Below are 144179 nucleotides of genomic sequence, written 5' to 3'. Positions count from 1 at the left end.
ATTATAAAAATCTTACCAACCTGAAGTTATTTTATGAATCATCCTCAATAAATAAATAATAATAAAAAAACATTTCTTGTCATCTTTAATGAGTTAATGACCTCTGACCTGGCCAATCTGCTGCAGTCGCAGGTCAACATCGGGGAGCATCCATGTGTCTTCACCCCTGGCCTTCCTCTCGGCCTTCCTCCGCTCCTCGTTCTCGTACTTCTCTTTAGCCTACAGAGACAAACAGAAAAAGCAGATGAGGACTACATGTTGTCTTATGTAAAACTACAAAAGGCGACAGAAACATTACGCTGCCTCTATAGCTTGTTTCAGCCGAAATGTAAGATACTCGGAAGTCAATGAAGAAAAGATTTATTGCAAAAAGCTCAAACAGTGTGGACCGAGTTTAAACATGTTGATTAGGAATATATGTGACCTTGGACCACAAAACCAGATTTATATATTAAAATGAAAGTTGAATAAATAATCTTTCCATTGATGTGTGGTTTGTTAGGATAGGACAATATTTGGTCGAGACACAACTATTGAAAATCTGGAATCTGAGGAGCAAATAAAGTAAACATTGAGAAAATCTCCTTTAAAGTTGTGCATTTATGTTCACGATTGTGCTGCATTCACTCACAAAAATACATGTTTTATATATTTACGGTAGGACATTTACTAAATATCTTCATGGAACATGATCTTAATATCCTCATGATTTTTGGCATAAAAGAAAAATGGATAATTTTGAGCCATACAATGTACAGTTGCTATTGCCACAGATATACCCGTGCGGCTCCAGAAGGGGTTTGTGATCTAAGGTCACATGTTTGTCTGGGGTGATAACGGTTTGCCAGGTCGTTTCCCGTCGTAATGTGTGCGCAGAGAAACCCAAACACAGATGGAAGAGCGTGATGCCGGCTTACGATGTTCTTCTTCTTTGTTTGAGCAAATTTATGTGTTGTTTATTTGCTCTATAACGGACCAAACTGGCCTTAAACAAAACAATATCTGTAGTCGTTTGAAATTATAGACAACCACTGCATTTTAATCACGATACAAACAGAGATGCTACACACATGCAATATTTTATTTAAATTAGATGCAAATTAGAGTGCAATTTCCAGATTTAGGGGCCATTTAAAGGGTTAGTTCACCCAGAAATGTAAACTCTGTCAGTAATGACTCTCCCTCATGTTGTTCAACCCCGTCAGACTTTCCTTCATCTTCTGAACACAAATGAAGATATTTGTGATTAAATCTGAGAGCAGTCTCACTCCTCCATAGGCTTCTGGGTAATTTTCATTATTTTAATGAACTATGTTATTTTCCAAATTCACACTTATGGATGACTGTGTTCATCAGACTGTAAACACACTATGGACTGGTATCGCCCCCTAAAGGTAGTTTAATGCCAGTTTAGCTCTGAACTAACTGATTAAAACTAAAAAAAATTAAAATCCTATCAGATTTTCAAAATGTGAGAGACCACAAACATGACGATAAAACAATGAACAGATTTAAAGTCCCCCTGTGGTGTAAATCCAGCTTTTAATGTTGTTTATGTGTCTATGTGGTGTTTTTAATATGCTTTATAATATGTGTAAATTCATAAGTCGACAGCATTGCTGAGTATTTTCTGCTTAAAACTGCAGTGAACCAAAGACAGTCTCAAACACACGGTTTGAAATCGCTGGTGTTTCTGACGTCACACACTACATTGTAACCAATCAGATCAACGTGTGATCGTCAACCAGTGCATCTCTGAGTGGAGGCGGGGCTCATTTGCATATTCATAGAACCGCACATACTAAATGAGGGTGTCGAGTTACATTCAACATATTTTAAGGCACTCAGAATGTTTTTTTTTTCAAGAAAAAAACATTTAAATATGTCATTTTGGTGATCAAAGATGAGTTTTAAGGGATAACATGACTGACTACAGGGGGACTTTAACAGTTTTGTTCCTATAGTCCTACGCAGATTTATATACACTCAAAATCTGGCCAACGTGTTAATTTGTTTTCTCTCCGGCTGTGTTTCTGAGATAAAAGAATGGATGAGTACAAAATTGTGTCTGAAAAGTGGTAAGTTATTATGCTTATTATGGTTCCCGTCATCAAAATTTCCAAAGCTGGTTCTTTATCTTTGACTATTGATGGGCTCTGTCTTGGCGACTCAAGCTAAAGTGAGTTATTTTTTATACTAGTCTTTCGTTTGATTCTTTTGTTCAGAGTACAGTTAAATCATAATTTTTTCACCAAATACAGCAAGATTACGTCCTATGCTTCATTTCTCAGTAGCTGAAGAGCTGATGAATTCCTGTGTCGTCTCTGATGCAATCACATGACTCCAGTTTTGGAGTCCTCACACTGGCTCCCAGTCCGATTCAGAGTTGATTTTAAAATTATGATGCTGACATATAAAGCATTGCATGGCTTGGCTCCTTATTATTGATCTGAATTTCATTTTCTTCATATGTTCCTGTCCTTTTGAATTGATCTTAGGGAAGCTCAGAGCTACGACATTTTTAAAGGAATTATTTAAATTAGCATTATTGATGTTACTTTTATTATTTGAGCTTTATATTGCTTATTTTGTGTACAGCGCTTTGAGAAGTTGGTTTTAAAGGCGCTTTATAAAATAAAGTTTATTATTATTATAGTGTGTGGACACACACTATAGGAACACATCACCTACTACTGAATATAGTCACGACTGTGAACACGGGAAATCTCGCAGGATCTTTCACAGTCAAACTTGACTTTTGAGAAAAACAAACATGGCGGATGATGGGCAAGAAGAACGTCCTCGGGTTTCCCCCCCCAACTCGACTGATCTCATAACTACGTATGCAACATATTGGATATTTATGAGATCGGTGTGGCCCTGACGTTCTTCTGAGCAGATTCAATCACTCTTAACACAGAAAATCTGGTGAATCACCCACACACACACACACACACTACAAGATAATCGGGACTCTACCTAGGATTGTCAGAAGGGGAGAATTGGGTCCAAAATCGGCTCATTATCTTGTAGTGTGTGTGTGTGGAGACTTTAATCAGACATTATCATGCTATTTTGAGATGGTGATGAATGTGACTACTTGGCCAATTAACAGTTATGTCCCTATTCTAAAAAAATATACTGACATCTTTGTCAATAGAAGTAAAAAATATTCTATTATTGATTATGTTTTGAATATTGTGTGAAACAATTTCTTTTCAATTCTGAGAATATTTAATTTTGTATGATTAAATTATATCAAAACTTCACAGTGGTGTTTTATAGTGTATTAAGTCGATGTGTATTTGATGATGCATGACTTCAGTTCTTCTCAAGTTTACACAACATTAACTTTTGATAACACTAGTTATCAATACTATTGATCATTATACTGACTATTTGTATAAAGACAATACTATTTGGTCATTATGAATTATTTTGTGGGCTGATGAATTATTATGTTAAATCTGAAATGACTAAGTGTACTTACTAAATTAAATCTATTACAATCATACGAATGTGTGTGTTTTTATTTTATTTTTATGTATGCTATTGTTGTATTATTTGTTTTATGTATCATTGATATTATATTTAAGTTCTTTGTACAGCACTTTGGACAACTGTTGTAATAAATTGTGCTTTATAAATAAATAAATAAATAAAGAAGCTCACGGCACATAGATGTTCGTAATAAATGTCGATGTTCGTAATTAATGCAGCAAAATATTGACAAATATCGCAAAACATGATACATAAATCAGCTAAGATGTTGAAGGATCATTTATGAAACCAGCTATAAGACATCTGGACACAAAGCAAAACAGAAATGACTGTACTGAATAAACTCGTAACGTTATATTGATGAAAGTATGAATGATGATTGAGAGATGAATGTAAACAGATCTGTTAAAACACCAATAGCTTCCAAGTCTTCAAGTCTTAATCCGACTGAATCAGTTATTAGATGTTAGTTTGAAGTGTGTATTTGTTGTACCTGTTGTAAAACGTGCTCTCGTTCTTCTCTTTTGGACTCTTTTCTAGATTTAATGCTGCTTGAGCTCTCAAAACTCACACCGAACGCTGCCATGATGCTGCCGCAAAACGCTAACTCTACTGTCGTAAAGATCTACCGTAATGCGACAGATGCTACTCGCTTGTTCCCCTCCAGGGGCGCTGCCGCTGAATTCTCAAACCCCTAAGATGCGTTCAAATTTAAGGACGTTTTTAGACATTTTAAACCATATTATAATAATTTAAAAACAATGTTTTCGAACTATGTGAGATACGAACAAATATTCCATGCATTGTTAAAACGCGTTAATAATAATAATAATAAACAGGCGTAGTACGGTAGGTGTTCACGACAGTGGAGAGCATTAGCATTATGATATCGTGTGATAATCGAGTTTAAATCGCAAAAGGCATTAAATGCAGAAAATCGGGACGAGAGAGAGAACAAATACTACAAAAGGTAAAACAAATAAACACTTTAAAACAGTTAGCAGTGTGTATTGTATCTGTTTTCATACAACATCTGAGCTCTTACTGTAACATTTGTCAGTATCAGCAAATTAAGCCATTTGGGGTTAATGTCATGAGATTAATTCATGCATTTATTATTATGATTTATGTAGGTAAAAATGCCACTGGAATATAATCATCATCAGCCTAAATTATGACTAGCAATAGTATCACTGGGATTTTGAATATGATAGCGTATTATATATACATAATATATTATTTGGATTTGAGACAAAGTATGCTCTTAAATGCAAAGATAAATAATGAAAGTAAGAGAAGAATACAATAACTGTGAAATAAAATGGTAAAATAAGATATACACGTGTATTAACTTGTATTATATTTTGACTTTGGCAGACACAAGATCATACATCAACTGTGATCCTACAAGAGAGGAACAAACAGTAGCAAGTGAAATATATGTGCTATGTATGCTATAGTAAAGACAGAGTTTGTCGAAGAGGAGATTGAAGACATGAGGAATCCAGAACCATCCAGAATAAAACATGAAGATACAGGTTGGTGTCCATTCTTGATTCTTCATTGTCTCCCTTTCGAGTGCCATCGGCAAAGCATTCTGGGAAATAGACATCCCAGCCCAGTTTCAGTTAAACTTAAGTTCGTCTAAATTAAAAGAAATAATTTCATAAAACTCAAAACAATGAAACAGTTCAGTTTACTTAAAATATATCAGTTCTCTGAACTTGAAAGAAAAAGAAAGTGCTAAATACTTATAAAAGTTCATTTGACTGAACTAATTAGTTTAATTTAAGTTTGTCCTACTCAAATCAATTAATTATTTTGAGCTTTGTTGGGATAATTACGGTTTCGCGTATCTACCCCGAAGTGATAAAATTCTGTCTAAAAATGTTTAAGGCCAGACAAGTAGTTTGTTAAGGCTTGGTTTGTAGAGAATTACAAACATGCGCACATATATTCAAACGCACATAACTATAGAATTAATTCTTGATGCGCACGTGAGCGCCATCAGCGTTTCTCACAGGTTCGCGTTTAAAGTCTGTGTAGAGAGAACGGTGTCGTCTTAGCGGCCCCTAATTTAATAACTAATTATCCTTTCGACGGAAGTGAATCAATCAAAACTAACTTTAGCTGAAAAATAACATTATTCAAGAACCGCTATTAAGCCAAAACATGTTTATCTCTGTAAAGCAGCTTTGAAACAATCTACATTGTTTAAAGCGCTATATAAATGAAGATGACTTGACTTAAAGTTCTGAGAACATTCTTTGTTCGGAAAAAAATTACATTAAAAATATTTTAATTATTTTAACCTTGATTAGATGGTGTTGAATGAGAATGACAATCTAAAAGCCGCGTTTCCACCGAAATTACCCGGAACAATTTGTCCCAGGAACTTTTTTCCCAGGAACTTTTTTTGCCCCAGACCGGCTGCTTTCTGCGTTTACACCGCGGTCTAAAGTACCGGGAAGATTATAAACTGCGCGCGACTGCTCCTCCCGGTCTGCGACGGACAGTAATCAGTTTTGAGCGCCACATTTATAATAAGTATGAAGGAGATTCAAACTGTGCTGCAGTTGTTTGTTGTGATGTATTGGTTTACTAACGAGGTAATGAACAAAACGGCAGAAAAGAGACGAGCACTGATACTAAAGCGTGTTCAGAAAGCTCGTAATGCTATAAAATTAGACGATTAGATGACCGTGAGACGGCTGGGACGAACGCGCAGAAAATTTCCTGTTACACAAATACGCTTAATAAAGCCTGAACCTCGTCGTCGGTCCAACTGTGTGTTTTTTTTATTTATTAAATTCCATATTTGCAGACAGACGGCTCTTACTGCATGAAGCCACGAACCGCAATAGATTTAAAAAAAAATGCCGGTTAAAATAGAATGCTGCGTCGAGTCATCCAATCAAAATGCTGTGTGAACACAACCAATCAGCATGTTCAGCGCACAAGTCCCACCCCCGAAAGTTCCTGAACTTTGAAAAAGTACCACCTCGCCAGCAGGGACTTTCGGAGGGGGAAATATTTACCCGGAACTTCATTTAGACCCTGGTTCCTGCGGTGTAAACACACCGAGTACCAGCCCAAAGTTCCTAGTTCCTGGGGAAAGTTCCCGCGGTGGAAACAAGGCTAAGGCCCCGTTTACACGATGGGAAAACGCAGATATTTCTCTGTGTTTTGGCCTGTCATTTACACGAAAACGCCGTTTTTATCCCAGAAAACGATTATTTCTAAAAACTCCGGCCAAAGTGGAAATTTCTGAAAACGCCGGTTATATGTTGTCGTGTCAACTGAGAGAAACAGGGTTTTAGGTTCTCTCTTGTCGATTCTGAGGATTCTGATTGGCTTGCATGGCTTTAACCTTCTCCCTACACTGCCGCCCATAGGTTTGGCATAGTTATGATGGCGCTCGACGGCGTATTTATGCGGGTTGTGTGCACGATGTTTTTATTGAAATCGGAGGGGGGGGAAATATTTGTTTCTCTAAAAATCCGGCTATGTGTAAATGTGGCCTAAATTTGAGCACATCAGTCACATACATGATACATTTGTTTATTGAACTGATTTGGTATGTATTATGTTTTTTTGTGTGTTAATTGTAGACATAAAAGAAGAAAGTGAAGAACTGAATGAGGTGGAGGAGAAACATCCACATCAGGAATCTTTAATAGCCGGAGAAACATGTTTATTAAAGACCGAGAAGACCAAAACTCAAAGAACCGAAGCCAAAAACTCATTCACGTGCCCTCAGTGCAGAAAGAGCTTCACACGGAGAGACAGTCTCAAGGACCATTTAAGGATTCACACGGGAGAGAAACCTTTCAGCTGCCACCACTGCGGGAAAAGCTTCACGCGTAAGCAGAGCCTGAAGTATCACATGCGAACTCACACCGGAGAGAAACCGTACGTGTGCCACCAGTGTGAAAAGAGTTTTTCCTTTAAAAAAAACCTCAAGGTTCACGTAAGGACCCACTCCAGGGAGAAGCTGTTCATCTGCCCTCAATGCGGAAAGGGCTTAACGTGCAAAAAAGGCCTTCGGGATCACATTAGGGCGCACACCGGAGAGAAACCGTTCAAGTGCCATCACTGCGGGAAGACGTTCAAGTGGGCGCACAGCCTCAGTAATCATCTGCACTCTCATTCTGGGTTGAAGCCGTTCAACTGCGTTCATTGTGGTGAGGGTTTTACTTCATCATCCATCCTGAAAAACCACCTGAAGGTTCACACAAACGAGAGGCCGTACGTGTGCTCGTTGTGCGGGAAGAGTTTTATATGGCCGGGCAATTTTAAAGAGCACCAGAAAAGACATACGGGTGAGAGAGATCATGTGTGCTTCGAGTGCGGCAAGACTTTTACCACGGCTAAACGACTGAAGGAGCACCAGAGGATTCATACGGGGGAAAGGCCATACAAGTGCTCACACTGCGACAAGAGATTCACTCAGTCTGGCTCGCTGAAAGTCCACGAGCGAGTCCATACTGGAGAGAAGCCGTACCACTGCCCAAACTGTGGGAGGAGCTTCTCTCAATTGACAAATCTTATCACTCATAGTAAAAAGCATTGCAAGAAATCATCACAGTGAGAAGGTATTTTCATGTCCAAGTGCATTACGTGTGGATGAACTGAAGATGTTTCGCCCAAGCAGTGTAAAAGAGATTGGTACGGTTATGGATATGGCAATGTTAAAGAAACACTACACTTTTTTTGGAAATGGGCTCATTTTCCAGCTCCCCTAGAGTTAAAAAATGTAGTTTTACCGTTTTCGAATCCATTCAGCAGATCTCCGGGTCTGGCGGTAGCACTTTTAGCATAGCTTAGCATAGATGATTGAATCTGTTTAGACCGTTAGCATCTCTCTCAAAAAAATGACAAAAGAGTTTCGATATTTTTCCTATTAAAACCTTGACTCTTCTGTAGTTTACAATGTGTGCTAAGACCGACGGAAAATGAAAAGTTGCGATTTTCTAGGCCAATATGACTAGGAACTATCCTCTCATTCCTGCGTAATAATCAAGGAACTGCTGCCGTATCAGCAGCGCAATGATATTACGCAGCGCCTGAAAATAGTCCCCAGCTCGGTAACTTCCAACGTGACCGGCACTAAGTGTGTAATATCATTGCGCTGCTGGTACGGCAGCAGTTCTTGATTATTACGCAGGAATGAGAGGATAGTTCCTAGTCATATTGGCCTAGAAAATCACAACTTTTCATTTTCTGTCGGTCTTAATACACGATGTAACTACAGAAGAGTCAAGTTTTAAATAGGAAAAATATTGAAACTCTTTGGTCATTTTTTTGAGAGAGATGCTAACGGTCTAATCAGATTCAATTATCTATGCTAAAAGTGGTACCGCCAGACCCGGAGATCGGCTGAATGGATTCGAAAACGGTAAAACTCAACTTTTTAACTCTAGGGGAGTTGGAAAATGAGCCTATTTCCAAAAAAAAAAGTGGAGTGTTCCTTTAATGTATTTGATTTTGGTGGAATAGATCTGCTACGCTGCTGCTGCAGAACAAGTGCTGAGACTTTCCACTGCCAATACATTCACAGACATTGCTGTGAGCATTGTAAGACACATGTAACATATATGACCCTGGAGCACAAACCCAGTCTGGAGCCGCACGGGTATATCTGTGGCAATAGCAACTATACATTGTATGGGTCAAAATTATCCATTTTTCTTTTATGCCAAAAATCATGAGGATATTAAGATCATGTTCCATGAAGATATTTAGTAAATGTCCTACCGTAAATATATAAAACATGTATTTTTGTGAGTGAATGCAGCACAATCGTGAACATAAATGCACAACTTTAAAGCAGATTTTCTCAATGTTTAAATTTTTTTTGCTCCTCAGATTCCAGATTTTCAATAGTTGTGTCTCGACCAAATATTGTCCTATCCTAACAAACCACACATCAACGGGAAGCTTATTTATTCAGCTTTCATGTGATGTATAAATCTGTATATGTATAAATCGACCCATGTTGATGACTGGTTGTGTGGTCCAGAGTCACATTTATGATTGAACCCTCATAGCAGATCTATACAGGTGGAGCTGGGGAAGAGGGAGGGTTTCTGAAAGCGCTGCACTGCTAATAGCAACACTACCGGTATTTGTTTGAATGTTGAACCGCAGCTCATTGCCACTGATGCAACAACAACAAATCAGATCAGATGTAGAGAATGATGTGATCACTACAAATGAGACCAAAAGACCTATAAGCCTGCACCATCTAGAGTTTCAAACTTTTTCAATGTTTTGAAAAAGTTTGTAGGCTGGGTTGTGCTTGTTTCATCAATGCCATTAATTATTTGACCTAACTGCCTTTTTTGAGCATAGATCTGAACTTAAATCATTGTTATTTATGAATGTGTTGAAATACAGACCTATGGTTGGTCTCCCTAAGAAAGACGACACTCAGCAGATTATTGGAAAGACGACAAAAAATGAAAGTTACAGATGGTTAATATTACTGGGAAGCAAATGTACTGAACTAAATATTTATTGGTAACACATTTGCACATTTTTAACATTCATTCATTAGTTAACATGAACTAATAATGAACAGCATTTGTTAATCTTTGTTAATGTTAATTTTAACATTTACTTATACATTATTAAAATCAAAAGCTGTATTTATAATAAATACTGTATTGCTCATGATGTTAGTTAATACATGCACTAATGGTAACAAATGAAACATTATTGTAAAGTGTTACCTATTTATTTTATTTAAAAAATTAAATATGTCTCACCAAGTTCTGTTCCAAATTTGACATTGATATCACAAAAATGTAGGTTTTAAAATACTTCATGTCCAATTTTAAAATGGTTTTCACAGGATGAATTTTGAGTGTTTAAGCTTTCAAATAATATCTGATTCATGATGATTTCTAAAATGGGGGCGGTAATAAAAGTTGTGGGACTATGATAGTTAACAGGCTATTTGGCAGCTAATGTGTTGTGTAAAAAAATGCTGACTGTACATGAGAATTAAAGATGGAAAATCATGCAAAATTGAGTGTGTTTTAAGTGTATTGATTGACCTGCTTTATCAATTCAGAGAACAAACTAAAGGCCTGTTTAAGGACGACATTGATATAGTTTAAAAAATCATTCTAAATATAAAAGAACAACAAATATAACAGCGGAGAAACTATACTGGAATCAGTTGGAGAATGATTTTTTTCCTGCTGATGAACGATAAAAACATTGACAGCCAATCAGAATCAATTACGCTTTAATGAGCTCAAGCATTTAATTGAGCAGTAGTGTTCAAAACTTCGATTAGAATAAACAGCGGTATCGTTCGTTGGTGTGATCACTAATATGACTGTATAATAATATAACTGGCTATTAGACATTTTGACATGGCAAACTGTGAAAAAAAAATAAAAACTGAAATAATTCAAAGGGGGTGGTATAACGCCCTTTCCACAAGATGTAAAATAAGTCCCCAGAGTGTTAAAAAGTTTTAGCTCAAAATACCCCACAGATATTTTTATATATCATGTTAAAATCGTCACTTTTTGAGGGTGAGCAAAAACACACCGTTTTGTGTCTGTCCCTTTAAATGCAAATGAGCTGCTGCTCCCGGCACAGGGGGCGGAGCTTCAAGAGCTCATGTCCTTTTACCTCACACACACACACACACGCACACACACACACACACTGAACATTTCAAAAACTTTTAGCCTTTTATATTCAAATCGGAGTCAGACAATGATGGAGAGACTCAAGAAGAAGTGACAACATGTATTTATTACAAGGATTGTTATCGGAGCTGCACATTGCACTCAGCTAAATAAATCATAATTTAAAAAAACAAGGCATCTATCCATCAGTCTTATATAATGACAAACAAACACATTTAGACCACTTTTGTCTAGATATAAGTATGGTGCATAGATTCAGGTTGATTGAGACACTTTTCAGTCATCTCAATGGCAAAAAGTGTCCCGGTCAAATTCCCTTATTATAAAGACATCTAATAATAAAATTGTACGTAAAAGCAAAATATCAAAAAAAAAAAAAAAAAAATTGTATTGATCTACTGACCAGTGATTCTCTCTCTCTCTCTCTCTCTCTCTCTCTCTCTCTCTCTCTCTCTCTCTCTCTCTCTATATATATATATATATATATAATGTATGAATATATTTAATCGCATCTAACTTGAAAGTTCTTGTTTACATAATGTATTTATATATATATGTCTATTTGCACATTTATACAAATTAAGATGCCAAAATCGCTTCTATGCAAATATACAACTTTTATTTTGATTGAGAAAAACCAATGAACATTAAATCAATGATAAGCACAAAAGAAAAACAAATCCCACAACAAACTAAATGTTTCTGTTTTGTCTTTATTACAGACCCTCCTTATATATCATTGAAGAAACTGAAACCAATAAATGTAAAAACAAAAACATAAATATGGGAAAGAATGTATGAATAACACATAAAATATGTCATTCCCAAGCCCAACAAATATATCTGTTTGTCTTGCCAATAAAAAAAACTTGGTCACCATGCACTTTTATAATATGGAAAATAGCAGTTATAAATAGCTCCTTTCATATTACTATTATTGTTATTATTACATCCCTTAAAGAAAGAAAATCAAAGCAGCACATAAGATCTCTGAATTAAAGGAATATTTCACACAAAAATGAAATTCTGTCATCATTTACTTACAAGCGTTTTCACAAGGGAACAGAAACGAAGTGATAACAAAATTTACATTTTTGTGTGAACCAAACCTTTAAAGGAACACCACGACTTTTTCCTATTTACATGTTGTGATTTATATAGTCACAGCGTGTACAAATAACAAGGTCACGTGACACACAGCCATCTTCTAACCGTATACATACTGGGAACTATATTCTCAGAAGGCGGAGCACTGCTACTTCTGCGGAGTGATTTGCTCGCAGCGCGTGAGAAGCCCGCGGTAAGGAGACGAGAGTGTTGCGCTAATCACTCCGCCCAAGTAGCAGTGCTTCGCCTTCTGAGAATATAGTTCCCAGTATGTATACGGTTTGAAGATACGTAGATATGTAAATAGGAAAATGTTGGCGTTATTTTGCCACTTATTGGGAGCAGTATGCTAGCTGGAGCCATTTACCTCCAGTCTTTGTGCTAAGCTAAGCTAGCGGTCGGTGCGTCAGACAGTTACGGCACGCACGGAGATGAAAAGAGTGTGTATGGACTTATCTAACTCTGGGGGATACGGGGAATAAGCTAAAGGCCAAAAAAGTTATTTTTAAATGTTATTATTAAAAGTTATTACTTATTAAAGCATTTTTCGGCGTGTTCCTTTAATAAGATTACATCACATATATTACCCTTGACGAACAACTCGACACCTTGACTCCACATTTGGCTTTTCCGAATCGAACGTTTGACTAGAAGTTGGTTCTGAATATGGGTTCTGCTCACGGTGACAACTTCGGACAACGTTTTTTATGAGTAACCAAACTCCCGGATCGGCTGAACCTCTTCTCACACCGAGTGCAGTGATACGGCTTCTCTCCCGTGTGAACTCGCTCGTGTGCTCTCCGGCATCCCGCTCTGCTGAAACTCTTCTCACAGTGGGAGCACTTGTGAGGTTTTTCCCCGGAGTGAATCCTCAAGTGTGCGTTCAAGTGTCCGACTCTAACGAAGCTCTTCCCACACTCCAAACACACATGATCCCTCACGCCGGTGTGTGTTTTCTGGTGCTCGTTTAAATGGCTCAGCCGTGAAAAACTCTTCCCACAGAGAGAGCACAAGTGAGGCTTCTCCTTCTGAGTGTTCAGGTGTTTTATAACTGTGGTCGTGTGAGAGCGCAGGTGATTGTTGCGTTGGTGTGGCTGAGTGAAACTCTTTCCACACTCGTGGCATGTGTATGGCTTTTCTCCTGTGTGTATTCGTATGTGCCGTCTTAAATCTGCTTTTTGTATGAAACTCCTGCCGCATTGCGGGCAAGTGAAAGGTCTCTCTCCGACGTGAAGTCTTGCGTGGTGATCCCTCAGGTTATTGCTGTGTTTGAATCTCTTTCCACACTGAGGACAGATGTACGGTTTCGCTGAAGTGTGAACACTTAAGTGGTCCTTGAGGTTGTTATTGTATGTGAAGCTCTTTCCACATTGATGGCATGTGTACGGGCGCTCTCCGGTGTGAATTCTGATGTGAGTAATAAGAGTCCCTTTTCGAGTGAAACTCTTTCCACATTGAGGGCAGGTGATGGAGGCTTTGGCTTCGGTTCTGTCCTGAACGCAATTCTGTTCAATCTTTGACCACATTTTTCCAGAATGTGTATTTTGTATCTTCTCCACATCATTTAGTTGATTTGTTTCATTCTCTTCGTTCAGGTCTAAAAAATAATAATTTAAAATCATTCAAATCAAATCAAAAGAGAAACAAAAGGGGAAAAAATGTTAATAGCATAAAGCAACAGACGTCAAATATGTGAGTCTGGACCACAGAACCAGTCACGAGTCGCACGGGTATATTCGTGGCAATAGCCAACAATACATTACATAGGTCAAAATTTTTCTTTTATGCTTTTAAAGCTACACTGTGTGATTTTTACCCCCATCTAGCGGTGAAAAGGTATATGACCATCCAGTGAATATTAGTTTCTGTTCCTCTCAACTCCGATTTCGTTTTAACTCCTACGGTGGCCAATGTAGTCCAAGATTAACATGGCTTCCAGTTCGACCTCGTCCATGAGTATTCCTTCAAGTGATGAGGTTACTTTAGAAAACTATTATAATTTGCAGTAATTTAATTGGTCAGTTAACATATAGGTTATGACATCTATGTAAAATGAATAATAGTTTTATGTTTTCGTTTTTTTTTTTACCATTTCATTGCTAACATCAGCTATCAGGTAACTATTGGAAACTATGATACAAATTTTCATGATTCTTTGATGAATAAAAAAATAAAAATAAAAGCATTTATTTACAAACGAAATATTTTGTAACATTACACATGTTTTAATGTCACCTTTGATAACTTTAATGCATTCTTACTGAAAAAAAAAATCTGACTAACCAACACATTTTTGAACGGCAGTGTACATTCAGTAGGTTATTATTTATTGCAATATAAACACTGTCAGAGTGATCAACAAGGTACAGTGCTATGCATAAGTTTAGACACCCATGCTAAAGTTGACTAAAAAGAGGAATAAAAAATCATCTTTTGGAAATTTAACTTAATGCCTTAATTTAAAAAAATAGGAAAAATCCAACCTTTAAGGACACCAATTTTCTTTGTGAATGAATAATGTATCGTAAATAAATAAATTTTCTTCCTTAAAATACAGGGTGCATAAGTTTGGACACCCCTATGTTAAACTCCCATAGAGGCAGGCAGATTTTTATTTTTAAAGGCCAGTTACTTCATGAATCCAGGATACTATGCATCCTGATAAAGTTCCCTTGACCTTTGGAATTAAAATAGCCCCACATCATCACATATCCTTCACCATACCTGGAGATTGGCATGGTTTTATTTCAGTTAGCCTAACAGCTGGTTTGATTTGCATTGAGAGATGATCTTATGGAAAGTACTCCATGCCAATCTCCAGGTATGGTGAAGGATATGTGATGATGTGGGGCTATTTTAATTCCAAAGGCCAAGGGAACTTTATCAGGATGCATAGTATCCTGGATTCATGAAGTAACTGGCCTTTAAAAATAAAAATCTGCCTGCCTCTATGGGAATTTAACATAGGGTTGTCCAAACTTATGCACCCTGTATTTTAAGGAAGAAAATTTATTTATTTACGATACATTATTCATTCACAAAGAAAATTGGTGTCCTTAAAGGTTGGATTTTTCCTATTTTTTTAAATTAAGGCATTAAGTTCAATTTCCAAAGGATGATTTTTTATTCCTCTTTTTAGTCAACTTTAGCATGGGTGTCTAAACTTATGCATAGCACTGTATCTCTTCATTTACCAGTCGAAGACGGAGCAACTTTCTGCTCTTATGTTTACACCGTGCACTGTCAAGGTCTTCATCATGTTTGTCGTGGTACCGGTCTTTGCAGCAATTATTTTACCGCAAATACTGCATCGCGCGCTGTTGGCATCGAGCCTGGAGAAATGTACCCACACTTTTGATCGACTTTTCCACATCTTTAAGGTATTATGTGTGTGTGCTCGCGTCTCAAATGAATATGTGCGCGGATAATTTGTGTGTGTGTGCTCGCGTCTCAAATGGATATGTGCGCGGAGAATTTGTGTGTGTGTGTGTGTGTGTGCTCGCGTCTCATATGAATGTGCGCGGATAATTTGTGTGTGTGTGTGTGTGTGCTCGCGTCGCATATGAATGTGCGCGGAGAATTTGTGATTGTGTGTGTGTGTTTCTCGCGTCTCATTTGTCTTGTTGATTTGCCTGTTGCGTTGCCGTCTTAATTCTCTTTTTCGCTTCCTTGGCGACTCTGATACATATCCTCGAGAATAAGAGTGATCCTCCATCAGCAACAGACTTTCAAAAAGGCTTTCAGGTTTTTATATAGCAGTCTCAAGCAATCCCCCTCTTCACATGTGCCGACACGGTGCCGTTCCATCGAGTGTTAAAACGCGAAAGGCGAAGCGTGAATTAACGGGTATGTCCCTCTTTGGCTAATGTACTTTCAAGATGGAGGGGCAACATGGCGACCGACATTCGAATCCCTCACCCGTATGTATTTTCAATGGCATATTATACACTCACGAGAATACTTTATTACTTGAACGAAGTAAATATACATTAATGAGCACATATATTTTTGAAAGAACTAAGTGTTTTTAGCTAAGAATAAACTAAAGAAGTTACACAGTGTAGCTTTAAGTAAAGATCATGAACCATGAAGATATTTCGTAAATTTCCTACCGTAAATATATAAAACATGTATTTTTGTGAGTGAATGCAGCACAATCGTGAACATAAATGCACAACTTTAATTTTCTCAATGTTTCCATTTTTCAAGACTTCAGTAGGGGTGTGCTAAAAAAAAATCGATACAGCAATATATCGCGATTTTTATGTTCATGATATACAACATCGATTTCAAGCTCAAAAAAATCGATGTAAAAAAACCCCCACTTTCTTTTTTTTATTCTTTTTTTTATTCAAGCTCAGCCCCACATAACCTCATTGAGTTAACTTAACTGTGCACTACACTTTAATTTAGTTTTAAATATCTAATGCACTTTATTTTAACGTTTTTAATGTGTCCATTGTTAAAAGTTCAAGTCTATTTTGTTATGGAAGCTAAAAAATAAATTGGAAAGAAAATTTTGTATTATATTGTTTTGACTCAATTCTTCTGCTGATTTATCAATGTGATCTGATGCAAGACTACTCAGATGGCAGTCACACCGTAACTTGTATTTTATTTTGGTTTTACATTTTTAGTTAACTGTGTGGAATATCGCAATATTTATCGTATCGTGATGTATCGTGATGCGTATCGTATCGTGAAGTCCTTGCCAATACCCACCCCTAGACTTCAGATGTTGTATTTCAAGACGTTTGTCAGGTTTTTGACCTTAAAATGCTCTTGTATGTGGATTTAATTTCTAACTCATCTCATCCCACGCCTCCAAAATGTAATTTTAGAGCTCGTAACGGAGGCTGGAGCCACTGACAGCAGACCGATGCAGTTATTACTGCTGTTATTAGAGAGAGAGAGATTAAGTGTGTGTGAGTCAGTGTTCAGCCGCAACGTCTCTACTAATAGTGAAACTGTAAGTTTATCAGCTTCAAGAACAGCGCCGTTAGTTCCTCGCGAGTGAGAGACGTCATGTAGCTTTTAAGTTGCTAAACTATTTTACTAATTAAATTATCAGAGCAGCGCTGAAAACACGTTTCTGTGCGAGTGTGTCCGTACTGTATGTGTGTGCATTTGAGCAGAAAAAAAAAAAAAAAGAGTATGTGCTGTCCTGTCCGTACATATTTCCAAACATTGGTAGTTTTTATCCTATTGTTTACTATATTTTTCTGTACGGTCGGTGTCATTGAAGGTTTTGGTTATTTTGCTGTTATCAGCTGTAAAGACCTTTTGCAGGGACTGAAGTCATTTGGCGAAGTGATATGGAGCTGTAATGCGGTCAAGATCTGCTGGAACTACTTCATTACTTAATTGCACACCTTAGAATGTTCGTCAACCAATCAAATTCAAGCATTCAACAGTTTTTAAAAAAGGTTCAATGGGGTTCTATATACAACTCTCGTGTTCTTGACTCAATTTTAAAGAACCCTTTATGCCAAAAAAGGCATATGTTTTTTTGTATTTAGCTATACAAAACAGCTTGTTATGCTGCTTGATATTGTAAACTTGTGTTTCTTATATTACAGCCTTTATGTGTTATCATTTTGATGATGACAGCTTATGAAAACCCCAAATTTTAAATTAGAATATTGTGAAAAGGTTTTCATAAGCTGAAAGCCATAATCATCAAAATGATAACAAATAAAGGCTTGAAATATCTCACTTTGCATGTAATGAGTCTATATAATATATTCACCTTTTAAGTTGAATTACTGAAATAAAGGAACTTTTGCACCATATTCTCATTTCTCCAGTTTCACCTGTATATATTGTCATAATTTTAAACTGGTTTTTAGCGCAAATAGTTTTACTGTTTAATGCACTTTGTTATTCTTCTAGTCAATTCACAGAAAATAGCTTACTTCCGAGTTGAAAAATAAGGTGGATAGGGAGAAATGTGTTTATTAGCAGTCAACAGTGAAGAATTAAAACAAAACCAACCTATTTGTTCCTCAGTATCTTCATGTTTTATTCTGGATGGTTCTGGATCACTCATGTCTTCAATTTCCTCTTTAATAAACTCCATCTTTACTATAGTACGGCACACAGACACACCTGGAGGTTCTCCTGCTTGTTTAGATGCACTTCTAGCCTTGACGATGAGAATATTCCCAGCATTTATTGCTGAATTGTTTTGGAAGGGCTGTGATCACTCTGAAACATAAAGACCTAAGAGAATAAACATAAATTATTCTTCATTATAACTCATTCTGAGAATCTCTTGGATATCAAACAAAGTTTGAATAACTGTAATCAAGTCATGTAAAAAAAAAAAAAAAAAAAAATGACAGCATAATATAGAAATAATAAATAACAACCAATCTTCATGTTTGTCAACAACAAATTGAGACTGATGAATAAAATACTTTTATGCTCTCCTAAGAACAATATAATGAAAATGTATAAAACTAAAATAATGCAGTGCTGACAGCATCTTTATTTAATCTGCAGACAAATAAATATTTAAAATGCCAGTGTTTTATTTAACGAAAAATAGCATGGAATAGCAGGAATCATGTTAAAATTAGATTTAAAACAATTATGTTATTTTATAATCTACTTTATTAGAAAAGTAGAACATACATTGTTGATGACCAAATTGATCAATGAAGTAAATCCTTCATGTAGCTATGTATTTAATAGACATTAAATGACACGATATTCTCGGCACTCACTGTAGTGCAGTAAAATTGAAGGCATGTGCTTGTAATAATAATTACTCATTACTATAATTATACCTAAACACTAAATATTAAACGGATAGGTATGAATTTCGCATTTATTTACAAAAGATACTTACGCTGTCCACTGCCATGTTGCTGCCGCAAACGTGTTCAGAACTGTAGTAAACATCTACCGTGCGGCGCATGCGAGTGTTGCATTGAACAACAAACACGATTCTTCCTGCGGGAGGCGCTGAATGACTCGAAACCTCAAAGACCAAAATACCCTTTAGTCTACAAAGTATTATAGTTTAAATATATTAAGGCCAAATAACAAACGCAAATCCACAAGATAAATCTCCAGTGATGTGTTAAATCACAGACAGTAAGAAAACAAACAAACACCATGTGATTAAACTAATGGTGATAGCCTAGTTTCCTCTAAATCAGAAACATCAAATCATTATTTTTTTGGCATTCCACAGCAGAACACAAAGCAAAAGTTCACTCTCCTCAGAGAATACAAAATGCTTTTATTTATTTATTTATTTAGTTTAATATACTTATTAGAAAAGGGACCATGTACATTTTTTGACATGTTTCCATTTAATGCATTTATTTGAAAACTTATTTTCCATTGTACAACAAACAAAGCAAAATCTATTCAAAAATGTGAGCAGCAGGTCTTCCTTTATACATGTACATCTAGACACAGCTTAATTTGATCGTGACAACTTTATAAAATCTGGACATGCTGAGGCAATATTCTGGTCTGTTTTGGCATTTATTTTATTGAGCTATTCATTTTTATAAATTAAATCAAGTAAAAAAAGATGTTTCCCTCATTAATCAGTAATAATGAAGAATCAAGAATGGACACCAACCTGTTTGTTCTTCAGGATCTTCATGTTTCATTTGGCATGTTTCTGGATAACTGACGTCCTCATTCTCCACTTTAACAAAGTCCATAGTGTGTATGTAAAGGCCAACAGAGTAGTTAAGCACTATTTTGATTATAGCTACGCTATAATCTTTTATTATTACGGTATCGAGCTTATACTTGATAACCATAGAAACCGGAAGTATGGTAACGCCGTAACGGAAATTAGCTTGAAGAACGGCGAAAAAGACAAAAAGAAAAGTCTGAAAAGGTTCACGGTTAAAAACAGTTAAGACTACAAGGTTTAGCTTCGGTCAATTGGGGAACAAGGTTTGTAGAGTTAACGAAATATATTTGAGCTACTTTAAATGTTTATCGTAAAATGTATAATTTGGTAATGCTAGTAGATTGAAACTAATGTAATTAAGTTAGCTGTGTAATGGTTGAAATGTGATGGTAATGCATGGTTTATCTGTTTTTACCCAGCTCTTACGTTGGTTGATGACACGGACGGCAATAAAAGTTATTTAACCATCAGTTCTGGCCTTCTCAATATTGACTGGATGCTACGGTGTATTAGTAACATTTATTTACCATAGTATGTCAGATAACGTTAGATTACAATTCGCTCCGTGCACAAAATGGCGACCGTTGTTCGAACGTCAACGGTCGCCATTTTGTGCACGGAGCGAATTGTAATCTAATCCTGAGTGTGCGGGCCAGTACTTACGGTGATCTGACAGCGAGAGCGGGAGACAGCGAGAGCAAGAGACAACAGCGACCGAGTTCCATTACTAGAGAGATCATTTTTCACAATGAGTGTTTTTAGGATTCAAGAGAGGCGACTTGCCTTTCGGAGAGTGACAGCCTCAGCACTTCATTGTTGCGTGCCGTTGTACCGTTTCGTCACGTTACAACAAAGTCAGCTTTCATGCATTCCCCGTTGACGCTGCGGTACGGGCTGAGTGGATACAGAAGATATGGAGGGATGACTTCAACCCGACCAAATTTTTAAATGCATATCATTTTCTGTTTATTTCACCTGTGAGTTTCTATGCTTTATATTACTGCATTTATTTTGTGCAAGTGAGATGAGTAAAGAGCATCTGTTTCATAAATAATTATCTGTCTGGTGGTTATAAGCAGCGCATACAGTATTTTACTACGTGTGTAAAATATACACAAACTTATAGTCATTTTTTGTGGTAACATACAGTTAAAAATGTAAATGTAAAATATGTGATGATAATATTGATCGAGTAAGTGAAAATATATACGCAGAATTGAGAAAATAGTATTTATGGAGATAAAGTGTAGCCTATCACAGGGCAAACGTGTGAATGTTCACGGGGTATTTTATTTAACAACTCTAATCGTAGTATATTTACAGTTGGCATAATTGTCATTGAGTCCAGCATGAGTCCAATACAATCTTCAGTTCTGAACAGTTGTATTTCATTCATTAATCTACTACGAGATTGATAATCAGCTTACCTGAGGCTCCGACAGCTACAGCAGGACGTAAGCTTCAGCACTGCATTTGTGGTTGGACAAAGGTTACTTCCACCCAAGGCCTGAAAATACACCAGGGCAAGAAAGGGTGCCTAAGGAAGGGTCAACAGGGAAGTCGCATCGACAGCTACTTTCTGAGAAGCAGGCAGAGTCAGTCGACAGAAGTTCAGCAGCAGGACACACACCACAGTCTGCAGGACATCAACACCCCTGTCCCAGAGGAGGAAGAACAAGGCACAGGAGTGCAACCTGAAACCAACCCATTGCGACCAACAGCAGAGAAGAAGATCCAGGGGCGAATGCCATTAGTCAAGTGGCCAAAGGCCTGCGACAAGACGCTGTGGAAGGAGGTCAACACTGATCTCTGCAACATACTGGAAGGGATCAGAGGTACAACCATGAAGAAGTTGGAAAGAATGGGCGATCTTATCTATGCCTATGGGGTAGAACGGTTCGGAGTGGTCGAAGGCAAACGAGCTACTCCATTAATCCCCACCAAATCCAGAAGGCAGATAGAAATAGACCGCCTAGTCAAGAAGAGGAGGCAGCTGAAGAAGCAATGGAGGAAGGCCACAGAGGAGGAGAAGGAAGGTATAAACCTGCTACAGGAAGAGATTCAGAGCAGGCTTGCAACACTAAGGAGAGCTGAAAACCTTCTAAGGAAGCGCAGAAGGAAGGTGCAAACAAGATCACGCTTCTACAAAGATCCCTTCAAATTTGTGAAGAGTCTCTTTACAAAGGAGAAGAGCGGAAGTCTCTCAGTGTCAAAGGCCGACCTGGAAGAACATCTGAAAAATTCCTGCACAGATGACCGACAGGAAGAAGTTATGCTCCCTCCTGACATGCCACCAGTCAATCCACAAGAGCACGAACTGGATATGTGTCCACCCAGGTGGAGTGAGGTAGAACAAACTGTGCGCAGAGCAAGAGCCGCATCATCTCCAGGTCCCAACGGAGTTCCATATCGGCTCTACAAAAACGCACCAGATGTCCTGCGACTCCTCTGGAAACTGATGAGAGTTGTGTGGCAAAAGAAGGAAATACCAACGTCCTGGCGGAGAGCCGGAGGGATCCTAATCCCTAAGGAAAAGGACTCATCAGAGATCGGGCAGTTCCGCCAGATCAGCCTTCTAAACGTCAAGGGAAAAATCTTCTTCAGCGTGGTCGCTCACAGGTTGGCTGGATACCTGCAAAGGAACAATCTGATTGACACGTCAATCCAGAAAGCAGGCATCTCAGGTTTCTCCGGGTGTGTAAAACACGCTAGTGTCATCTGGCATCAGATCCAGGTCACCAAAAAGGAGGGAACAGATCTTCATGTGGTGTTCCTGGATCTCACGAACGCCTTTGGCTCAGTCCCTCACAACCTCTTGTGGTCAGCCTTTGACTACTTCAGGGTGCCAGCAGCGCTCACAACCCTCATCAAGGCCTACTTCAAGGACGTCCAACTCTGCTTGACAACAGCAGAGTATACAACAGCATGGCAACACCTGGAAGTGGGAATCATGGCTGGCTGCACCATCTCCCCGCTAGCCTTCACCCTGGCCATGGAGGTCATCATCCGGGCCTCTCGATGGACAGTTGGCGGACAGCGAATAAGACCAGGGCTGAGGCTGCCACCGCTCAGAGCCTACATGGATGACCTCACAACTCTCACCACGACTAAGGTTTGCACTGTGCGGCTACTAAGAAAGCTCCAGGAAAACATTGAGCGGGCTCGCATGAAGATCAAGCCGAGCAAGTCCAGAAGCATCTCCATCATCAAGGGGAAGCTGTCAGACCACCGCTTTTACATTGGTGAGGAACCCATTCCAACGGTTTCCGAGAAGCCAGTGAAGACCCTAGGTTGGTGGTATGATGCCTCCCTCAAAGACAAAGAGCATGTAGAACAGCTCAGGATGGAGGTAGCCAGCGGCCTGGGGAACATCGACAGAACTATGCTTCCTGGCAAGCTGAAGCTCTGGTGCATGCAGTATGGACTACTTCCAAGTCTCATGTGGCCACTAACCCTCTATGAAGTTCCGCTCTCAAAGGTGGAGAAGCTGGAAAGACTGGTCAGCTCCTATATAAGGAAGTGGCTTGGCCTTCCCAGGTGCCTAAGCAGAATTGGGCTCTACGGCAAAGGGATGTTACACCTGCCAATTTCCAGTCTGACAGAGGAGTACAAGTGTGCCAAAGTCAGACTGGAGATGATGCTGCTGGATTCGAGTGATCCATTCGTAGCCCAAGCTGCCCCCATCCTAGCCACCGGGAGGAAGTGGACCCCATTGGCTGCTACTGAGCAGGCAAAGGCAGCACTCAGACACAAGGACATCGTGGGCCGAGTGCAGGAGGGGAGGAGTGGTCTTGGTGTCAGGGCCAGTACACCAGCATGGAGCAAGGCCTCTACATCTCAGAGACGCAAGCTGGTGGTCCAGGAGGTACGTCGGGAGGAGGAAGCAGGAAGGTGCACCCAAGCTGTGGCGCAGGCAAAGCAAGGGCAGTGGATGGCATGGAAAGGAGTGGAGAAGAGGAAGATCTCCTGGAAAGAGTTGTGGGAGATGGAGGCATTCAGGGCAAGTTTTACAATCCGGGCTGCCTACGATGTCCTGCCTTCCCCCACAAACCTAAGCCAGTGGTATGCCGAAGACCTCACGTGCCCTCTATGTCCAAGCCCAGCAACACTGAAGCACATCTTAGTGGTATGCAAGACCAGCCTCACCCAAGGCCGTTATACCTGGCGGCACAACCAGGTGCTAATGAGTCTTGCAGCAGTGCTAGAAAGTCGACGGACAAGTGTTAATGCGCTTCCTCTACCGTCATCCCGGTGGCAGCCGACACCATTTGTTCGGGAGGGCGAGGGTCAAGCCAGCCTCACCACCACAAGACCAGACACTGGGCAGCTGGGCAGAGCACGGGATTGGAAGCTGCTGGCAGACTTGGGCAAGAAACTCTGCTTCCCAGCTGAGATTGCAGTTACAAACCAGCGACCAGACCTTGTTCTGTGGTCAGCCTCACTCAAGCTTGTCTACATCATCGAGCTCACCGTGGCCTGGGAGGGTGCAGTGGAGGAGGCTTACGAACGGAAAAGGCTGAGGTACGCTGAACTTGCAGCCGATGCACAACAACAAGGCTGGAATGCAAACATACGCCCAGTGGAAGTAGGCTGCAGAGGGTTCGTAGCCACCTCAACATCCAGGCTACTCAGGGAGACGGGAGTGCGAGGGAAGGCCCATCGGCAGGCAGTCAAAGACCTCTCCAGGGTTGCTGAAAAGGGGAGCCAGTGGCTGTGGATGAAGAGAAGGGACTCCATCTGGGCCTTCAAGTAAGTTGATGGCACCTAGGGAGTGAACCTGGGACGCTGGGATTCACTGCTGAACCCTCTGGAGGTGTCATGGGCCAATCAGCGAAACACTGAAGAAGGAGGGCGCCCACTTGATAACCCAAAGGGTGCCATCACTCATTTGACCATCTCACGGAGTCCCATCGTTGCCTCAAGTATGCAGTTATAAAGGGATATCAACATCTAGTCCTATACAACAGACCTGACTATGCATCCGTGCATTTAATTGCCATTGGCTCGTGTGATAGTAATATGGATCTTGGTAGTATTTTAAGTTATATAATTGATTCTATAAACCACTATAAAAGGTAATTTTCTGCTTTTTCCGGCTCCCTGCACCGGGCACCGGAAGTGTCTAATCGCACACTCGCAGTTCAGAAATCCAAAATGGCGGCCACGTGCAACTAGTCCATTGTTGTTACATCTGGAGCTTCTCCTGCTTCTTGTAGAAAATTTTGATAATTCAGTCACTAGAATATTTTGACTTGGGGAGGTCAAATTTTTTTTTACAGTGTATGGTGCCCTGGTGGCCTGTATACAGTACATGTCAAACAGGATTTGTCATTTAGACTAGTGTAAGACTTGATTTCAAGACAAAAGCTGAGATAAAACGCCCCATGGAGAGAGGATCTCAAAGAAAGAGCACAGGACACTTTTCTCCTTCTATATAATGTCTATATATACACCACATATGTGACCCTGGACCACAAAACCAGTCACATGGGTCAATTTGTTGAAATTGAGATTTATACATCATATGAAAGCTGAATAAATAATCTTTCCATTGATGTATGGTTTGTTAGGATAGGACAATATTTGGTCGAGATACAACTATTGTGTAGCCTCTCAGTTTCTTTCTTTACTTTTATTATTATTATAATGTTGTGCTGCTCATGTTGGCCAGGTATTTAAAAGAGGTTTTTAATCTCAAAATCTGGTTAAATAAACGGGTAAATAAAAAATGTATGAACGAAGCAGTGGACACGTAATCTGAAAACCTTTTGATTTCTGTCTATCACTAACTTGGCAAGTAAATAAACTACACTTTTCTTGTACGAGTGAGCAGTAGACAACCGACTAAAGAAATGTTAGCAAACCCTGACCAAGATCAGACTGGCGAGACTGTGTCCATGAGATCCACGAAGTCCCTTAATAAACGAATAATTGAAACTATGGGATACCCAGAATAATAAAATATCTAAATTTAATCATAATCAATAAGTGCTTTTGAAGAAAGGGATTGTATATTTAGCAACCAAAGCTTTATCATTTGTTCATCTGAATTATATCTGTTTTTAATTTGTTGAACGTCAATTAAAGGTTCTCTAAGCGATGCTGCGTGACGTCACTTCTTATTGACATTCAAAGTATTATCAAACAAAACGGAGGCTAGCTCGACCCTGGTGAACATCAACTGTTTGGTTACCCACATTCTTCCAAATAACTTCAACAGAAGAAAAAAAACGTATTCAGGTTTAAAACAACTTTAGAGAGTAAAGGAGAGAACTATCCATTTAATGTTAATAAAACAAAAAAAACAGAGGAAATCACACACTTCTCTTGACTGAAAAGAACTTTAATACTAATTTTAATAAGAATCAATGTATAATTTATACAGTGACGTCCATATTTGGCTTTGACTTTGACCAAACATTTGCTCTCACTTTGCTTTGCGGAAAAAATATATGGATATATATCGTATATCGATATTTAGCCTAAAAATACCGGGATATGACTTTTGGTCCATATCGCCCAGCCCTGTGACTGACACACACACACACACACACGTCTTTCCGCTATCAAATTCTGTCACAAAGCTTTTAGGCCATGCACCGGCCATTTTTCCCATCGTTAAACTAGGAAAAGTGGATTCGGACACGCATCGGCTTCGGACTAAGTGCACTTGAGCCTTGGACCATGCACTTAGATTGTTAAAATAGGGCCCTATGTGCCATATTACTAGAGTAGAGCGGCACCATCCCAGGAGGGAGGAATACAATCCCTTCTCAACAGGTCAGGTCTGCACCAAAAACTTTTCCAAATGTCTATGAACAAAGTGGCGTTGAGAGTGACCAACTGAAAGGGAACATGTTTAAAAGCATTATATATATATATATATATATATATATATATATGAATGCATGTATAATTTTACACAGGTGAAACTCAAAAATCTAAAATTGCCATAATCACTTGCAACAGTTTTTCATGTGAATGTGAAGGCTTCCTAAATGTCTGAAACTCTTCTCACACCGAGTACAGGCGTACGGTTTCTCTCCAGTATGAAGTCGCTCGTGTGATTTCAGATATCCAGACCGAGAGAAACTCTTGTCACAATATGAGCACTTGTAAGGTTTTTCTCCAGTATGAATTATTTGGTGCAGTTTCAGATTCTCAGATGTAGTAAAGCTCTTCCCACAGTCAAAGCACAAATAATCTCTCACTTCATTATGTGTTTTCTGGTGCTGTTTAAAACTGTACAGCCTTGAAAAACTCTTTCCACAGAGAGAACACACATAAGGCTTCTCGCCTGAATGAACTTTCAGGTGTGATTTTAGATTAGGCTAGTGACAATGCCCTATAATTTTTGCGATACCCCTACCGGAGGTAGAACTAAACCAAATAATGTTTTTCCTCATCTCTAAGGTCTCCCATATATGGAATGGATTCTTGGCTCAAAATATTTTACTGCTAAGATTGTTAAATTAACAGATATTGTTATACACCCCAAAACCAAAAAATTACTCAAATATAGCCTGTCCGTATGGGAGTTAAGGCATAAAAACTAGTGCAGATCAATCACACAAGCTCTGAGAGCTTTGAAACTTGACATATTTGTAGTCAGGAAGTTGCTTTACCTACTAGAAAAGACTGGATGTGAATATCTTGATGTATGGAATAAATAGAGACATATAAACACATACCAAAAATAAGCGGACATACACAAATTGAATATCTATGCAGAATGTTTTAATTTACTTTGTGGTTGCTTTGCCAAGGATTATCATATAAACATATATGATGGCTTGTTGGAAAGGTGGGGTTGTGCTGAATCCAGCAATACCAAATATGTAAATATAGCATGATAAATCAGAGTTTTCTGTCACTCAATGTGTGAGGTGTCTAAAATGAAAGATAACGGAACACTGTCATAATAGTCTCATTTAAGATACATTTAATAATGATACATTTCATAAGGCACAGTATACTATACAATTCATATGAAACACAGATCAAATAGAATCATGTTAACATTGGAATGGAACACCTTTATTAAAATATGTATATCCATTTGAATTTTGTTTTGGCCAAGTCATTACTGAATAATAGAAAATAATATTTGTTAGCTTTTTTTCTCTGTCCAGGCCAGCAGTAGGCAGTCGAGCCTACACTGCTTACTTCACCCCATTGGTGTGATCTCTGATTAGATAAGAATAAGATATTAGTGCTAGGCTAATGGTTGGATCCAGCAGTAGCTATCTACTTGATTGTCTTTTATTGATATCTTCTATAATGTCTTAATAAACAAATATTATGTCATAAGAAAAGGCTGACCAAGCCTAATACAAGTAGCTAAGTAGCTAGTTGTATAAACTACTTAGCCTAGCTAAGACATTACTTAGCCCTCTGACTAATGTTGCATGTGTAATTCAACTTGATTTGCGTTTCAATTAAAATTCTGGGTAACACTTTACAATAAGGTTCGTTAGTTAACATTAGTTAACATAAAATAATGAACTGCACTTATACAGTATTTATTAATCTTTGTTCATATTAATTTCAACATTTACTAATACTTTATTAAAATCTTATTAACATTAGTTCATGCACTGTAAACTAACATGAACAAACAATGAATAGCTCTATTTCTATTAACTAACGTTAACAAAGATTAACAAATACAATAACAAATGTATTGCTCATGGTTAGTTAATGTTAGTTAATGCATTAACTAATTAACCTTATTGTAAAGTGTTACCAAATTCTGAAATGTATATAATTTTTCCTTTTCACTAGTCTCTTGAATTATGGAGAATGTCTTACAGACATTGGATCCAAAGATTTGTATAATTTGTGGGAAACATTTTGAAAAGGGCAAGAAAAAAGATCCCTATGTCCAAAACCCCACAGTAGAAGGCCTCCAACGCATACTTACCCTTGCTCAGCAGAGAGATGATGATGTCCATAAAACTCTGGCTCCATATACAGATGACATACTTTCCTCCAAAATCAAAGTTTCATAAGTATCATGTAGAGCGAACTACTGCAGTAAGACAAAAATCAGTGAGCAGCAGCAAGTTGCAAATGTTGAGAGTGAGAGCACATCTGCACCAAGAAGGCTGCGTAGGGCTGATACAACATCATTTAAAAACGGAGAGATTGTTTCATTTGTGGGAAGGCCAGCTCTAGACCAGAACCTCTGACAGCCATTTCGACTGGTACAGGCGCAAGTACCAGAGACAAGGTCCTTCGGGCAGCTTCTGAAAGGCTTGATGAAGAAGTACATCTTCGAATTCTTTCATGCCCAGATCTCTTTGCATATGATGCAAAATACCATAAAATGTGCCTTGCACACTACATCACTGAACGAAATATAGCAGCTGCCAGACGAAGAAAAGAATCAGAAAAGCAGACCAATGTCTATGACAAAGCGTTTATTAAGCTCACTGAAGACATTGATAAAACCGTATTGTCCAAATATATGAAAATGAGGACTCTCAACTCTTTGACTGATAGCTATGACAACATACTAAAGACCATTGCTGAGGAAGAAGGTGTGTCCATAGTTCAACACAAGAAATATAGATCCTGGAAACTAAAGGAAAAGCTGATACAGCATTACAAAGACATGCTTGTATTTGTTCCACGTCCAGGACAGTCAGATCTGATCTGCTCAGATAGTATGACCACAGGTTGTGCACTGAGGGAAGCTGCTAAACTCACAGAAATAACAGTAGACTGTGAGACAACATTTCCACAGACAAGTCAGAGTCTTTCCGAAATCCAAATACAGTTAGGTCCATATATATTTGGACACAGGCACAATTTTCATACTTTTGGTTCTGTATACCACCAGAATAAAATTAAAATGAAACAATCAATATGAATTTGAAGTGCAGACTTTCAGCTTTAATTAAAGGGGTTGAACAAAAATATCAAGTAAACATTTTAAGAACTGCAACCATTTTTATACACAGTACCCCTATTTTCAGGGGCTCAAATGTAATTGGACAAATTAATATAATCATAAATAAAATGTTCATTTTTAATATTTTGTTGAGAATCCTTTGCAGGCAATGACTGCCTGAAGTCTGGAACTCATGGACATCACCAAAGACTGGGTTTCCTGCTTTGTGATGCTTTGCCAGGCCTTAACTGCAGCTGTCTTCAGCTGTTGTTTGTTTGTAGGTCTTTCTGCCTTTAGTTTTACCTTCAGCAAGTGAAATGCATGCTCGATCGGGTTGAGATCAGGTGATTGACTCGGCCATTGCAGAATATTCCACTTCTTTTCCTTAAAAAACTCCTGGGTTGCTTTTGCAGTGTGTTTTGGATCATTGTCCATCTGTACTGTGAAGCGCCGTCCAACCAACTTTGCTGCATTTGGCTTAATCTGGGCAGACAGTATATTCCTATACACTTCAGAATTCATCCGGCTGCTTCTGTCTTCTGTTACATCATCAATAAACACCAGTGATCCAGTGCCACTGGAAGCCATGCATGCCCATGCCATCACACTGCCTCCACCATGTTTAACAGAAGATGTTGTATTCTTTGGATCATGAGCTGTTCCAAGCTTTCTCCATACTTTTTTCTTCCCGTCATTTTGGTACATGTTGATTTTAGTTTCATCCGTCCAAAGAATGCTTTTCCAGAACTGGTCAGGCTTTTTTAGATGCTTTTTGGCAAAGTCTAATCTGGCCTTTCTATTCTTGATGCTTACGAATGGTTTGCACCTTGTGGTGAACCCTCTGTATTTGTTCTCGTGAAGTCTTCTCTTGATTGTAGACTTTGACAATGACACGCCTACCTCCTGGAGAGTGTCCTTCACTTGGCTGGATGTTGTGAATGGGTTTTTCTTTACCATGGAGAGGATCCTGCGATCATCTACCACTGTTGTCTTCCGTGGACGTCCAGGCCTTTTTATGTTGCTGAGCTCACCAGTGGATTCTTTTTTTCTCAGAATGTACCAAACTGTTGATTTGGCCACTCCTAATATTCCTGCTATCTCTCGGATGGATTTATTTTGTTTTTGAAGCCTAATGATGGCCTGTTTTACTTGCATGGAGAGCTCCTTTGAACGCATGATGTAGGTTCACAGCAATATATTCCAAATGCAAATACTACACTTAGAATCAACTCCAGACCTTTTACCTGTTTAATTAATGAATAAATAACGAAGGAATAGCCCACACCTGTCCATGAAATCACTTTTGATTCAATTGTCCAATTACTTTTGGTCCCTTGAAAAAGGGGGGGTGGCTCTCCCAAGAGCTGTAATTCCTAAACTCTTCCTCCAATTTGGATGTAAATACCCTCAAATTAAACCTGAGAGTGTGCACTTTCAGCCCATATCCATTAAATAACTATAGCTTGAATATGTGTTGGTAAATACCTGAAAAAAAGAAAAATTGTGCCTGTGTCCAAATACATATGGACCTAACTGTATTACACAGGGCTGCAGACATATTGAGGAAAAGCATGGAGCAGGTAGAGCATGACAGTCAATCATATGTCAGCAGTGACTGTCTATCACGTCTCCAATGCAGCAAGTATGTACCCAACATCCTGCATGACTTTGTCAACTGGTGTGTTGATTCACCTGCCCACAGAGATTACCAAACATGTAATGATGACCCAGCTTAAAAGGACAATCTGTGTGTTATCGCAATCTGTCATGATCTCATTGGACAGAGCTGTCACATCCATACGCCAATCACACTGGGACTTGCCATTTTGATACATCATGAGTTTGGTAGTAAGACACTCATCAATGAGCTCAGTGCAATGGGGCACTGTGTTTCCTATACAGAGGTTAGGCACTTCCTCACATCTGTGGTAGCAGACCAAATATCAAGGACAGAGAGTGGTGTCTACATCCCAACTGGCCTCACTGGAGTCGCTGAACATGGAATTGTTGATGCAGCCATCGACAACTTTGACCAAAATGAAGACACCCTGGATGGGAAGCATACAACTCATACAACTCATGCTATGGCATCTGTTGTGTTCCTAAGAGGCCAAGTCTCCACAGTAGATAAATGCCTAGCACGGGTTCCACAGAGGAACACGTTAGATATGAATGGAGATAAACTTTGCAGGTACACGAGGCTGGTGTTACATGCAATACACTTTGAACAGTCACATTCTTGTCTAATTGTCAAATGTGATGATACAGATGTACTAGTTTTGCTTCTGTACTATTCAAGCAAAGGGATGTTTGGATCCTCAGCAGTGTTTATGCACTCTGGACATGGCCTCAAGGAAAGATTCGTCCCTATATGTTTGATCGCTCAGAAGCTTGGAGCAGTGCTTTGTGAGTGTTTACCTGCATGCCACGCCCTCACGGGTTGTGACACCACAAGCAGTTTGTACAGAATTGGGAAGGCCACTGCCCTCACAAGACTGAAGACCCATCTTTGTGAGTTACAGGAAATGACCAAATTTGGACTCTCTGGTAGCCTGGAATACCCCTTTTCCACCAAGGCAGAGCTGGTGCTGGTTCGGAGCCAGAGCCTAGTTTCAAACTGTGTTTGGATGCCGATGTAGTTTCGCAAAGCCATGAGCATCAATAGTAACGCAACGAACGCCATTGTTGATGTAAGACTTGTTCGAGATGCATCGGAGCGGCGCGGACCGATCAGAGCTCCGGGAGCATTTGGAGAGCATACGACTCCTTGTGCTTTTGGATCGCTTTCGCAGTGCTTTGATGTCACGCGGCGATCGGTCTGCGTGAAGCCGAACCATCTCGAACAAGCCTGGTGTGTTTTTGCTTGGCGCTGCCGCGCTAGCGTTGCTGGGCAACATGAGATGTATACATAGTGACGTAAGATCTGGCTCTGTTTTGGCTCTCTAGCCTGTGGAAAGGCAAACCGGTTCTTAGAAGAACCGTCAGTAGAACCAACTCCGAACCGGCTCTAGCTCTAGCTCTGAACCAGCACCTGGTTCTTGTTGGTGGAAAAGGGGTAGAAGAGGCTTTGCCTGTGGCAAGAAGGTATGCCCTCCTCCTGTATGGCCAAAAGAAAAAGGTGGATGGGCATCCTTGCACCAACCTGGGTGAGCTGAGGTACACACTGGCATCTACCACAGATTTGTCAGCAGCAAATCTACCACCAACAGAAGATGCCTTCCAGCAACATGTGCTGAGAGCCTTGTACCAAACAGCAGTGTGGCGTCACAGCCACCTGGCCAAACCTCTTCTCTGGAACCCAGTTGGTAGAGGGTGGAGGCTCAGAGAAGATGGGTGCATTGAACCTGTGATGTTCCAGAAGGCACCAGCACCTAAAGAAGTTAGAGACATCACCCACCTCTACTGTAAAGACGGAAACTGCAACGATGCCACCAAATGCCAGTGTCTTTCATTGGGCTTAACCTGCACAGAGTTTTGCTCTTGCCCTTTCCCAGACTGTCCAAATATGACCCACTTTGTCACTGATGACAATGTGGATGAGTGACAGTGGTGTGTTGCAGATATGGGGGGCTGATCTCAGAATGGCTACCAAAAGCAGTTCATGTTCCAAATGGTTGCTGCTAGAAAATAAACAGCCCGAGAAGAGAGGACTCATCCCCCCTCTGAGTGTTTGTTTTGTTAGATTTCCATTTGTTTGATTTAAGACAGTAATTTAATTTGTATTGTGTGAAGTTAAGTTATAGTTTTATTAAAAGGCTCATTAATAAGGTGAAACTCCAATCCTGACTCCTGGTCTCCTGATTGTGCTATGGTAAGGTGTTAAATTTCTATTTCAATCTTTGTATCCATATAGTTCAAGGTGCCATGTGAAATGTTTCATTATTAAATGTATCTTATATTTTAATTTCTCAACATTCTTCTCACCAATGATAATGGGCTTTGGACTAAATTATGTCAGTGTTCCATTTTCTTTCATTTTAGACACCTCACACATTGAGTGATCTGATTTATCATGCTATATTTACATATTTGGTATTGCTGGATTCAGCACAACCACACCTTTCCAACAAGCCATCATATATGTTTATATGATAATCCTTGGCAAAGCAACCACAAAGTAAATGAAAACATTCTGCATAGATATTCAATTTGTGTATGTCCGCTTATTTTTGGTATGTGTTTATATGTCTCTATTTATTCCATACATCAAGATATTCACATCCAGTCTTTTCTAGTAGGTAAAGCAACTTCCTGACTACAAATATGTCAAGTTTCAAAGCTCTCAGAGCTTGTGTGATTGATCTGCACTAGTTTTTATGCCTTAACTCCCATACGGACAGGCTATATTTGAGTAATTTTTTGGTTTTGGGGTGTATAACAATATCTGTTAATTTAACAATCTTAGCAGTAAAATATTTTGAGCCAAGAATCCATTCCATATATGGGAGACCTTAGAGATGAGGAAAAACATTATTTGGTTTAGTTCTACCTCCGGTAGGGGTATCTCAAAAACTAAAGCACTTTTTGACCATTTGTCACTAGCCTAGATGTGATGATGAAATAAAATCTTTACCACACTGATCACAGTTAAATGCTTTTTCTCCAGAGTGAATGCGCAGATGACGACTGAGATGTGATGCTTGAGAAAAACTCTTTTTACACTGAGTGCATGTATACGGTTTCTCTCCAGTGTGAATTCTCATGTGTTTGTTAAGGTCTCCTTTATGTGTGAAACTCTTTCCACACTGAGTGCAGGTGTGCAGCTTTTTGGCTTTTGTTCTTTGAATTGTAAAGTGACGATGTTCCTCCTCTTCATTCAGTTCTTGTATTTGCTCTTTCACTCTCACCTGGTCTAAAATACACAGAAATACAGTTAGAACCAGTTCAAGTGAACCCTTATTTAATAGCAGAAAGCAACAGAGATCAGATCTTTCACTTTTTGTTCTGTCATTCACTTGTTAATATACAAAAAATATGTTTGACAACTGGTATATACAAGGTTATGATAATTTGGATGTATTACTCTCATTTATCATCCATATACTGCTTATTAATTCACATCTACCAAATCAGTCAACATTGAAGAATCAAGAATGGACACCAACCTATTTGTTGCTCAGTATCTTCATGTTTTATTCTGGATGGTTCTGGATCCCTCATATCTTCAATCTCCTCTTTAATAAACTCCATCTTTAACAGTCACACAGATTTCAGCTGCTACTCCTGGAGTTTGTCCTTATTTTGTAGGATGATGGGAATATTCCCAGTATTTATTGGTCAATTGTTGTGGGAGGAGCTTCACTGCAGGTGTGAACTGTAATCACTGTGTTTTTATCCAATCTGCATTTAAAAAATACAGAGCCATCATGTTTAACTGCTGCTGAAAAGCCTCATTGTCTCCTGAAGTTCCCTGTTTTCAGCTCATTCATTATGGTGATGTCTGAGATCTTCTGTAAATTGGCACATTAATTAAGCACATTTTATTGGTGTCAAGAGGCCGAAACAAACTACAGCATCATCCCCTTTAACTTCAGTTCTTGCCTTTGCTCTTTTACTTCCATCGGGTCTGAAACATATTACAGTTTTTCTCAAATGCTAAAACACAAAAGCCAATCCTCTAAACCAAATGACCAGTTGTCTAAACACATTTACTAAATCTAGCCATTATTTTCCAATATCATAAACACATTTCACATGAAGACACAATTCACAAAACACAATCCTCCGTTCTCATAAATCTTAACACATTTTTCCTTGCTAAAACACAAGTTGCAAAAGAACTCTGCTCATATTCTCAAATGAAAGCTCATGTGATGCAAAATGCTTGCCACAGTCAGCAATATTTGAACACAATGAACACACCTGGCGTCATTCATTACACACAACGACTCAAAATTGAAGACACTTGTTGCTAATGCTGTGACCACATGTATAAAAGCAAGTTCAGAGTGCACAGTTTGCTAAAGATTTTAAACAAACACAATGGATGAAGGCAGAGTCAGGGGAAGAGGAATTAGAGTCAGAGTAGGGAGAAGAGCAGGAGGCCAACAAGGGAGAGGAGGAGGCCAACAAGGGAGAGGAGGAGGCCAACAAGGGAGAGGAGGAGGCCAACAAGGGAGAGGAGGAGGCCAACAAGGGAGAGGAGGAGGCCAACAAGGGAGAGGAGGAGGCCAACAAGGGAGAGGAGGAGGCCAACAAGGGAGAGGAGGAGGCCAACAAGGGAGAGGATGAGGCCAACAAGGGAGAGGAGGAGGCCAACAAGGGAGAGGAGGAGGCCAACAAGGGAGAGGAGGAGGCCAACAAGGGAGAGGAGCAGACCAACAAGGGAGAGGAGGAGGCCAACAAGGGAGAGGAGGAGGCCAACCAGGGAGAGGAGGAGGCCAACCAGGGAGAGGAGCAGGCCAACCAGGGAGAGGAGCAGGCCAACAAGGCAGAGGAGGAGCAGGCCAACAAGGGAGAGGAGGAGCAGGCCAACAAGGGAGAGGAGGAGCAGGCCAACAAGGGAGAGGAGGAGCAGGCCAACAAGGGAGAGGAGGAGCAGGCCAACAAGGGAGAGGAGGAGCAGGCCAACAAGGGAGAGGAGGAGCAGGCCAACAGGGGAGAGGAGGAGGCCAACAAGGGAGAGGAGGAGCAGGCCAACAGGGGAGAGGAGGAGCAGGCCAACAGGGGAGAGGAGGAGGCCAACAAGGGAGAGGAGGAGCAGGCCAACAGGGGAGAGGAGGAGGCCAACAAGGGAGAGGAGGAGCAGGCCAACAGGGGAGAGGAGGAGGCCAACAAGGGAGAGGAGGAGCAGGCCAACAAGGGAGAGGAGGAGCAGGCCAACAGGGGAGAGGAGGAGGCCAACAAGGGAGAGGAGGAGCAGGCCAACAGGGGAGAGGAGGAGGCCAACAAGGGAGAGGAGGAGGCCAACAAGGGAGAGGAGGAGGCCAACAAGGGAGAGGAGGAGGCCAACAAGGGAGAGGAGCAGGCCAACAGGGGAGAGGAGAAGGCCAACACGGGAGAGGAGCAGGCCAACAAGGGAGAGGATGAGGCCAACAGGGGAGAGGAGGAGGCCAACAGGGGAGAGGAGGAGCAGGCCAACAAGGGAGAGGAGGAGCAGGCCAACAAGGGAGAGGAGGAGCAGGCCAACAAGGGAGAGGAGGAGCAGGCCAACAAGGGAGAGGAGGAGCAGGCCAACAAGGGAGAGGAGGAGCAGGCCAACAAGGGAGAGGAGGAGCAGGCCAACAAGGGAGAGGAGGAGCAGGCCAACAAGGGAGAGGAGGAGCAGGCCAACAAGGGAGAGGAGCAGGCCAACAAGGGAGAGGAGCAGGCCAACAAGGGAGAGGAGCAGGCCAACAGGGGAGAGGAGAAGGCCAACAGGGGAGAGGAGGAGGCCAACAAGGGAGAGGAGGAGGCCAACAAGGGAGAGGAGCAGGCCAACAGGGGAGAGGAGCAGGCCAACAGGGGAGAGGAGAAGGCCAACAGGGGAGAGGAGGAGGCCAACAAGGGAGAGGAGGAGGCCAACAGGGGAGAGGAGAAGGCCAACAGGGGAGAGGAGGAGGCCAACAAGGGAGAGGAGGAGGCCAACAGGGGAGAGGAGCAGGCCAACAGGGGAGAGGAGCAGGCCAACAGGGGAGAGGATGAGGCCAACAAGGGAGAGGAGGAGGCCAACAGGGGAGAGGAGCAGGCCAACAAGGGAGAGGAGGAGGCCAACAAGGGAGAGGAGGAGGCCAACAAGGGAGAGGAGGAGGCCAACAAGGGAGAGGAGGAGGCCAACAAGGGAGAGGAGCAGGCCAACAAGGGAGAGGAGCAGGCCAACAAGGGAGAGGAGCAGGCCAACAAGGGAGAGGAGCAGGCCAACAAGGGAGAGGAGCAGGCCAACAAGGGAGAGGAGGAGGCCAACAAGGGAGAGTAGCAGGCCAACAAGGGAGAGGAGGAGGCCAACAAGGGAGAGGAGGAGGCCAACAAGGGAGAGGAGGAGGCCAACAAGGGAGAGGAGGAGGCCAACAAGGGAGAGGAGGAGGCCAACAAGGGAGAGGAGGAGGCCAACAAGGGAGAGGAGCAGGCCAACAAGGGAGAGGAGCAGGCCAACAAGGGAGAGGAGCAGGCCAACAAGGGAGAGGAGGAGGCCAACAAGGGAGAGGAGGAGGCCAACAAGGGAGAGTAGCAGGCCAACAAGGGAGAGGAGGAGGCCAACAAGGGAGAGGAGAAGGCCAACAAGGGAGAGGAGCAGGCCAACAAGGGAGAGGAGCAGGCCAACAAGGGAGAGGAGCAGGTCAACAAGGGAGAGGAGAAGGCCAACAAGGGAGAGGAGGAGGCCAACAAGGGAGAGAAGGAGGCCAACAAGGGAGAGGAGGAGGCCAACAAGGGAGAGGAGCAGGCCAACAAGGGAGAGGAGAAGGTCCAGGAGGGAGAGCAAGACGACCTCACACCATCATTACGGACGAGATGCGAGCAACAGTCATTGACCATGGCATGACAATGGCTGAAGCAGGACTAAGAGTCCGTCCAAACTTGAGTAGGTTCACCGTGGCCACCATTATCAGGGCATTCAGACAACACAACCGGTATTGTACTCTATTGCTTTCTTTGTCACAATACAATTTTACAAGCCTGTGAAAGTAGTCTATTGGTTTCAAATCAGTTGTTACTGTATTGTTAAACATGTCAATTGACAACACATGTTTCCTTCTTTAGAGTTGAAAGAATGCCACATAGAGGTGGGAGGGTTGCCATATTTACAGCGGCACAAGAAACCCTCATTGTGGATATGGTTCGTGAGAACAACCTCATCAGACTCCGGGAGATCAGAGACAAAGTCATTGCCTATAATGTCAACTTTGAGAGCATTGATGATGCAGAGCATTGATGATGTCAGCTTGGCCACAATAGACCGAGATCTCCGGCGCCAAAAGATGCGGATGAAACAGGTCTATAGGGTTCCCTTTGAGCGCAACTCTGCGCGACACAAAGACCTACGTTACGAGTATGTGCAAGTAAGTATACATCCATGTTCACAGTACAGTTAGTGGACATACTGTGTTGCTCAGTGGCTTACATTACTTACATTACTTCTGGACAATACTGTGCTACCTGATTGACTGTTGTTCTGAACACCTGTGCACTTTCACATTTTCACAGAGGATATTACAGTTGGACGCGATGGCCAGACCTCGTGAGTACCTCTTCCTGGATGAGGCTGGCTTAAACCTGCAGAAACGAAGACAAAGAGGCCGTAACATCATTGTTACGGGTGACGTCACTTCTTATTGACATTCAAAGTATTGTCAAACAAAACGGAGGCTAGCTCGACCCTGGGGTACATCAACTGTTTGGTTACCCACATTCTTCCAAATAACAAATAACAGAAGAAAAAAACTTATTCAGGTTTAAAACAACTTTAGAGAGTAAATGAAATTTGGGGAGAACTATCCATTTAATGTTAATAAAACAACAAAACAGAGGATATCACACACTGCTCTTGACTGGGAAGAACTTTAATACTAATTTTTATAAGAATCAATGTATAATTTATACAGTGATGTCCATATTTGGCTTTGACTAAACATTTGCTCTCACTTTGCGGAAAAAATATCGGGATATATATTGTATATCGATATTCTGCCTAAATATATCGGGATATGACTTTTGGTCCATATCGCCCAGCCCTGTGACTGAGACTGAGACTGAGACTGAGACTCACACACACACACACACACACACACACACACACACACACACACACACACACACACACACACACACACACACACACACACACACACACACACACACACACACACACACACACACACACACCTTTCCGCTATCAAATTCTGTCACAACCCATTTAGGCCATGCACCGGCCATTTTTCCCATCGTTAAACTAGGAAAAGTGGATTCGGACACGCATCGGCTTCGGACTAAGTGCACTTGAGCCTTGGACCATGCGTTAGATTGTTAAAATAGGGCCCTATATGCAGGGGTGCACATAACTTTTTCAGTGAGTTACTCAGGTGAGTACCAGGAGATGGTGTTTGGTACTCACCCCATATGTAGCGTGGCGACAGCTTTCAATCATGACGTCACATTCCCGTTTTTATAGCATAAACATAACTAACTAAAACCAAACTTATTTAAAAAAACCCCGAACACTTAAATTTACATCAGCGTGAAAAAAAACTACCTAAAATGATAGAAAACACCTTTGGAAAAAAACATATTTGAAATGTTATTTGATTGTTCAAATTTATTTATTTGTATACATTAAATATAATGAATCCTTAAATATGTTAAAGAGAAGTGAATTTTCTCTTTTTATTTTGTTGTTTGATCAATATTAAGTGTACAGAATGCATTAGGTTTATTACGCACTGTCACTTTAAGACCGAGTGTGCAGATCCAATTGCACGGATACACTGTACGTTCTTTAAAGACATAACTGACTGTGTTTACGTGAATACTCTCCAAAACTGACATTTAGGCAAGGCAAGGCAATTCAGTCTATGTGCAGGGCTGCACGCTTCGGGTCGTGTGTGTGTGTGTGTGTTCGTACAGAAAAACATACAGAATAAAGCTCTCTTTCGCGTCGTCACTCTTATTCAGATCTATCCATATGTCTGCTCTTCTCTAAGTTTCTCCAAGACGTCTACATTTTTGAACGATTTATGAGACATGCATCAAGCGCATGCCAACTCGTGTGCCGCCGGTAGATCAGCACGTTACAATTCACGTGCGCGCATCTTCCACAAACGCAAATCAGTTCTGACTGGATCACTTCGCCAATCGTCCCTCCCTAACATTTCCGTCTAGTTTTTATTCGTTGACGAAAATGTCAATACATTTTCGTCATAGTGGTCGTCATTTAAAACGGGTTTTCGTCTGTGAAAAAAATGAAATTAACACTGCCGTCGCATTTTGGCGACAGTCAGTTACCCTTAAAGTACGCAAAGGCGCGTAATAACACAAGTGGCATTACGCATTCCTGATTTTTGTCGCGCATGCGTACCTGCGTACCAGTTATGTGCACCCCTGCCTATATGCCATATTACTAGAGAAGAGCGGCACCATCCCAGGAGGGAGGAATACAATCTCTTCTCAACAGGTCAGGTCTGCACCAAAAACTTTTCCAAATGTCTATGAACAAAGTGACGTTGAGAGTGACCAACTGAAAGGGAACATGTTTAAAAGCATTATATATATATATATATATATGTATATATATATATGAATGCATGTATAATTTTATAATCAAAAATTGCCACAATCACTTGCAACAGTTTTTCATGTGAATGTGAAGGCTTTGTAAATGTCTGAAACTCTTCCCACACCGAGTACAGGCGTACGGCTTCTCTCCAGTATGAAGTCGCTGATGCACTTTCAGAGATCCAGACCGAGAGAAACTCTTGTCACAATATGAACACTTGTAAGGTTTTTCTCCAGTATGAATTCGTTGATGCAGTTTCAGATGATCAGCTCTAGTAAAGCTCTTCCCACAGTCACAACAGACATGATCTCTCACTTCATTGTGTGTTGTCTGGTGCAGTTTAAAAGTGTTCAGTCTTGAAAAACTCTTTCCACAGAAACACACATAAGGCTTCTCGTCTGAATGAACTTTCAGGTGATCTTTTAGACTTGATGATGAAATAAAATCTTTACCACACTGATCACAGGTAAATCGTTTTTCTCCAGAGTGACGGAGCAGATGAACACGGAGACCTGATGCATGAGTAAAACTCTTTCCACACTGAGTGCATGTATACGGTTTCTCTCCAGTGTGAATTCTCATGTGTTTGTTAAGGTTTCCTTTCTGTGAGCAACTCTTTCCACACTGAGTGCAGGTGTGCAGCTTTTTGGCTTTTGTTCTTTGAATTGTAAAGTTACGATGTTCCTCCTCTTCATTCAGTTCTTGTCTTTGCTCTTTCACTCTCACCTGGTCTAAAATACACAGAAATACAGTTAGAAAATTAGTTCAAGTGAACCCTTATTTAATAGCAGAAAGCAACAGAGATCAGATCTTTCACTTTTTGTTCTGTCAATAGCCGCGTTTCCATTACAGATTTGCGCAAATGTTTTGCGCTATTATCTAAATATCGATAAAAAACTATTGCGAAATGACGGCGTTTCCATTAACCGATGTTATGCAACTAAAACGTCCTTTTTTCTCTCGCGATAAGTCATTCCAAAAATCACGGCAACGGACGTTGGTTTATATAATCTCACAGGCAGCCACCGCATTAGACATTATTATTATTAATGGAAGGAGACGTACGCATGGCAGGGAAAGACCCTTATAATGCGAACGATATATAAGGAGTTTCTGGGTGTTTCGCCCTCATTTCTGCTCTGAGGTTTTGATTGTGGCATTTCTTTGAGGTTTAGAATCCAGTATTCCTCTAGGCTAATTATTGTTTCTTTTATGAATTTAATAAAGAACTCTGTCTCCTATTCCAAACGATCCATGTAGGCTACTTTTGTGTCCATTCGTTTTTCCTTTTTAAACCCGTAATTGAAAAACGAAAAATGAACGGTTGTCTTTTTAAAACGCAAAGTTGAACACCAAAATTTTAATTTGAACTGGCTACACCAACTGCTGCGCAAAAAAGTAAATATCGACGAATTTGCAGATTTTTGTTTAATGACTTTTTCCCCCTTTATTAAACATGTAAAATATTCACTAATTAATATGGAAAACATGTGTATTTTACTGGTTTTCTGAAGCCAAATTAGAACCTGGAATTGACATTTCCCCGCAGTGCTGAATGAGAAGAGCCATTAATATTATTAAACTATTGTTTTCTAAGTCGGCTAAAAACATCTCCATCTCCGCTGTTAAGCAGATGCGCTTTTAGAGAGAAATGCACCTTTCATACGGATTACTTGATCAGAACAAAATGTATTAGCTTTCGATTCGAATTTGTTCGTTTTAAAGTGGACATTTCAAGCTTTAGCCTATAGTCTATATTTTGTTTCTGTTCTCACGCTCCAGTTCACGGAGATCATGAAAACGCGCCTGATTGTTTTATGTTATTTTACAAAAGCACAACGTTTTCTTGTTATCGTTTACACAAATAAAAGTAGTTACAAATAATGTATTATTATTTTCTGTATGACCAGAAATTATAGAGTATATTAAGTTGTTTCACTGTTGATAGTAAAATGCAAGTGCCTCCGTGCCATGTAGTGCGCGCTCCACACAAACCCTGGATATGCGTCAAAATCTTGTTTATTTGTGATAATCTCAGCCCTGTATTATTATTGGCTAACCCATTTACAAATTGCTTTGTTCCTTTTTTGGATAAAAGTGTCTTCTAAATATGTAGCCTAGTAAATGTTATAATAATGATGATAATTATTATTATTTGCGTACACGGACCCCAAACACACCACGTCTTCTACGTCAGGTGACTGTAAATGCGCAAAAACTGTTTCCATTGCAGTTTTGCGAAATATTTCTTTTTCGAATTGCCTGAAAAACCACCTCATGCGAGCGTAAAAACTTTTTTGCGATAAACGAGAGTTTTTGCGAAATTGACGTGTTTCCATTGAGCGTATTTTCAATTCGCAATTTCAATTTGCGCAATTTGAAGGGTAATGGAAACGCGGCTAGTCACTTGTTAATATAGTAAAAATATGTTTGACAACTGCTATATACAAGGTTGTGATCAGTTGGATGTATTTCTCTATCATTTATCATCCATATACTGCTTATTAATTCACATCTACCAAAGCAGTCAACAATGAAGAATCAAGAATGGACACCAACCTATTTGTTCCTCAGTATCTTCATGTTTTATTCTGGATGGTTCTGGATCCCTCATGTCTTCAATCTCCTCTTTAATAAACTCCATCTTTAACAGTCACACAGATTTCAGCTGCTACTCCTGGAGTTTGTCCTTCTCTTGTAGGATGATGGGAATATTCCCAGTATTTATTGGTGAATTGTTGTGGGAGGAGCTTCACTGCAGGTGTGAACTGTGATCACTGTGTTTTTATCCAATCTGCATTTAAAAAGTACAGAGTCATCATGTTTAACTGCTGCTGAAAAGCCTCTTTGTCTCCAAAAGTTCCCTGTTTTCAGCTCATTCATTATGGTGATGTCTGAGATCTGCTGTAAATTGAAAAATTAAGCTCATTTTATTGATGTCAAGAGGTCGAAACAAACTACAGCATCATCACCTTTAACTTCAGTTCTTGCCTTTGCTCTTTCACCCCCATCGGGTCTGAAACATATTAAAACATGAAGTTGTTAGAATGAGTTCAAGGATAAATGTGAATTTTCAAGTGAACCCTGATGTAACGGTGGTGGCCGCCCTAACTCCAATAAACAATTCTAAAGAAAATATTCGGGCGCCAGACAAGATTAAACTTGTCACAAATTAAATTAACCCAGAATAGCAAAAAAATATATCCACCTGTTACACAACAAATTATAATAATCAAGAAAAAAGAATTTCTTTCACAGAGGATATTTATTTTTCTACACATGTTCATAGTCATAATTCACATCAAAAAAAGAAAGCAAAAAATAAAAATAAATAAAGGGCACACTAGCGGTCTCAGCTGATCTGTTGAGATCATATAGACAAGTTTCCCGGGCACTTCCGGTTTACTTCCTGTTTCTGCCAAGAACTTCCGGTAGTGTTCGGAGTAGTGGTGTAAACATGGCTTTGGAATGGCAACATTCAACCGAAAATCTGGTTAAAAATGGTGTTTTGACCATTCCGCATCCAAGTAAGGTAACATCATGGGCGGACAACATGTCGATATGGCCCAGCATCACAACATCCAAGATTTTTTCTTATTTTATTGATTCCATGGCGGTGGATGGGAATGCAATTAATAACCTGAAAAGCTCAGAGGCGTTTCAGTACCTCCATTCCGACAAAGTGGGCTGTGTACTTTTACACGATATGGGCAGTTTAATTTATCTAAAGGCCGATGTTCAACCAAGCCAGTCCGTTAATAATTCAGCACATAACGCCTGGGTTTTGGTTACCAAGACGGGAGATGTGGAGACTGCAGGCTGTACCTGTATCGCCGGACCTGGACGTTCCTGTAGCCATGCAGCCGCCGTGCTTTGGAAGGTACGTTAGCCTATCTTATGCTTGTATTAAGATGTTTGTATGTATCCGTGTGTTAATCTATAACAGAACACGAAGACTAATAAAAATAAAAAGTAATCCCCTCTAGCCTGCCTGCACTAAAAGCATGCTTTAACCCTTTAAAGTCGACTGACGCTAGAGCGTCAAAGTGCGCACCCCTGACATATCTATTATTAGCTTCGGAATGGACAAAGGTATTAACTTACTTTTTTTTCTATGAAAAAGCTGACATTCGTCTGCGTAATAATGAGTAGACTGTTGACTTCCGCGAATGATAAGCCTTCCGTATTTGAGTGCAAATCTATAGCATTTTACCGCAAAACAGAGAAATGTTACTTTAGCCTATCTAATGATATATAATGCGGTTGGTGTGTGAACCAATCACAGACCAATATAAAACAAACACTAGGAACGATACTTTTAAACCGTTCTGGCTTTTGTTTATTTTATTTATTTTTATCAAACTTGTTTATTTTATTTATTTGCTTTTAAAAAAAAAATTATATTACTCACTTATCATTTATTACTTTATTAAATGTTATTTATTTATTTAATATTTAATTATATATTCTTTTATTCTTTTCATATTTTTCCAGATTTTTTTTATATAAGTCTAAATAAATTCAGGCATTAAGGGGTTAAACATTGATGTTGATGGCTGCAGGCCCAGCTCAATAATTGTTTTGAAAAGTAACAAAAACGCTCTACCTTCATCATACCCTTGTTATTTTGATTTACAAAATGTTGTCTCTAAAAGAAGTCAATTGTGCTGTGATGCTCAAACCATTATTTAAAAAGTGTGTGATTTTGTTTCTATCTGTCTGCAGGTAGAAAATGCTGTGAGGCAAGGGAAGACAGGGCTTGCCTGCACTGATGTGCAGAATTGCTGGAATGCCGGGACAAAAAGCAATACTGGGCAGCAAAAAATCAGAGATGTGTCTTTCCGAAGACACAGTAGAAATAATCTATACCAACCAGCATCACAGGCATCCTCCTCCAGCATAGTCTCTACACCTAGTCGCAAGGTAAAAGTCCATGAGACACTGGAAGAATGGCAAAATTACTGTCTCTCCACACCAATAGCGGCACTTTTTACTGCACCTGGCAGTGGACTAATGCAGCTCACTTTTAACACCAGCCTCCCTGCTCAGTCTGCCGAGACATCAAAAGCTCCACTGCCCCTACATCATGGTGATCACAACACACAACTTGAATGTGAGAAATGTAGGGCATTCTACACCACATACATTGACATGACCACAACCCAATTTATGTACATTGAGCAGCACACAAAAGAACAGAGCAGGGAACAACTGTGGCATGACATGCGACGGGTACGGATAACAGCAAGCACAGCCAAGAATGTGCCAGTTCGGGCTACCACAGCACCAGACAAATTCTTGTCTGAACACCTCCATCCTACCTTTCACGGTAACGCGGCAACCCGGCAAGGAGCAGAGGGTGAAGAGCACGCCAGGCAATACCTGCAAGACCAAGGTCATGACATCGATGTGAAAGGTTTGGTGGTTTGCCCGAGTGAGCCATGGCTTGCTGCGAGTCCGGATGGTGTCATGAACAGAGACACACTACTGGAGATCAAGTGCCCTGTCTTAGTCAAAAACCAGTCCCTTACTGAAGCACTTGCTGCTAAAAGCAGTGAGATCAAACGCATGCCCACAGGGGACTTCCATCTGTCCTTCAATGGGCCAAAGGGATATTACATGCAGGTGCAACTGGGCATGCACTGCACAGGCCTACGGCAAGCCTTGTTGGTGATTTGGAGTAACACTGAATGTCTGCAGCTCAACGTGCTCTACAACCAAACCTTTGTTGAGGGACATATCTCAAGGCTGCACTCCTTCTATTTCACCCACATGTTGCCAAAAGTTGTCGATGACTTCGATGATGGAAGGCTGGAGTTGTGCTCCAGATACATGAATGTTGTCAAATCAGCATGACCTGCTTATGTGTACTGGGTTGATTAGTCATTCCCTTGTCCCCTGTTGTCACAAATTGGTGACACATCCTTTCTAGCTTTTATTTATTTTTTATCAAACTGATTTATTTAATTAATTTTAAATTAATTCTCTTATTTATTTTTATATCAGTCACTTATCATTTATCTTTATTTATTTATTTTATGTATTATTTTATTCCAGTCTTTTTCTTTTTGTAATATTTTGAGATTTTTTCCTGTATTTACTTTGTTTTTATTTAATTATAAAAATTGTTATAAAACTTGTATATAATTATTTGTTATTAATTAAACTTAATGAAATTGTCCCTTTGTTATGAAAATGGGGTAAATAAAATGTATTCATTTTTTCTCAAAAAACAAATTTATTGTCATGTGTCAATATTTACAATACAAGAAAAAGAATAGCACTCACACAAGTTTTTCTTAGTTAAAACTCTGTTTTGGCTTATCAATCACAACACCAGAAAGGGTACAATAATACATTTACACAAGGTTTTTCTAGCTGAAATTTTTATATATATATACAAGCTATTTATAAGGCCTTTATTGGCTGTTGTAGCTTATAAGTATGAAATAAATATAGAATGGGCATTTCAACAGACATTTAAATTAGCAGAGAAACACTGTCTTACTAGCAGAAATAGACAACAGCCAATAAAGGCCTTATAAATAGCTTGTAAAGGCATACAAGTACATAACTAGTTACTTACAAATGCAGTTATTAGTCATTAATTAGTGTCTAATTTCTGATCCTTAAAATAAAGTATTACCATATATATATAAAAAGGAATATGTAAAATTAAAAAAAAAAAGCCTGCAGGTAACCCAGGTTTTACTTTTCATAGGGACTTACACCTCATGTGGCAGTCGGATGAGTCTGGACCTCATGTTTGCTAAAGCAGCACATATGATAAGAATCTTATCCAACCTCGGGGCCATGGAGATGGGGACAGTTTGGGACAGAATTTTGAAGACTTTAAGTCTTCGGATTGCCCTCTCCACATGTATACGGACATTGGCCACTCGTCTAGTGCGCGTTACCTCCTCATTGGTCAATTGACCACGCTTGTGGGTAAAGGCAGGAATATTCAATTTCACCTTCCTTTCATGTAGTACATCTCGAATCGTGAAACCCCTGTCAGCCATTACCTCATCACCAGGCCTTAGGGCCTCCAGAAACCCACTGTTTATAGTGATGAACTTATCACTGCTTTTACCAGCATAGGCCTCTGATATAAACATTATCAGCCCATGAGGTGACACAGCAACAAGGTATTTGGCAGTATTGGTTCCCTTGTAATGACTGAAAGTGGCACTCCTACAGTTAAGGTTAGTAGCTCTCTGAATAGCCGTCTCAGCACAATCGATGATGCAAGTGGTCTGGGGGTGGTTCTTTTTAAAGGATGGTGGCATGTTAGCACGAATAACACTTCTTGGCAGCCAGGCAACCATGGGTTCAAGCTGCTCACCCAATTTATCAATCCAGTGAGCAATCACCTTACTTACTTCACCTTTAGACACTTTAAAGCGCTTTGCCACATCCCCTAACACAAGGTTCGGTTTCAGTTTCATGAGGGTCATCAGTATTTGGTCAACAACAGGAATACTACATGATGGTTTACTAAATGGCAACATCGTTTTCACCAAAGTAAAAAAATATAATAGACGCAGTCCTGTGTACAGCAGCGAGGTATCATCATCCAGGAGCATATCATCAGCCACAGCATGACCCCCAGTCTGCGTCGATTTGTTCACCTGGTCCAACTTTGCCGCGTAGCTGTGGTCAGTTTTTGTTAGGTCCTCCCATTGTGTTGCAGCATCTTTAAACTTCGGCTCGATGCACACTTCTAAAAGACAAACAGCATCAACTATAAATGTTTATACCCTACTTACACAGGACAGAGACACATAGGCTATATCAACAGTCGAACTTATGCTGCAAACTTTAGCTAACCAGAAAAATATCAAGATACACTTACCATCCGATTGCGTGTCACTTGTGTTTCTGTCGAGTTTACGCCTCTTTTGCTGGGGAGGTCGCTCGTATCCCAACCAAAGTTCCGGGAAAGGGTTTTCCTCTGTGGGCTTTTTGTCAATGAAGTGATAAGAACAAACAAACAGTCTTTTGGGCGGATTCTTCAACTTCAAAGCCGCTAGCCACTTCCGAGATTCAACATCTGGTTTCGGCTTCTCATACAACGCATACGGGGGAGCACATCCACATTGGCGCCTTGTAGATGGTTGATGGTCGAAACATTCTCCTTCCGACCAAACATTCAGCAATCGCCACGAGTTGTTACAACCGCGAACAGCACAATATGTCCCGGAGCCGTGTCGTCGTGTAACACCATCCATAGTTTACTTTTTCTGAACGCTAACCAAAGACAGTAAAAGACGCTAACTCGCTAACCGGAAGTGCTTGGCAGACACAACCGGAAGTCGTTGGCAGAGTGAAAGGCTAATGGCGGCCCGCCTATTTCACTCAGGAAACTTGTCTATAACTGGTCGGGATCCATGCCGGAAACCAACCGCGTCACGCTAATCCACAGATTCGCGTCCACAATGAATCACAAAAAGGTCCATAAAAGAAAAGAAAAAAAAGCAAACAAAACATTGGATGAACATCTCATTCATTCAGTGGTAAATCAACATTACAACAACAGCAACATTAATTTTAACGGCGAACACTAATTATAAACACAACTCAGAATACACAGAATGTGTGAACGTGAAAATTATGCGAGTATGTGTGTGCGTAGTAGCGTGTGTAATAATAATAATAATAATAATAATAATAATAATAATTCATTACATTTATATAGCGCTTTTCTGGACACTCAAAGCGCTTTACATAGAAGGGGGGAATCTCCTCAACCACCACCAATGTGCAGCATCCACTTGGATGATGCGACGGCAGCCATATTGCGCCAGAACGCCCACCACACACCAGCTTACTGGTGGAGAGGAGACAGTGATGAAGCCAATCAGTATATATATGAGGATGATTAGGAGGCCATGATGGACAGAGGCCAATGGGCAAATTTGGCCAGGATGCCGGGGTTACACCCCTACTCTTTCGAAAGACATCCTGGGATTTTTAATGACCACAGAGAGTCAGGACCTCGGTTTAACGTCTCATCCGAAGGACGGCGCTCTTTGTCAGTATAGTGTCCCCGTCACTACACTGGGGCGTTAGGACCCGCACAGACCACAGGGTGAGCGCCCCCTGCTGGCCTCACTAACACCTCTACCAGCAGCAACCTGGTTTTCTCAGGTCTCCCATCCAGGTACTAACCAGGCTCAGCCCCGCTTAGCTTCAGTGGGAAACCAGTCTTGGGCTACAGGGTGATACAGCTGCTGGCTAATGGCGGCGCAGGTGTACTGACCGGTTTTCAGAGAATCAAAAGGCACCAATGAGTTTATGGGTCACCAGACACCAGGAACCAGGATAAGTGGATGGGCAGTTGCCTTGTCTTCAGCTACCTGACACTAGTTGGTCTGGATTGCGAAACTTCAGCCGACCTTCATGCTCGCACCAGACATACACGCAGCAGCTGCTTGACACACAGCCGTTTTCCACCGTAAATCCCTCTCACAACGGGTAACCTCGGATGCAACCAACCGGATGACGCTTCTGATTGAAGGTAAGAAAACACTCCCTTTACATAGACCTTCCGTTCCGTCGTTAATTTGACACTCCACCCCTTATTACACTAAACTGAAAGTGAAAGTAAACAAATGTTTTTCCCGGGACAGATCCTCTTGTCTGCCACACTGATTTAATAACAGAAAACAAGTGAGATCTGCTGATCAAATTTTTATATTTTTTGATGTACCAAAGTTTAGTTTTGTCATCCTCTTGTTAATAGTCAAAATGTGAACGACAAGTGCTGTACAAGATTATGATATAAGTGCATTTATATTCCTAGATTTGCTTATTTTTCACAGCCATTATGATTGGCATCTAACAATATATTAAGCATTTGAACTAATAAAAAAAACAAACAAAAAAAAAAACAGCCATGATTTTTTTTTTTTATGTTGAAAAATATGTTTTGTGTAGAACGTAACTATTGAATTAAACAAGAGAATCTGGTTATTCAGATAATAGGTTAATGTTTTGTCTTTAAACTTTCATACAAATCAAAATTACACACCAGCGAATTTAGTCAAAAAATGTCGGTAACACTTTACAATAAGGGTGCACTAATAAGCATTAATTCATGCTTAACTAATGCACAGATAATACTGAATTAATGTATTTAATTAATTCAATTAATTGTAGTTGCTCATTAGCAACTAATGAAGAGTCTGTCTGGTTAATATATTAGTTCATATAAGAATTGTTATTAATTATAATACCTTATTTTATTAATAGTGTTCATTAATTTGTTAATTACGACAATGAGCCAAAGCCTTATATTTCAACCTCCAGATAATACAGGTAAAACTAATAGGCATTAATACATTATTAATTACAGCATTAGTAGTGTGTCAATTACTACAATGTTTTTTGGAAACCAGTGTTTAATAAACAGCTTTTATAAACTCTAGTGATGGTCATTAATGATTAATTAATCATTAACTAACAATCATTATGTTGTGACTTTACTTGTTGAGGCACATCATTATTAACTCATCATCTAGTAATTGTAGTAATTGACACACTACTAATGTTGTAATTAATAATGTATTAATGCATATATAGGGTCATTGTGGTAATTAACAAATAAATGAACACTATGAGTTAATAAAATAAGGTATTATGGAATTAATCCACAATTACATATTTAATTAATAACAATTAATATATGAACTAATATATTAACCAGACAGACTCTTCAATAGTTGCTAATGAGGCAATCATTAATGAATAGCTTAGATAATCATTAGTAATACATTAATTCAGTATTATCTGTGCATTAGTTAAGCATGAATGAATGCTTATTAGTGCACCCTTATTGTAAAGTGTTACCAAAATGTCTTGTAAATATATAGCAGATTTCACGCAGCAACACAAAGGAACCACATCTGCAGTTTATTGACAGAGGACAGACAATAAACACACACACCTTCAGATTCACTGTCTTTCAGCTGAAGGATGCATGAGAAAATACACATTAATTATCATCTAACAGTAACTGCAATCTAATACACAAGTCACAGATATCATATGGCTGAAAACATACATTAACATCAAAATAAAAGCTAAACCCATTCAGCTTTATTGTAATCTTGCTCGTACAATCAGGGTCAATAACCAGCAAACACAACATAGAGACAAAGCAACTCGTAATCTGAAAACAGGCATAAAGTCAGGCAGCAAACTTACATAAATCAGTCCACAATAGAAAGCAGTTCAGGACAGCAGCAAACAATCACGAAGAGAATAAACAGTCCAAGAGTAATCCACGGGAAGACTAAACAACGGGAAGAAACGCTCAGAGATGTTCACCAGGGAAAAACAAAACTTCACAATGAGGAACTTCTTCTTCTGTGTTTTTTATTGGCAGTTTGCAAACGGGACACATTACCGCCATCTTATGGATTGAAGTGTGAACTCATTGGGGTGTCACTTTATATATGTTACTAAACAAAAAAGAAATAAAATAAAATAATAAAACCTAAATCCTATTTGCAAGCTGAGTTTCTTTCATAAAGATCATAACATCCTTAATTATATATTGTGTGCCAGGCAAACTCAATAGGTTTTTAAACTCAATCCATTTTCCGTTGCCCTCTCTAGTTATTTTCCTTTTGTTGAGTTAATCTAAAAATTAATTGATTTATTTCATCTAAAAGATCTTGCTTACATATAGATTTTCCACTCTGAATACTTGATAGCGAGGACCTGGAATCTGAGAAGATGTGCGGTTTAACTTCCTCTAAAATAATGGCCATTATTTCAATTGAGAAGACTGAGAGATGATCTGAAGATCTTTTTTGGATGCTAATGTTGTATTTTGGGATGTACACAGATGTACCCGTCAATTGGATCTTTGGATCCATCTGTGCAAATCTGTATTGAGTCATCACACCTGGTTTCAGGGGCGGAGTGGGACCAAAACATCTACCGGGAAATTTGGTAGACCACTGGCCCTCAGTGGTAAAAAAGATCAAATAAATATGTACATATATGTACTAACGTCATAGAACCCTTGCAAAATTATTTGAAATAAATTAAGAAAGCCATTGCTACCTTGATGAAAACGGCTCCCTGTAAATAAGCAAATGCTGAAATCTAAAATTACAATAAAATGACTGCACAACAACATGAAATAACAAGTGTATTTTTATTATTTAAAAGATCTTGAAGTCAACAACAACATACAATAATACCAGGAAAAAATTAATGACAGACACATTTTCCCCCAAAGGGATATTGCTATGCATATGCATGTTTGGAACAGACTTAAAAAGGCCATTTAACAGTTGCTAATACAGATGCTTTGACTATACACACACATAACATAAGTGGTATTGGGCATTGTAGCAATGTGAAGTGTTCTCTCTCTCACAACTGAGCTTACTTTTTTTTTGCCAGGATTGAATATAAGGTCGCCTTTCTTACCCACCAGTGCATCTATGGAAATGCCCTCCCCCCCTTTCTGAAAGAACTTCTCTCACCTCTAACTAAAACTCGATCCCTCCGTTCAACAAACTCAAACCGCCTCCTTCTCCCCAAGACTAAGCTCAGCACCATGGGTGATCGGGCTTTCTGTTCTGCTGCTCCTCGTATCTGGAATGCCCTCCCCGACCATCTGAGGGCACCTCAAACTATTGAGACTTTTAAAAAGGGACTAAAAACATTTATTTTTAGGAGAACGTATGACTTTTAACTACTATGTCTATTTGTATTTTATATTGATGTTTTTACCATGCATTTATGATCTTAACTGTAGCACTTTGAGATTTGCTCCAAATGTAAAGTGCATTGTTTTTGTCCTTTTGGTGGTGGTGTTTCCTTCACAGAGTGTTTTGCCGTTGGCACCTGTGTTTCCCTCACTTAGCGAGTGTGTGTGTTTGTGTGGAGTGGAATTTGGTGAGTGGTGTGGTTTTAGGATACTCACTGCCCAGCTAGCCGCCCTAGTGGTAAGCCTCAGCCTGAAAGTCCTTTTTTTGTTTTTGTTTTGTTTGTTGTTGTCCGGTGCACACCGTAGTGTGTAAACTTATTACATGAAGCAATAGCAAGGAGCAAAAGATGAACAATTTGGTCTCTAAAGTTTGTTTCACTATAAACTGCTTTGATTTGGAGTGAGATATACAGGGGGAGTGGCTTTATTGTATCGGATACATGTCACTGCACTGATTGGTCCAGTTTTGGTCAGCGATCTATTAGTGTTACTTGATCTTAGTGCTGCATTTGACACCATTGACCATAACATCCTTTTAAATAGACTCCAACATTATGTTGGCATTAGTGGAATTGCACTAGCATGGTTTAAATCATACTTATCTGACCGTTATCAGTTGGTAGCAGTAAATGAAGAGATGTCTTATCACAAGTTCAGTATGGCGTACCACAAGGCTCAGTACTAGGACCGCTGCTGTTCACTCTGTATATGCTACCATTAGGAGATATCATTAGGAAACATGGAATTAGCTTTCACTGTTATGCCGACGATATTCAGCTGTATATTTCTTCAAAACCTAACGAAACTTACCAATTCACAAAATTAACGGAATGCATTGCTGATATAAAAAATTGGATGACTAGTAATTTCCTACTACTAAATTCTGAAAAACAAGAGATTCTAATTATTGGACAAAAAACTTCCACACGTAATAACCTAGAATACTGTCTAACAATTAATTAAGTCTTATTAAGAAGACTGTTAAGTCTTCGTCGTTGGTTAGGTACCTGGGTGTGCTCTTTGATACCAATCTTTCATTTGAAAGTCACGTGTGTAGTATCTGTAAAACCGCATTTTTCCTTCTTAAAAATATATCTAAATTACGCCATATGCTCTCATTGACAAATGCGGAACAATTAGTTCATGCGTTCATGACCTCAAGGCTATATTATTTTTAATACTGGGTGGCTGCCCTGCACGCTTAAACAAACTACAGCTAGTTCAAAAAACGCAGCAGCTCGAGTTCTTACCAGAACCAGGAAGTATGACCGTATAAGCCCTGGACCCGATGACAACGCAGTGCTGAAGTGCCAACTAGCCTCTCCCTATGGAGCATCCCTGTACCACTCTACAGATAAAGCATTGTGGAAAATTCACGTATCTCCCCCGTAGTGATAAAATAAAATAAAATTCTGTATCAAATTTATAGGTAGGACAAGTATTTTGTTTAGGCTTGGTTTGTAGAGAATTACAAACATGCGCACATATATTTAAACGCACATAACTATTGAATTAATTCTTGATGCGCACGTGAGCGCCATCAGCGTTTCTCACAGGTTCGCGTTTAAAGTCTGTGTAGAGAGAACGGTGTCGTCTTAGCGGCCCCTAATTTAATAACAAATTATTCTTTCGACGGAAGTTAATCAATCAAAACTAACTTTAGCTGGAAAATAAAATTATTCAAGAACCGATATAAAGCCAAAACAATCTGTTCCCTTAAATTATACGTTTATCTCTGTAAAGCAGCTTTGAAACAATCTACATTGTTAAAAGCGCTATATAAATGATGACTTGACTTGATCTGTAGAAACCTTTTACTCACAAAATCACACATTGTTAGTGAAATTGTCATTTTATTTGTTGTTATTGTAGTTATTGTACAGATGTATGTCGTTATTGTGTATACATCTGTTTATGTAATAACAGGCTTTATGTAACTACAACAAAACATTTTTTTTTTTTTTTTAATCAAATTCAGGGAATTGTTTCATATATTAACAAATAACTGATTGTTGTTGTTTTTCTACATTTGTTTCCAGTCTCTTTTAATTTTGGTATTTCTTTGAGTAAGCGTTCAATCAAAAATAATTTTCCTTCTTGTTCTCGAACATATAAAACACAAATCTTGTGGCATTCACAGCAACACTAGTTCATTAGTTAAGTAACTACACATTTACTTTATGTGAACCAAACAAACCGTTGCTCACTGTGACACAGAACAATGCTTTCTAACATGAGTCCCTAGATGACATGATTGTGTAAAACTCTTCCCACACTGAGTACAGCGATACGGCTTCTCTCCAGTGTGAAGTCGCTCGTGTGATTTCAGAGATCCAGAATGAGTGAAACTCTTGTCACAATATGAGCACTTGTAAGGTTTTTCTCCAGTATGAATTCGTTGATGCTGTTTCAGACTCTCAGATGTAGTATAGCTCTTCCCACAGTCAAAGCACATATAATCTCTCACTTCATTATGTGTTTTCTGGTGCAGTTTAAAACTGTTCAGCCTTGAAAAACTCTTTCCACAGAGAGAACACACATAAGGCTTCTCGTCTGAATGAACTTTCAGGTGTTGTTTTAGATCTGATGATGAAATAAAATCTTTACCACACTGATCACAGTTAAATGGTTTTTCTCCAGAGTGAATGCGCAGATGAACACTGAGATTTGATGCTTGAGTAAAACTCTTTTCACACTGAGTGCATGTATACGGTTTCTCTCCAGTGTGAATTCTCATGTGTTGGTTAAGGTTTCCTTTCTGTGTGAAACTCTTTCCACACTGAGTACACTGGTACGGGTTTTCTCCAGTATGAACCCGCTCGTGTGTTTTCAGAGATCTAGAATCAGTAAAACTCTTCCCACACTGAGTACAGTGATACGGTTTCTCTCCAGTATGAACTCGCTCGTGTGATTTCAGAGATCCAGACTGAGTGAAACTCTTGTCACAATATGAGCACTTGTAAGGTTTCTCTCCAGTGTGAATTCTCATGTGTTGGTTAAGGTTTACTTTCTGTGTGAAACTCTTTCCACACTGAGTACACTGGTACGGGTTTTCTCCAGTATGAACCCGCTCGTGTGTTTTCAGAGATCTAGAATCAGTAAAACTCTTCCCACACTGAGTACAGTGATACGGTTTCTCTCCAGTATGAACTCGCTCGTGTGATTTCAGAGATCCAGACTGAGTGAAACTCTTGTCACAATATGAGCACTTGTAAGGTTTTTCTCCAGTATGAATTCTTTGGTGCAGTTTCAGATGCTCAGATGTAGTATAGCTCTTCCCACAGTCAAAGCACATATAATCTCTCACTTCATTATGTGTTTTCTGGTGCAGTTTAAAACTGTCCAGCCTTGAAAAACTCTTTCCACAGAGAGAACACACATAAGGCTTCTCGTCTGAATGAACTATCAGGTGTGTTTTTAGACTTGATGATGAAATAAAATCTTTACCACACTGATCACAGTTAAATGGCTTTTCTCCAGAGTGAATGCGCAGATGAACACTGAGACCCGATGCTTGAGGAAAACTCTTTCCACACTGAGTGCATGTATACGGTTTCTCTCCAGTGTGAATTCTCATGTGTCTGTTAAGGTCTCCTTTATGTGTGAAACTCTTTCCACACTGAGTGCAGGTGTGCAGCTTTTTTGCTTTTGTTCTTTGAATTGTTAAATTACGATGTTCCTCCTCTTCATTCAGTTCTTGTCTTTGCTCTTTCACTCTCACCTGGTCTAAAATACACAGAAATACAGTTAGAATCCGTTCAAGTGAACCCTTATTTAATAGCAGTAAGCAACAGAGATCAGATCTTTTACTTTTTGTTCTGTCATTCACTTGTTAATATAGTAAAAATATGTTTGACAACTGCTATATACAAGGTTATGATAATTTGTAGAGATGTTCCGATTCCGATACTAGTATCGGAAATGCCGCCGATACCAATAAAAATTCTGGTATCGGCGAGTACTTGTACCCATGTACCGATCCGATACCATTTTCATACGCTAGCTTTGCTTAACGCTGCAAATCGGAGATCAAGTCTTCTTCGTTGCTCTAAACAGTGGTTGCCCGCGGCAACACAGGAAGTTGTGCTGTGTCGCCACAAGCAACCACCGTTTAGAGCAGCGAAGAAGAAATTAAAATGCAGGCGCTAGCAGTATGTCCGCTGTTTGGCAATATAACCGACAAAATTATCAAGTTTATTTTTCTGGATGACCAGCCACTGTCAGTCGTCATAAACGTTGGATTTTGCCGCTTCATTGAACATTTGGAGCCCCGGTACAGTTTGCCTGGTCGCAAATACATCTCTGAAACAGCGCTCGCTAAGCTATTCTAGACAGTGCGTGAACACATTTCATGTAAACTAAAATTGCACATTTCATGTGCAAACAATCATCTGGAGCTGCGACGGGACCCCGCTGTCTTTACTGAGTTTGACAAGCACAGTGACGCTGTCATCTTTAAGTTTTAAAGAGATTATTTTCTTAAATTAGTCATACATATTTTGATTCCTAGATTTATTTGTTGTACTGTTTTTTATACAGTTAAATTGTAAAACTAAAATACCATTTTCAGTTTACAGTATTAGATTTGTTTTCACATAAAAATAAATAATATACTACTGTGAAATGTATGTCAGATAATAAAAAATACTCTAGTTCACTGTGTGTATTTGTTCATGTTATATTAAGGGATAAGTCTGAAGCACACCATAAAATAATTATAACAATTCATACAGGGCTAGTATGAATTGCAGCTGTATAGATACACACCCAGGTATCGGATCACTACTCGGTATCGGCCGATACCCTGAGTCCAGGTATCGGAATCGGTTTCGGGAAGGAAAAAAGGGTATCGGAACTAGGGGTGGGGAAAAAAATCGATTCTTAGATGCATCGCGATGCGGACGTGGACGATTCTGAATCGATTCACAAATGCCAAAAATCGATTTTCAAAAAAAAAAAAAAAAAATATATATATTTTTTTTTTTTTGAAAATCGATAATAACTAATATTGACGGAACGCAAAAGACGGAACTCTGAAGCGTGGAAACAATATTGTCAAAGCTTCCAACCGGCTCGGAAAGGGCAAAGCGCATTACACAATCAATCGCAGCTTTTATTGCCAAGGATTTGCGTCCAGTCGTTGAGAACCAGGGCTTTCGCGCTATGTTGCACACTTTGGAGCCGAGATACAAGGTCCCATCTCGGAGATATTTTACAGACACAGCGATCCCCACACTCTACAACAAGACCAAAACCGAAGTCATGGAATCACTGAAGAAAGCGGGTAGGATAGCTGTAACATGTGATGCGTGGACATCCGTATTTTATGTTAATAGAGATTCAGAATATGTTGAAGTTTGTTATAATTTGTTATTGTTGTGATTTTTACTGTAGTGAATTTACTGTTGTGAAATGGAAAATCAATAATCGAGAATCGTTAATAATCGAAAATCGACTGTAATCGAATCGGGACTTCAATAATCGTAATCGAATCGGGAAATCAGACAGATTAACCACCCCTAATCGGAACATCTCTAATAATTTGGATGAATTTCTCTATCATGTATCATCTATATACTGCTTATTAATTCACATCTACCAAAGCAGTCAACAATGAAGAATCAAGAATGGACACCAACCTATTTGTTCCTCAGTATCTTCATGTTTTATTCTGGATGGTTCTGGATCACTCATGTCTTCAATCTCCTCTTTAATAAACTCCATCTTTAACAGTCACACAGATTTCAGCTGCTACTCCTGGAGTTTGTCCTTCTCTTGTAGGATGATGGGAATATTCCCAGTATTTATTGGTGAATTGTTGTGGGAGGAGCTTCACTGCAGGTGTGAACTGTGATCACTGTGTTTTTATTCAATCTGCAAAAGTACAGAGTCATCATCACTGGTGTAGTGCAGGGTATTCTCACTTCTTTTTCAGTCAGTTATATTGCTTATTCCCTTTTCTAAATCCCCTCTGATGTGCATCATTTAGTAGCTAATCCAATCTCATGTGAATAAAAAACACCCAGTCAGGGTCGTACCCATCATTGAGGTCCCCGAGGTCCGGACCTCAGTCATTTTTTTGAGTGTGTAGGAGCCTAAATGCAGTTAACTGATAAATAATTTTAATTTATGCGTTTAGTAATTTACATGATTCATTTATGTGGAGGAAATTGAAGGGGGTATTATTATATAGTATTTACAGGTTAATGCAGTTCATATTTACAGTAATGCAAGTAGTTAATTGTGTAATTATCTAAAATGTGTGTGAATAATTTAGAGTGCATTTATATTACATTGGTGATATTTGGGGATTAGAGGACTGTTATCGCATTAAACTTTTTTTTGGGGGGAACCTTTATTTTTTCACGAGTGGTCCTGTGGATTTATTGATGTGGATTGAGACGAAGAGGGTGAACAAAGTGTCAAGCTTGGGCTTCATTCAGTGGAAACCTACATTTTTAGTCAAAAAACTTGCTCTGCATGGATTATTGGACTTTGGAACGGCCTGACTCGAGACAAAGGACGGAATGAGGAAACTTTTCGCGGTGAAACTGTAAGTTGTACCTTTCCTTGCTCTGCTGCTGCGGATCGTCAATTGAAATCACGAGGAGTGCGGTTGGTGTGCGCATCGCCGTAAGAGAGAAATAAATAAATAAAAGCACGCCGTTCGGCTGAACGACGAAGTGGAACGCAGTGTGTGTGTGTGTGTTAAGCTCACCCTACGTTTTTCTTTTGACATTTGCACTAATTAAGTGTGGAAACATTCGCTTGTTATGGATGAACAAGACAGTGAAAAACGGACAGTAAAAATGACTGAGAAGGCTGTGGAAGAACACAAGTCTAAACAACTCAATGCACGCAGGTATAAGCTATCCCAGCTAACGAGCATGGTAAAGCATATTGAACAATTAATGGAAGATGATGCAAATGCCGACATTGTTAAAAATAAATTGCGTGTGGACTTCAGTGGTTTGCAGCAAGAATTTTCCGACTTAAATTCTGGTTTGAGAAGATTTATGTCTGATGAAGAATTCCTGGATAATCAAAAGAATTGGTTTGATCATAAAAATAAGTCGATAAATGATTTCTTCTGGAAATGTGAGGAATGGATGAAAGATGTCATGAAACGCTCTGAGCAGGCTGAAGAGTGCGATAAAAACGTAATTCCCACAGATAGTAGGTCTACTTCATCAAAAACCACCACTAAACGCTCAAGCAGACCCGGATCACAATGTGGAAGTGTGTCATCATCATCTTCAGTCAGAATAAAGGCAGAAATGGAGCGTGCTTCATTAAAGGCAAAGGCTGCAGCTTTAAGAGAGAAGCTAGCCATAGAAAAGGAAGAAGCAGATTGGCATGCAGAAAAAAGATGCAGGGAAGCTCAGCTGCAAGCAGAAGAAAAGCGGCGAGAGGCGGAGTTTGAGGCTGAGCAAAAAAGAATTGAGACTGCGATAAAGGCTAAAAAGGAGATGCATGCAATGCAGACTGCTCTTGCAGAGTCAGATGCAAGAATTGAAGTTTTGCAAAAAGATGAATGCACACAAGCAGCCGAGAGCAGTATAGAAGCCAATGAACCGATCGCTGAAACAAAGGTGAACACCAGCTACCAGCAACCAATACAGCACACCCCGCCTACGTCCAACCTGGAAAACAAGATTCAGCTAGCAAGGCCGCAAACAGCCCTGCCTGCATCGAACATGGACCTCAATGATGGACCAGTGCTTGATGGTCTATGCAAAGCTATCTCTCAGCAAGTTGACATCACTGAGTATCTTGTGAAGAATCACAAAGCCACATTACTCCCTGAGCTCACCATTCCAACATTCAAGGGTGATCCGCTTGAGTATAAATCCTTTATCAGATCTATTGAACATGGAGTTGAAGATCGCACTGGTCGTGATCGCTTACAGTTTTTGTTGCAGTACACAAGTGGACAACCACATGAATTGGTAAAAAGCTGCATTCACATGGAACCCTCAGCAGGTTATGCTAAAGCGAAATAAATGCTGAAGGAGTTTTTTGGTGATGAATACAAGATTGCAGAAGCCTACATAAAGGAGGCTATGGATTGGCAGACAATCAAGCCAGAAGATGGCGCTGCACTGCAGTCTTTCGCATTGTTCCTCAAAGGCTGCTGCAACACTATGACTGATATAAGCTACATGGAAGACTTGGACAACACAGCTAACATAAAGGCACTGGCTAACAAGCTGCCATACAAACTCAAAGAAGCTTGGAGAAAGTCTGCATGCGACCTACAAGAAAAAAACAAGAAAAAGGGTGAAATTCAAGGATTTTGTCGAATTTGTCAACAAGCAAGTTAGATATATACTACACCCACTCTATGGGAACATACAAGAAACCACCACCAGGCCAAAACAACCAGTACAACAGAAAGCAATACGATACGCAGAGACACTCAAACCAAAGAAAGTATTCACAGCGGCCATTGTCTCCTCCCAAACTGAAAACAAATTCAAGACTGAAAATGACAAACAACCAACGCCAAAAACACAAAATGTTTCAGTGGATGCAAACAGCAAGCCTTGTGTTTATTTCAAAGGAGAGCAACACAGTCTCACAGTCTGCAGAAAACTGAAGAGTAAGCCGCACAAAGAAAAGATTGACTTCCTGCGAAGCAAGGGTCTGTGTTTTGCATGTTTGAAACATGGTCATATGAGCAGCAGTTGTAAAGAGAAAGCTCAATGTCAAGAATGCTCTCGACTGCATCCCACACTGCTGCACATGAACACTAAAGGCTTGCGAGAAGAAACAGAAAGTGAGCGTTGTCAGCAGCAATCGGTTTCAAGTGCCCTTGTACACATGAAAGAAACTTTTGCTGTCACCGGGGCCGGTAAGGAAAACTGTGCTCTTTCGATCATTCCAGTGTGTGTCAAAGCACAAAAGGGAACCAAGGCAGTGACAACGTACGCATTTTTGGATCCAGGTAGCTCAGCTACTTTCGCTACGGAGTCATAAATAAACCAACTGAGTATGAACGGCCGCAATACAAGCATCTTGTTGCAAACAATGGGGAATTAATCTATTGTTAACACTTGCATTGTGAATGGAATGGAAATCAGTAGCTTAGATGGCAACCACTATATTGAACTTTCAGAGGTGTTTTCACAGAAAAACATCCCTGTAACCAAAGACAATATTCCCCGCCAAGAGGATGTTGACAGTTGGCCTCATTTAAAGGAGGTGAAACTCCCCACTATTCAAGTAGAGGTTGGATTACTCATAGGAGCAAATGTTCCCAAAGCGATGGAGCCACTGCAGGTGGTTAGCAGCGTGGATGATGGCCCATACGCCGTGAGAACAATATTAGGCTGGACAGTAAATGGGCCACTCAGAGGTGGAAGCGATATGAGGGAGACAAACACATTGACAGGAGTCACCACCAATCGTATCTCAGTAGCAAACACCAATCGTATCTCAGTAGCCAAGCTAGAAGAACTCTGGCAACTGCAGTTCAAGCAGGACTTTCCTGATGCTGGACAAAACGAAGACATTGAAATGTCCAAAGATGATCACCAGTTTATTGACATGGTGTCTCAGTCCTCAAAACTTGTGGATGGTCATTACAGTGTTTGCCTGCCGGTAAAGAACAAGTCATTGTGCATGCCAAACAACAGATCAGTTGCAGAGCAACGTGCGCTGAATTTACGGAAAATATTCTCCAGAGATGTCAAGTTTCATGCAGAATACGTTGCATTTATGGATGACATCCTCAAGAAAGGCTACGCAGTGAAGCTGGATAGCGTTGAACGTCAGCCTACTGAGGGACGAACATGGTATCTGCCTCATCACAGAGTTAGACATCCAGTTAAGCAAAAACTGCGTGTTGTTTTTGATTGTGGAGCGAGCTTTCAAGGAACATCGTTGAACCAACAGCTCCTGCAGGGACCAGACCTAACAAGCTCGCTGGTGGGGGTCCTATTAAGGTTCCGACAAGAGACTGTGGCGGTCATGGCTGATGTGGAGGCTATGTTCCACCAGGTCAGAGTCAGCAATGAAGACACGGATTTCTTCAGGTTTCTTTGGTGGCCCGATGGGAACTGTGAGCAGGCACTTGTCGAACACAAGATGCTGGTCCACATCTTCGGCGCAACGTCTTCGCCAAGTGTTGCAACCTTTGCACTTCAGAAATGTGCTACAGATTTTGAGGATGAATTTGGTCAAGAAGCTGCCAAAACAGTGAAGAATTTTTGTCTTAAGTCAGTTACAGACGAGGACATAGCAATCACCCTTTGCGCTGACTTGAGGAGCATGTTGGCAAAAGGTGGATTTCGACTAACGAAATGGTCGAGTAACAGCCGAAGGTTGCTCAACTCCATTCCTGAAGAGGAAAAGGCCCAGGGTTTTCAGGGTTTGGACTTGGATGAAGATAACTTGCCAATGGAGAGAGCATTGGGAATCCAGTGGTGTGCCGAAACGGATCAGTTCAAGTTCAAAATCAACCTCAAAGATCAACCACACACTAGGAGAGGTCTGCTTTCCCTCGTTTGTTCCATTTTTGATCCGTTGGGTTTTCTCGCTCCAGTGGTACTGCCTGCCAAAATAATCTTGCAAGACTTATGCCGGCAGAAGTATAGCTGGGATGAAGACCTGCCTGATAACGTCATTAAGAGTTGGAAAAAGTGGATGTCTGGTTTGCAACAGCTTGAGGCTTTTGGAGTTGACAGATGTGTTAAGCCAAAACAGTTTGGTGCGCCAGTTACATCATTTTGCTGATGCTAGTGAAAATGCATACGGAACAACAAGCTACCTACTGCTACGCACTGCAAGTGGTGAAGCTCAATCCACCCTGATTATGGCAAAGGCAAGGATTGCGCCCTTAAAGTCTCCAACCATACCAAGAATGGAATTGACTGCAGCCACAGTTGCCATCAAGATGGACAAGATTCTGAAGAAAGAGCTTGAACTGGAGCTTAACAAATACATTTTTTGGACAGATAACACGGCTGTGCTGAAGTATTTGAACAGCGAAGGCACAAGATTCAAGACTTTTGTTGCCAATAGGATCACAACAATCCTGGAGCACTCTCAGACTTCACAGTGGAGATATGTTAATACCAATCTGAATCCTGCTGATCATGTCTCCAGAGGACAGACTGTTGAAGCGTTCTTGAACAGTGAAAGTTGGCTTTCAGGACCAAGTTTCCTGCTCTGTGCACAAGACCAGTGGCCCAACAATCCAGATCCTGGTATGCTAGACAATGACAACTCAGAGGTTAAAAGGGTAGTTCAAGCACATGTTATTCAGAAGCAAGAGCCCGAAGATGCTACGGAACAGTTGATGACCTATTACTCATCCTGGACAAAACTAAAACGCGCTGTGGCCTGGTTTCTGAAATTTTAAGATTTGCTTAAGGAACTGAAAGCAAAGAGAAAGGAACTAAACTCACACGGAGAAAACAGAATGAATCAGTTCAAGAAAGCTTTCAAAGGAACACACCTAACCTGTGAAGGTTTGACTGAAGCAGAAAGAGAAATCGTGAAATACTGTCAAAAACAAAGCTTCAAAGAAGACTTGACTATGCTAAAGGAACATCAAAGGATAAAGAAAAGTAGTACACTCTACAAGCTGAACCCTGTACTTCAAAACGGAGTCATCAGAGTTGGTGGAAGGATGAGCCGCGCAGCAATGCCAGAGGATTCCAAGCAGCAAGCCATCTTGTCAAAAAATTCACACATCACGATGCTTGTGCTGAAGCACATTCACGATGTTACAGCTCATGCCGGGAGAAATCATATGTTGGCACAACTGCTTCAAAGATTCTGGGTTCCCGGAGCAAACGGCGCTATTAGAAAGTTCTTGTCCAGGTGCATCAGCTGTAAGAAACTACACGGAACTGCTGGTAAGCAACTCATGGCTGATCTACCAAGATGCAGGGTCCTGCCGGACAGTCCTCCATTGACAAGAGTCGGTGTTGACTACTTTGGTCCATTTCAGGTGAAAAGAGGAAGAGGGCAAATAAAGAGATACGGTGTCATCTTTACATGTCTTGCCATACATCTAGAACATCTAGAAGTCGCATCTAGAAGTCTAGAACATCTAGAAGTCGCATCTTCACTTGACACTGATGCATGCCTCAATGCAATTAGAAGATTTCTTGCAAGAAGAGGACAAGTCAAAGAGATGTACTCTGATAATGGAACCAACTTCAGGTCGGCTGACAGTGAGTTAAAAAAAAAATCAATAAGTCAAGTCAAGTCAAGTCAAGAATATTTGTATAGCGCTTTTCACAATACAGATTGTATCAAAGCAGCTTCACAGTATTAAATTAAAATAATAATAAAACGTACATGTTTGGTAATGCTAATCAATAGTAATATTGATTGATTCATTAAATTGAATATCCCCAACTGAGCAAGCCAAAGGCAACAGTGGCAAGGAAACGAAAAACTCCATCAGGTGACCCAATGGTGACCTAAAACTCCATCAGGTGACCTAATGGAGAAAAAAAAAACTTGGGAGAACCCAGGCTCAGTCGGGGGCCAGTTCTCCTCTGGCGGTTATGAACTAGAGGCCGGATTTAACTGTAAGATTAAAACATTTATATGAATTCCTGGTTAAAGAGATGCGTCTTTAATCTAGTTTTGAACTGGGAGAGCGAGTCTGAGCAACGAACAGTATCAGGAAGGCTATTCCAGAGTTTTGGGGCTAAATGTGAGAATGCTCTCCCTCCTTTGGTGGACTTAGATATCCTAGGTATAACCAAAAGCCTCGAATTTAGCGATTTTAAAGAGCGCGATGGATTATAGGGCGATAGAAGATCCGTTAAATAAACTGGAGCTAAGCCGTTTAGGGCTTTATAAGTCAGTAACAATACCTTATAATTAATACGGAACTTTATAGGTAACCAGTGTAGAGATGATAAGATCGGTGTTATATGATCATATTTTCTTGATCTGGTAAGAACTCTAGCGGCTGCATTTTGGACTAACTGTAGCTTGTTTATTGAGGATGCAGGGCAACCAGCTAATAGAGCATTACAGTAATCTAGTCTCGAGGTCATGAATGCATGAACTAACTTTTCTGCATCAGAAACTGATAGCATATTACGTAGCTTAGCAATGTTTCTAAGGTGGAAAAATGCCGTTTTTGTAACATATAAAATATGATTTTTAAAAGACAGGTCGCAGTCTAGTATGACACCCAGGTCTTTTACTGTAGAGGATAAAGTAGCAGGACATCCTACTATGTTAAAGTTGTATTGTGAGAGGTTTTGTGGGCGGTTTTTTGAACCGATGAGTAGTACCTCCGTCTTGTCTGGATTTAATAGAAGAAAATTACGCGTCATCCAATCTTTTATATCTTTAACACACTCTGTCAATTTTGATAATTTAGCGTTTTCATCCGGCCGTGATGAAATATATAATTGAGTGTCATCAGCATAACAATGGAAACTAATTCCATGTTTCCTTATAATATTTCCAAGTGGCAGCATATATATTGAGAATAATAGAGGGCCTAGCACAGATCGCTGCGGCACTCCATTGTTTACTGAAGATATGATTGATTTTTTTCCATTTAAATAGACAAAATGGTAGCGGTCAGATAAGTATGATCTAAACCAGCTTAATGCTTGTCCTTGAACGCCAGTATAATTTTGTAGTCGATCTAAGAGTATTGTGTGATCTATAGTGTCGAACGCAGCACTAAGATCAAGTAAAACTAGTATTGAGATACAGCCTTGGTCCGAAGCTAAAAGTAAATCATTAGTGATTTTAACGAGCACAGTTTCAGTGCTATGGTGCGGCCTGAATCCTGACTGAAACTTTTCATAGATGTCATTTTCTTGCAAAAAAGAGCTCAGTTGAGCGGACACAACTTTTTCTAATATTTTAGACATAAATGGAAGATTTGAAATGGGTCTATAATTTGCTAGATTATGTGGGTCTAATTGTGGTTTCTTAATGAGTGGTTTTATAACTGCCAGTTTAAATGTTTTTGGAACGTGACCTAAAGATAGAGACGAGTTAATAATATTGAGTAGAGGCTCTTCCACTACAGGTAACACTTCTTTCAGTAGTTTAGTTGGTATAGGATCTAATAAGCACGTTGTTGTTTTAGATGAAGTGATGTTTATTTAGCTCTTTTTGTTCTATAGTTGTAAAGCACTGTAATTGTTCTTGCGGGGTGATAATTGAGGCTGATTTATAAGGCGCGATTGAAGATTGAATGTTTACAATTGTGGTTCTGATGCTTTCTATTTTCTCAGTGAAGAAGTTCATGAAATCATTACTGCTAAACTGTAACGGGATATTTTGGTCAGGTGACGTTTGTTTATTTATTAGTCTAGCCACGGTGGTAAATAAAAATCTTGGATTATTTTGGTTGTTTTCTATTAGTTTGCGGAGATGCTCAGCCCTTGCCGCTTTTAGGGCCTTTTTATAACGTGACATACTGTCTTTCCACGCGATTCTAAAGACCTCTAAATTAGTTTGTTTCCATTTACGCTCTAATTTACGGGTTTCTCTCTTTAGAACATGCGTAGTATTGTTGTACCATGGTGCTTTACTTTTCTCTCTGACCTTTTTTAATCTAATGGGTGCAACAATATCCAATGTTCTAGAGAGAATGGTGCTCATAGTGCTAGTTACTTCCTCTAATTCGTCTGTTTGTTTGGGTTCAGGCAGTAACTGAGACAAATCAGATAAGCAATTTGAGAAATTATCTATGGTGGATGGAAGGATTGTTCTGCCTGGTCGGTAACGCGGCGCAGTATGACATAGTACTGTAGTCCGTAATATACAAGTTACCAGGAAGTGGTCACTGACACCATCACTTTGTGGAATGATATCTATATCGGTTGGATCGGTTCCATATGATATAATTAAATCGAGTGTATGATTAAGACGATGAGTTGGTCCGGTGACGTTTTGCTTGACCCCAAAGGAGTTTAATAAATCTGTAAAAAAAAAATCTCACCAATAAAAGAATATTCAATAATTTTTTATTTTTTTATTTTTTTATTTTTCTCACCAATAAAAAAATATTCAATAAAAGAATAGAATACCAGCAAGATAGCAAAGAACTTGCAAGAGAAGGGAGTTCAGTGGCACTTTAATCCACCAGCAGGTTCTCACCATGGAGGAAGCTGGGAGCGGCTGATCCGCTCGGTGAGAAAAATTCTGAACATCACAGTGAAGGAACAACTTTTGGATGAAGAAGGTCTCCATACCTTGCTGTGTGAAGCTGAGGCCATCATAAACAGCAGGCCAATCACCCAGGCATCTTCAGATCTCAACGATTTAGAGGCCTTAACGCCTAACCACCTGTTGTTACTCAAGGTCAAGCCTGAGTTACCCCCAGGAGTGTTCAGCAAGGATGACCAGTACGCTAACCGCAGATGGAGGCAAGTCCAGTACCTCGCGGATGTCTTTTGGAAACGCTGGTGTCAAGAATATCTTATGCAGCTCCAAGAACGTCAACGATAGTCCACTCCTGGAAGAAACTTCAGTGTTGGTGATGTAGTGCTGATTGCGGATGATACATCGCCCAGAAATTCATGGCCACTTGGAAGAATTGTGGAGATTTTTCCTGACAAGAAAGGCTTCGTTCGTCAAGTGAAAGTCAAGACTAAGAGCAAAGCTATGTCTTCTTCAAGGATCTGAGGACAATGTATAAACTGTTCCAAAAGGAAATACCTTATTTTGTACAGGGCGAAGACCAAGAAGATTTCTTTAGATAGTTTGTTAGTTAGCATGTAGGCTCCTTTAATTTAAGTTTTGAGTAATTGTTTCAAGGACATTGATAACAATTAGGGGCCGGTAATGTAGGAGCCTAAATGCAGTTAACTGATAAATCATTTTAATTTATGCGTTTAGTAATTTACATGATTCATTTATGTGGAGGAAATTGAAGGGGGTATTATTATATAGTATTTACAGGTTAATGCAGTTCATATTTACAGTAATGCAAGTAGTTAATTGTGTATCCATCCATCCATCCATCTTCTTCCGCTTATCCGGGGCCGGGTCGCGGGGGCAGCAGTCTAAGCAGAGATGGCCAGACTTCCCTTTCCCTAGCCACTTCCTCTATTTCTTCCAGGGGGGACACCGAGGCGTTCCCAGGCCAGCCGAGAGACATAGTCTCTCCAGCGTGTCCTAGGTCTTCCCCGGGGTCTCCTCCCGGTGGGACGTGCCCGGAAAACCTTCCCGGGAAGGCGTCCAGGAGGCATCCGGAACAGATGCCCGAGCCACCTCAGCTGACCCCTCTCGATGTGGAGGAGCAGCGGCTCTACTCTGAGCTCCTCCCGAGTGACCGAGCTCCTCACCCTATCTCTAAGGGATCGCCCAGCCACCCTGCGGAGATAGCTCATTTCGGTCGCCTGTATCCGGGATCTTGTCCTTTCGGTCATGACCCAAAGCTCATGACCATAGGTGAGAGTAGGAACGTAGATTGACCGGTAAATCGAGAGCTTCGCCTTGCGGCTCAGCTCTTTCTTCACCACGACAGACCGGTACATCGACCGCATTACTGCGGAAGCTGCACCGATCCGTCTGTCAATCTCCCGTTCCATCCTTCCCTCACTCGTGAACAAGACCCCAAGATACTTGAACTCCTCCACTTGAGGCAGGAACTCTCCACCAACCTGAAGAAGGCAAGCCACCTTTTTCCGACTGAGGACCATGGCCTCGGATTTGGAGGTGCTGATTCTCATCCCAGCCGCTTCACACTCGGCTGCAAACCGTCCCAGTGCATGCTGAAGGTCCTGGTCTGATGGGGCCAACACGACAACATCATCTGCAAAGAGCAGAGACGAAATAGTGTTGTTCCCAAACCAGACACCCTCCGGCCCCTGGCTGCGCCTAGAAATTCTGTCCATAAAAATTATGAACAGAACCGGCGACAAAGGGCAGCCCTGCCGGAGTCCAACATACACCGGGAAGAAGTCTGACTTACTGCCGGCAATGCGAACCAAGCTCCTGCTTCGATCGTACAGGGACCGGACAGCCCTTAGCAAAGGACCCCGGACCCCATACTCCCGGAGCACCCTCCACAGGCCGCCACGGGGGACACAGTCGAATGCCTTATCCAAATCCACAAAGCACATGTGGATTGGTTGGGCAAACTCCCATGAACCCTCCAGCACCCTGTAGAGGGTATAGAGCTGGTCCAGTGTTCCACGGCCCGGACGAAAACCGCACTGTTCCTCCTGAATCCGAGGTTCTACTATCGGCCGTATTCTCCTCTCCAGTACCCTGGCATAGACTTTCCCAGGGAGGCTGAGAAGTGTGATCCCCCTGTAGTTGGAACACACCCTCCGGTCCCCCTTCTTAAAAAGAGGGACCACCACCCCCCAATTCCTTCCACCGTCCGACAACATCCCCAGTTGAGGTCAACAGCTGCCCACCTCCACTGTAAACAGCGTTGGTAGGGCACTGCTTCCCTCTCCTGAGTCGCCGGACGGTTTGCCAGAATCTCTTCGAGGCCAGCCGATAGTCATTTTCCATGGCCTCACCGAACTCCTCCCAGGCCCGAGTTTTTGCCTCCACAACCACCCGGGCTGCAGTTCGCTTGGCCTGCCGGTACCCGTCAGCTGCCTCAGGAGTCCCACAAGCCAACCAGGCCCGATAGGACTCCTTCTTCAGCTTGACGGCATCCTTTACTTCCGGTGTCCACCACCGGGTTCGGGGAACCCGGTACACTTAATTGTGTAATTATCTAAAATGTGTGTGGATAATTTAGAGTGCATTTATATTATATTGGTGATATTTGGGGATTAGAGGACTATTATCGCATTCACCTTTATTTGGGGGGAATACTCTCGCGAGATTTGGTTAAGTTTTCTGAGTGAACAGTCAGGCAACCAGAGAGTGGAGCCTCAAAGTTTTTTTTACCTTTCTTTCTTCCCTTTTTTGTCGTTAATTAATAATTTTTATTTTCTGTAATATTCCTGTGCTGATGTTTTTGTTGCTATCAAGAGTAAACGGATACATGCATACATTTTTCACGAGTGGTCCTGTGGATTTATTGATGTGGATTGAGACGAAGAGGGTGAACAAAGTGTCAAGCTTGGGCTTCATTCAGTGGAAACCTACAGAGTGTATATAATGAAAGTTGTGAAATAACTCCCTAATATTAACTCTAATTTGCAGCCAAAATGTTAAAATGTTTGAGACCAATCAAAGCAAGCAGGATTTTTGTCCACAGAAGCGCGAGCCGAGCGCGAATCCCAACGCGACGCTTTACTTCAGTTAACGATCATACAGTGCGAGATAAGATGCAAGTAGCTAAACTAAACAGCTGTTCTTCGATAGAAGTTTAAAATGACCGACAGAAATGATCAGTTTGATCAAAGACAGTGGAAACTATCAGCTCAATTTAACAAACACAAGCACCCTATTAAATATATTGGCATTATTATTGTATACATATATTTGTATAACGTTACCTCGAATGTGTTTGAATATTTCCCCATCAGCACTGGGACTTTTCACTGTTTGCATCACTCCGCTTGTCTGTGTTTGCATCATTAAACCAGAAGGCGGCGACAAGTGACTGTCTTTATGAGTGAGCAATTGAATCATTGATTAAATGAACAGATTAGTCCAAAAACATTCATTAATTTAGGAAAGAAAAAGTAGCTGAAACTGATCTTTGATGCTCATACTAATTGCTCATATGCCTCTGGACACAAAAGGATTGCATTGGCGTTTGTTTGAAATGTAACATCTATGCTAAATAATACTTGAATAATTTCTTATTTAAGGTCATTCCCGTCTTGAATATGTGATCGTGTATTGTCAACAATAAGCATAAACATTCTGCATTTCCATTTTGTAGAGTGGATCATTCATTGCGACATTTAAACTGATTCTCATGTTTAAGAATCTGTTATCTGATCAAATACTTCATGCTACTGCCCACCGACATGCTTTTAAAGCTGCCGTTTTGCCTTCAAAACACCTTAAAATACTCATGTCGAGATCAGGAAAATCTTGAAAAAAATTATATTGCTAGGGGGGTTCGGGGGCACCCCCAATATCATTTATGGGACCTCAGTATTTATAAAACCCTGCGTACGGCCGACATGCAAGAACAGGGCTGTCGCGGAGAAGGAATTTCCCTCGCGGTAATTTTGAGTGGCTCAATAGCGCGATATGCGGTATTATCGCCATTTATTTATTTGGATTTATTAAAAATAATTTGTTGGATTTATTAAAAATAATTTGTTGCTATTTAAATAAGTGTTACGATGTGGTCAGCATGCACAAAAACGAGGACATTTTCAGTAACTAATGTAACCGAAACTAAACCGCGTCTCTGCGCATTGATAGACGGTCACTCAGCGCGCAGTTATTGTTACGGCAACGGACTGTCTTTGAGTGAGTCATTAAATCGCTCATTCAACGAACACATTAAAAAACGCTGATTTATTAAAAGATAGATGTAATGAAACAAGGTGTTAATTATTTTTAACTTTGAGCTCCACTTTTCAAGGCTCAGCTGACCAGCAATGTGTCGCATGGGTAACGCTGAAGCTGATGGCATTGATTCAATGCGTGACTCACTGATATTTTTTTCCCGCGGCTTCCTCGCGCTGTGGAACGCTGACGCCATTCATGGTAAATACCTTTTTAGTTAAAAGGGTGATACAGCAAATATTTCGCTTTCCTTGGACACGGCAACCTTTTCACAAATATATATGACTTGACCTCAAAGACAGACGCAGGTAATCGCACGCGCTCAGTCGATCTCTCTCATTCACTGTCTGTTTAGGCTGAAGTGCAAATCCACAAAGCCTCTGTACAAATCACCATGATAAACAAGTCTTGTTATCATTATTAACTTATTTAACATTCAATACACATGCACAAAGTTCAAAACAAGGCGGCTATAGCATTATGAAAAAAGAAAACGTGAATATTGCAGTTGCTGCGGTTACTTGCATTCCTCTGTGGTTGGCTTGTCAGTAGCGCGGTACTACAATATTGCGGTTATCGCGACAGCCCTATGCAAGAATACTAGTAATAATATATGTTCTATTCTATTCTATATAGGGCTGGGGAAAAAAATAATTAATAAAACGATTAGTCGGGCGATTAGTTTATCGATTAGTCGACTAATCTAACGACTAATTGGACGATTAATATAACTAGAGCCCGACCGATATGAATTTTTGGGGGCAGATGCCGATATTAACTCGAAAAGAGCCGATTTATAAGCCGATATTTTGATTTTGAAAATAAACTGGATATTAGACCCATTTCCTATAAACTGCACTTACACAACATTCAATAGCAAAATATCTGCCTGTTCTATGTATGTGGGCTGTATAAACCATTTTCCAGAAGGGATTATGTAAAAAAAATAGCCTTAGATTACAGTCTCAATGACTAAACAATTGCACATCAAAAGTATATATTTTTTAATGATCAAAAAACAGTAACACTTTTACCTGCACTTTTTAAATTATTTCCATCAAGCTACATCAAACCATTTTCAATCATCAGTTGCTGCCTGCCTTCTAAAACCTACTATTTAGCGATCCAAATCCATTATGTGACTTAATGTTAATGTTGCGGCTGAACGACAGTCTGCAACGCACACTTGGCGTCATTGGATTTCACACACGTGTAAAAGAAAAGCTAACTTTTATGCACAAGCTACGTTTGATACTTTTTCTCTATGTCTAAATGTTCACTCCTCGCAAGTCTAACAATGCATTTTATAATGCAGGGACTGTAACTAGAGATATGCTAGTTATAAATACAGTAATCATTACTTTATTTAGGCAGAATAATTTCTTTGTGGTTTCCAAGCTCGTTAACGTTAGCGGTCTTCCACTGATAGTGGCATTAGCTAGTCTATGATGAGCCATAATTTAGCAATGGATAACGTCATACTGCAAATTGTAAAACATACATTTTCAATATAACAGGCCAAGGAGAGATGATACGTCTCATTGCTATAACTGTCACGCTATTAAAGAAATACAGTCACATTGTCAAAAGTTAAAAGGACAGTCAGTCAACTACACTGTAACAACGTAACGTTACTAGCTAATCACGCTTCACTCTCGGCTTATTTAACAGCAGCAAAACTGGACATGATGGTTTGATTTAAGACAACTGATGGGGATGTTCTTTTAATTGTTATTCAAGCAATGTATGTCTCGTGACCAACTCACCATGAACTCACTTAACCAGTGCCGCCGCTCCCACCCACCACGCGCATCATACGCTGTGCGTAGGGCACCAAGAGCTGAGGGGGCACCAAAAAAATAGCCTCCCGGGAGTCTCCCGCATATATTGATAGCGGCTCACTCATTGAAAGCTGCCTGCTGCCATTAGCTAGATCTAGCAGCTGTGCACTTTGGTGGTGCTGGGCTAACCAAGGCATCTTAGCTCTGTGCAGTTTGTTCGTGCTAGGTTAGTAGCTACCGTTCACATTAGTTCAAAATCTGTTGGAACTATTTTATTTAACTATTTGAAGAAAAAAAAACATTCAATTACTTTATTATTTATGACAGTAATCATAAGTAAATAATACATATAAGCATTGAAGGCTACATGCTGTAAAACGCAAAGATTGAGAAATATTGCATAAAAACAAGCAACCTTCTATGCACACATTATTATTATTATTAGTAGGAGTATTTTTAATACATGGAGATGTAGCTAAATCTATTGTAAAGTAGACTAATATCATTATTTCTGTAATTTTTTTCAAAGTTAAACCGAACTTTTATTTTGACGGGTTGCCGTGAAGACCTTTGAGTTTCTGTGTGTGTATGATATGACGATAGTGTGGTGGCAATTTTATGATATTCATTGATCTTTAGTAAAATATAGATGATTCAAAGAATGTCACATGTGTGTCTCTCACTTGTAGTGAGAGAAGATTCTGCGTATGTACCTGGGGAGGCAGAAGGGGGAGACACGCCAGAGAACAGACGAACAAGGACCTCTGACCTAGATGTCAGAAGGCCATTTGGTGCAGGGGGGCTTAGTGGGCCAACTAGTGACGTAAACTAGATATGGTTCCTGTGTCTATGGAAAACTACTGGATGGAAAACTACTGGGAGGAAGGCTCTGGGGGAAGACCACCTTGGAAGAGCTATAATAAAAAGGTGGGTCAGTCTGTCTGGGGGTGTGTCACTCTTCTGCACAGGGTAACAACTGTGTATTAGACTGCTCCTATTCTTGCAAGAATAAATACTTCTCTTTTTATAATTTGACTCTGAGTGTCTCTTACGCAGTGATGTTTGTTTGATGAATTTTTGCCACAACAATTTGGTGTCAGAATAGTGGGATTCCTTGGACGTGACCCCTGGACCTGAGATCGGACGGTGTTTGGCCACCTGGACTGAGTAAGTTCCAGCTCTACCTCGTAAACTTGAGAGAGAGAGGCCGACCGACATCAGGGCTGGGAGAATTGATTACTGGGATCTAAAGAACCCGCAAGTGGCATGAAACAACGTCTCTGGTAAGGGTCATTTAAATTTGGTTTAATTGGGGGAAGAGTGAAATTGAACCATATTGGCTGAGGGCTGTTTCTGTGGTACGTAATCTGAGATTAATTGAGATCTATATATAGATCAAGAAATTTCGAACAGATACGAGGAAAAATAATCTGGGATTAATTGAGAACTGTGACAGATCAAGAAATTTCAAACAGATAGGTAACCTGAAAATTAATTGTTCCACCACGGAGCAAATAATTTTTGGGTGCTGAGGCTAATTAGGGGGAACCAAGACAATCGTAACAGATTTTTGGTGAACCATAATTAGGAGGGCACTAATAGTGCAACCCGACCGATTTGGGTTAAAAGAAAAATCGGGTCTGTGTGGGACACCTAACAGATCAGGAAAGAGCGTTGAAGAGAAATCCACAGAGAACAGAAAACAGCCAGTATGGGGATCATGTCTCAAAAGCAAGCTTGCGAAATTTGGTACACCGGTGTTTTGTCAAATGAGATAAAATTAAGGGCAGAAATGTATGATATTGAGCGCCACAAGATTAAAGATGGTGAGGGAATCAGTTGAACAGAGCAGTGAGAAACAAAAGTTGTTGTGTCTGCGTTCAATGGGCCTCATTCATGAAACACGAGCAGAACGAATTCTTGTGTAAATCGTGTGTAAAGTGGTTCTGGCGTAAATTTTCGGATTCATTAAAATGTTCGTATTTTCCAAATGTTAGTTGGTACGAAAGAAATCTACACCTGCTCCCAACCACGTGTAAATAGTGCGTTTAACATCCGAACGTTTTGCTCATTAATAAGGCTGCATTTTAATTCACCTAAATCGGGGACATATTTACACAGCATTTTGAAAAAATAGCTATTATATTAATTACATATGTTTTTTCTTTTTACTTTTATTATAAGAGCCAGTAATAGCATCTGCAAACGGAACACTTTAATCACATAATTAATTGCTCAATAGGGCTGGGCTATATTTTTTCGAAGTGAACTAATTCGTTTTTTGCAGTCGAGCTTCATGTCGAACCATTTTCTCTTCACTTCTGGGACTGTTCGATTAACAGATGAAACTCCAGTAACTGCATCTGTAATATCTGCCAAGCTTGCTTTTTTTAGGACCTGATACGCCACTATGTACGCTTGAAATAACAGGCGCTGTAGGCTTTTAGTGCATGTGCGCGTCGGCGGGTGTAACGTTATTGCGCTCAGAAAAGCGCCCGTTAGAACAGCACATCAGCAGCGAATGACATGTTTAACCGGCAAGGCTTTAAAGCACATGCAAATAATTAATTTTTATAAACTACAGTGTCCCGTTCCTCTGCATTTCATGTGAATATACGTCGCGCTGTACAGTATGTTGAGACGGAGGCGCCAGAACTGCAAACTGATAGAATGCACGATCCTACGATATTTATTCAAAAGCAGATCGTGGAGACATTTTAATCATAATATTTGACATAATATTTGACGGTGCCCAGGGCCCCTTAGATGTCCTGGGCCCCTGGGCAATTGCCCAGTTGCCCTAATGGTTAATCCGGCCCTGGGCGTTTTGAATGAACTTCTGATAATAAAATATTATCTGATAATGAGAAATTTTTATTTTTCATTCGCTTTTAAGAAGACATGTTGAAATCCTTCGTTTGGTGTCATAATATGATGCCCATATATAGTTGTCAGTCGGATTTAATGGGCGGGATTTATGGTAATTGAGAATGAGTGTGAACGCGCGTCCCATTTACGACAGATTGGAATTCATAACACACACACACACGTTTCACTATTACATCTGACGTTTACGAAGCATTTGTGAATCAGGAGAAGAATTTTCGGGAAGGTCTCTTTACGCGCAAATCACTCACATATTTACTCGTATATTTACGAATGTTTCATGAATGAGACCCAATGTGTGTAAAAATGTGAAAAGACAATGAGTTGTTTGGCTTGAAGCAGATAAAAGAGAACGGAGTCGATGTAGAATGTATTTCCATATAGTAAGATTGAATATAACTGATAAAAGGGTTTTTATTTTTCAAGACATTAGATGTCAGAAGATTTTTTTTGTAACAAGAGTTGAAGTAGCAAGCAGCAATAAGGCTGTCTTTGTGAAGGATTGAGATTTGAGTAATATGATATTTTGGTTTGGTTTCTGAGATAAGTGGGACTGAGACAGTAATGATAATACTTGTTGAATCTACAGACTAACCATCTTGAGAAGAAAACAACTGTAGAAAATGTATGTTATGAAAATAACATTTCTGATAAAATGTATGGAACTATTTATGAATGCCTGTTTAGTCATATTAAGAAATGGTATGAAAAGTGAGGTTCAGATTAAAAATAATAATAAGGTATTGAGTATGATTAACAGGGATTAACATGATATAAAGATAATGAATGTTTCATTAAGCAAAATGGGGAAGAATTCTATATTTTAGTGGTAAAATAATGATTGAAATTATGTTTATTTTTGGTTTGACCATTGTCTTTTGAACCTAAAGACTCCAGCTATGTTGGGAGTACAGCAACAGCGTGTGCTTATTCAGCCCGGCTTCCGGATGTTAAATGTGTACTTGCTATTGTAATCAGTGTTGTTGATGATAATACTGAATTAGTGAGATGTAAAGACAGATTTTGGAATTCAATAATGTAAAGTGTCGGATATTTTGTTGATATTAAGTCATTGAAGGAAAAAGACATTGTCTGTTTTATAAAGGAAATTATGGGTCGGGGATAATTTTCCCTGGACAAGTGTTAAAGTTAAACAGAAACCTTGTGAAAACAACTTAGAAACAATTTATGCATTTCCGTGCAGCTTATGAAAATGAATGTTCTGCCAATAATAATGATGAAGATTATGATCTGGCTAGTGTGATTGAATCCGCCACTGGTGGACTGTAAAAGAATACAGAGAACTGCTTATCAGCTCTGTTTACATTCATGATTGTGACACACTGCTTCAAGGGTGTCAGTAAGTTTGTCTGTTAGAAAGCTCACAGTGATCAAACTATAGGCAAGGGGACAGAGAGTGTTTTAATTATGGTCAGCTGGGTCATTTAGCAGTAACTGTAAATGACCACTCAGAAAGGTGTAAAAGAAAGTGGATGGAATGTGAAAGTGACGTGTATTATTGTGGGTTTGAAAGTAGGACAGTATTTGAATGACGATATTAAAGTTTTCGTCTGAGAAAGAACTAAGAATGTGAACGAAGTGCAAAGGAAAGTGAAAAGAATGTGCAAGTAAATGAAAGAGAAAAGAAAGTTGATAGATGGAAGTTGTAAGAAGATTGAAAGAGAAATGAAAGTTGAAAGATTTAAGTCGTAAGGAAATCCTTTTTAAAAGGAAAAGAACTAAAGTACCAGTAAATGTAAAATTACAGATAAGAAAAATATTTGTAAAATACTGGTCAATAAAAAAGATGATTGTCTTTTAATGAAACGCTTAAAAAAAGGTTTTGGAAGATCCTAATTGCAGATTGGTAAACCCCTAGAAGAGAAAATATGAGAAAATATGGGAAAATATGGTCAGATATGATAATTATGGTAATTGAGAACCTGACAACTAAAATTTAGATGTTTTAATGAAACGTTATTGAGAACTATAATAACTATTTGTATTTAAGATCAAATAAGCAGAAGCAGTAGCACTGAGTTAACAGTTGCTAAATGCAAAAAATGCATAAAACGGATCTGATTAAACAAACAGCTTGGTAGTGTTGACCATGAAGGAGCTAGAAGCTGATGTTTTGGTTTTAAAAGATAAGCTTGGGACTTGCCTGAAACTGCCAGTGTGACAGTCTCAATATGAGTGGTCTAAATTCCCTGACGTATGGGCAAAACAAGGCAACTATAAAATTATTTTAATATTGAAAACGTATGTGATTTCTGGCAAAGGTGCCTTAAGCTGGGCTAGAGGTAAAAGATAAAATTGATAAAGTAGAGAATGTTTAGTATGAGAAACAGTGTACCAGTCCTGAAGGACTCAGAGTCTCTCTCTCATTCAATGTCAGAAAGCTGTTATCTTTAGCCTGTCATGACGATAAGCTATTTATATTAAAGCACAGTGTTTCAGTTGAAAATTATAGACACAGAAATCATGTTAAAGGAAATCATTGCCATTCAGAGGGCAATTTGTACTTAAATATTTTAGATTGTAAAACTGAATGACTTTAAAGAAGTCTTTAAAATAATAATGTAGACCTGAATTGAGAAGTGACATTTTTGTACTTGTTATTTTAGGACCAGTAACGTTTTTGTCTGATCTTAGCCTTCACCATGACACAGGACCTATGACCATGGCTATAGATGTACACTGAATAGACGGATGTGAATAAAGTTCACTGAGATTTTGTTGATTCGGACAGGTCTAACAGATTTGAGTGATTAAATACTGTTGTTATTAACCTGTCTCCCTTAACACTATTAGGCAGTCCGGATGAGGTGACTCTTGAATGTGCCTTTCCTAAGCTCCAGAAAACAGCTGAGTTCTGTTGAAGAAAACTGATTGTGTGATGGGAAAGAGTGGGTCCCAGTGGCCTACCCAACGACGGGGAAGATCTTCCTGGCCAGGGGACTATACCTAAGGCAGGGAGGTCACGCAATAACACTGGGCACCTCCGGATGGAGGTGTTATATGTGAGAAAGGTATGAGAGCTGAGCGCCGATTACTGGAGGCCACTGGGGTCAGCAGAGCATTGAGAGGTGAGATGCGCTGTGAGGAGTTACGGCGGTCTGACCCAGAAAATGTGAGTTTCCTCTACTATACCACTCACCAGGAAAAAACCCGCAATTCACTGTATGGCTTGTTTTCAATTGTGACAAGTCTGCAACTATGCCAGGGGACAGCACCCTGATGGAGATTATAGATAAAGAGCTAATGTGAATGTGCTTTCAAGAGCCAGCTGAGACCATGAGGTGATTGTCATTATTTGTTGGGGAGACAGTAACAAAACTTTTTAATTTATATCAGGAACATGATGTTGGTTGCCTTATGGGCAAGGAAAATTATAGAAGTGCTGATTTTTAACTAATATGTCTATAAGATGGTTTTAACTCCTGAAGATCATTAGACATGGTGGTGACTAAAGATTAAGACAGTTTTTGTAGAGTCTGGATAACAAAGGTTAGGTGAATTGAGAATTTATACAAGTATTCAAACTAAAGACAACCTTAGAAATGCTCATAGCATAATGTATTTTAGATTGTTGTAATGGGTCTAATTTGAGTTAAACATTTGTATATTAACATTTGTGAACTATTAAGGGTTCTAGACTATGATTAATTAAGTTTCAGTCTTAGGAGGCTGTTGAAAAGATTATTTGTGTATAGTGAGAGAGCTGGCGTGAGGGGAGGAAGGGATTGGTACTCTGTCTGTCTTTCTGTTATCAGGCCTGGTAAGGCAAGCTTAAACAAAATAATAATAATAATGAACCAAAACAAACCAGCTGACTTTTCTAAAGACAAAATAATGAACATTTGAAACTGTTTAAGAGGCCATGTAAAATTATATAAAAGCTACAGGAAAATGTGAAGTTTAAATCTCATTTAAACCTTAAATATTATACTTTGAGTTAATATAAAAAAAAAACGAACAGTGGAAATGTGCAGTTAACATATGTGTGTCTAGCATAAGTGTGTGTGATGGGGACAGCACTTTATGTCTTGTATGTGTTAGTTTGGGGGTACTAATATTCCGCCTGAATAGTGTGTATATTGTGTCTTTAACCTCTGGAGAGTGTTTTATCATTACAGATGGGTTAAGGCAAGTGACCAATTTTAAAGAAGGCAAATGCTGAGTGAATCTGATCAGAAGATGATAGAGAACATGGGACGAGCTTTAAGTTGATTGGTCATCAAGCTCTGTCTGGTAGTAATTATTTTTGTCATTTATGATGTGGATTTGAATTACTTTCTGGATCAGTTTAAGTATTTATGTAAATTGAATTGTGAAGTTGTAGATCGTCGTCCATCGTGGGTTGAAATAAAAGAAGATATTTTGTTTCAGAGGCAGAGAAAGATGTCTGGAGGAAATTTGTCTGAAGGACAACGTTTGGGTTAGTGTTGATGGCAAACTTTATCCAAAACACTATGTTAAATGTTATGTTAAATTGATGCTCGAGTTGTGTCGTGCATCAAAGGGGTGATGTTTTATTAGGAATAAATGTTGGGAGAACACTAGGGGTAATTGGGTAGAAGCCCTGAAAGAAGCCATTCTTCTGCATAACAAAATTGCTGTCTGGATTGTTTCAACAGGAAACGCCAGGGCATCGAAGGCCACGGGAGAACAGTAGACAAAATAAACTACGTACTTTACTATCTGACAATAACCTCGAAATGTGTTTTTCTTTACAGAGAGCATGCAGGATTGGGAGACAGGGCAAAATGTGCCCAATGAAATAATGGCTATGGATGAATTTGGCTAACTGTCCTGGCCTGGGTTATTATTGTGGCAGAAAGGTGCTACACCTGTGCAGCGCATAACTTAAAATTTTCCTTTTGCAGAATGTCAGGATGGATTGCATCAAGCTGAACTGATTCTGTTTCCAAATGTATGAATACTGACTTGTTAACGTAAGCAAAGTGGATATGTGTTTTTCAGGGGAAAAGGACTCTGACTCTAATAAGCAAGAAATGTCTAATGATAATATGATTCAGTTTGTAAACAGATGGTGAAAATTCCACAGGTCACACCAAAAGGGACGAGGGAAAGACAAGCGGTCACTAACAAAATACTTAAGGTCTCCATTCACAGGTGACAGCAAGCAGGAAATGGTCCATTCCAGTGGGGGTGCGGTTGTGATCTCAGGAGATCAGTGTGACACCTGGGTCCAAGCCTCTCACCTACACCAACAGGCCGCAACCATCCCATAGATCAACACGCCTGGAGGAGGATGTGGACCAACTAATGGTCTAAGAACATGTTTTGTGATGACTTTGATGATTTTATTTGTTTATCAAAATAGGGCTTAGTATTGATATACAGTAGATCAAATGATTTGATTGGTTACTGATTCATTAGAAAATATTTAAGGCAAATGTTTTCAGGAAGAGAAGATCCATTAATTAATTTAAATTATAGGGATTATTATTGAAGCTTTAGGTAGAACCACTGCCTGATTGAATTAAAAGTTAAAGGTAAAAGAACAAAATATGGTTAGGGAAATGGATATGGGGAAAATGTTGAATGTGTAAGAGTTATGACTGTATGTATTATTCTGATCATTTTGTTATTCATGGGTGAATATGAGAAAACTGTGTAGTGGCATTTTTAATCTTTCCTAATGATTTAAAAGATTAATGCTGTATGTTCTCTGTCTGTATTCTGAGTTTTTGCTGATGTAACGTTGGTTCAGCTGGAGATGGAGGTGTGAGGCCGAGAATGATCTGTATCTTAAGTTCCCATGCTGGGGGAAGCTGTTCCTGCTTGTATAAACGGTGGGGGTGATGGTTTCCCCTTGCATTATAAAGTAGCAGGCCAAGCTCTCTTGAGGAGAAGTCCCAGTATCTGTCTGTCTCTGACTCTGGCCTGCAGCCTGGCTGCAAGGCTGGGGTCAGGGAACCATTTTCTTGCATGAATAAATTACTTTTCTTTTTAAATACAATTTGGATCTTGACGTCTCTTTGCCTGGGAATGCTGAGTTTAGTAATTGTTTTTGCCACAACAATTTGGTGTCAGAAGTGAGGATTCCGTGAGGAAAATTCTTCTCCTGGTCCTGAGACGGATTTGACGGAGTGAATCGCCCCAGTACCAGGTACTGGTCTCATACCTCGACGGTTTGAGAAATAGAGCTCAACAGGTTATGAGAGAGAGAGACAACTCCTGATTTCAGGGCCAGAGAAGAATCCTCACCGGGATCAGAAAGAATCCGTGGCAGTGCATCTCAGCTCAGGTAAAAAAGACAGCCAAATTATTATTTTTCTTCTCTTTTGTTGGGTGTAGATTGATATAGGCTAACTGTGAGTGAACCATATTGGCTGAGACTGTCTCTTTGGTTGCGAGCAGAGTTTTTAAGCGGAAAATTGACATGAGGAAGTCAAGTCAATTTTCTGAAAACTAGCTCGTAGGTGGACGGAAGAGCCACAGCTGATTAAGTAAGTGAACGGAAGAGTCACAACTGAATACAGAGCATATTTGCTAAAACCTGTCTGATTTCGGGTTAAGAAGTCAGATCTGTTCGAAGACGTTTGGACAGATTAATAAGACGCGCGTCGAAAATAAAAATCCAAGAGAGGAGATTCAGCCAAAGATGGGATCATCTAACAGTAAGCTAGATCATTTTTACACCAGTTTTTGTTAAAAAGAAGAAATTATGGCCAGAAAATGCATGCAAGAAATTGGGAGAACAGATATTTGTTTAACAAAAGGCTTTTTATAGTTGTGTTCAGCATCTGTGTAAAACTGTGAACAGACAGAATTGTTGAACTGAAGAAGCAGGTAGAATAAAAGAAGAATTGTTGAATTGAAGATGAAAGAGAAGGAACTGAAAAGTAGCAAAGGATAGTAAAATAGAATGTTGTTGAGAGTTGTTGAACTGAATTGTTGGATTGCAGAAAAAGAGAACAGATGTAAGAAGGAAACTGGAATGTAGGGAAAGATTGAAGATAGAAGGAACATGGAATGTAGGGAAAGATTGAAGATAGAAGGAACATGGAATGTAGGGATTGATAGAATTCATGGAACTATTTATGATCGCCTGTTAAGTCAAATTAAGTTGAAATGGTATGAAAAGTGAGTTTTTTAGATAAAAATAAGGCATTGAGTATGATTAACAGGGATTAACATGAGGAATGTTTCATTAAGCTGAATGGGCAACATTCTATATATGTCAGTGTTAGTTATGATGTGAATGTGCTTTATTGTATTAATGTTAGGAAAACAAGGGCATTGAAGAATAGATTTCCATATGTTTATAACAGAGTTTATAAAAGATTTGAATGTGCAGGCAGCTATGAGAGATGTCTGTGTAATTTAGGGACTGAGATATGAATGATATTGTGATTTCTGTGAAACCGTCCTGATAAATAATAATGAGACAGAAGAGAGCAAATGCTGTAAACAGGTGAAGCTAACTGATTTGCAAATGATGCTTTTGTAAAAAAGTTTGATTCTGATTAGAAAAAAGAAAAAAAAATAGAGTTATGTTACTATGATTTGGCTATGTAATTGAATTTGCAACTGAGATTGTATTATAGCTCTGTTTTGCATTGCTGAATGGGATGTTGCAGTGAATGGGGAATGTATTTTGAAGGCAGATAGTAAACAGAACAGTGTGACACAGGCTAAAGTGAAACAAATAGTTCAAAAGAGCCTTTGAACTTTTAGTGTAGGTAATTGTCTTCAGGAAAGATAGAGATCATTTACCCACAAACAAAGAATTTTCGAGTGAGGACAGTAAAACCCCCGAGGGAAGGGGAAATTTAGAAGACTCAGGGGAATTTAGAATTGTATTCTATTCTACTCCAGTTAGATCTAGTTTATGGGAACTGAGAATGTAAAAGAATACAGAGAATGCTATTTTGATTGAATTTGCAACTGAGAGATTGTATTGCTGTTTGTTTTCCTGAATGGGACAGAACTACAGTGGGGGTGAATTCGGAGGCTGGCCGTGATCAAACAGTAAAGTGTTTTATTGTGGTCATTTAGCAGTAGGCTGCATCTAAATGATGTGAGAGTGACGTGTATTAATGTAGTGTTAATGAAACAAAAAAAAACTTGTCTTAACTTCTTCAGACATTGTGTGGTGTTAAGCATGTTTATCTTCTGGAATGCATGTCTGTTTTCTTAAGGCTCGCTCATAGCAAAAACACATGCTACTGGGGAACTTTTAACACCTTAAGCCACGGGAAAACTTTTTTAGTCAGGAAGGCACGGACGGTAATTTAGCCATAAATGAAGACCCCTAGGTGTGAAAGACAATTTGGCCTAGGAGGGTTAGATAGGGCAATCTATTACAGCTAGATATGGTCGTATTAGAATAAACAGAAAATTACAGAGAGAAGATCTGAAGAAGGCTATAAAATGATTGTCTTTTAATGAAACGCTTAAAAAAGGTTCTAGATGATCATAATTGCAGATTGATAAACTCATAGAAGAGAAAATATGGAAGTAAGATATTAAAACTATGGTAATTTGAGAACATGACAACTAAAATTTTGATGAAATTTGAAACGTTATTGAGACTCAATAATAATTATTTGTTCTCTAAAGAATCAAATAGGCTACGTAGAAGCAGTGTTGAGGGATTAACAGTTGCTAAAATGTAAAATGCGTAAAAAAAAAAGGCATTTGAATAAATAAAAGCTTGTTCGTATTGACTATGAAAGAAAGAAGCTGATATGTTGATTTTAAAAGATAAGCTTGTGATTTCGCTGAAACAGTTCAGTGCAACAGACACTCAATCTGAGTAGGAATTTATAATGTCTAAATTCCCTATAGGGGAAAAAGAAACTATAAAAATTATGCTTGAATTGAAAATGCACTTAATTTATGGAAAAGATAACTCAAGCTAGGCTAGTGTTAAAATATGATAGATAAAGTCTGAAGTTAGTTCATGAAAGTGCAAAAATATTAGTCCTGAATGGCTCAAAAGTCTCTCTTCTTATTCAAATGTCAGCTAAAAGCTGTTATCTGAGCATGTGTTGTAAATGTTAATGAGCTGTTTATGGTAAAGCACAGTGTTTCAGTTGAAAAAAACAGACACAGAGATGTTAAAAGAAACAATGTTACAGGATCTTATAAATTTAGAGGACAATTTGTAAATGTTTTAGAAGTAAAACTGAATGACTTTAAAGAAGTCTTTAAAATAATACTGTTTTGATTTGTTTATTTTAGAACCAGTGACTTCTTTATCTGATTTTAGTTGCCACCATGAGACAGGGCCGATGGCTCCGGCTACAGAAGTAACAGTAACAATTGATTAAATACTGTTGTTTAAACGTTAGATTGAAGATAATTCTTTGATCGATATTGGACGTTCCCGTTAGATGGGATGGTTCTTGATTACCTTTTTTTCAAACAAAACAAAAAAAAATTTTTCTTAACAAACAAACTATGATAATTTTGCTCAAGTGAAGTAGAGCTATAATCAGTGCGCAAATGAGGTGTAGATTCCAAAGACGGGTAAGATTCTCCGGTGGCCAGTAGGGGGACGACCTAAGGCAGGACTGCACCGGCCACTGAGCACCTGCCCACCAGGCTAGGGAGGTGTGTCTATGAAAAGGGAGTGGTTGTGATGCTTCTTATGGGCCAAGAGCATCTAGGGGGGACTATAAGAAATTATAAGTCTGCTCCGATCCAACTTCCACTCCAGTATATATATATCCAAATGCTCCTTCACTTAAAAGAGCTTATTTATCATAGAGACAATTGCTTCTAATCTCAGTAATATGCAAATAGTATGACAGAGTCACAGCTGTCACCTAAGGCGTGGGAGCGACAGCGGGCAATCGAGAACCATTGATTACAGGGACTCCAAACACAAAGAATGTTTTCAGACCATGAGGTGAATAAAATTTTCTGCTGAATTAAATTTACTGCTGAAGACAGTAACAAAATTTTAAGATGTTAGTTGCCTTAAGGGCAAGGAATTTTAGGTCATTGGACATGACAAAGGGCCATTAGTACATTGTGTATAGCTAAAAAATGGAGACATATTTTGTAGATTCAATGAAAAATCTGAGTAACGAAGGAACTAATACATAAAATAAGTTATTGTAATGTATTTATTGTTACATTTTGTCCAAATTACAGTCTTAGAAGGCTGTTGAAAAGAGCATTTGTTTAGAGAAAGAGAGAGAGACTGCTTGAGGAAGGATTGACATGTTGACTTTCTGTTATGGTCAGCAAAAGAAAAGCTAAAACAAATTAATGATTACGAATTAAAACCACACAGCTGACTTTTATAAAATAATTTTTTATAAAGACACGTTTTGAAAATGGTTAAGAGGCCATGTAAATTAGGTAAAAGCTACAGCAAAATGTAAGTTTAAAATTTTGATTTAAAATGTAAATCTTTTTGGAGAAAAGATAAGAAATACGAGCAATTCATAGTCCGATGTGTGTATGTGTAAATGACTGAGAATTGAAACTGAGTTGAGAGTGAGGGCCATTTGCGTTTCGGGTACTTTGATGGGAGGACGAGATTGTGGCTTGGAGTGAATAATGCAACGTTTTGTTTGGGAGGCAGAGAAAGATGTCTGGAGGACAGTGTTTAGTTTAGTGAATCAAAACCCAATTATGTTAATTTGATGCACAAGTAAGAATAGTTTGTGATGGTTTGGGATTTCCCAAAGCCATATGTGTTCCCAAAGCCATCGCACAGGTGGAGCAATGGATGTTGAGATTGAGTAAATCTAAGAATGGTTTAATTGAGTAAAGCCCTGCAAGAAGTCATTCTTCTCCCTAACAAAAGTCTGTAAAGTGTGCTAATAACAAGAAATGTTTCAACAGGAAACGCCTAGGGCGGATACAGCAGCACAGCGGACACACAGAACACATGTGACAATAACCTTAACATTTGTTTTTTCTTTACAGAGAATGCAGACTTTTGGGCACATGGCATGAGCAAAGAAACACACACACACACACACACAAACAAATGATCAGATAAGAACCTTTCAAAACCCAGGGGGGTCAGGGGGGGGCAGAAGGACCATTTGTTTTAAAACCAGCTTGATCTTGTCATACAGGAGTAAACGAACAGGGCAGACTGTGCCCAATGAAATAATGGCTATGGATGAATTTGGCTAGCTATCCTGGCTTATTATTGTGACAGAAAGAAAAAAAAAAAAAAAAAAAAAAAAAAAAAAGAGCAAGAAATTATCTGGTGATAATATGTTTCAGGTTGCTGATTTCACAGGTCACATCAAGAGGGATGACCGGCTAGACAAGCAGTCACTAACAAAATCACTTAAGGTCTTCGTTCGCAGGGGACAGCAGAAAGTAAATGTTTTATTCCAGTGGGGGTACGGTCATGATCTAAGGGAAAATCTTGTTAGAATCAAAAAAATGATTGGAGAGTGTGAGACCTGAGTCCAAACTTCTCACCTTAGACTAAACGAACAAACACATGCCAACGCGAAGAATAAAGTGAGGGATAAAAGGCTTGTGTTAGTAACAGCCTCCATTACGTACGAGGGAGAAAGACGATTTGACCAACTAATGGATTAGCAGAAGAATCTGTTTTGTGATGATGTTGATGATTTTATTTGATTGTTTCAAACTAGGTATTGATTTGATGGGTGAAAATGTAGAAAATATATTAATTGATGTGTAATAAGAAAAAAAGACGATCCATAATGGAAATATTAGAGTAAATTTTGAAAAACTACATTGGTTAGAAGGATGAACAAAAGTATGCAGACGATTCGAGTAGCGGAAGTTACAGTGAAATGTATTAATTGAGTTAAGATATGTTTTTGTTTTGTTTTGTTTTTCTTTGTTTTTCTTTGATTTTCTTTTGTTTTTCTTTCTGAAAACGATGAAACGTAAAAAGGGTTAAAGGCAGCAATCATGCGTGTTACGAGATGACGTACAAGGACAGGATTTGAAATGAGGGGTTTTGTTATAATTTTTACTATTTTGTATGTTTATTCAAATCAACCAGGGGTGTTGAATTGATATGGTTTTCATACTATGACAATCTATACAATTTCTTGTTTATACTGGAGTTAACGCGGGTCTGATTTATCGGGAATGCGGTGACAGTGCTTGCCCATTTAGCCCTGCTTCAGTTAATATTTAATTGCTTGACACTTCAACAAGGTTCAAGTGATCATTTATACGGACAATTGTTTGTTTTGTTTTTTCTTTGGATTTACTTTATCACTTAAGTAATCATTTGTCTCACCAAGTTCTTTTAAAATGTATGTCAGTATTTCTCATTTTAACTGAAGTACAACTATTTGTATTCTCATTAATGCTTTTGAAACTTTTCTGAAACTTATTTGATTTTTTGTTTATTTGTATTTTGTCCATTTGACTTGCAACAATATTTTTGGACATTAACTGAATTGAATCTCTGTTTGGTTACACTGAATATTTTGCTGATACTCTTCATGAAATGATGTTTTAAACAAGCAGTTGTTGTTTTGTTGTAATGAAATTTATTTGAGTGTTTCCTGAAATAGTGTAAGAACTTGTAAGATCTTCTTTATCATTCCTTGACCATACTTTTTTTAAGTAAATCAATTTAAGGGCTCTTTGCCGGAGACTAATTTCAATCTGACCATATCAATCCTCTGACCAATGACAAATGACATGTGTCTGCTTTTGCTGTTCATTGTGCTAGATGTTCTTTAATCACAGGATCCCTGCAACCCAAGTTCACATTCTGTGTCCTTCTCAGAAAGAGGAACCGGCGTTTGCTCCCAGATTCAGTGCCTGTTCTTGTGCAGGTATTCGATGGATGATTTGCATAACGGTGCAACCCAATTTGATAGAGCCTACTCCTGCAGGGCTGGATGGTGAACAAAGACTGAACAACTGACAAACTGTTAGTGAAACAAGCTTGGACGAAAAGTCTGAAGATGAAACTGTACAAAACAGAAAGATGGACTGTGTCACCTTTGGACTCCATGTGTGTGGCCAACGGGACCAATGGGGAATTGTAGGATTGAAAATAATCCAAGATATTTGAAATGAACAAAGACATCTGCTTTACTGTTTTTGACAACCTATTTCCATAATGACAATTTGGAGTCTGTGAAAGCACCGAGGTGCTGATAGTTATCAAGGCCTGTAGACCTAAGATGCGTGTATTTTGGGGGTATGAAATCGTCCCACCTTTGGTACAATGGGGAAGTTGTAATTATCTGATTGGTCAGTTTTGAATGTCTCACATTTGGGTTTTAGTCACATGGTCACGGAAGGGATAAAAGAAAGATTGAAATGAAAGGTATAAATATGAAGAAATGACTTAAAATTGTTGCGTTTATTAAGTTTTCAGAGAATGAAAAACAGGGAGAAATTGTAGTGGCATTTTTAATCTTTCCTAATGATTTAAAAGATTAATGCTGTATGTTCTCTGTCTGTATTCTGAGTTTTTGCTGATGTAACGTTGGTTCAGCTGGAGATGGAGGTGTGAGGCCGAGAATGATCTGTATCTTAAGTTCCCATGCTGGGGGAAGCTGTTCCTGCTTGTATAAACGGTGGGGGTGATGGTTTCCCCTTGCATTATAAAGTAGCAGGCCAAGCTCTCTTGAGGAGAAGTCCCAGTATCTGTCTGTCTCTGACTCTGGCCTGCAGCCTGGCTGCAAGGCTGGGGTCAAGGAACCATTTTCTTGCATGAATAAATTACTTTTCTTTTTAAATACAATTTGGATCTTGACGTCTCTTTGCCTGGGAATGCTGAGTTTAGTAATTGTTTTTGCCACAACAACTGGAATGTCTGTTCAATTGAAAATGACACTCTATCCAAATGATGATGATGATGATGAACAAAATTACACAGATGATTCAAGTATAGATTACAGTTAAATGTGTTGATGTTTTCTATTCTTTCTGAGAACGATTGATATGTAAAGAGGGTTAAGAGTAGCAGTCATCCGTGTTACGAGATGGCGTACAAGGACAGGGTTTTGAAACTCAGGGATTTTTTTTTTACTTTTACCATTTGCATTTTATCTGTTTGTTTTCCTACTTTGCTATAACTATCTATTCCTTACTAGTGTGACTGAGGGTCTGCTTGCAGGAGCGCGAGAACAGTGATTTTGCCGTTCAGCCCGGCCCAGAAAAAATGTTTACTTGCTTGCTAAATAATTATGGGGCTTTCCCCTACAAACACTTCCTTATGCTTCTTTCTTCTAAACTTTTTCTTCACAGGTTCAAGGAGATGTGATGAGTGTGATGTGATGACTTGAACTTGCATTTTTATTATTATTTTTAATACTTTTATTACAAGGTTTGATTAATCAGTTATCAGAGAATGATAAACAGAGAGGAGTTGTGGTGGCAATTTTATGATATTCATTGATCTTTAGTAAAATATAGATGATTCAAAGAATGTCACATGTGTGTCTCTCACTTGTAGTGAGAGAAGATTCTGTTTATGTACCTGGGGAGGCAGAAGGGGGAGACACGCCAGAGAACAGACGAACAAGGACCTCTGACCTAGATGTCAGAAGGCCATTTGGTGCAGGGGGGCTTAGTGGGCCAACTAGTGACGTAAACTAGATATGGTTCCTGTGTCTATGGAAAACTACTGGATGGAAAACTACTGGGAGGAAGGCTGTGGGGGAAGAAGACCTTGGAAGAGCTATAATAAAAAGGTGGGTCAGTCTGTCTGGGGGTGTGTCACTCTTCTGCACAGGGTAACAACTGTGTATTAGACTGCTCCTATTCTTGCAAGAATAAATACTTCTCTTTTTATAATTTGACTCTGAGTGTCTCTTACGCAGTGATATTTGTTTGATGAATTTTTGCCACAACAATAGTTTTTCTCAAAACGGTAAAATGCTCATGAAGTGACTCTCAGAGCGGCTCTGGAGATGAATTTCATCATATCGTGAGGCAGCAGAGACTGAAAACAGCGTGAGCGTCACTCGTCTTCAGTGTGTGTGTGTGGGTGTGTGTGTGTGTGTGTGTGTGTGGTAAATGAAACCGCGTGTATGCGCCATTCATTCACACAGAGACAAGCAGAACATGCAGGGTTAATATTTAAATAGTCTTTTTGCAGTTTGACATACACAGACACTATATCGTGGTATCGGCTACAGTGCTCATAGTAAAAAAGTTAGTCTGGAGCCCCACGCTTCGATAAACACGGGAGCGACTGAAAGCAACGCCTATTAGTGGGTACCGAATATACCCGGTACTACAGAAATGCTGGTACCGTCACATTTTCAGTACCGACCTGATACCGAAGTACCGGTACTTTGACAACACTATTGGGAATTCTGTGAAGAGGTGGCGGTTTCGTCCTCCATTCTGCAATGTTTCGGTCTCCCACGTGTGCGTGGCGAGCTGTACGTTACCTCCGGGAACGGTGCAAAAAATAAATACATAAATAAATAAATATATAAATTAGTGTCGATGCAAAAATATGACGTCGACATAATTTTGACGTCGAATCATTGACGCGCCACTACAGCACTAATTCTATATAATTACATGTCACTGTTTATAACACAGAGCGTTCATCCTTTGCTGGGAAGCTTAAAAAAAATATTGGGGGCCTAAATTAAGAGTATACCCACTTCTCCAGGCAACACTACATCACTGGTCATCATGTTTAACTGCTGCTGAAAACCTCTTTGTCTCCAAAAGTTCCTTCATTATGGTGATGTCTGAGATCTACTGTAAATTGGCACATTAAGGCTGAAACAAACGACAGTGTAATGGCGATTTGTCCTCGACTTAAACCAAACAAGAAATCAAAAAATAAAATAAACAAACTCAAAATCAAACAGCCACTGAGGCACCTGAAGATCGCATCTTACGCAGGGCACAATAAGTCCAATGTCCAGGCAAGCATATCGTTCATGCGGTTTATTTCCATTTGAGCAAGCATACAAACAAATGCCGTCTGCAGCCTCTCTCTTACCCTGGTAAAAAACCAACAACCTTTCCCAGTGCCTGCCTGTCCTAGGTGTAGCCACCAATATATACACACAAACAGGTGCTCAGTACTATCAAAATAAAAGTCCCCAAAAAACAAAAATTAACGAAAATAATAACATTCACATTCTGTATCTACATCAATAAAATAATCATGCAAATTATTTAAAGTGAAACAATATAAAGTAATTTAATTATTAACTTAATTACAAAGCAAGGAAATAGCTCCAACATTCCAGCCCCTAATTGTGGAATGTGTAAACCCACAATTACTTTTCTTCCTGTAACGGAGCTATTATCTAGCTATGCCCCAGATATAATACATAAATTCTTCTGATCTTCTTCCCGTTGCTTCTTCTAGAAAAGAAACAAAACAGTAGAAAAATAGAAGAGAAGAAGGAAAAGAAAGAATATATGTCCATGATGCTACACTGTGGCCTCCAGAAGCAGACAGATCTTCGTTATAGGTCTCTCCAAGACACTGGTCTTAGTTTGGAGGAGCACAGAGCGAACCAGTCCTTTGGAGTCTGACTTAACACTCAGAACTCGGCCCATCATCCAGGATCCTCTCGGTGCCGTGGCAACAGCAATGATGACAATATCCCCAGGAGAGAAACTTCTTCTTGGTACAGCCCATTTTTGTCTTTCCTGCATTAGAAGCAAGTATTCAAACGTCCATCTTTTCCAAAAAAGTTCGGCAATGTACTGTACTTGCTTCCATCTTCTCCTGATATACATGTCACTCTGTGTGAAGAGTCCTGGTGGAAGGATGGGTTTTCCTTTTAGTAGAAGAATATGGTTTGGTGTGAGGGCCTCAAGGTCATTAGGGTCATCGGAGACCTTTGTAATGGGTCTGTCGTTTAGTATTGCCTCTACCTCACAAAACAGCGTCTGCAGGCCTTCATCACCCAAAACCTGCTGCCCAAGAACCGAGGTGAGTATACTTCTTACTGAGCGGATCAGACGCTCCCAAACACCACCTTGATGTGAGGCTGTAGGTGTATTAAAGCTCCACTTAATCCCATCTTGAATCAAAGCACCTTGGATTTTTGCATTATTCAAAGCGGCAAGACTTTGCTTTAACTCTTTGTTTGCTCCAATGAAATTCGTGCCATTGTCTGACCTTAGGCTGAACACCGGACCTCTTCTACAAATGAATCTCCGCAGAGCATTAATGCAGGAATCCGTATCTAAAGAGTATGCCACTTCCAGGTGTATTGCCCGACTGGTCAAACAGGTGAAAAGCACTCCATACCTTTTTAGAGAGCTTCTTCCTCTTTTAACTTCTATGGGGCCAAAATAATCCACTCCCACATCTGTAAAAGGAGCCTTGTCAGGCATAACCCTCTCTTCTGGTAAGTCTGCCATCTTCTGCTCTCCGAGTTTTCCTCTGTAACGTCTACAGGTCGTACATTCGGCAATTATTTTTCTTGCAGCAGAGTTGGCATTGATTATCCAATATTTCTGTCGGAGCTTACTCAACATGTGGTTTCTACCAGCGTGTCCAAGTTGTTGATGGAGATGACGTAAGATCAGCTGGGAAACATGCAAATCTTTGGAAAGGATAACAGGATGTTTAATCTCTGATGGTAACATAGACCTTTGTAAGCGATCCCCGACTCTGAGAATGTCACCTTCCAGTATAGGATCCAACTTGTACACTGAACTGTCCTTGGGGACATTAACCAAGCCATTCTTCAGGGTGGCAATTTAACTCTTAAACCTGTGTTTTTGAACAAAACGAAGGATTGCCTTTTCTGCTTCTTCATAACTTTCTGGAGTTAAAGATTTGCCTCCAAGAGTGGCTTTGAAGCTCTGAAGTTTCTGTTCAACAAACCCTTTGACTCCTATGTCTCTGTCACTTTCAGAAGATTTTAACTCTTCTCTCTTTTGGCTCAGGAGAAAAAGAACTCTTTTAAGCTGGAGAAACCAGGCAACAGATGTGTTAAGCTTCCTCCAAGATGAGAAATAATTAATGAGATAGTCTGTGGGATCTTCTGAGCGCTTGACAATAGCATTCACAGCTACTTCTCTTTTGACCTCTGGGTCCTCAGATGGAATCACAGCTATATTCACATCAGTGATTGGCCACTCCTTCTCTGGCAAAGAGAGGAACTCTGGACCTTTAATCCATTTCTGGTGTGTGAGAAATTCCTCTGCTTTCAGTCCACGAGATGCTTCATCGGCAGGATTGATCTTAGAGCCCACATATTTCCACTGGTCAACGTCTGTGGCTTCTCTAATAACCGAAACCCTGTTTGCGACAAAGGTATGGAAACGTCTAGTTTCATTGCAGATATACTTGAGGACGGTTGTACTATCTGTCCAAAACACTGACCTCTCCAGCGGCCACTGTAACTCTTTCTGAAGCATTCTGCCCATTCGGACGGCCAGAACTGCTGCTGCGAGCTCCAGACGAGGAATGGTGACTTGCTTCAGAGGCGTAACTCTAGTCTTTCCCACAAGAAATGAAACATGTATTTTATCTTCAACTTTCAGTCTCAGGTAAGACACCGTACCATATCCGACTTGACTGGCATCTGAAAAGTTGTGAATTTGTGCTGTTACAGATGTTCCAAAATCAGAAGGTTTAATGCAGCGATCCACCTGGAATCCAATCATTTTTTGGAGATCCGTTAGCCAGTCAGACCATTGTTTAGAGAAGGAAGGGGGTATTTGTTCATCCCACTTCAAGTTTCTTCTACAGAGCTCCTGTAACATTAACTTAGCTGACATGATAAAAGGACCCAAAAAACCCAATGGATCGTACAGTGAGCTGACCACCGACAAAATACCTCTCCTGGTATGTGGCCGTTCCTGTACCGAAGTCCTGAACCCAAACTTGTCCGACTGAACACACCATTGCAGACCAAGCGCTCTTTCAATAGGAAGCTGGTCCGTGTCTAAATCCAGTTCCTTCGTTTCTGTTGCTCTGATGTTACTTGGGATTGACGTCAACACAGAGCGGCTATTAGTCACCCATTTTCTGAGACTAAATCCACCTTTGTCACAGAGCACAGTCAAGTCCTTTGCAATTTGAATTGCATCTCTTTCTGATGCGATGGACTTCAGGCAGTCGTCCACATAAAAGTTATGAAGAACTGTACTGATCACTTCATCTGGAAAATCCAATGCATTGTCCTCTGCAGTTCTTCTCAAGGCATAATTTGCACAACTTGGGGACGATACAGCTCCAAACAAGTGTACCTTCATTCGATGTTCTACTGGTTTTTGATCAGTATCGCCATTAGGCCACCAAAGAAAGCGAAGAAAGTTCACGTGTTTATCAGGCACCTGTACTTGATAAAACATGGCATGGATGTCAGACATGACAGCAACACGTTCTTTCCTGAACCGAATGAGAACCCCAATAAGAGAGTTGGTGAGATCTGGACCCTGCAAGAGCTGACAGTTTAGTGATGTTCCTTTGTATGTAGCTCCACAGTCAAACACAACCCTCAGCTTCCCTTTACTGGGGTGATGTACTCCGTGATGGGGGATGTACCAGACTTTTCCATCCGCTTGTTCCAGTTGGTCAACGGGTACCACTTCAGCATAGCCCTGCACCAACATATCACAGATAAATGAGGTGTACTCCTCCTTAAACTTATCGTTCCTCTCAAACTTCCTCTTCAAACCTTGGAGGCGCTGTTCAGCAACACAGCGATTATTTGGTAAGACAGGATCTTTTTCTCTAAAAGGTAAGTCAATGCAATAATGTCCGTTCTTCAGTTCTGCTGTACTACTCACAATCTTCATGAATTTGACGTCCTCTCTAGACATCTCCAATCGCTCCTCTGATGTTCTTTCATTAAAATCATGGTTATATTGTTTAATGAGCATTTCTTCCAGATATTCCACTGAAATGTGATTGGTTGTAACAGAGCAGCCAGTCTTTACTCCATTGCTGCCTCCACCACGAAGTGGTCCATTAATTATCCAGCCAACTCTTGTTCGAACTGCATATGGTCCTTCACCTTGACTGTTAACCACCTCCCAGGGTTCCATCACTTTTGCTGCATCAGTTCCAATGAGCAGATCAACATTTGAATCCACATCATGAAGGTTTATGTTCCCCAAGTAAGACCATTTAGCCACATCCTCTTGTCGTGGAATGTTCAACTTTGACACTGGCATAATCTTTTGAGTCAAAACATTAGGCAACTCAATAAAATCATTAGTATCCATACCAGACACTTCCAAACCAGACAAAACATTAGTACTCACAATTTTCTTTTGACCCATTGTCCTTAATAAAATGTTTGCTGGTTTTCCTCTTAGACCAAGTCTCCTTGCCAAATCAACAGTGCAGAAAGTACCTGAACTCCCGGGATCCAGAAATGCGTAGGTCTGCACAACTGTATTACTCGTCTGGCTTTTAACCTGAACTGCGACAATTGAGAAGACAGTATCATCCTCTTCACCGGCCCCTATATGACCACACGTCTGTTGTCCAGTTGACACACTTGGTGGAAGGCCCACAGACTCCTGTGCTTCTTTGAATGATGTACCCGTTCTCTCAATATGAAGGACTGATGGGTGCTTCAGATGACACACACTACAATCCAAGCGACTCCTACAGTCTTTGCTTGTGTGACCAATTTTTAAGCAACCAAAACAAATTCCATTTTCCTTTATGAAACTTATCTTGTCCCGGTGCATCTTCAACTTAAACCGTGAGCATTTATCCAGAGCGTGATTGTTCTGTTGGCAGAATAAACAGCATTTAAGATTACTTTGCGCAGAGGATGACTTGATCTTATCACCAATGTAGATCTTATCTCCTTCTTTTACTGAACTGACACTGGTTGCAAAAGTGCTTCCAGTTCTCCTCTGTTTTGCATGGCCAGCGTTGGAGGCTTTAGTATAGCTGGTAGGTTGACATTCCTGTATATCACCAAACAGAGGGTCAGAGACAATTCTTACTTCTTTCTCAACAAAGGTCACGAGGTCAGTAAATACAGCCCTGTTTCCACTTTGCTCCTGCAGATCACATGCAATGTTTCTCCATTTTTCTCTTAGTTTATAAGGCAATTTCATCACAAGGCTTCTGAGATTGGATGGCATGTCCAACTCATTCATATACATGACTTGCTGTGTTAAATTGGAACAACCTCGAAGAAACAGAGAAAATGATTGTAGTGCTTTCACATCCTCTGGCTTAATGAGAGGCCATGTAAGAATTTTGTCCATATAAGCAGAGGCGATCTTGTGCTCATTGCCAAAATGTTCTGCAAGAAGGGATTTAGCTCTTTGGTATCCCTGCTGAGGAGGCAAGTGCTGACAACTTTTCACCAGGTCTCTTGGCTGACCCCTGGTGTACTGCTCCAGAAAGTTCAAGCAATCACTCATATTATTAGTCTTTTCTTCTACACAACTTCCAAAAGCTCTAATAAAGGTTTGAAACTGAAGAGGGTCACCATCGAACACAGGAATACTTCTCGTTGGCAGAGCAGATGCTAAATTTTGCTGAACCAACAGTGTGGTAATATCCTGTCGTTGCATAATGCTCACAATATCATTCTGGGTGTTATCACTGCGTGCTGAGTTAAGATAGGATTGCAGTCCTATTTGTTGAGCATCATGAACCATTTGTGTCCTCTGTGTTTGGGTGTCACTTGTTGTAAGTCTGGTGTCTGATTGTTTCATTTCCACCTTTTTAGGCCTGACAATCTGAGCCTGTGACTCAGGGTGATATTTACTGTGAATATTCTTTTTGTCGCTGTGTCCTGGAATGAAATGATCAGTGAGCGGATTCAGGCGGCCTGTCCTTTGCTTGTTCCTTTCATAATAGGAGTTCATTCCGTCAGATCCTTTCGAACCACATTTTGAATTCATTTTCAGCACACGAAGTTTAGCATTGGCTGTGGCAAGGTCGGCTTCCAGTGCCAACTGTTCCTTCTCCTTCCTTAAATCCTCTTCTTTGGCTTCTAACAAGTGTTTCCTCTTTAATGCAGTCATGTGTTCCATAAGTGCTGCCTTATCAGCTTCGGCTTTTATCCTTGCAGATGAAGTTGAGGATATTCTTGATACTTCAGAGTGTAATCTAGAATTATTCTCCTTTGCAAATGAGATGTTAGATGCACTGTCTTCAGGGTTAATCCCATCAGAAATTACACTTTGGTTATCAGGATGTTCGGCATCAATATCAGCTGATTGTACATATGGGTGAGCAGCCTCTGACAACCAGCACTTTACTTCCTCAGTGAAATCACAGAACATGGTCATCTTTGTATGAAAATACTTATTTTGTCTTTGAACTTCACTTTCTGGCAAATTCAAATTCAAAAAGGATTCATGCGTGTCATTAGCTTCCTCATAACACTTAATGCATTTTCCCAACTGAGATTGCACAGAGTTCACATTGTCAGTGGATTCCATCAAGACCCGTATTTGTTCCATGTACTTCTTAGCCTGCTTGCATTTCAAAGACCTCTTTTCTTGGCACGTTTTTGCAAAAAATGCCAACCCTTTCTCTGTGAACTTGACGCTTCGTTTTACAGAGTGCGTAGGCAGAACGTCACTCTTCACTCTTGAGGTGCTAGATTGTTGCGACATTGCTGCTTTGTTCTCCAATAAGTCCAGCTCAATTTTCACACAATTTGTTTGCCATAGCATGAAGAAACATCATTTGTTGCATTAGGTCGTTTCAATGACATAGCTTTTCTATGAATGAATGACGTAAATGTTTCTGTTGAGGTATTGCGCAACCGCGCTACACATCCTCCAAAGTCCCTCAAAACCTTTAAGACTTCCAATATTCAACCTCATGCAGTGAAAAATGAATCCGACGCTCCAATAGCTAGGCCGTCTTCCAATACAGCTTCAAAGAAAACATTTTTCACATACCGACTGTTGAACAGCTTCCTGTGATGTCCGTAGGCCACCGTCTTCCAGACAACGACGTGTTTTTCAACAACATACTCCACAATCCTCTTTCATGTAAGTAATCCAAACTTCCACGAAGTCCATCGACATGAATGTCCACATAAAGGTGGGTTTTTTACTTTATGTAATGGCGATTTGTCCTCGACTTAAACCAAACAAGAAATCAAAAAATAAAATAAACAAACTCAAAATCAAACAGCCACTGAGGCACCTGAAGATCGCATCTTACGCAGGGCACAATAAGTCCAATGTCCAGGCAAGCATATCGTTCATGCGGTTTATTTCCATTTGAGCAAGCATACAAACAAATGCCGTCTGCAGCCTCTCTCTTACCCTGGTAAAAAACCAACAACCTTTCCCAGTGCCTGCCTGTCCTAGGTGTAGCCACCAATATATACACACAAACAGGTGCTCAGTACTATCAAAATAAAAGTCCCCAAAAAACAAAAATTAACGAAAATAATAACATTCACATTCTGTATCTACATCAATAAAATAATCATGCAAATTATTTAAAGTGAAACAATATAAAGTAATTTAATTATTAACTTAATTACAAAGCAAGGAAATAGCTCCAACAGACAGCATCATTAGCCTACCTTTGAAATTTCACTTCAGTTCTTGTCTTTGTCTCTTTCACTTCCATCGGGTCTGAAACATATTAAAACATTAAGTTGTAAGAATGAGTTCAAGGAGGATTAATGTGAATTTTCAAGTGAAACCTGATTTAATAACAGAAAACAAGTGAGATCTGCTGATTAAATATTATATTTTTTGTAGGGCTGTCAAAAATCCAAAATAAAAGTTTGTGTTTACATAATATATGTGTGTGTACTGTGTATAATTATTTATATATATATATATAAAACACACACAATCATGTATATATTTAAGTAAAATTGGTTATATTTATATATAAAATATTTATATATAATATAAATTATATAAATGTACATACTGTATATAAATGCAATTATTCCTTAAATATACATGAATGTGTGTGTATTTATACATAATAATTGTAAACAGTATACACACTTATATTATGTAAACACAAACTTTTATTTTGGATGTGATTAATCACGATTAATCTTTTGACAGCCCTAATTTTTTGATGTACCAAAGTTTAGTTGTCATCCTCTTGTTAATAGTCAAAATGTGAACGACAACTGCTGTACAAGATTATGATACAAGTGCATTTATATTCCTAGATTTGCTAATTTTTCAGCTCTTATGATTGGCAGCTAACAATATATTAAGCAATTGAACTAATTGAAAAAAGTTCATAAAATCAGCCATGATTTTTTTTTTGTGCGTGTAGAAAGTAACTATAGAATTAAACAGGAGATTCTGGTTATTCAGATAATAGGTTAATGTTTTGTCTTTAAACTTTAATACAAATCTAAATTACACACCAGCGAATTTAGTAAAAAAAAAAAGGTCTTGTATAGCAGATTTCACCCAGCAACACAAATGAACCACATCTGCAGTTTATTTACAGAAGACAGACAATAAACACACACACCCCTTCAGATTCACTGTCTTTCAGCTGAAGGATGAATGACCTTTGCTTTTTCTCTATGACCCGGTTTGTCTCACTCTTCATCAACACACACACACACACACAATCAGAATGTGGATGATATCAGAATTATTTATTTACGGTACCACTACCTGCACACAGACCAGTGAAAGAGAGAAGACAGCATGTCGTGATGTTGTTTAAGCTCCACCACCAAATCAACATATATTTCACCTCGTTAGAAAGCACGTGGAAAATGACGCAGATAGAAAGATCGTAGAGTGCATCCAAAGTCAAACAGACATAAAATGATCAAAATACTCATAATATAAACAGAAAACACTCTCTACAAACCAATCAGTCTCTACTGTGAACAATCCTTGCATACAGTGTCAAACGTTTTATATGAAATTGTATATTCTTAACTTTCAGTGTCGAGCGACCACAGAAATGACTCACCCACAGCAGTTTTCTCTACAGTGGCTAATAGCGCCACCGGCTCAGCCAATAGAAGCGCAATCCCATTATTGCAGGATTTAGTTACTTAAAGTCGGCATGAAATCAAATTTGACAAATCTTCTTTTTATATGTAATATTGTAGTGTTTATTATAAATCATTAGAGCCCTCAACTTACAATATTTATCTCGTTACAGATGCATGAGAAAAGACACATTAACTATCGTCCTCCATAATCTGCAATCTAATACACAGGTCACAGATATGGCTATAAACATACATTAACATTAAAATAAAAGCTAAACCCATTTAAACGACATTTCCACAGACTCAATCCACCAAAATTATATGTGAAGTATTTTTTTTTTTACGTTTGTTAATAAAAGTCCAAAAATACATCAAACTGTTGGCAGAAAAACGCATGCATTCACTTAATTGTAACGAGGCTTCAGCAAAGGGAGGATTCATTTGCAGCTTTATTGTAATCTTGTCATACAATCAGGGTCAATAACCAGCAAACACAACATAGAGACAAAGCAACTCATAATCTGAAAACAGGCATAAAGTCAGACAGCAAACTTACATAAATCAGTCCACAATAGAAAGCAGTTCAGGACAGCAGCAAACAATCACGAAGAGAATAAACAGTCCAAGAGTAATCCACGGGAAGACTAAACAACGGGAAGAAACGCTCAGAGATGTTCACCAGGGAAAAACAAAACTTCACAATGAGGAACTTCTTCTTCTTCTTCCTTGGGTTTTTACGGCAGTTGGTATCCAAAAAGTTACATTACTGCCATCTGCTGTCCATTATCACGTCACATACTGTTTATATCCTTCTTTCCAGTCCTCTTAAAAAAATACAACAAATATTTCTTTCCTTGTTCACTCTTTCCACATTCTAATATACTTTTTACATTGTAGGGGAGAGCCGGGACAGTTGAAACACTTTTCAGATAAACGTCATTTTCTACGATAAGGTTACAGATAGATTTTGTGTGTGTGTGTGTGTGATCAACAACACACATATTTGTTATCTTAGTATCATGTGTTATTCGGTACAAATATAGAATGATTTAAGTAAAAATGGACTTTGATCGGTAGTTGTGCTTTGTTTCAATTTTTTGGGTTGCAACACAGGGACGGATGAAACATAACAGTTTAAACGGTAACTATTTATCTAATGCTTGTTTTTATGAACAATACCTGACAAGTAACTTATGTACATATTGTTACAAACATATTTTGTAATTTATTTTAATTTAAAGGCTCATTTTAACCATTTTTGTTCTATCACCCATTAAACATAGGTGATAAGCCTATGCGCATTTTGTGTAATCTTTCTAATAGGCTATTTTGACGAAGACAGACAAATCCGTTTTACAATTAACTATCTTACACTTCTTCCTTGAGTCATATCGAGTGTTTACTAGTTGAATAGCCGTAATAACGGTTTTCCTATGACCAGGTTTAACTGGCAGGAGGCGCTGTTTCAACCGTCCTGACGGCGCCTCCCGCCAGTTAAACCTGTTTTGCCCTTAAACTAAAAAACGTTAATATTGCTCACTTAAGGGTGTGTTACAGTACTAATACACCTGCCGTATTATCATTACAATGGCACATGAAACCATAAATACAACTTGTCAGTCAAAAAAAGTACCGCACAAAAGAATTCACTTACTGCACTCAAAAACAGCTTTCCGGATTTAACGGCATGACGTAAAGAAGAAATGTTTTCGCGGGTCTGGTAGACATTGCGTGTTATACGTGCTGACGAAATTTGACGTACATACATGACGTGAGTGGTTTTCAAGGAAATCTCAATGTTTCATCCGTCCCGCGTTTCAATCGTCCCGGCTCTCCCCTACTGTCCTATACCAATTTTTCAAGCTATTTTTCAACTCTTGTCTTTCATTTGAAAAATTTCCTGCATGATATAAAAATGTGACCAACTGTTTCCTCCTCTTGACATTCATCGCATTGGCCTGTTGGATGTTTACCTAACATGCGAAGAGTTCCATTTAAAGGAACACTTCACCTCTGGAAAGATGAATGTGTATTTAAAATGGGTCATTTATGTAGAAGAAATGTGAAATTATTTTTGAATTTGGAGCCTTCTAGACTGAGAAAAGCCAGAAAATATATTTTTGGCTTATGGGGATGAAAGACAACAACTCCCAGAATGCACTTGCTTCGCTGCCCTAGAAGGCCACGCCTACCGGTAAGAGATCGCAGTAAACAACAAAGCTATGCTACTAGTGAGTCTGCCCGGTATTTTGATGTCGCCCAAAATGTCCAGGATTCGCGGCTTTTGCGCTCTACAGTCGCCATTCCTCATGTTTACTGTGACGAGCAGGAACGAGACTGACGGCCGCGGGAGAACGACGCGAGGCCGGTGGCGTGATTCCTGATGAGTGGCGCCGGCGCCTGTGAGACGCACGCACCGGTCTCGTATCTCTCACGGAGGAGCGGGAATTTTCTTAGCAATGTTAAAACGCACATCAACCGATCACTTGTTTAGCGTTCATGTAAACACTACATTCAGATTCACCAATCGGAATGAATTCAGTTAGATTGAAACAAAAGGTGTGCATGTAAACAATGAATGGCGACTGCAGAAAGCAAAAGCCGAATCCCGGAAATTTTGGACGATCTCGACGGCCGGACATGTCCGGGAAAAAGAGGATGGTAACCCCTACTACTCAGCCTTCTCCACAGAATAAGAAACTGTTAGCTTAGTTTCCAAATAAAAAAATGTCTATATGTACACTATATGTACATTCTGTGAGTGAGATCCCTCTATGGGCGGGTTGAAAACATGCGGATCTAGCGCCTTCTACTGGATAAATGATGAGCTAGTGTTTGTAGTCTTACCCTTATTCAAAGAAATTTGACTTCCTGCTTTTTATGACGCAAAATGACGATTTTTGCGTCATAAAAAGCAGGAAGTTGAACACTTAAATCCTTATTTCTCCCATCTCAGGGGAAAATAAGGGAATAAACCATGACCATTCGAAAATGTGACTGGGTTTCTAAAGATACAAAGTCTAATGCAAATGGGTGAAGTGTTCCTTTAACTTACAATGTCCAATCCTAGGTCTTGTTATTACCACTTGCTCTTTCCTTCTATTTGTCATCTCTCTTATACTGTCTACTTTATTTTGAATCATGTATAGTTCACAATGAGGAACTTCTTCATCTGTGGTTTTTATTGGCAGTTTGCAAACGAGACACATTACCGCCATCTTATGGATTGAAGTGTGAACTCATTGGGATGTTGTTACTAAACAAAATAAAATAATAAAACCTAAATCTTATTTGCAAGCTGAGTTTCTTTCATTAAGATCATCCTTAGTTATGGTGTGCCAGGCAAACTCCATAGGTTTTTTAAAACTCAATCCTTTTTCCGTTGCCCTCTCTAGTTCTTGTTGTGGCAAAAACAATTACTAAACTCAGCATTCCCAGGCAAAGAGACGTCAAGATCCAAATTGTATTTAAAAAGAAAAGTAATTTATTCATGCAAGAAAATGGTTGCCTGACCCCAGCCTTGCAGCCAGGCTGCAGGCCAGAGTCAGAGACAGACAGATACTGGGACTTCTCCTCAAGAGAGCTTGGCCTGCTACTTTATAATGCAAGGGGAAACCATCACCCCCACCGTTTATACAAGCAGGAACAGCTTCCCCCAGCATGGGAACTTAAAACACAGATCATTCTCGGGCTCACACCCATACAGCTGTATCAGCGTTACAACATAAAGCTCAAAATACAGAACACATGGCATTCATATATTATCATTGAGAAAACAAAATAAACAAAGAAAAGATTAAAATTGCCACTACAATTTCTCCCTGTTTTTCATTCTCTGAAAACCCAAATAAATGCAACAATTTTAAGTCATTTCATCATATTTATACCTCTCATTTAAATCTTCCTGTTATCCCTTCCGTGACCATGTGACTAAAACCCAAATTTTTTGACATTCAAAACTGACCAATCAGATAATTACAACTTCCCTCATTGTACCAAATGTCGGACAATTTCATACCCCCAAAATACACACATCTTAGGCCTACAGGCCTTGATAACTATCAGCACCTCTGTGCCTTTACAGACTCCAAATGGTCATTATGGAAATAGGTTGTCAAAAACAGCAAAGCAGATGTCTTTGTTCATTTCAAATATCTTGGATTATTTTCAATCCTACAATTCCCCATTGGTCCCGTTGGCCACACACGTGGAGTCCAAAGGTGACACAGTCCATCTTCAGACTTTTCGTCCAAGCTTGTAGCAAAACAGTTTGTCAGTTGTTCAGTCTTTTGTTCACCATCCAGCCCTGCAGGATTAGGCTCTATCAAATTGGGTTGCACCGTTATGCAAATCATCCATCGAATACCTGCACAAGAACAGTCACTGAATCTTGGAGCAAACGCCGGTTCCTCTTTCCGAGGAGGACACAGAATGTGAACTTGCAGGGTTGCAGGGATCCTGTGATTCTAAAAGAACATCTAGCACAACGACACAAAAGCAGACACATCTCATTTGTCATTGGTCAGAGGATTGATATGGTCAGATTGAAATTAGTCTCTGGCAAAAGGCCCTTAAATTGATGTACTTAAAAAAAAATATATATGGTCAAGAAATGATAAAAGAAAGATCTACAAGTTCTTACACTGTTTCAGGAAACACTCAAATAAATTTCATTACAACAAAACAACAACTGCTAGTTTAAAACATCATTTCATGAAGAGTATCAGCAAAAATATTCAGTGTACTCAAACACAGAGATTCAATTCATGTCCAAAAATATTGTTGCAAGTCAAATGGACAAAATACAAATAAACAAAAATCAAATAAGTTTCAGAAAAGTTTCAAAATCATTAATGAGAATTCAATGAGAATACAAATATTTATACTTCGGTTAAAATGACATACATTTTAAAATAACTTGGTCAGACAAATGATTACTTAAGTGATAAAGTAAATCCAAAGAAAAACAAAACAAACAATTACTGGATGCAATACACTGTTATCATTCAGTCTAGATCTAAAACTTAATAAAAATCATTACATTTTTGTGAAAAACAAAACAAACAATTTTCCATATAATTGATCACTTGAACCTTGTTGAAGTATCAAGCAATTAAATATTAACTGAAGCAGGGCTAAATGGGTAAGCTCTGTCACCACATTCCCGAATTCGGGCCCGCATTCACTCCAGTATAAACAAAAAATTGTATAGATTGTCATAGTATGAAAACCATATCAATTCAACACCCCTGGTTGATTTGAATAAACATACAAAATAGTAAAAATGATAACAAAACCCCTCATTTCAAATCCTGTCCTTGCTTTTAACACTTTTTACATTTCATCGTCTTCAGAAAGAAAAACAAAAGATAATCAAAAACAGAACAAAACAAAACAAAGAAAAACAAAAACATATCTTAACTCAATTAATACATTTCACTGTAACTTCCGCTACTCGAATCGTCTGCATAATTTTGTTCATCCTTCTAACCAATGTAGTTTTTCAAAATTTACTCTAATATTTCCATTATGGACCGTCTTTTTGCTTATTACACATCAATTAATAGATTTTCTACATTTTCACCAATCAAATCAATACCTAGTTTGAATCAATCAAATAAAATCATCAACATCATCACAAAACAGATTCTTCTGCTAAACCATTAGTTGGTCAAATCGTCTTTCTCCCTTGTACGTAATGGAGGCTGTTACTAACACAAGCCTTTGATCCCTCACTTTATACTTCGTTGGCATGTGTGGTTGCTGATATTGTTTGGTTTAGTTTAAGGTAAGATGCTTTGACACAGTTGTCACAATCTCCAACCTTGTTTTAGGACTGAACCATTTCCTGGCTGCTGTCACCTGTGAATGCAGATCTTAAAGTGTTTTTGTTAGTGACCGCTTTTCTACTCGGTCGTCCCTCTTGATGTGACCTGTGAAATCATCAACCTGAAACTTTATCACCAGATAATTTCTTGTCATTCTCAGAGTCCTTTTCCCCTGAAACACACTCAACCCACTTTGCTCATGTTAACAAAATAACATTTATACATTTGGAACAGGATCAATTCTGTTTGATCCAATCCATCCTGACATCCTTTCTGTCACAATAATAAGCCAGGATATCTAGCTAAATTCATCCATAGCCATTATTTCATTGGGCACAGTCTGCATCCTCTGTAAAGAAAAACAAATGTCAAATAGTTAATTCTTTTGTTGTTATGCTGCTGCATCTTCCCTGTTTCCTGTTGAAAACATTTCTTGTTAGCACACTTTTGTCCACCTGTGCGATGGCTTTCAGCAAATTCTAAACCACTCCCGTTTTTATGCACAATTTTACTTGTGCATCAATTTAACATAATTGTGTTTGGATTTATTAAACTAAACACTGTCCTGTAGACATCTTTCTCTGTCTCTTAACCAAAATGTTATATTCTTCACTCCATGCCACAATCTCATCTTCTTATCAAATTATTTGAAATGCAAATGCACTCTTTGCTTATCCTGCTTTTCAAGACTGCTCTCAACAGTTTGTCTGTTGAGAGCAAACTCAATCTCAATTCTAAGTCATCTGCAAAAACTGAATACAATTGTCATTCTACTTCTTCCCCTCCTTGGGCTTTACTGTCTTTACATCTGTGAGATCAAAGGTGTTATCTTATGGTCAAAATGACCCCTCTGTCCTCTGAAGATAATGATCCTTGACCCCCCCTGGTTTGATAACCCCTGTCTTTTCCTGCCTGGCAATCTCAGCAGCTACTGCATTTGTCCTGCTGATTTTAAACCTTTTACAAACATTCACACATACCCTGAAGAGAAACAAATACTTACTACAATTTCTAATAAAGTTAATATCTAAACAAAAGGTAGAAAATATGAATTTTCTACCACACCACATTCTCATCCTCCTATTAATGTGTTTGAAATGCAAATGGGCCTCAGTCATCTACAAACCTTTCTTAAAGTCATCTATGCACACTATTCAGACTATGAATAGCTATACCTAAACTCACACTTATCAAGACATACACTGCAGTCATCATCAAACACACCTGACTATTAACCGTTCATATTTCTTGTCTTTTCTCCAAAAAGATTTACATTTAAATCAAAATTTTAAACTTGCATGTAGCTTTTACCTAATTTTTACATGGCCTCTTAGCCATTTTCAAAACATGTCTATTCATTTGCTTTTACAAACGTCAGCTGTGTTGTTTTTTATTTTATTATCATTACTTTGCTTCAGCTTTCTTCCTAGCTGACCATAACAGAAAGAAAACATGTCAATCCTTCCTCAAGCAGTCTTTCGTAACACGCATGACTGCTGCTTTCTCTAAACACATGCTCTTTTCAACAGCCTTCTAAGACTGTAATTTAGACAAAATGTAACAATGAATTCATTACAATAACTTATTTTATGTATTAGTTCCTTCGTTACTCAGACTTTTCCTTGAATCTACAAAATATGTCTCCATTTTTAGCCACCATCATGTACTAATGGCCCTTTGTCATGTCCAATGGCCTTCATTAGTCTAAATTCCTTGCCCTTAAGGCAACTAAAATCAGACAAAGAAGTCACTGGTTCTAAAATAAACAAATCAAAACTGTCTTATTTTAAAGACTTCTTTAAAGTCATTCAGTTTTACTTCTAAAACATTTACAAATTGTCCTCTAAATTTATAAGATCCTGTAACATTATTTCTTTAAACATCTCTGTGTCTATGGTTTTCAACTGAAACACTGTGCTTTAAATAGCTCATTAGCATTTACAACACATGCTCAGATAACAGCTTTTAGCTGACATTTTGAATGAGAAGAGACTTTTGAGCCATTCCTGACTAATATTTTCACTTTCATAAACTAACTTAAGACTTCATCTATCATCTTGTTAACTCTAGCCTATAGTTTGAGTTATCTTTTCCATAAATTAAATGCATTTTCAATTCAAGCATAATTTTTATAGTTTCTTTTGCCCCTAAAGGGAATTTAGACATTATAAATTCCTACTCAGAATGAGTCTCTGTTGCACTGAAACTGTTTCAGCACACATCAAATTCAGATAATCAAATAGTTTTCAACCAAATCATAAACTTTATCTTATTTACAAACAGCACATCAGCTTGTAGGTCTTTCATAGTCAACACTAACAAACTTTTGTTTAATCAAATGCCTTTTATTTTCATCTTACATTTATCAACAGTTACGCCCTCAACACTGCTTCTTACTTAGCTTATTTGATTCTTTAGAGAACAAATAATTATTATTGAGTCCCAATGACGTTTCAAATTTCATCTAAATTTTTAGTTGTCATGTTCTCAAATTACCATAGTTTTAATATCTTACTTCCATATTTTCTCTTCTATGAGTTTATCAATCTGCAATTATGATCATCTAGAACCTTTTTTAAGCGTTTCATTAAAAGACAATCATTTTATAGCCTTCTTCAGATCTTCTCTCTGTAATTTTTCTGTTTATTCTAATACGACCATATCTAGCTGTAATAGATTGCCCTATCTAACCCTCCTAGGCCAAATTGTCTTTCACACCTAGGGGTCTTCATTTTTATGGTTAAATGACCTTCCGTGCCTTCCTGACTGAAAAGTTTCCCGTGGCTTAAGGTGTTAAAAGTTCCCCAGTAGCATGTGTTTTTGCTATGAGCGAGCCTTAAGAAAACAGACATGCATTCCAGAAGATAAACATGCTTAACACCACACAATGTCTGAAGAAGTTAAGAAAAGTTATTTCGTTTCATTAACACTACATTAATACACGTCACTCTCACATCATTTAGATGTAACCTACTGCTTGACCACAATAAAACACTTTACTGTTTGATCACGGCCAGCCTCCGAATTCACCCCCACTGCAGTTCTGTCCCTGCATTCAGGAAAGCAAACAGCAATACAATCTCTCAGTTGCAAATTCAATCAAAATAGCATTCTCTGTATTCTTTTACAATCTCAGTTCCCATAAACTAGATCTAACTGGAATAAAATAGAATACAATTCTAAATTCCCCTGAGTTTTCTAAATTCTCCCTTCCCTCGGGGGTTTTACTGTCCTCACTCGAAAATTCTTTGTTTGTGGGTAAATGATCTCTATCTTTCCTGAAGATAATTACCTACACTAAAAGTTCAAAGGCTAAATAACCCATCTGTCTTCCTAAAGTCAATGGTCTTTTCTTTACAAGTTAACCATACTAAAGAGTTCAAAAGGCTCTTTCTGACCATTTGTTTTTACTGTTTGAGTTTCATACTGTCTGACCACTATCAGATTTGAATGCACCCCCACTTTCAGTTCTGTCCCATTCACTAATGCAAACAGAGCTACTAATGCAATCTGTTGCAAAATTGAATTATAATAGCCAAATGCCAAATCATAGTAACATTACTCTGTTTTTCTAACCCATATTAACACAGAATTTTCTTCAAATTTGTATAATTTTGGCACTTTCTTTGTTTGGAACCAGTCTATTTTATTGTTTCTTTACAATCAGAATCAAACTTTTACAAAAGCATCATTTGCAAATCAGTTAGCTTCAGCTGTTTACAGCATTTGCTCTCTTCTGTCTCATTATTATTTATCAGGACGGTTTCACAGAAATTACAATATCCTTCATATCTCAGTCCCTAAATTACACAGACATCTCTCATAGCTGCCTGCACATTCAAATATTTTATAAACTCTGTTATAAACATATGGAAATCTATTCTTCAATATCCTTGTTTTCATAACATTAATACAATAATGCACATTCACATCATAATTAACACTGACATATAGAATTTTGCCCATTCTGCTTAATGAAACATTCCTCATGTTAATCCCTGTTAATCATACTCAATGCCTTATTTTTATCTAAAACTCACTTTTCATACCTTTTCAACTTAATTTGACTTAACAGGCCGCAGGCGTTCATAAATAGTTCCATGAATTCTATCAATCCCTACATTCCATGTTCCTTAAATCTTCAATCTTTCCCTACATTTCAGTTTCCTTCTTACATCTGTTCTCTTTATCTGCAATCCAACAATTCAGTTCAACAACTCTCAACAACATTCTATTTTCTATCCCTACATTTCAGTTTCTTTCTACATCTGTTCTCTTTCATCTTCAATTCAACAATTCTTCTTTTATTGTACCTGCTTCTTCAGTTCAACAATTCTGTCTGTTCACAGTTTTACACATGCTGAACACGATCACAAAAACCCTTTTGTTACAATTATCCGTTCTCCCAATTTCTTGCATGCATTTTCTGGCCATAATTTCTTCTTTTTAACAAAACTGGTGTGTAAAAATGATCTAGCTTACTGTTAGATGATCCCATTTTTGGCTGAATCTCCTCTCTTGGATTTTATTTTCGACGCGCGTCTTATTAATCTGTCCAAACGTCTTCGAACAGATCTGACTTCTTAACCCAAAATCAGACAGGTTTTAGCAAATATGCTCTGTATTCAGTTGTGACTCTTCCGTTCACTTACTTAATCAGCTGTGGCTCTTCCGTCCACCTACAAGCTAGTTTTCAGAAAATTGACTTGACTTCCTCAGGTCAATTTCCCGCTTAAAAACTCTACTCGCAACCAAAGAAACAGTCTCAGCCAATATGGTTCACTCACAGTTAGCCTATATCAATCTACACCCAACAAAAGAGAAGAAAAATAATAATAATTTGGCTGTCTTTTTTACCTGAGCTGAGATGCACTGCCACGGATTCTTTCTGATCCCGGTGAGGATTCTTCTCTGGCCCTGAAATCAGGAGTTGTCTCTCTCTCTCGTAACCTGTTGAGCTCTCTTTCTCAAACCGTCGAGGTATGAGACCAGTACCTGGTACTGGGGCGATTCACTCCGTCAACTCCGTCTCAGGACCAGGAGAAGAATTTGCCTCACGGAATCCTCACTTCTGACACCAAATTGTTGTGGCAAAAACAATTACTAAACTCAGCATTCCCAGGCAAAGAGACGTCAAGATCCAAATTGTATTTAAAAAGAAAAGTAATTTATTCATGCAAGAAAAATGGTTCTCTGACCCCAGCCTTGCAGCCAGGCTGCAGGCCAGAGTCAGAGACAGACAGATACTGGGACTTCTCCTCAAGAGAGCTTGGCCTGCTACTTTATAATGCAAGGGGAAACCATCACCCCCACCGTTTATACAAGCAGGAACAGCTTCCCCCAGCATGGGAACTTAAAACACAGATCATTCTCGGGCTCACACCTCCATCTCCAGCTGAACCAACGTTACATCAGCAAAAACTCAGAATACAGACAGAGAACATACAGCATTAATCTGTTAAATCATTAGGAAAGATTAAAAATGCCATTACACCCTCACTATACCAAATCCAGCCTCCGTTCTAATGATTTGGTGAGTTTGAGCACCCACTTCTGTCTGTCAACATATTTTCTTTTTCTTATAGGGCTGGACTTGTACCTACTGAAAAAGCAGAGAGGGTTAGTTTAGCAGAGAATATAAAGAATTGCTCTTAGACCAGTGAATAATCAAAATGAATAAAGTTAACATAATAATTAACCAAATTTGAAGCAGTCTCTAGAGTGATCATTAGTTGCCACACCTGTGGTTCTTCTGTTTTTAGATCATCAGTCCGTTGAAGCTTCTTGGCTGTCACTCTGCACATGTCGTCAGCCGATGCTGTCACTCAAAGGCCTGGTGTTAGGCTCTGCTGTTTCTCTGCCTCTTCTCAGTTTGGGCTTTGAAGTTGATCCTGCCTGAGTTTTGCATCTCAGGATTTTCTCTTTTTCCTTAGGAAAAGTCTCAAGTGAACGTTTCACCTTTTCCAGCATTAAATCAGTCTTTCTCCTTGTTGAGCTTTCCAGAAAGTCAATTTCAGGAGGGGAGCAGAAAGCCCCTCACCCACTTCTGTCTTCTTCTTTCTGCAGTCGTGTCTTTGACCTTTGGCCTCATTCGAAACTGTCATTGAAGCCATCTGAAATTTGAACACTCAGAGATCTGCATGAATCAAATTTAACTTTTAAAAATACTAGGTCCAATTGTGCCTGAGCTATTAGCTCTTTATCTAAATTTCACTTTTTAACCATCCTTTTTACTAGTTCTTCTATATAAAAATCTCACTGGTTGACAACAGCAGTTCTTCCATTCTATTTTTAGTAAAGCAAGTTCTTCATTGCAGGAAAAAGCAAGCTATTTCTGTTTTTCAATATCAGCAATAATCTAACTTTGATTATCTAAGTATAATTAAATTTTCCCTATCATAAAATCGGCTTTCAATCTTTCTTCTATCTTTGCATGCTGTGTTCAAATAATCTAGCATGGTGAATAACATTTTTCTCAACCAACATCAAGGAAATCCTCTTATCTTTTCTTTTTAATTATTGAATCAACAATATTTACTACAATTCTAAGATTCCTAATGTTTATGAAACTTAGTCACCCAATCTTGATCACCTAACACTGCACAACTTATTTTTTCTTAACACAAACTTAATTATCTGCAATGGAATAATTTTTCCACTCTGTCTTCAGGGATAATGAGATACAAATGTAGACGTCTTCAGATATAACATATTAAGCACGTGCAATCTTATTTATATTGATCTATTAATATATATATTATTTTTTATCTTATTTCATACTGCATTAATCTGCAGAGTTAATATCTTCAAACAATTTATACATGTCTCTAAATCCCATTCACACATTCTTTGTCCCTTTTCAAGTGACCAGGGTCAGGGGGTCACTATTTTTACCCACAGGCACAGTCAAGCAAGACACAGGATCCCACAGGCACACACACCCTATTCTGTACTCTATTCCCTGTCAGATCTGAATTATTCGCTACTTCTCAATTTTTTTTTTAAACACTTCATTAAATATTCACTGTTTCACCTCCTCAACACAGCAAAAAACAATACCTCTAAGATTCACTGATTCACTTCCTCAACACAGTGAAAAAACAATACCTCTTTAACTATAAACGACCCTATTCTAAAGGATTTAGCTTACCTGAGCAAACCCTTGTTAACCTATAACAAGGCGGTAACCATAAGCTAAACTTTAACCTACCCGAGCAGACCCTTGTCAAACCCAACAAGGCGGTAACCATAGGCTAAAACTATCCTATTCTACAAGATCGCCTACCTGAGCAGTCCCTTGTTAAACTTAACAAGGCGGTAACCATAGGCTAATCTTCATCTGTGCACATGCTATTTACTGTATCCTTCAAGGCCCACTTACAAGTAAAACACAGATCACTAATAATCCTTATAAATCCTCTGTGTGCATGCTTTTTGCGTAATCATCCATCAAGGCCCTCTTGACACACAAAAACACAGATAAATCAACTGATATCCTTATCAGTAAATACAAATCCTCTGTATGCATGCTCTTGCTTATTATTCATCTAGGCCCTCTTAATAAAGCAAACACAGATTCTTGCGTATACGTACAACAAAACCTTAGCGCCAAATCAGCAACACCAGTGTCCATACAATCCACACAGGATCATATAAGCACTGGCAAATACTACTGGGAGCTCCCCCGCGCTATTACAAACTACTTGATATCTACAAGGCCTTCTTATTAGAAATCAAACTGCATGCAATCATTTCTGGAATCAAAGACCCCTTTTTCAATTTTGTTTTAGTTCTTTTAAATTTGAAGAAGCTTTTCTTACCACTTCCGGGCAGCTGGTGACCAACACATACTTTACACAAAAGCAAAAATGCTCACCTCAAAGTACAGTGGCCACTGTTGTTTGTGCCGGTCACCAGAGATGCCCTGTGTGGTTTCTTCAGCTCCTAACAAGTCCCGCTGGGGTGCCACTTGTTGTGGTTTCAATCTTTTTATGAAATCACTTCTCAGAGATCTTTGATGCCAGAAATGTTAGACTTTATTCACAAACAAAGCCGAGCAACCTCCTGCAGGGCGGTCCTGCAGGAGATGACTCCCCGCAGGAGATGACTTCCGAACATCGGTTAGCTTTTCACATATATACATACATCGCCTCCAAAAATGGTCATACATCCTATAGATAGGGTCTTGCACCATGTGACACACTTAAATAGAATCATCTGCTGCATCAGCATTTTGACCTTTCTGTAAGCCCCCCAAAAGTCAAACCAAAGACACACAGAGAGGAAATAATGGTGTACAAATATATAGCTGAATTACTTATTTCCTAAATAATAAAATCTCCAACATCGGCAGCACAACTTACGAGCAAAATGAGAAAGAAGCGGGTTTTTTTTCAAAACTGGTGATTTTCGCTTTTTTGCAGAATCTGTTAGTTGAGATCACGAAGAAGCCTCTCCATGTTTTAGATATCAATATTGGTATATTTAAAATCGTAAATTTTTAGGTTGAAATCGGCTTGTTTTGTGAGATTCTAGCTCGCAGTAGGGGCGTGTCATTGTCTGTGTGTATTTCCATACTGGATAAGCCAGCTTTTGTTTCTTTTGTTATTGCCCCCGCCCTCCAAGGGAACAGCGTGTTAGGACTGGGCGATATATTGATATATTTTTTAAATGGGATATGGAATTAGACCATATCGCATCGATATAGTTCAAAGTTGCGCTGTGATTCTTGCTGCAAGCTGCTGCGTGCTTTTGTAGCAGTCTGCGTCCAAACAGCCCAGTGTACAACGCGACAAATACTCACATTAAATGTTTACGCAGAGGAACAGGACACTGCAGTTCTCAAAAGTTCATTATTTGCATGTGCTTTAAAGCCTTGCCGGTTAAACATGTCATTCGCTGCTGAAGCGCTGTTCTAATGCGCTTTTCTGAGCACAAACAGCCGACGCGCGCATGCACTAAAAGCCTGTCTAACAGCGCCTGGATACTGGACTAAGTTATCTTTCGAGTCTTTTTGAGCTAATACTGTCAAATACACTCAAGGTTTACATAAAGAAAGTTGGTTATGTCTAAACTGAAAGCAAACCGAGAAAATTGAGAGAAATCTGCGTGTCATATTATGCGTACATATTAGACGCGTTGCTTTTAAGTCTTAAAGAGACAGTAGCCCTAATAGTAACACGCTGCCGCTTGTCCTTAAAGGGATTGTTCGCCCAAAAATAAACATTTTGTCATTCTTTACTCACTCTAATGTTGTTCCAAACCTGTATTTATGTATTTATTGTGCTGAACACAAAAGAAGATATTTGGAAGAATGTGGGTAACCAGACAGTTGCTGGTCCCCATTGACTACCATAGGAAATAAATATAGAAGTCACTGGGGAACATCAACTGTTTGGTTACCCACATTCTTCCAAATAACTTCAACAGAAGAAAGAAACTTATTCAGGTTTAAAACAACTTGAGAGAGTAAATGATGACAATTAAACATTTGGGGAGAACTATCCATTTAATGTTAATAAAACAACATCACACACTGCTCTTGACTGAGAACTTTAATAGTAACTTTAATAAGAATCAATGTATAATTTATACAGTGAAGTCCATATTTGGCTCTCACTTTATGTAATAACAGGCTTTATGTAACTACAACAAAACATTTTTTTTTTTTTAAATCAAATTCAGGGAATTGTTTCATATATTAACAAATAACTGATTGTTGTTGTTTTTCTACATTTGTTTCCAGTGTCTTTTAATTTTGGTATTTCTTTGAGTAAGCGTTCAATCAAAAATAATTTTCTTTCTTGTTCTCGAACATATAAAACACAAATCTTGTGGCATTCACAGCAACACTAGTTCATTAGTTAAGTAACTACACATTTACTTTATGTGAACCAAACAAATCGTTGCTCACTGTGACACAGAACAATGCTTTCTTTGGAAATATATATTTTTATTGATTTTACACAAACAATAAACAAACAAGCCCAGCTATTTACTCACTTTGAGTAAAAAATATCGGTATATATATATCATATATCGATTATTCAGCCTAAATATATCGGGATAAGACTTTTGGTCCATATCGCCCAGCCCTACAGCGTGGCTACTTATTATGCAGCGCTCTAGCGGCTCTATCTGATATCAAAAGAGTTGCCTATACAGTTTTATCGGTAGATGCTAAGAGACATTTATTTATATATTACCTGTTTGCAAACTTTTTTTTTTCTTTGATGGCACATTTTCCTGCCCTTTTTGCTCCCCCATGTGCTTTACAGGGGGTATGGCTTATCTAAATGAGATGTAAATGAGCCCTATTGTCACTCCCAGCAGCAGAGAGGTGAGAACTGCTCAATCTTTAGAGGCAGATTTCTCCACTTTTAATTTTTTTGAGTGCCTACCTTCAAATGGCCACAACTTCTCCAAATATTATCAGATTTCCATGTGTTACACATCGTTGGAAAGCTTGGAGACTACACTTTCAGAATCGGTGAATAACTCAAAATGACCCAGAACCGACATGTGTCCTTACTTTCCGTGACCGGTCACATATTCAAACGCACATAACTATTAAATTAATTCTTGATGCGCACGTGAGCGCCATCAGCGTTTATCACTGGTTCGCATTTAAAGTCTGTGTAGAGAGAACGGTTAGCGGCCCCTAATTTAATAACAAATTATTCTTTCGACGGAAGTTAATCAATCAAAACTAACTTTAGCTGGAAAATAACATTATTCAAGAACCGCTATAAAGCCAAAACAATCTGTTCCCTTAAATTATACGTTTATCTCTGTAAAGCAGCTTTGAAACAATCTACATTGTTAAAAGTGCTATATAAATGAAGATGACTTGACTTGATCTGTAGAAACCTTTTACTCACAAAATCACACATTGTCAGTGAAATTGTCATTTTATTTTGTTGTTATTGTAGTTATTGTACAGGTGTACGTCCTTATTGTGTATACATCTGTTTATGTAATAACAGGCTTTATGTAACTACAACAAAACATTTTTTTTTTTTTTTATCAAATTCAGGGAATTGTTTCATATATTAACAAATAACTGATTGTTGTTGTTTTTCTACATTTGTTTCCAGTGTCTTTTAATTTTGGTATTTCTTTGAGTAAGCGTTCAATCAAAAATAATTTTCTTTCTTGTTCTCGAACATATAAAACACAAATCTTGTGGCATTCACAGCAACACTAGTTCATTAGTTAAGTAACTACACATTTACTTTATGTGAACCAAACAAATCGTTGCTCACTGTGACACAGAACAATGCTTTCTTTGGAAATATATATTTTTATTGATTTTACACAAGCAATAAACAAACAAGCCCAGCTATTACCAACATACAAAACAGGGGGAAATTATTCACACACACAAATTGCACATCACATGTTACATCACATAACCTACATTATTGTTTACAACAAAACACATACATACATAAAAAAAAAAAAAGAAAAAAAAAAAAAGGAAATTTCAAAAGAATTTATGACACATGGACACATGGCACATGGTTTTTCCTCAATCCACTGGAACAAAACACAACGCCTTGCTAGAAGTAAGAGTTTACCCATTAACAACAGTTGCCCTGCAGATAGAGAGAGCTGCTCTAAATGTATATTCAGAAGGAACAAGACTGGTTCTGATTTAATTGTTTTGTGAAAAATTGAACTTAGCTCCTGAGAAATATTCCTCCAGTACCTGAGTATTAAGGGACACTGCCAAGTACAATGATAGTAGGTCCCTACTTCTTTCTTACACTTCCTACAGAGGGGAGAGATTTGAGGGTTGATCTTGTTTAGAAAATGAGGAGTGCGCTGCAATCTATGCAATATCCTGTACTGACTCTCTCTAAGTCTATTACACATAAACAGTTTCTTAACAGATTCAAATGCATCTGACCAGATATCAATATCAAGATCAATCTCCAAATCCTTTTCCCATGACTCCCTGCTTTTGTTAACATTGGCACAATTAAGAGAGTACAGTTTTCCATAAAAGAGTGAGATAAATTTTCTGTTATTGGAGGCAATTAAATTAAAAGTAAGGAGGAGGCCATCAATTGGACTCTCTATTGATTGGTCTGTTGAGAGTGCAAGATTGGACTGTACAAAATGTCTAACCTGAAGAAAACCAAAAAAGTGGTTGTGTGGTATTTGGTATTTATTTTGAAGTTGTGAAAATGACATAAAATTTCTGTTTTCAAATAAATTACCCACGAATCGTAGCCCCTTTGAGTACCAAGAATTGAAAATACTTTTCCCCACACCAGGAGGAAAAGCTTTATTTTGGGTTATAGGTTGTAATGCTAATGAAAAGCCTCTCTGACCAACATGTTTAGTGATATCACGCCAAGTCTTTAGAGTGTTAAGCATGAGAGAAGAAGCAGTCGAGCAGAAAAGCCTCTCTGACCAACATGTTTAGTGATATCACGCCAAGTCTTTAGAGTGTTAAGCATGAGAGAAGAAGCAGTCGAACAGCAAGAGAGAACTTCAGTGTGTGAGTGTTTACTTTTCTCATTCAATTTGAGCGCGGTTCTTTGTTGCTAGGAAACTTTGTATTGTTTAGTGTGTTTTACTCGGGCTAAACGCGAGCGCACGTGGCATTTGTTTGGGTCGTGACTTGAGTTTCGCTGCGGGGCGTGGTCATAAGCCAGTTAAGCATTTATAGCAGCTAGTCAGTAGAAGTAGTCAGAAGAAGCAGTCGAACAGCAAGAGAGAACTTCAGTGTGTGAGTGTTTACTTTTCTCATTCAATTTGAGCGCGGTTCTTTGTTGCTAGGAAACTTTGTATTGTTTAGTGTGTTTTACTCGGGCTAAACGCGAGCGCACGTGGCATTTGTTTGGGTCGTGACTTGAGTTTCGCTGCGGGGCGTGGTCATAAGCCAGTTAAGCATTTATAGCAGCTAGTCAGTAGAAGTAGTCAGAAGAAGCAGTCGAACAGCAAGAGAGAACTTCAGTGTGTGAGTGTTTACTTTTCTCATTCAATTTGAGCGCGGTTCTTTGTTGCTAGGAAACTTTGTATTGTTTAGTGTGTTTTACTCGGGCTAAACGCGAGCGCACGTGGCATTTGTTTGGGTCGTGACTTGAGTTTCGCTGCGGGGCGTGGTCATAAGCCAGTTAAGCATTTGTAGCAGCTAGTCAGTAGAAGTAGTCAGAAGAAGCAGTCGAACAGCAAGAGAGAACTTCAGTGTGTGAGTGTTTACTTTTCTCATTCAATTTGAGCGCGGTTCTTTGTTGCTAGGAAACTTTGTATTGTTTAGTGTGTTTTACTCGGGCTAAACGCGAGCGCACGTGGCATTTGTTTGGGTCGTGACTTGAGTTTCGCTGCGGGGCGTGGTCATAAGCCAGTTAAGCATTTATAGCAGCTAGTCAGTAGAAGTAGTCAGAAGAAGCAGTCGAACAGCAAGAGAGAACTTCAGTGTGTGAGTGTTTACTTTTCTCATTCAATTTGAGCGCGGTTCTTTGTTGCTAGGAAACTTTGTATTGTTTAGTGTGTTTTACTCGGGCTAAACGCGAGCGCACGTGGCATTTGTTTGGGTCGTGACTTGAGTTTCGCTGCGGGGAGTGGCCAGCTGTATTCAACAATCAGGTGTTAGGCGTGTATAAATAGGTTTAGTGCTCCGCGGCAGCGGTCGCGGCGGCGTGAAGCCCTCATCGTGTGAAGACCGAAGAGTGTAAAGACCAACGACTCTACCTGTGCGACTCCACCGAGCAAGGACACCGACAAGGCACTTAAGTATTACTTTCTCGCTGTTTGTTTTTATCATCTTGTTATTTTCTCTCTCTTCTACTCAACTTTCAACTGATCTTTCTGTTTGTGAGTTTTTACACCATGTGTTTTACAATCCCTACTATTACTAACATTCGTAAATCCAATGTCACACGACGGAGGCGGCACAATCCTAACAACCTTCGTACCCTTCCCATGTCTTCTAGTACTATCTTCTCTTTTCCTATTGGTCTCTGGAATTGCCAGTCCGCAGTTAACAAAGCTGATTTCATTACATCTATTTCTAGTCATTCAGGTCTCAGCCTTCTGGCCCTGACTGAGACCTGGATCAGACCTGAGGACACTGCCACACCGGCTGCCCTCTCCACTAACTTCACTTTCTCACACACCCCTCGTCTGACTGGAAGGGGTGGAGGTACCGGTCTGCTCATCTCAAACGATTGGAAATTTAATACTTTACCACCTCTGTGTAACAACAACTCATTTGAATCCCATTCTATTACCATCACTAGTCCTATTAAAATTCATTGTGCACTTATATATCGTCCCCCAGGTCAGCTTGGCAGTTTCTTAGAGGACCTTGATGTGCTACTTTCATCCTTCCCAGAGGATGGCACTCCTCTCATAGTTCTTGGAGACTTCAACATCCACCTTGAAAAACCTCAAGCTGCTGATTTCCACACTCTGCTTGCCTCATTCGATCTCAAACGAGTATCGACTGCTGCTACTCACAAATCAGGTAACAAATTGGACCTTATTTACACACGCTACTGCTCCACTGACCATGCTCTTGTCACTCCACTGCACACCTCAGATCACTTCCTCCTCACTCTCAACCTCAACCTGCCCCAGAACACAACATGCACTCCTCCACAGGTCACCTTTCGGCGTAACCTACGCTCACTCTCACCCTCTCGTCTATCCTCTTTGGTCTCGTCCACACTTCCTCCACCAGACCAGCTCTCAGCACTAGATACTAACAGTGCAACTGATACTCTTTTCTCCACTCTAACATCCTGCTTGGACAATTTCTGCCCCCTTTCCTCCAGGCCAGCCCGCGCCTCTCCCTCTGCCCCCTGGTTATCTGATGTTCTCCGTGAACATCGTGCTAAACTCAGGGGTGCAGAGAGGAAGTGGCGCAAATCCAAAGATCATACTGACCTTGGTCTTTATCAATCCCTCCTCTCTTCCTTCTCTGCTAACATATCTACTGCTAAAATGACTTACTATCACAACAAAATTAACAATTCTTCTGACTCTCGCATGCTTTTCAAAACCTTCTCCTCCCTTCTTAACCCTCCTCCTCCTCCTCCTTCATCAACCCAAACAGCTGATGATTTTGCCACATTCTTCATAAACAAAACTACCACCATCAGCGGCCAATTTACTAATCCACAAATTAACACACACAGTTTACCAGCTAACACACACATCCTACCCTCTTTCTCCTTGCTTTCAGAGACCGAAGTCTCCAAACTCCTCCTTTCCAATCGCCCTACTACCTGTCCGCTTGATCCTATTCCCACTAACCTACTTCAAGCTATTTCTACTTCTGTTATACCCACACTCACACACATCATAAACACATCTCTTCACACTGGCACATTTCCCACAGCTTTCAAGCAGGCTCGGGTAACCCCACTGCTTAAGAAACCCACTCTAAATCCAGCACATCTAGAGAATTACAGACCGGTATCCCTTCTTCCATTCGTCGCAAAAACACTTGAACGAGTTGTTTTCAACCAGATCTCCTCCTTTCTTACGCAGAACAACCTCTTGGACAACAATCAGTCTGGCTTCAAAAGGGGACACTCGACTGAGACTGCTCTGCTCTCAGTAATTGAAGCTCTGAGATTGGCAAGGGCAGCTTCCAAGTCCTCAGTTCTCATCCTGCTGGATCTGTCTGCTGCCTTTGACACAGTTAACCACCAGATCCTCCTGTCTATCCTAAAGATGAAGGGCATCTCGGGAACTGCACTCCAGTGGTTCAAGTCTTATCTCTCGGGTAGGTCCTTTAGGGTGTCGTGGAGGGGTGAGGTGTCTAAGACCCAACATCTAGCCACTGGTGTGCCTCAGGGCTCAGTGCTTGGACCACTTCTCTTCTCCATCTACATGACATCACTAGGATCTGTGATTCAAAAACATGGCTTTTCCTACCACTGCTACGCTGATGACACACAACTCTACCTCTCATTCCAGCCTGATGATCCGACGGTAGCCGCTCGCATCTCAGCCTGCCTGACAGACATTTCTGGCTGGATGAAGGACCACCACCTTCAACTAAACCTTGCGAAGACAGAGCTACTTGTAATCCCGGCTAACCCAGCACTTAATCACAACTTCACCATCCAGCTAGGCTCGTCATCCATAACTCCATCAAGATCAGCCAGGAACCTTGGAGTTGTAATTGATGACCAATTGAATTTCACAGACCACATCGCTAGCACTGCCCGGTCATGCAGATTTGCCTTGTACAACATCCGAAGGATCAGGCCCTTCCTATCAGAGCATGCTACACAACTCCTTGTTCAGGCGCTTGTTCTTTCCAGATTGGACTATTGTAATGCTCTCCTGGCTGGTCTCCCAGCTTGCACTGTCAAACCTCTGCAACTGATCCAGAATGCTGCAGCTAGAGTGGTCTTCAACGAGCCAAAGAGAGCACACGTCACTCCTCTCCTCACGAAATTGCACTGGTTGCCGGTTGCCGCTCGCATCAAATTCAAGACACTGACGTTTGCCTACAGAACAACCACTGGCACTGCTCCCCTGTACCTGAACTCATTAATTCAGACTTATGTGCCGTCCAGAAACTTACGCTCTGCAAGTGAGCGGCGTCTGGTGGTGCCATCTCATAGAGGCACGAAATCTCTCTCTCGGACCTTCAGCATGACTGTTCCCTGCTGGTGGAATGGTCTGCCTAACTCAGCCAGAGCTGCTGAGTCTGTAGCCATCTTTAAGAAACTGCTGAAGACGTATCTTTTTCGGCAGCACTTGAGCACTTGATCCAGTACTACTAACACTAACACTTTCTTTTCTGTACTACAAAAAAAAAAAAAAAAAAAAAAAAAAACTTTTTGTACTGTGAAGGGTTATAGCACTTACATACTGTTGTCCTACTGCTAGTTTAATTGCTTCTATTGTTTCTCATTTGTAAGTCGCTTTGGATAAAAGCGTCTGCTAAATGAATAAATGTAAATGTAAATGTAAATGCATGATGGGATTATTTTTAACCTCTGCCATGATTTCACCTTTGTTAATTGAAATAAGACTGATGGGGGAGAAAGGGGCACAGCACCAGGCATCCACCAGGGTTCCCTCCTGGTGGAGAAAATGATTGAGCCAGCCGGATATTATACGTGCATGACAGGCCCAGTTATAATACAAAAAATTGGGAAGGGCTTGACCCCCTCTGTTAATGGGTAATTGTAAAGTTTTCATCTTTAATCTAGGTCTCTTTCCGTGCCATATGAAATTTGAGAGAGCTCTTTCTATACCTAAAAATACCCTTCTAGTGATCCTTAGTGGTAGCATTTGCATTGGATATAATATTCTGGGAAGCACGTTCATCTTTATCAGGCTAATCCTGCCCATCCATGACAGAGGGAGATCGAACCATCTTTCAAGATCACATTTAACTGCTGTCAAAGTTGGCTTAAAATTCAATTTATACAATTCTTCAACCTTAGCTGATGCTCTGACACCCAGGTAAACAAAGCCAGCACTCGACCATCTAAATGGAAAATTAACAAGGGTTGTACGGACTCCAAAGTCACCCAGTGGCAGGGCCTCTGATTTGTCATAGTTAATTTTGTACCCTGAAATTTGACCAAATTGACCTATAATTGTTACCAAAACGGGTATAGAATTCTCTGGTTTGGTGATAAACAGTAATATGTCATCAGCATAAAGCGATATTTTGTATTCAATGTCTCCTAAAGTTACACCGGACAGTCCATTGTGATTCCTAATAGTCACAGCAAGTGGTTCGAGAGCAAGTGCAAATAAAAGCGGTGAGAGGGGACAACCCTGACGTGTACCTCTACTCAAGGGAAAAATATCAGACACAGAGCCATTTACCATAACCCGGGCGGCAGGAGACCTGTATAGAAGCTTAACCCACTGAATAAAATCCGAGCCCAGCCCAAATTTATCAAGAACATCAAAAAGGTACTCCCACTCCACCCGGTCAAACGCTTTTTCGGCGTCTAATGAGACAGCCAGGATCCTTTTCTTTGTACTATGTGAAAATTTTATTATGTTTAGGAGCCTTCGAACATTAGAGACAGAATATCTATTTTTAACAAATCCAGTCTGGTCTGGTCTAACTAGGACAGGTAGCATCTCCTCTAGCCTTCTAGCCAGGAGTTTTGATAATATTTTGCAATCAACACCAAGGAAACTTATTGGTCTATAAGACCTGCAGCAATCAGAAGGCTTATCTTTTTTAAAATCAGAGAGATGTGGGCCAGATTTAAAGTTGGTGGAAGCGTGCCTCTTTCAAACGATTCAGTAAACATGTTAGTCAGGGGTCCAACCACCAGCTTAATCATCTTTTTATAAAATTCAGGCCCGAATCCATCCGGACCCGGGGCTTTCCCACTCTGTAGTGATTTAATGGTCTCTGTAACTTCTTGTGCTGTGATTGGTCTACATAAGTCATTTCTACAATCTTCAGTTAAAGTGGGAAAATGTATTCCATCAAAAAATATTTTCCTCTGCTCTGAAGTGTTTTGGCATTCGGAGGAATATAGTTCTTGATAAAAATCCTTAAAAATTTTGCACATGGTTTTGGTTTCGAAATGCTCTGTGCCTTTACTATCCCTAAGCGATGGTATAACATGAGGCCCTGTCTGGCCCCTGGCTAGTCGAGCCAGGAGCCTCCCAGGTTTATTGCCAGATTCAAATAATCTATGCTTAGCAAAAAAGATGGCAGATTCTGCTTTTTGAGACAAAAGTTGGTCTAGGGCAGAGCGGGCTGCTTCTAATTTTTTAAGTATAGATAATGAGGCTGTGGTCTTGAGGTCTCTATCAAGAGCTATAATTTGTTGCTCAAGTTCTATTTGTTTTGCCAGTATACTTTTCCTCTTTGCAGCAGTATAGGAAATTATGGCTCCCCTCAGGAAGGCCTTGCCTGTTTCCCACAGAGTAGACGCAGAGATCTCAGGTGAATCATTTGTTGAAATGAAAAGGTCCCATTGTGATTTCAAATATGTTAAAAATGCAGGGTCACTTAAAAGAGAAGTATTTAAATGCCAGTGCCTAGATAGGGGGTTATAGTAAGGTGGCATGAGTTCTATAGAGACCGATGAATGGTCTGAGAGGGCACATGGATTAATAGAGCAGGTTATTGTCTTGTCCAGGGTTAATCTCGAGACAAAAAAAGAATCAATTCTTGAAAAAGAATGATGAGGGCGAGAGAAAAATGTGAAGTCTTTATCTTGTGGGTTAATTACCCTCCATGCATCAAATAAAACCAGATCTGAACAGAGCCCATTTGTAGCTTGGGCCATTTTGGTGGGGGGTAGAGTTTTAGGTGGGCTGTGGTCAATTTCTGGGGCCAAAACGCAGTTAAAATCTCCTCCAAGTATGACATATGGAGGGCAAATTGAGGAGATGTCAGCCAATAATTTAGAATAAAATGAGCTGTCAAATGTATTGGGAGCATAGACGCTTCCTATGAGAACACGTTCTCCATACAGACACCCAGTAACAGCAACATACCTTCCTTCAGTATCTTGTATGACTTTATCAAGCGTAAATGTAAGATTTTTATGGATAAGTATTGCTACTCCTCTACTCTTCGAGTTAAATGAAGAATAATAAATTTGACCGACCCAGTCCCGCTTTAATTTCAAGTGTTCCAGATCAGTGAGGTGGGTCTCTTGTAAGAGTGCCACTTGTACCTTATCTTTTTTGAGCATGGAGAGAATTTTCCGCCGCTTCACCACATGATTTATACCTTTGACATTTAGTGTAATCATTTTTGTGTTACTCATGACATGGACTTCTTATCGGGGAGCAAGTGAGAGTGATCCATTTAGGGTAGATAGAACATAATAATAATAATAAATAAAAATAAAATAAAAAATAAAAAACACACACACACATCGCAGTACACACTTATTGGACAGATACATTGTGCTGGGATAAACATGCCCATCCCTAACAGATGGGAGAACGTCAGAACTCTGAAAAAATTAAATAAACAAAAACAAAACGCTACCCAATGGGTAGTGTTGTAAGAGCACATGCTGCTGAAAGGAGTAATCGCTTCTGGAAAACAAAACAGTTTCCATATCTCACTCCCACCCCCACAACATAAAGTTAGCAAGCACATTATTATTCTGATCAGTCAGATCGGCAAAAAGCTCCTGTAGTTACAATATTATCAGTAACATCAAATCCCTCGTTTCTTAATAGAGGACGAAACATAGTTGAGCCAACTCGGCTCTGAACCCATTTAAATTCTCATGCAAACTGTTTTAGTTTGCTGTAGTAATAATTTTAGAATATATAGTCTTCTGTATATATATATTGCAACTTACTCAGTCCTTAGCGAACCAGCAGATGAGAATCACAGACCAGAGTCATCGTCTGACTCTATTCCAGCGTATTGAGAAAGTTTTCTGCAACTCTCTGTGTTTCAAATTTGTGCTCCGTACCGTTGTGGTTCACGGTGAGTGTAGCCGGGAATCGCATGCTGAAATGGATACCTTTGTCAATGAGGGCTTGACAGACGCTATTGAAGGCGCGACGTCTCTCTCGAACCGCGGTAGACAGGTCTTGGTGAATAAAGATCTTCTTGCCTTCTTACTCCAGGTTCGGCTTCGCCCTCAGTGCTGCCATTATCCTGGGTTTGTCTCTGAAGTTGTGAAGCTTAATAATCACCGGACGTGGACGCGCTCCCCGTGATCCCAAGCTGCGATGTGCCCGGTCGATCTTAATACGGCTTTTAGTACCGGGGCTACCCTCTAAGCCGAGTACAGTCGGGAGCCAAGATTCAAAGAACTGTATGGGACGTTTCCCCTCCGTGCCCTCTTCCAGATTGAGGATGCGGATATTGTCCCGCCTGCTCCGGTTCTCCATATCGTCCATGCTATCTGCCATTATCTTAATTTTCTTCTCTGCTTCGGCGACTCTTAGCTCCAGCCCCGCAACTGTGTCTTCCACATCCGAAACTCGCTGCTCCGCCGCGGTGATGCGTTTGGACTGGCTCTCCAAAGTTGAGGAGATTTTTTCTAGAGTCTCTGAGAATTTAGAGAGCTTTTCGTCCATGGCATTAGTAAAACTTTGCGTTACCTCGCGGATCAGAGTCGTGGTGTCCACAATAGGCAGAGGCCCATCGTCTTGTAATGGAGAGTCGCTAGCTGAGCTAGTATTAGTAGTTGAAGTATTTGTCAACTTCCGTGACTGAATTTTCGTCTGTTTCGACATGGTTAATCACCAGCAAAGTTCACTTGTTTGATGCCACTTATGTAGTTGCTATTTTAAGCTAAGAGGGGTGTAGTAAGTTGCAGGAAATCTAGTTAATTTTGTGTGGGAGCGGGAGCTCAGCGAAAACACGTCTTCAGCCAGTCATAGTCACGTGCCCCCCCCAGAACAATGCTTTCTAATATGATACAATAGATTACATGATTGTGTAAAACTCTTCCCTCACTGAGTACAGTGATACGGTTTCTCTCCAGTATGAACTCGCTCGTGTGATTTCAGAGATCCAGACCGAGCGAAACTCTTGTCACAATATGAGCACTTGTAAGGTTTTTCTCCAGTATGAATTCGTTGATGCCGTTTCAGTTTATCATCTCTAGTAAAGCTCTTCCCACAGTCAAAGCACATATAATCTCTCACTTCATTGTGTGTTTTCTGGTGCAGTTTAAAACTGTCCAGCCTTGAAAAACTCTTTCCACAGAGAGAACACACATAAGGCTTCTCGTCTGAATGAACTATCAGGTGTGATTTTAGACTTGATGATGAAATAAAATCTTTACCACACTGATCACAGTTAAATGGTTTTTCTCCAGAGTGAATGCGCAGATGAACACTGAGATGTGATGCTTGAGAAAAACTCTTTCCACACTGAGTGCATGTATACGGTTTCTCTCCAGTGTGAATTCTCATGTGTTGGTTAAGGTTTACTTTCTTTGTGAAACTCTTTCCACACTGAGTACACTGGTACGGCTTTTCTCCAGTATGAACCCGCTCGTGTGATTTCAGAGATCCAGAATCAGTAAAACTCTTTCCACACTGAGTACACTGGTACGGTTTCTCTCCAGTATGAACTCGCTGATGCACTTTCAGGTTTCCAGACCGAGTGAAACTCTTGTCACAATATGAGCACTTGTAAGGTTTTTCTCCAGTATGAATTCGTTGATGCAGTTTCAGTTGATCAGCTCTAGTAAAGCTCTTCCCACAGTCAAAGCACATATGATCTCTCACTTCATTATGTGTTTTCTGGTGCAGTTTAAAACTGTCCAGCCTTGAAAAACTCTTTCCACAGAGAGAACACACATGAGGCTTCTCGTCCGAATGAACTATCAGGTGTGATTTTAGACTTGATGATGAAATAAAATCTTTACCACACTGATCACAGTTAAAAGGCTTTTCTTCAGAGTGAATGCGCAGATGACGACTGAGACCTGATGCTTCAGAAAAACTCTTTCCACACTGAGTGCATGTATACGGTTTCTCTCCAGTGTGAATTCTCATGTGTCTGTTAAGGTCTCCTTTATGTGTGAAACTCTTTCCACACTGAGTGCAGGTGGGCAGCTTTTTGGCTTTTGTTCTTTGAATTGTAAAATTACGATGTTCCTCCTCTTCACTCAGTTCTTGTCTTTGCTCTTTCACTCTCACCTGGTCTAAAATACACAGAAATACAGTTAGAATCAGTTCAAGTGAACCCTTATTTAATAGCAGAAAGCAACAGAGATCAGATCTTTTACTTTTTGTTCTGTCATTCACTTGTTAATATAGTAAAAATATGTTTGACAACTGCTATATACAAGGTTATGATAATTTGTAGAGATGTTCCGATTCCGATACTAGTATGGGAAATGCCGCCGATACCAATACAAATTCTGGCATCGGTATCGGCGAGTACTTGTACCCATGTACCGATCCAATACCATTTTCATACGCTAGCTTTGCTTAACGCTGCAAATCGGAGATCAAGTCTTCTTCGTTGCTCTAAACAGTGGTTGCCCGCGGCAACACAGGAAGTTGTGCTGTGTCGCCACAAGCAACCACCGTTTAGAGCAGCGAAGAAGAAATGAAAATGCAAGCGCTAGCAGTATGTCCGCTGTTTGGCAATATAACCGACAAAATTATCGAGTTTATTTTTCTGGATGACCAGCCACTGTCAGTCGTCAAAAACGTTGGATTTTGCCGCTTAATTGAACATTTGGAGCCCTGGTACAGTTTGCCTGGTTGCAAATACATCTCTGAAACAGCGCTCGCTAAGCTATTCTAGACAGTGCGTGAACACATTTCATGTAAACTAAAATTGCACATTTCATGTGCAAACAATCAGCTTTACTATCGACATCTGGAGCTGCGACGCGACCCCGCTGTCTTTACTGAGTTTGACAAGCACAGTGACGCTGTCATCTTTAAGTTTTAAAGAGATTATTTTCTTAAATTATTCATACATTATTTTTTTGATTCCTAGATTTATTTGTTGTACTGTTTTTTAAACAGTTAAATTGTAAAACTAAAAAATACTCCAGTTCACTGTGTGTATTGTTCATGTTTTATTAATGGATAAGTCTGAAGCACACCATAAAATAATTATATAAATTCATACAGGGCTAGTATGAATTGCAGCTGTATAGATACACACCCAGGTACCGGATCACTACTCGGTATCGGCCGATACCCTGAGTCCAGGTATCGGAATCGGTTTCGGGAAGGAAAAAAGGGTATCGGAACATCTCTAATAATTTGGATGAATTTCTTTATCATGTATCATCCATATACTGGTTATTAATTCACATCTACCAAAGCAGTCAACAATGAAGAATCAAGAATGGACACCAACCTATTTGTTCCTCAGTATCTTCATGTTTTATTCTGGATGGTTCTGGATCCCTCATGTCTTCAATCTCCTCTTTAATAAACTCCATCTTTAACAGTCACACAGATTTCAGCTGCTACTCCTGGAGTTTGTCCTTCTCTTGTAGGATGATGGGAATATTCCCAGTATTTATTGGTGAATTGTTGTGGGAGGAGCTTCACTGCAGGTGTGAACTGTGATCACTGTGTTTTTATCCAATCTGCAAAAGTACAGAGTCATCATCACTGGTGTAGTGCAGGGTATACCCACTTCTTTTATTAGTCGGCATTGAGTATTCCCTTTTCTAAATCCCCTCTGATGCGCATCATTTAGTAGCTAATCCAATCTCATGTGAATAAAAAACACCCAGTCAGGGTCGTACCCATCATTGAGGTCCCCGAGGTCCGGACCTCAGTCATTTTTTTGAGTGTATATAATGAAAGTTGTGAAATAACTCCCTAATATTAACTCTAATTTGGTGCCAAAATGTTAAAATGTTTGAGACCAATCAAAGCAAGCAGGATTTTTGTCCACAGAAGCGCGAGCCGAGCGCGAATCCCAACGCAACGCTTCACTTCAGTTAACGATCATACAGTGCGAGATAAGATGCAAGTAGCTAAACTAAACAGCTGTTCTTCGATAGAAGTTTTAAATGACCGACAGAAATTATCAGTTTGATCAAAGACAGTGGAAACTATAAGCTCAATTTAACAACACAAGCACCCTATTAAATATATTGGCATTATATCTTGTATACATATATTTGTATAACTTTACCTCGAATGTGTTCGAATATTTCCCCATCAGCACTGGGACTTTTCACTGTTTGCATCACTCCGCTTGTCTGTGTTTGCATCATTAAACCAGAAGGCGGCGACAAGTGACTGTCTTTATGAGTGAGCAATTGAATCATTGATTAAATGAACAGATTAGTCCAAAAACATTCATTAATTTAGGAAAGAAAAAGTAGCTGAAACTGATCTTTGATGCTCATACTAATTGCTCATATGCCTCTGGACACAGAAGGATTGCATTGGCGTTTGTTTGAAATGTAACATCTATGCAAAATAATACTTGAATCATTTCTTATTTAAGGCCATTCCCGTTTTGAATATGTGATCGTGTATTGTCAGCAATAAGCATAAACATTCTGCATTTCCATTTTGTAGAGTGGATCATTCATTGCGACATTTAAACTGATTCTCATGTTTAAGAATCTGTTATCTGATCAAATACTTCATGCTACTGCCCACCGACATGCTTTTAAAGCTGCCGTTTTGCCTTCAAAGCACCTTAAAATACTCATGTCGAGATCAGGAAAATCTTGAAAAAATGATATTGCTAGGGGGGTTCGGGGGCACCCCCAATATCATTTATGGGACCTCAGTATTTATAAAACCCTGCGTACGGCCGACATGCAAGAATAGGGCTGTCGCGGAGAAGGAATTTCCCTCGCGGTAATTTTGAGTGGCTCAATAGCGCGATATGCGGTATTATCGCCATTTATTTATTTGGATTTATTAAAAATAATTTGTTGGATTTATTAAAAATAATTTGTTGCTATTTAAATAAGTGTTACGATGTGGTCAGCATGCACAAAAACGAGGACATTTTCAGTAACTAATGTAACCGAAACTAAACCGCGTCTCTGCGCATTGATAGACGGTCACTCAGCGCGCAGTTATTGTTACGGCAACGGACTGTCTTTGAGTGAGTCATTAAATCGCTCATTCAACGAACACATTAAAAAACGCTGATTTATTAAAAGATAGATGTAATGAAACAAGGTGTTAATTATTTTTAACTTTGAGCTCCACTTTTCAAGGCTCAGCTGACCAGCAATGTGTCGCATGGGTAACGCTGAAGCTGATGGCATTGATTCAATGCGTGACTCACTGATATTTTTTTCCCGCGGCTTCCTCGCGCTGTGGAACGCTGACGCCATTCATGGTAAATACCTTTTTAATTAAAAGGGTGATACAGCAAATATTTCGCTTTCCTTGGACACGGCAACCTTTTCACAAATATATATGACTTGACCTCAAAGACAGACGCAGGTAATCGCACGCGCTCAGTCGATCTCTCTCATTCACTGTCTGTTTAGGCTGAAGTGCAAATCCACAAAGCCTCTGTACAAATCACCATGATAAACAAGTCTTGTTATCATTATTAACTTATTTAACATTCAATACACATGCACAAAGTTCAAAACAAGGCGGCTATAGCATTATGAAAAAAGAAAACGTGAATATTGCAGTTGCTGCGGTTACTTGCATTCCTCTGTGGTTGGCTTGTCAGTAGCGCGGTACTACAATATTGCGGTTATCGCGACAGCCCTATGCAAGAATACTAGTAATAATATATGTTCTATTCTATTCTATATAGGGCTGGGGAAAAAAATAATTAATAAAACGATTAGTCGGGCGATTAGTTTATCGATTAGTCGACTAATCTAACGACTAATTGGACGATTAATATAACTAGAGCCCGACCGATATGAATTTTTGGGGGCAGATGCCGATATTAACTCGAAAAGAGCCGATTTATTAGCCGATATTTTGATTTTGAAAATAAACTGGATATTAGACCCATTTCCTATAAACTGCACTTACACAACATTCAATAGCAAAATATCTGCCTGTTCTATGTATGTGGGCTGTATAAACCATTTTCCAGAAGGGATTATGTAAAAAAAATAGCCTTAGATTACAGTCTCAATGACTAAACAATTGCACATCAAAAGTATATATTTTTTAATGATCAAAAAACAGTAACACTTTTACCTGCACTTTTTAAATTATTTCCATCAAGCTACATCAAACCATTTTCAATCATCAGTTGCTGCCTGCCTTCTAAAACCTACTATTTAGCGATCCAAATCCATTATGTGACTTAATGTTAATGTTGCGGCTGAACGACAGTCTGCAACGCACACTTGGCGTCATTGGATTTCACACACGTGTAAAAGAAAAGCTAACTTTTATGCACAAGCTACGTTTGATACTTTTTCTCTATGTCTAAATGTTCACTCCTCGCAAGTCTAACAATGCATTTTATAATGCAGGGACTGTAACTAGAGATATGCTAGTTATAAATACAGTAATCATTACTTTATTTAGGCAGAATAATTTCTTTGTGGTTTCCAAGCTCGTTAACGTTAGCGGTCTTCCACTGATAGTGGCATTAGCTAGTCTATGATGAGCCATAATTTAGCAATGGATAACGTCATACTGCAAATTGTAAAACATACATTTTCAATATAACAGGCCAAGGAGAGATGATACGTCTCATTGCTATAACTGTCACGCTATTAAAGAAATACAGTCACATTGTCAAAAGTTAAAAGGACAGTCAGTCAACTACACTGTAACAACGTAACGTTACTAGCTAATCACGCTTCACTCTCGGCTTATTTAACAGCAGCAAAACTGGACATGATGGTTTGATTTAAGACAACTGATGGGGATGTTCTTTTAATTGTTATTCAAGCAATGTATGTCTCGTGACCAACTCACCATGAACTCACTTAACCAGTGCCGCCGCTCCCACCCACCACGCGCATCATACGCTGTGCGTAGGGCACCAAGAGCTGAGGGGGCACCAAAAAAATAGCCTCCCGGGAGTCTCCCGCATATATTGATAGCGGCTCACTCATTGAAAGCTGCCTGCTGCCATTAGCTAGATCTAGCAGCTGTGCACTTTGGTGGTGCTGGGCTAACCAAGGCATCTTAGCTCTGTGCAGTTTGTTCGTGCTAGGTTAGTAGCTACCGTTCACATTAGTTCAAAATCTGTTGGAACTATTTTATTTAACTATTTGAAGAAAAAAAAACATTCAATTACTTTATTATTTATGACAGTAATCATAAGTAAATAATACATATAAGCATTGAAGGCTACATGCTGTAAAACGCAAAGATTGAGAAATATTGCATAAAAACAAGCAACCTTCTATGCACACATTATTATTATTAGTAGTAGGAGTATTTTTAATACATGGAGATGTAGCTAAATCTATTGTAAAGTAGACTAATATCATTATTTCTGTAATTTTTTTCAAAGTTAAACCGAACTTTTATTTTGACGGGTTGCCGTGAAGACCTTTGAGTTTCTGTGTGTGTATGATATGACGATAGTGTGGTGGCAATTTTATGATATTCATTGATCTTTAGTAAAATATAGATGATTCAAAGAATGTCACATGTGTGTCTCTCACTTGTAGTGAGAGAAGATTCTGCGTATGTACCTGGGGAGGCAGAAGGGGGAGACACGCCAGAGAACAGACGAACAAGGACCTCTGACCTAGATGTCAGAAGGCCATTTGGTGCAGGGGGGCTTAGTGGGCCAACTAGTGACGTAAACTAGATATGGTTCCTGTGTCTATGGAAAACTACTGGATGGAAAACTACTGGGAGGAAGGCTCTGGGGGAAGAAGACCTTGGAAGAGCTATAATAAAAAGGTGGGTCAGTCTGTCTGGGGGTGTGTCACTCTTCTGCACAGGGTAACAACTGTGTATTAGACTGCTCCTATTCTTGCAAGAATAAATACTTCTCTTTTTATAATTTGACTCTGAGTGTCTCTTACGCAGTGATGTTTGTTTGATGAATTTTTGCCACAACAATTTGGTGTCAGAATAGTGGGATTCCTTGGACGTGACCCCTGGACCTGAGATCGGACGGTGTTTGGCCACCTGGACTGAGTAAGTTCCAGCTCTACCTCGTAAACTTGAGAGAGAGAGGCCGACCGACATCAGGGCTGGGAGAATTGATTACTGGGATCTAAAGAACCCGCAAGTGGCATGAAACAACGTCTCTGGTAAGGGTCATTTAAATTTGGTTTAATTGGGGGAAGAGTGAAATTGAACCATATTGGCTGAGGGCTGTTTCTGTGGTACGTAATCTGAGATTAATTGAGATCTATATATAGATCAAGAAATTTCGAACAGATACGAGGAAAAATAATCTGGGATTAATTGAGAACTGTGACAGATCAAGAAATTTCAAACAGATAGGTAACCTGAAAATTAATTGTTCCACCACGGAGCAAATAATTTTTGGGTGCTGAGGCTAATTAGGGGGAACCAAGACAATCGTAACAGATTTTTGGTGAACCATAATTAGGAGGGCACTAATAGTGCAACCCGACCGATTTGGGTTAAAAGAAAAATCGGGTCTGTGTGGGACACCTAACAGATCAGGAAAGAGCGTTGAAGAGAAATCCACAGAGAACAGAAAACAGCCAGTATGGGGATGTCTCAAAAGCAAGCTTGCGAAATTTGGTACACCGGTGTTTTGTCAAATGAGATAAAATTAAGGGCAGAAATGTATGATATTGAGCGCCACAAGATTAAAGATGGTGAGGGAATCAGTTGAACAGAGCAGTGAGAAACAAAAGTTGTTGTGTCTGCGTTCAATGTGTGTAAAAATGTGAAAAGACAATGAGTTGTTTGGCTTGAAGCAGATAAAAGAGAACGGAGTCGATGTAGAATGTATTTCCATATAGTAAGATTGAATATAACTGATAAAAGGGTTTTTATTTTTCAAGACATTAGATGTCAGAAGATTTTTTTTGTAACAAGAGTTGAAGTAGCAAGCAGCAATAAGGCTGTCTTTGTGAAGGATTGAGATTTGAGTAATATGATATTTTGGTTTGGTTTCTGAGATAAGTGGGACTGAGACAGTAATGATAATACTTGTTGAATCTACAGACTAACCATCTTGAGAAGAAAACAACTGTAGAAAATGTATGTTATGAAAATAACATTTCTGATCAAATGTATGGAACTATTTATGAATGCCTGTTAAGTCAGATTAAGAAATGGTATGAAAAGTGAGGTTCAGATTAAAAATAATAATAATAAGGTATTGAGTATGATTAACAGGGATTAACATGATATAAAGATAATGAATGTTTCATTAAGCAAAATGGGGAAGAATTCTATATTTTAAATTTAGTGGTAAAATAATGATTGAAATTATGTTTATTTTTGGTTTGACAACCATTGTCTTTTGAACCTAAAGACTCCAGCTATGCTGGGAGTACAGCAACAGCGCGTGCTTATTCAGCCCGGCTACCGGATGTTAAATGTGTAGCCTACTTGCTATTGTAATCAGTGTTGTTGATGATAATACTGAATTAGTGAGATGTAAAGACAGATTTTGGAATTCAATAATGTAAAGTGTCGGATATTTTGTTGATATTAAGTCATTGAAGGAAAAAGACATTGTCTGTTTTATAAAGGAAATTATGGGTCGGGGATAATTTTCCCTGGACAAGTGTTAAAGTTAAACAGAAACCTTGTGAAAACAACTTAGAAACAATTTATGCATTTCCGTGCAGCTTATGAAAATGAATGTTCTGCCAATAATAATGATGAAGATTATGATCTGGCTAGTGTGATTGAATCCGCCACTGGTGGACTGTAAAAGAATACAGAGAACTGCTTATCAGCTCTGTTTACATTCATGATTGGGACACACACTGCTTCAAGTGTGTGCAGTAAGTTGGAGCTGCTAGAAAGCTCACGGTGATCAAACTATAGGCAAGGGGACAGAGAGTGTTTTAATTATGGTCAGCTGGGTCATTTAGCAGTAACTGTAAATGCCCACTCAGAAAGGAGTAAAAGAAAGTGGATGGAATGTGAAAGTGACGTGTATTATTGTGGGTTTGAAAGTAGGACAGTATTTGAATGACGATATTAAAGTTTTCGTCTGAGAAAGAACTAAGAATGTGAACGAAGTGCAAAGGAAAGTGAAAAGAATGTGCAAGTAAATGAAAGAGAAAAGAAAGTTGATAGATGGAAGTTGTAAGAAGATTGAAAGAGAAAAGAAAGTTGAAAGATTTAAGTCGTAAGGAAATCCTTTTTAAAAGGAAAAGAACTAAAGTACCAGTAAATGTGAAATTACAGATAAGAAAAATATTTGTAAAATACGGGTCAATAAAAAAGATGATTGTCTTTTAATGAAACGCTTAAAAAAAGGTTTTGGAAGATCCTAATTGCAGATTGGTAAACCCCTAGAAGAGAAAATATGAGAAAATATGGGAAAATATGGTCAGATATGGTAATTGTGGTAATTGAGAACCTGACAACTAAAATTTAGATGTTTTAATGAAACGTTATTGAGAACTAGAATAACTATTTGTATTTAAGATCAAATAAGCAGAAGCAGTAGCACTGGGTTAACAGTTGCTAAATGCAAAAAATGCATAAAACGGATCTGATTAAACAAACTGCTTGGTAGTGTTGACCATGAAGGAACTAGAAGCTGATGTTTTGGTTTTAAAAGATAAGCTTGGGACTTGGCTGAAACTGCCAGTGTGACAATCTCAATATGAGTGGTCTAAAGTCCCTGACGTATGGGCAAAACAAGGCAACTATAAAATTATTTTAATATTGAAAACGTATGTGATTTCTGGCAAATGTGCCTTAAGCTGGGCTAGAGGTAAAAGATAAAGTAGATAAAGTTGAGAATGTTTAGTATGAGAAACAGTGTACCAGTCCTGAAGGACTCAAGAGTCTCTCTCTCATTCAATGTCAGAAAGCTGTTATCTTTAGCCTGTCATGACGATAAGCTATTTATAGTAAAGCACAGTGTTTCAGTTGAAAATTATAGACAGAGATTATGTAAAGGAAATCATTGCCATTCAGAGGGCAATTTGTACTTAAATATTTTAGATTGTAAAACTGAATGACTTTAAAGAAGTCTTTAAAATAATAATGTAGAGCTGAATTGAGAAGTGACATTTTTGTACTTGTTATTTTAGGACCAGTAACGTCTTTGTCTGATCTTAGCCTTCACCATGACACAGATCCTATGACCATGGCTATAGATGTACACTGAATAGACGGATGTGAATAAAGTTCACTGAGATTTTGTTGATTCGGACAGGTCTAACAGATTTGAGTGATTAAATACTGTTGTTATTAACCTGTCTCCCTTAACACTATTAGGCAGTCCGGATGAGGTGACTCTTGAATGTGCCTTTCCTAAGCTCCAGAAAACAGCTGAGTTCTGTTGAAGAATCTGATTGTGTGATGGGAAAGAGCGGGTCCCAGTGGGTACGAGTGGCCTACCCAACGACGGGGAAGATCTTCCTGGCCAGGGGACTAAACCTAAGACAGGGAGGTCACGCAATAACACTGGGCACCTCCGGATGGAGGTGTTATATGTGAGAAAGGTATGAGAGTTGAGCACCGATTACTGGAGGCCACTGGGGTCAGCAGTAGGGCTGCAACAACGAATCGATAAAATCGATAAAAATCGATTATTAAAATAGTTGGCAACGAATTTCATTATCGACTCGTTGTGTCGAGCGAGACGGAGATGTAAAAAAAAAAATTTGTGCGTATATTCTGTGCTATTGTTAAGCCCCACAAAAGGGACAAAAACATTATAAAGCATCATAAAGTTGTCGTGCACTATATTAGAAGTGTTCTGAAGCCATTATATAGTATAATGTGAGATAAAAATTAATATTTAAGTCATTAAATTCAAGATCACGTACACTTTTCCTTCCGCTGCGGCTGTCAGTCATTCTCCATTCAGCATCAAGCAGCGCGTCGCGTTCGGTTACGACGGTCAACACGATGAAAAACTCTCTCCAAGATGATTCAATGCTACTATAATTATACTTGATCTGTAGATACAGGTCTATGGTTTTGCATTAAACAACTTTATCTTGCTGACTTTATTGCTGCATCATGTTACTTTCTACCAGGTTTCTCTCAACACTGGAGTAGAGTCAGAGCACTAACTGATCTTCACGCGCACAGTAACTGACATTTAAAACTGTTAAAAGAAAATGCTCAAACTATTGCATAGATAGATACTGTATAATACACTACGCTTCAATATGCCTTTTCTTTGTGATTTGAACTTTTCAATGCGGACTCGAAGCGCTACGTGCTGTGACTCGTGTTGCTTCAAGCGCATCATTCTGCGCATAAGCGCTGTGTGCCGCACTTCATATCATAATACAGTGACGCAATAAACGATTATTAATAGCCTTTCTAGTTCTGTACTATCCATCATGTTGCTGCCTCATTAAACCGCTGTGCTATACATTTAAAACATATACAAGTCTCAATTTTATAGTAGGCTATAAAATAATTAATCTTTTTGATTTTTGTTATCTTGTTTTTCATGAATGTATTTGACAACAATACAAAGAGCAATGTGTAACGTTTGACCAAATTTAGTGTTACACTTATTATAATATTTGTTCCTCACTAAATGTTTTTTCATGTTCAGATTTAATACAATTATTGTGCACTTGTGATTTTTCTAGACTAAATTGTATACTTAATTATCCATGATTCTAGTTTATAATAGCATTTATGGTCTTTTTTTTTTTTTAATGAAGTTGTCTGTATTAAGTAGATTGTGTTTAACACACAAAATAGTGATTATCAGTTCAACACACATAGTTATAGAAATTCTACTTGATTTAAAAAAAAAAACTGCCCTGGTATCGGATTGGTATCGGTATCGGTCGATACTCAGAATTTTTGGTATCGGATCGGATCTGAAAAAATGGTATCGGTGCATCCCTATCAAGGAGCGACCTGTTTGTGCACTTTCTGAAGATTTTTTTGCACTGTGAATTTGCACTGTCAGTTCTGTTTTTGAATAAAGGGTTGGGTATGAATGCTTTTTTTTATTTCATTTTTATCCGATTAATCGAAAAAATAATCGACAGATTAATCGATTATTAAAATAATCGTTAGTTGCAGCCCTAGTCAGCAGAGCATTGAGAGGTGAGATGCGCTGTGAGGAGTTACGGCGGTCTGACCCAGAAAATGTGAGTTTCCTCTACTATACCACTCACCAGGAAAAAACCCGCAATTCACTGTATGGCTTGTTTTCAATTGTGACAAGTCTGCAACTATGCCAGGGGACAGCACCCTGATGGAGATTATAGATCAAGAGCTAATGTGAATGTGCTTTCAAGAGCCAGCTGAGACCACGAGGTGATTGTCATTATTTGTTGGGGAGACAGTAACAAAACTTAATTTATATCAGGAACATGATGTTGGTTGCCTTATGGGCAAGGAAAATTATAGAAGTGCTGATTTTGAACTAATGTCTATAAGATGGTTTTAACTCCTGAAGATCATTAGACATGGTGGTGACTAAAGATTAAGACAGTTTTTGTAGAGTCTGGATAACAAAGGTTAGGTGAATTGAGAATTTATACAAGTATTCAAACTAAAGACAACCTTAGAAATGCTCATAGCATAATGTATTTTAGATTGTTGTAATGGGTCTAATTTGAGTTAAACATTTGTATATTAACATAGGGCTGGGCGACAAAACGATAACGATAATTTATCGCGATATAATTTTTCTCGATAAAACGATATGAAGAGTTCGATGTGTATGCGCCAACTCATTTGAACCGCTAGCTTCACACGGACCGTTTATCCGCTATCGTGACATCCCTAATTACCTAAATAAATTTAAGGTCATTCCTATTTTATTTGTGTACATTTTAATCATTAACATTAAAAGCACACTCTTTTTACGACTAAAATAACAGTAAAGGGTAAAAAAAATGAATTCCCAAAAATTAAAACGGAAAGAATGGAATTGGCAAAAAATTTAACGGAAAAAACGGAATTTGGGAAAAAATAAAACGGAATTTGGGAAAAAATAAAACGGATTTCATAGGGCCCTAAAGCAGGAAATGGTCCATTCCAGTGGGGGTGTGGTTGTGATCTCAGGAGATCAGTGTGACACCTGGGTCCAAGCCTCTCACACCAACAGGCCGCAACCATCCCATAGATCAACACGCCTGGAGGAGGATGTGGACCAACTAATGGTCTAAGAACATGTTTTGTGATGACTTTGATGATTTTATTTGTTTATCAAAATAGGGCTTAGTATTGATATACAGAAGATCAAATGATTTGATTGGTTACTGATTCATTAGAAAATATTTAAGGCAAATGTTTTCAGGAAGAGAAGATCCATTAATTAATTTAAATTATAGGGATTATTATTGAAGCTTTAAGTAGAACCACTGCCTGATTGAATTAAAAGTTAAAGGTAAAAGAACAAAATATGGTTAGGGAAATGGATATGGGGAAAATGTTGAATGTGTAGGAGTTATGATTGTATGTGTTATTCTGATCATTTTGTTATTCATGGGTGAATATGAGAAAACTGGAATGTCTGTTCAATTGAAAATGACAGTCTATCCAAATGATGATGATGATGATGAACAAAATTACGCAGATGATTCAAGTATAGATTACAGTTAAATGTGTTGATGTTTTCTATTCTTTCTGAGAACGATTGATATGTAAAGAGGGTTAAAAGCAGCAGTCATCCGTGTTACGAGATGGTGTACAAGGACAGGGTTTTGAAACTTAGGGATTTTTTTTTTTACTTTTACCATTTGCATTTTATCTGTTTGTTTTCCTACTTTGCTATAACTATCTATTCCTTACTAGTGTGACTGAGGGTCTGCTTGCAGGAGCGCGAGAACAGTGATTTTGCCGTTCAGCCCGGCCCAGAAAAAAATGTTTACTTGCTTGCTAAATAATTATGGGGCTTTCCCCTACAAAAACTGCCTTATGCTTCTTTCTTCTAAACTTTTTCTTCACAGGTTCAAGGAGATGTGATGAGTGTGATGTGATGACTTGAACTTGCATTTTTATTATTATTATTATTTCGGTAACACTTTACAATAAGGTTCATTAGTTAATGTATTAACTAACATTAACTAACCATGAGCAATACATTTGTTACTGTATTTGATAATCTTTGTAAACGTTAGTTAATAGTAATACAGCTGTTCATTGTTAGTTCATGTTAGTTCACAGTGCATGAACTAATGTGCACAAGATTTTAATAAAGCATTAGTAAATGTTGAAATTAACATTAACAAAGATTAATAAATGCTGTATATGTGGAATTAATTATT

The 144179-nt window shown here is 39.3% G+C and overlaps 6 protein-coding genes and 1 long non-coding RNA gene across 9 annotated transcripts in view; 1 reads left to right on the top strand and 6 right to left on the bottom strand.

The window, feature by feature from the left end:
- The window catches only part of cwf19l2 (CWF19 like cell cycle control factor 2), a 40072-nt gene extending 35900 nt beyond the window's left edge, over window positions 1–4172 (bottom strand). Inside the window, exons 1-2 of the mRNA XM_079610148.1 lie at window positions 3995–4172; window positions 109–219 (exon numbers count right to left, since the gene is read on the bottom strand). Coding sequence (XP_079466274.1) covers window positions 109–219; window positions 3995–4087 — 204 coding nt within the window. The 5' untranslated portion in view covers window positions 4088–4172. The remainder of the gene's footprint in view (window positions 1–108; window positions 220–3994) is intronic.
- On the top strand, window positions 4160–8312 carry LOC306997108 (uncharacterized protein). Its single transcript, XM_079610204.1, has 3 exons — window positions 4160–4471; window positions 4879–5039; window positions 7113–8312. The coding sequence occupies exons 2-3, from the start codon at window positions 4949–4951 to the stop codon at window positions 8090–8092; spliced, it is 1071 nt and encodes a 356-aa protein (XP_079466330.1). The 5' UTR covers window positions 4160–4471; window positions 4879–4948; the 3' UTR covers window positions 8093–8312.
- A 3232-nt stretch (window positions 8313–11544) lies between these two features.
- On the bottom strand, window positions 11545–19178 carry LOC306997111 (uncharacterized protein). The gene is made up of 3 exons (XM_079610207.1): window positions 19132–19178; window positions 18273–18500; window positions 11545–13875 (listed from the first exon to the last, which is right to left on the bottom strand). Exons 2-3 carry the CDS (start codon window positions 18355–18357, stop codon window positions 12956–12958), a joined length of 1005 nt encoding a protein of 334 aa, XP_079466333.1. The 5' UTR covers window positions 18358–18500; window positions 19132–19178; the 3' UTR covers window positions 11545–12955.
- A 19205-nt stretch (window positions 19179–38383) lies between these two features.
- Window positions 38384–41650, bottom strand: LOC306997131. The gene is made up of 2 exons (XR_013797273.1): window positions 41146–41650; window positions 38384–39025 (listed from the first exon to the last, which is right to left on the bottom strand). It is a non-coding gene; the product is annotated as an uncharacterized lncRNA (long non-coding RNA).
- A 4273-nt stretch (window positions 41651–45923) lies between these two features.
- On the bottom strand, window positions 45924–49435 carry LOC306997091 (uncharacterized protein). Of its 2 annotated transcripts, XR_013797261.1 has the most exons (3): window positions 48877–49430; window positions 47586–48744; window positions 47245–47425 (listed from the first exon to the last, which is right to left on the bottom strand). XR_013797261.1 is itself a non-coding variant. In XM_079610166.1 (2 exons), the coding sequence occupies exons 1-2, from the start codon at window positions 49250–49252 to the stop codon at window positions 47747–47749; spliced, it is 1374 nt and encodes a 457-aa protein (XP_079466292.1). In that variant the 5' UTR covers window positions 49253–49435; the 3' UTR covers window positions 45924–47746. The 2 variants fall into 2 exon arrangements, 1 of the variants encoding a protein (XP_079466292.1); XM_079610166.1 differs by having other exon boundaries at window positions 45924–48744; window positions 48877–49435.
- Window positions 49436–54039: 4604 nt separating this feature from the next.
- Window positions 54040–103360, bottom strand: LOC306997089 (uncharacterized protein). 2 transcript variants are annotated; one of them, XM_079610161.1, is made up of 4 exons: window positions 102613–102632; window positions 101231–101282; window positions 59391–59625; window positions 54040–57477 (listed from the first exon to the last, which is right to left on the bottom strand). In XM_079610161.1, exons 3-4 carry the CDS (start codon window positions 59473–59475, stop codon window positions 55955–55957), a joined length of 1608 nt encoding a protein of 535 aa, XP_079466287.1. In that variant the 5' UTR covers window positions 59476–59625; window positions 101231–101282; window positions 102613–102632; the 3' UTR covers window positions 54040–55954. The 2 variants fall into 2 exon arrangements, with proteins under 2 accessions (XP_079466287.1, XP_079466288.1); XM_079610162.1 differs by lacking the exon at window positions 102613–102632 and adding an exon at window positions 103194–103360 and having other exon boundaries at window positions 55590–57477.
- A 26484-nt stretch (window positions 103361–129844) lies between these two features.
- Window positions 129845–131312, bottom strand: LOC306997537 (uncharacterized protein; the record flags this gene model as incomplete). The annotated part of the gene is made up of 2 exons (XM_079610842.1): window positions 129845–131060; window positions 131309–131312. 2 exons carry the CDS (start codon window positions 131310–131312, stop codon window positions 129859–129861), a joined length of 1206 nt encoding a protein of 401 aa, XP_079466968.1. The 3' UTR covers window positions 129845–129858.
- Between the last annotated feature and the right edge of the window lie 12867 nt (window positions 131313–144179).

The sequence above is a fragment of the Phoxinus phoxinus genome (assembly GCF_949152265.1).
Source record: "Phoxinus phoxinus genome assembly, chromosome: 4".
In the NCBI taxonomy this organism is placed as follows: domain Eukaryota; kingdom Metazoa; phylum Chordata; class Actinopteri; order Cypriniformes; family Leuciscidae; genus Phoxinus; species Phoxinus phoxinus.
The sequence above is the reverse complement of the archived record's forward strand: the minus strand, read 5'-3'. Positions and strand labels throughout refer to the sequence as shown.

Bases quoted from the DNA above. Each gene is read 5' to 3' on its own strand.
- LOC306997089 (XM_079610162.1), bottom strand. From the start codon at position 59,475: ATGGAGTTTATTAAAGAGGAGATTGAAGACATGAGTGATCCAGAACCA. The intron at 57,478-59,390 runs GTTGGTGTCCAT...TGTGTATTTTAG, and splicing joins AGATACTGAGGAACAAATAG to ACCAGGTGAGAGTGAAAGAG.
- LOC306997111 (XM_079610207.1), bottom strand. From the start codon at position 18,357: ATGGAGTTTATTAAAGAGGAAATTGAAGACATGAGTGATCCAGAACCA. The intron at 13,876-18,272 runs GTTGGTTTTGTT...ATTATTTTTTAG, and splicing joins AGATACTGAGGAACAAATAG to ACCTGAACGAAGAGAATGAA.
- LOC306997091 (XM_079610166.1), bottom strand. From the start codon at position 49,252: ATGGATGGTGTTACACGACGACACGGCTCCGGGACATATTGTGCTGTT. The intron at 48,745-48,876 runs GTAAGTGTATCT...TTTGTCTTTTAG, and splicing joins AAGTGACACGCAATCGGATG to AAGTGTGCATCGAGCCGAAG.
- LOC306997108 (XM_079610204.1), top strand. From the start codon at position 4,949: ATGTATGCTATAGTAAAGACAGAGTTTGTCGAAGAGGAGATTGAAGAC. The intron at 5,040-7,112 runs GTTGGTGTCCAT...TGTTAATTGTAG, and splicing joins AATAAAACATGAAGATACAG to ACATAAAAGAAGAAAGTGAA.